The following is a 144179-nucleotide window of genomic DNA, read 5'->3' as shown; positions in this document are numbered from 1 at the left end:
TCACGGAGCCCGCGGGTTCGCAAAGGGTGAAAGGCGCCTCAGGCTCAGTGATCTCTGCTCTGAGCAGAGATCACAGAGCCTGAGGCGTCTATCTCCGTTGGCAAAGCTTTATAAAAGATGCCTTGAATTGTATACGTTTCAAGCCATCTTTTATAAACGTAGAAATATTTCTATGTTTATAAAAGACCGCTTGAAATGTGCACAATTCAAGGCATCTTTTATAAAGCTTTGTCGATGGACAAAGCCACCTCGGGTTTTGTCCGTCCTCAACGCTTTATAAAAGATGCCTTGAATTGTTTACGTTTCAAGCCGTCTTTTATAAACATAGAAATATGTTATAAATGTCTATGCTTATAAAAGGTGGCTTAAAAAGTGCACAAACCATAGTAAGGTAAGCACACAAGTGTGCGTAAATTACTATGGTTTGTGCACTTTTCAAGCCACCTTTTTATAAACCTAGAAATACGTAACATTGGTATGTTTATAAGGCTTGAAAGGTACACAAACCATAGTAGTGCGCATACAAATATATAAATGCTCACATACATTTATATATTTGTTTGCGCACCTTACAATGATTTGTGCACGTTTTAGGCCACGCCCACAATGGAAGCCACGCCCCCAAACGAGGCCCCCCCCCCTCAATTTCTTACCCCACTTAAAGCACTGGCTGTAAGTGCTACCTCCCGTACATACTTTCATCATAGGAAGCACCCATGAATTCGGCAAATAAAGTGGGATTGACAAGGCCGCAATGCGTCATAATGGAAGGATGATTAAGAACCTTTAAAGACAGTAGGATGACAGAAATATGTTCACTGGACGATGGAGCACACACACCAACTGTTTTCTCGGCAAGTAGGGTGTAATATATCAGGTTTCCCTGCAGCGTCTATGGCGTGAAGGCTCTGCTTCTTTCTGCATAAAAGTAGTAGCCATGTGTGAGCTACATTTTGTCAATTCGGTTCTGTCAGTGGTAATTGTCCTCACCACTAATTATGAGCATGGTGGCAATGCTAATAATAGGTGGTGTTTGTGAAAACTTCCTGTTTCTCCTCCAACTGATTATGGTTCTTAGTATTACTGCATGCAGCCTTCCAATACAGCAAATGCCTCATTTCATTTCTCCAGTTTTTAGCCCGACACAAGAGCTGGCGGCAAAACAGAATTCCCCTGCGGTTTTAAGAACGTGTTTCCTCTCCTGAGGCGAGGTACACGCCCATTTTTCAATACATCAAAAAGAGTTGTTCTTGAAACATTTAATGGGCTTCAAAAAGTTGGCATTGCTAAGGGCCAACTGCTGTCAATTTTAGCCATGTAAACCACAGCGCGTAGTAAATTACCCCTTTGTGCGTTAAACATGTTTTATAGTAGAGTTTTGAATTGCTACTGTATACAATTCACGTCCATCCACACAATAGGAGTGAAATGGGTTTTCAGAAATGAAGCTTGAGGTATTTCTGGAAATCCACTCCTGCCGCAGCTAAATGGCCATATATTTTGTAATGACGTACATTAATTTACATAATTGCTGCATGTTTCCTTGGTAAGTATCAAATTCAGCACATCTTTAAAACTGCCTCACTCATTATGAGTGCCTAAGGGCACGGACAAAGAGAAAATGGAGAGAGTGAGAGACGAAGTAAAGATCAATGGAGGGTGGGACGAGGAAGGGGAGTTTGGGGGGTGGAGGGGAGAGCAGAGGCGTGACCAGGATTGCCTAACAAGTGGGACCGGTAGCAAATGTAGTTGGGCCCACCTCAGTGACATTAACATCTATAAATGCCCACACAGCAGTGCTGATTGGGTATTTACCGATTTTGGGTGTGCCTTGCATACTCAGGCCCTATGGTGTGAATGCCTCTGATAGAGGGAGTACCACTGAGTGTGAATGCCTCTGATAGAGAGAGTACCACTGAGCGGGGAGATGAAGGGAACGCCAATAGGTCTGAGGAAGAGATAGAACAAGGGAAAGGAATAATAAAACACAAGAGAGCTGAGAGAGGGAGAGAGAGGACGGAATTAAGGAAGGGAGGAAAAGCGAGGGAAAATGAGAGTAAGACAGCGAGGAGGAGGAAGAGAGGGAGAGAATCAGAGAAAGCAAAAGAGAGAGCGGGAGGCCAAGGATATCCCAGACTTTTGTGGCACGTCGTCCAAACCTTTTCTGGCCCCATATTTTTTAACTGACATCGGTCCAAAGTATTTGTTTTCCACTTTCAATTTGGGGACAGCTATCTGATTTGGTGTCATGATTTTTAAGCAAGATAAGGGAAGAGATGACCCCAGTCTCAAATGCCAAACAGCTCTGCATGACCATTTTCTGAATGATATTCATACTTGCATGCCCCCTGCCCGGCATAACCCCACAGGCTTGGATATGATATGATATAATAAGCTATTTATAATGCGCCTGAACACATGTGTTTCTAGGCGTAACAAGACAGAGGGAGGGTATGCAGGGAAGACAAGACAAAACATCTTAGTAGGCCTTGTGTCATTCAGATCGTGCAAGTGCGGTAGAGGAAGGAGCAGGAGAAGGGGATGGGATAAGTGCAAAGAAGAGGGAAAGGGAAAGTGCGATCAGGGAGCATTGCCCCAAGTAAGTGCAGCCAGGGCAGCGCAGCTCTGGGTAAGTGCAAGGAGGCGAGTTACAGCCCTTAGTGCGCGACAAGCCCAAAGGCAGTGCGGGGGAGACTGGTCATAGTGGAGCCTGGTACCCAGTGAGACTCTGAGGCTATCCAAGCAACCAGTCAGTCTGGCAGATAGGTCAGCAGGAGAGGGAGAACGAGAAAGAGGAGAAAAGGAAAGGCTTGAGCTGCTTCCAGAACTTCAGGTGGTCCGGCTGAAGTTTGAGAGGCGCAGGGAGACCGTTGCAGAGGAAAGTGATCTGCCCACTACTCTCTGCCTGGAGAAGTGTCAGACCATCAGAGAGTTGGAGGCAGCAGAGCAAAGGGCTCGAGAAGGAAGGTATTTAGGAAGAGAGTGTTGAAAGTAGTGTGGGCCCCGGGTCCGCAAAGTCTTGTGGACGATGCAGATCGTCTTGAACTCGATGCTTGCAGCCGCCACCGGGAGCCAGTGGAGAGATTTCAGTGCTGGAGAGATACTGTCCCTGGGCTTGAGGCCAAGGATAAGACTTGCAATCCTGTTCTGGATTAGTTGCAGAGGGTGGAGAGTAGAGGAAGGCAAATTGAGAAAGAGGCTGTTACAGTAGTCCAACCTAGAGAGAACCAGGGCTCTAGAGACAATGAGCTTCTGGGGGAAATTAGAAAAGGAAGGGTACCTTTGAGTAGATGCAGCTTCTAATGGGCCTTCTTGGAAAGGTCTGTGATATGAGGAGAGAAGGAGATAGTGGAGTCGAAGGAAGGCAAAGAAAGAGGGCCCATGGAAGGTGGTCAGAGTGAGAGACGGAAAGTGGGAGTAGGGGTCCGGATGAAAAGCATCTCTGTTTTACTGGGATTATGGCAGAGATCATTAGAGGTGCACCCCTCCTGAATCGCGGATAGACAGTCAGGAATACACGAGAGAGGGGAGGACACTGTATGGAGCCTGACAGAGAGCTAAATGTAACCGCATAACACTGAAAGTTGGAGCAGAAGGTAGAGATTAGGTGGGCCAAAGGGGCTATGTAGAGATTGAGGAGCCAGGGTGAGAGGTTGGAGCCCTGGCGAACACCACATGTAGAGAGGGAGGTGCTGGGGAGAAAGGACCCAAGTTGGACTTGGGAGGGTCGGTCCAGGAGGAAAGAGGTCAGCCACTCCAGGGCCTGATCTGGGATGGCTAGGTTCTCACAGAGTCGATTGATCAGGATGGTGTGATTGACTGTGTCGAACGCAGAGCAGAGGTCAAGGAGGATGAGGACAGAAGAGATGCTGCAGTCGAGATTGGAGAGCAAATCTTCGCAGGTGTTCAGGATAGCAGTTTCTATGCCTTTGGCTGCTCTGAAGCCAGACTGATGATCATGGAGACAACCAACAGTTAAAGAGTAAGCTGGGAGATGGCCAGTGTTTCCAGATGTTTGCCCAGGAAAGAAGTGATAGAGATCAGGTGGTAGTTAGCCAGACAGGTAGGATCGGCAGAAGGCTTTTTTAGGATATGGTGCGCAACAGAGTGCTGTGGAGAGAGGGAAAAGTTCCAGTGGCGAAGGAGTGATTGCAGAAATCGGACAAGGCTGATCAAGGGTGTCAATGTGGTCCTTGATGGTTCTAGAGTAGCAGGGGAGCACCTGTTTGGGTGACACTTTCATAGATTAGACTTGTCTCGAAACATTGTCACGTGTTATCAGAGGGAAAGAGTAGAAAGGAGGAGGAGAGGGTGAGGCAGCCAGAAGGGGGCCACGAGAGGTAAAGGGAGAGGAAGGGGAGAGCAAGGACAGGAAGTGAAGTGGGAATCCAGGGCCGTACAGAGGTTCTGGGAAGGAACAGGAGAGGTGGACACTGCAGGATTGGCCAGATCCTTGCAGATATTAAAGAGTTTAGCTGTGTTGTTAGAGGCCACAGAGACTCATGCTTGGATGTGAACTCTTTTCTTGGACAGGACAGAGAGTCGGTATTGCTTTTGGAGCATGCTGCCGGCAATTTTGTAAAAGGATGCACCAGAAGCCCTCCACTTCCTCTCAGCCACCCTGCAATTGCGTTTCAGGGCTATGAGGTCGGAGTCATACCAAGAGTTGCACTTGGAGGTAGGCTTCAGAAGGATTCTTATGGCAAGGGCAAGGATGTCCAGAGTGTTGGAAATAACAAAATGCAGGTTAGAAAGGGCTGTGTCAGGGTGTGAGTCAGCCGCAGGAGTAGGAGGAGCAGAGAAAGTTGAGGCAAAGGCATCCACAATCACACACTTCATGGGCCGAATGACAGAGAAGGTAGGCAGTGCTGCTGGAGTGGGCTTTGCCTGGGCGACAGAGAGTGTCAGGTGAGAGGAGAGAAGAAAGTGGTCAGAACAAGAGAGCAGAGCAGTGAGAGGGTTAGAGAGAGGGATGTCTGAGGAGATGAGAACATCCAGTATATGTCTTGCAGTGTGTGTCAGACTAGAAGGTGGAATGGAGAGAGAGAGAGAGAGTCACAGAAGTTGCAGAAGAGCCCAGAGGAGGGATCAGAAGCATCCAGGTGTATGTTGAATTCTCTGAGGAGGGGAATTTGAGAGGTAGGAACGAGGAGAGATGTGGAGAGGTCAACCCACTCAGAGAGGAAGAGGGCAGGCTGGCCAGGTGGCCTGTAGATGGTGGTCACAGTAAGTGAGAGGCCAAGAGAGATAAAGAGCCTGCAGACCAGGCATTCAGAGTAGGCCTGTGTAGGAATGACAGAGGCAGGGACCCACTTCGGAAAGATGAGAGCTACTCCCCCTCCGGGTCGATTGGTTCTGGGCACAGAGAAGATTTTTTAACCGCCTGTGAGGAGAGTGTCAAAACTCATGACAGAGCTGGGTGTGAACCAAGTTTCAATGAGAGCGAGGACATCCAGGTCAAGCTCTTTGAGGAGGTGGCAGATGTCAGAGGAATGTTTGACACTGTAGCAAGCAAGAGTTGAGATGTTTCCAATCCTCAGATGCCTCCAGCTTCAGTTACCCCAGCCCTAGATGCCATAATCCTCAGATTCCACTCAGCCTCAAAAGCCCTTGCCTCATATCCAAAATGCTCCTACACTTTACATTTCATACACAATCATTGTCTCAAACAATGTCTCCACCAGCCTGGACCACTTTTAATCACAAGATTCCCCTGATCCTTATATGTCTCCCTTCCCATGGAATCTCCCAGCAATCAGAGGCCCTCTCAGCCTGAAATGCATGTCCCCAAACTGTGCATGACTGGCACCCCTGCATGACCCTCCCAGACTTGGGGCTTACATTCCTAAGATAGGACCCACCTCTATGTATTCTTCATCACTGCATGTCCCCAATTCTTGAGCCCCCACTACAGATGCAACACATTCTCAGATGGTAGCCACTCTTCATACTGTGGTTGCCATCTGCTCCCACAGCCTCAGATCTCCATGTGTCTCTGATCTACCCAGCTTCATATCCTCCATCCCCCTGCCCATCATTCAAGAACCCTCCACCTCTAAATGCTCCATTTCCTAGACCATCATCATAGATCCTTGATCCCTGGACCTCCATCCCCTAGAACATCATCCCAGATCCCTGGATCCTCCATTCTCTAGACCTTCATCCTATATCCCCATTCTCTAGACCTTCAACCTATATCCCCCAAACCCCTGACCTTCATCCTAGATCCTCCATCCCTAGATCCTCCATCCCCTAGACCATCATCTCGGATCCGTCATCTCTAGATCCTCCATCCTCTAGAACTTCATCCTATGTCCTCCATTCTTTAGATCCTTCAGTTCCTAGACCATCATCCTAGACCCTTGATCCCTGAATCATCCGTCCCTAGAACATCATCCCAGATCCAACATCTCTAGATCCTCCATCCTCTAGACCTTCATCCGATAGCCTCCATTCTCTAGACCTTCATCCTAGATTCCCCCACCTCTTGACCTTAATCTTAGATTCTCTATCCCTAGTGCCTCCATCCCCTTGGCCTTATGTTCGCCCAATGCTTCACACTCACAAACCCCAATGCCTTTCTGCCTCACATGACCTTGGTGGTGGAGATTGTCATCTGCAGAGCCCTTCTGCCACTATTTCAGAGATGCAGTGATGCGTTCACAGCTTTTGAGCTGCTGCTCACTTTGGTTCATGTTGATATTGTTGATGTCACATGGCTACCTGACGGCTCTCCTTGGAGTGGAAAATGTCAGACGCCATCAGGCTCAAGCATATAGCCCTCGTGCTCAGAGTATCTAGGATGGAGGACTTTCTAGCCTGTAATCATGACTCAAACTTGCTTCGACTGGCATCTTTTCAAAATGGTTCTTGTACAAAGGTAATTTTGGATGCAACATCTTACGGGTAATGATAATAATTTTACATCCGGATTTGCATTGCATTGTAGAGCCACATTGCTTACAGGGTCCCACATCGTTAAGCCTGTGGCCCTTTATATGCAATTGACATTCCCTGTCAATGTTTGTTTCAGTTCTCCAATTGAATCCCCGATTGAATTCCTGTTATGCAATCGGTTTCTGGCTACAGACATGTTCTGCGATTTACACTTGTGGTGCTAGAGTGCCCAGCCTGAGGGTGGGCGGGGGTGGTAGTGATTCCGAATGGTAGGATCCTTGAGCTTTTCCCGTGTCTTCTCCACTTATAATTAAAGTGGAATTACTTGATCACAATGTCTACACGATCCCAGAAAAATTGACCACCCTCCCTGATCCTGGTGCCATGCGATCGGGTTGGTAGTTCAGGAATCTAAGGATTCCATAACAGAGGGCCTCATTACGAGTCCGGCGGTAACCGCGGTGGTAAAACCGCCTGGTTACCGCCGGACTCGTATTACCATTCCGCCTCAGTGATTCCCAGATTTACCAGGGCATTACAACCCCAGTTTTCCGGGAATCACGGAGGCGGAATGGTGTTAATCCCCATTCCCATCGATTCCTATGGGACTCGATGGGAATGGGGATCATGGAAACACCGGCAGCATCTCGTAATGCTGCCGGTGTTTCCTCGTCCGCCTGCAGGCGGGCGGTGTTAAACCCGCCAGGTCAGACCTGGCGGAACATCACCTCCCGCCTGCAGGAGTCGGGATCAGGCGGTCCGGAAACACCGTTATTTCCGGACCGCCTGAGTTATAATGAGGCCCAGAGAGTTGGGTTGTAACGATGGCGACAGATTCAAGTCTCAGCTGCGGCCTCTTGGTGAATTAAAAGTGGTAATTACCTTGTTTGATAGGAAGATGCATAAACATGAGGAGCTCAGTTTTTTTTTAACAATTTATCTCCATGTTGGCCAACAAGGGTGGTTAGTAGCAGGGCTGTGCCTGGTCACTGCTTTTAGGCATCGGTTGTCATTGGTGGCCTTTTAGTGTGCTTAAACGCTGTTCATTTCATTTCCCTTCAGTTTATTTGCCTGTCCTTTGGGTCTTTTCCATGTACAACTATATGTTGCTGTCTCTATGCAGGCAATGTTGATGTATCTCTCCTGGGATGCATGGCTCCCTTCTGGTTCTATGATAAAAGGGAGGGAGATATGTATTTAGTTATTTTCCTCCTACCCTGATCTTAGTGTGTGCAATCACATATGGGATGATAGAAGGACCTGGTTTCCCTTGTACGGCTGCTGACGGCCCATGCCTTTGGAGGATCCAGCATCCTACTCTTCTATACACCAGTCCTTATTGGTCAAGGGGGCTGTGTTACTCTTGTATTTGAATTACTCCAAGGCTACTCGTAATCCTCTTGTTTTGGGGTGCATTAAGGTCCCAAAGTCCCAAAGTGGGATTACTATTTTTTTATTGATACTTATGGTTTAATAAGAACCTTTATAACCAAATACCTCTTGGACTGAAGGTACATTTCACGTAAAGGATGAGACACAAGGTTCCCACTCAGATGGTGGTAGCCGTACATTTGCTGATAGGTCTATCTATTCAACATGTCCTCCCTTTGATTGACAGTCATATAGCGGCCTTGGAATTTAAAGATTGCATGCACGTCCCACCTGAAGTGAAACATTAAGGGGAGCTGAATATTTCAGTAGTTAGAGCATGGGACCTCCATGCTCATCACACAAAGAAACGGTCATCGATTCCTCCTGCGCATCATTGGGGGTTTACTAAGAGTGCCACTGAGTCACTGGGTTGCTGGCCCCTCGGGGGGCGAAGTGGAGGGGTCATTGTACGTTTGGAATGGCACATTCTCTGGCACGTCTCCGCTACAGTTGTTGCATGGAAATGATGGCCGTTGCCCTTGACGGTTTACTCTGAGGGCTGTTCAGGCTCAGACTGGCTTACCGGGCAATAGGCCCCTGGCTGAACCAAAATGCTGGTATGGGCCATTTTTTGGGTCAAAGTGGGTCACTTTTTTGGCCAATGTGGACCAGTTTGATGAGTTACTTTACTGTATGGCCAGTAGTTTTGACCAGTAATGCTAAATAAATATTCTTTAAAATGCACATTTTGCAACATATGTTATTAAAAAACTCCCACTTGGTTACTATTCAGTGTCACAAAAGGAATTCATAGCCATTTGCAACTGGGGGACACTTTTTCATTGGTGCCCAAGACAATTGGATGGCCCAGTCCGACCCTGGGGCTATTAGCGGTGTGAGGCTCCGGTTCTGTCAGTTCATTTTCAGTTCCCTACTGAAACTTCCGTTGGTGCTTGCTTCTTGCACCTCTGGTATCTTCTGCACATGGTGCCTTTGCATGGGGTCTTCTATATGCTATGGTCATGTTCTTGTTCCCGTTGTGGGTGGAAGGTTTCAGAGCCGAGGTTCCATTATCAAGTGGGCAGTGTGCATATTAAGTCTGTCCAGCTGGTCCATTGTCATAGAAATGGAAACCCTTGCCATGCCCGACTAACCTTTATAGCACCATTTTTTATGGAACTTCATTAGTCATCTGTGCTAATGTTTAAATAGTCGCTAAGATCTTATCGATATTAATTCACATGCACCCGGAATCTCGTGCCATTTCTGTCTTAATACGTGATTTGAGCAGTTATGGACAGCTACTAAACTTACAGAATTCCATTTCTAAGGTTCTTAACATATTATCTATCACCATGGCTTTTGTTTCATATAAGTGATGTCCGTGGCTTCGAGTCACCATTTCTGGGAGCACTGGGAGACCAGGTGTTGACATGAATGTGTTCATCAGACGCCTTATTTTGGTGGTGGATGGACAATGTGTGTCATTTCAAACTATTTGCAGCACATTTAGAAGTAGCACATTTTGCATTTTTGGTCTTGGCGCTTTTTTGGCGTAAGCCAAATTATCACCAACACCATTGCGACAGTAAAGAAGGGTTCAAAGAAACAGTGGTCTTGGGCCGCATGACAACAGGAAATTCTTTGCCATACTTTCCCGTCACCAACTCTGCTGCTGGTCAAGCTTTGTCCTGTGTTTTTCGTGCCATTTTTCCCTCATATCATATGCAGGACGGAGCACAGTGGTACAAGAAGGGCCTATACCGCATTTTGCACATAGGATGGATTCAATGAGACTTTCTTAAAAGATTTCGGTAAATTAAGCCCAAAACTATGTTTGTCGGACTGGGACAAGAAATAGGCTCGGACACCCAACAAAAGGTGGCCCACCCCTCACCTCATCACCCTTGACCTCTGATGACAACACCGCAAGGGATGTCATTTGACCCCACCCGAAAGGGACATCCCGGGAAGCGATGAAACACATTTCACCCCTTGACAAAACAGGATGTGGCATCAAATAGCATTGTTCCTAAGTACACTACTAAAAATATGGTTATGATTTCACTAATTTGATATACATTTCATACAAGAATGGATCACCATATGTATCATTAATATCTGTGTGTACAGATCCATATTGACAAATTAGTGTGAATTCAAGCAGACGTCCAAGGCCAAATGGTAATATGTTATTGTAAAGCACTTACGCTTAAGCTCTTACTTACAGAACAAATATGCACACAATACCACCCATCCTGTGTTGGTACTCATTTTTTAATTGTTTTAATTACATTAATACGTCATATATAAGTAAACAAAAAAGATAAGTTCTTTTACAATACATAATAACTCGCCATGACGTCAACATATACTTTAAGATCGTCGAATATTATATAAAGCAAAATACATTTTTGAAAATCAGCGTAAAATAAAACATTCCAAAACATGAATAAAGCGTTATTTGTCAATGAACCTTTTGATAACTAAGTAAACAATTTAAGTTAAAACATCTTCTTAAAACCATACTTTAAGGGCAATGAGCCACTTTACACATTAAATCAATCAAATTGAGTCTGATTCAACTTCACAAGTATTTCTTCAAGTTTAAACAAATATCTACCCAGTGCCAATAACAACCTTGTGCTATCCCCTCTCATAGATTTTTCCCAGAATGACTGTCGGGCGATCAGCGTTAACTCTGGGTAAAAACCACCCATGAGCTCATATCTGTTGTTTTCAAAGTAAAGACAGTACAGGACTAGGGAGATCATTATGACCTTGGCGGTAAGGGCATAACAGCGCCAGTAAAGGTGCCGGAGCCGTCAACCCCTTACCGCCCCATTACGAGTCTGCTCGCAGGAACCCGCTAAGGACGCCTGGTAAAACGCGAGCAGACCAGGATGCTAACAAAGGGCCTGTTATTAACGGGCCCATTGTTAGCATCCTCCCCATTCCCACTGAGCCCTATGGGGGCTCAAATGGGAATGGGGATGTACCGGGTCTGGGTTCCTTGAATGAGGAATTACCGGGCCCTCCAAGGTTGGAATGGCCCGGTAATTCCTCATTCAAGGAACCCAGACCCGGTACCTGGTATGGGGGTAGCCATGCCGCTAATAGCTAAAAGCGGCATGGTTACCTCCATACTCGGAATGCCCCCCTAGGTGTTTTATTGTTTCCTCTTGGGTAGATGCAAGACAAAATCGACATGATCTATTGTTGCATTCCATTAATGATAATTTGTAGTGAACACGCTCCAGGGTCGGAAGCTGGTTTAATTTAAACCTCATGTAGATCAGACGTACTTTAGGACATGGAAACTTTAGTATATACAGAGAGCGGACAGATCTTTTTCTTTCAAATGAGGCATATTCTGTATAGGTCTTATATGCATGGTTGGAAACGATAGTCTTGACCCATTCCTTTTCATACAACTTGAGTTCCACGTTTGGAAGTCCCAACATTAGATCATTCTGTGTAGAGTTTATGTATACTAAAACCTCCTTTCTTTGAACAGCAAATGAGGCGAGTGATGGGACCTTTCCGTCCATCAGAAGCTCATTGAGATCTTGATACAGAGAGTTTAGTGATGGAACCAACATTTTGGCGTACAATGTTAACTTACGCCATGTGTATCTTGCGGATAAAGATAAAAGCCAAGGTCCTGCCGAATTATAGAATTCAGAACAGCAAGGGCAAGTCCCAGTGTCATTTTCCAAATCTGTCTTTGTATCTTGATCAGGACATCATCTAGATGTATTAAGCATATGTCTAGGCCAAACAATAACGTAGAGTCTACTTTGAGTACATAGAAATCTAGGACAGGTAATAACAAAAATTTGCCAAAAGAGAAGGTCAACCGTCTACAACGGAAGACATTACAGATGCACACTTGTATGCTGATTCACAGCCAAACTTTTTCCACAAATTTAACAAATAGACAAAAATTCTTTTTATACGAAAAAACACCAAAGTGTATGTGTCTTTATTTTTTCTCTTTTTTCTTAAGAAACACAGTTCTCAATAAGTTAACAATTCACTCATTTGAACCTTCAACAAAATTTCAGTGTTGTGTATATGTAACCTTGTGTCATCCTATAGATAGTTATTCTTTCTTCATCCTAACATGTTCAACATAATGTTTAACAACACAATTTTTTAGTGACACACTAAACCAAATTCCACTTGAATACAATATAGTGTTCAAAGAAAAAGTATTTTTGATATCCTGTATCTGTTGTTCCAGTATAGCTGCCCTAATAACGGGCTTCTGGGATTTCCACTATGCGTTTCGGGCACTTAGTAAGCCCTTCTTCAGGTGGGAATATCAGATTTTTCTGTCCTCGTTCTACAAAAATTCAATATAAATAGGAAACTCAATTAGTTTCTCTTTCGATGCAAAATTTTGTTTTTTTAATATTTACAAACACATTATTTTGGACTATTAGCACTATCACTAACCTCAGTCCACGTAAGCCGTTGTGCGGTACTACTCTGCCCGCTTCTATATGATGACTACTTCTATCTTCATATAGCTGTTAAAATTATTGATGGGATTCACCAAACTAGAGAGAGAAAACAAAATAAAAATACCCAAAGTCACTACTTTCTTCCATATGTATAGGGATTCACACTACTATGTCAGAGAGCGGTAAATGTGAAGCGATCACGAGTGGGACCAGTCGCTTAAAACAGCACTGGGTCCCACTCTGTGATCACAAATTTGAGAAAAGTATACGATTCTTGTTAAACTCACCCTTTATTGTGGCTCAGTCCTTTTCTAAATGTCCATTTAAACACTGGGTCCGTTGTCCATTCCAAGGTTTAGGTATCCCTCAATTCTACCCTCTATTTCCGGTGAGTCTAGAGCCGTGCATAACCTTTTTATCGTGGGCGGAGCACCGCGTCTTGTTGGTGTTGTCCGTATCACACAGGCTCTCCCTCGCGGTACCGCGTCTCAGTGTCTAACGCTTAGCCTTTTCGAAACGATGTAATAGCGTTGCTGCACTTCAGCCTCGCGTAGATGTCACGCGTAGACAACTAATTCTATCTTTCAACCTTTAACAGATTCTTAAGAACTGCTGTCAGTCCCGTTCACGCTATTAAGTTCAGGGTCTGCCTAGTGGGGTTGCCTAGCAACCGGTCTTCATTTTATTTGTCTAATGCATTGCCTGTTCGAATTCTAGAACACCTATTGGTAATCGCCATATTGGGTGAGTGTGTAATCTGAACCGCACGAATAAAGTCGTGCGTTGCTAATCACGTTTATTTTATGCGATCAGTTGAATCGTTTACAATACTTGTAAATATTAAACAATACAATAATAATGATACATTTAAACGCACTTAACGAAAAAGAAGAAAACTGTAAGTATGTATTACATTTGCACAAGCTGTTCGTAATGAATTTGTGCTTCCAAATTCTCCATCATGGTTCTTAACATGTCAAAATTAGCAGTTAACAGACATTTCGGGATATATTATCATTTCTGAGTCCATGTTGTCAACTCTACACATTTCCTTACTGCCACAGTTTACTCATAGTCCATATTTTCTCAATATTACATTCACATGTACCAATCTGACAAAAAATAATAATTAAATGGATTGGTACAAAGATAAACAAAAATATCTCTTGTCTTATGTTGATTACGTGTGAGTTAGTCTGTTGCCTCTATACTGGAAGCTGATTTAAAAGTGGCTCTAAGATAATAGATACATCTTAGTTCAAATTTACAAAAAGCAATTTAAATCCCATTCCATATTCATACCCCTCGGGTACATGCTGTCCAATTTCTCTATCCAAAAAATGTCTCTCTGCTGTAAGAGTTTGTTCAAAATCCCCCCTCTCCTGGGTGGAGTCACATGTTCTAGGATCACAAATTTTATTTGTGCAATCGTGTGTTTTTCTTTCACAAAGTGTTGAGCCACCGAAGATTTTTCTGATTTTTGTCTTATGTTCGATTTGTTCTCACACCATCTTGTTTTTACTTTTCGTCCTGTAAGTCCTACGTAATAAAGTCCGCATGGACATTTTATTCCATAAAATACATTGCAAGTATCACAAGTTGATGTGTGTTGTAGTTGAATTCTATTTCCATTATGTGGATGATATATCACATTTCCTTTAATTTAATTGTGACAACAATTGCAATTGTTACATGGAATAGTTCCTTTGTATGTTGTCCCTTTTTTCTTTATATGTCCAATGTCTGATTTCATTAGATGGTCTCGTATAGATGGACTTTTAGCATAGGCAAATAATGGTGGATTGGGAAATAAAGCTGTTAAAGTTGGATGCAATTCTAATAATTTCCAATTCTTTTTGATTATTTTTCTGATGACATTACTCTGTTGTGAATAGGTAGTTACATAAACCATTTCGTTGGCTGTGGTTTTTGTCCTTGGTGTCATTGCTTCTGTCCTTGCCATTCCTTTTACTTTGGCTGAATGTTGTGATACTGTCTCTGAACTATTTCCTCTTTCTAAGAATGTGTTGGTTAAGTCCCTTGCTCTGATGTCATACTCTTCCTCTTTGGATATAATCCTCCTGTATCTAAGGAATTGGCTCAAAGGGATACTTTCTATAGTTTTCTTGGGATGGAAACTTGATGCTAACAACAAGCTATTTCTGTCCGTAGTTTTTGTGAAGATAGTTGTTTCCAAGTTATTCTCTTTTGAATAAACTCTCACGTCCAAAAATTCTATGGATGTTTTGCTTGAATGATGTGTGAATTTAATTCTCGGTGTAATTGTGTTCATGAACGCAAATAATTCATTCAAATCTTCCATTTTTCCATTCCATATTCCAAATAGATCATCTATGAACCTTACAAAACATTTTAATTTACTTTCCCATCTCGGGTTCTGTAGTACATGTATTTCTTCCAAATATGTCATATAGGTGTTAGCATAACTGGGGGCCATGGCCGCTCCCATAGATGTTCCTGAAATATGGATAAAGTAACGATTCTCAAACATAAAATAGTTGTTATTCAATATTATATTAAGTAACTTGAGTATAAACAAACGATCACTCATGACTGTTTCTCTTGTATTTAATAGAAGCCATTCAATGGCTTCTAATCCTTCTTGATGACTAATATTGGTGTAGAGACTCGTCACGTCCATCGTGAACATGATATCTGTTTCTTCCTCGTACTTGATCGATTCCAGTATTGTCAAAAAATGGTTTGTATGCTTGATATATGTTGTTGATTTTTGTGTCAAAGGTTGGATAACTTTATCAACATAATGTGCCAATGGCTCTAGTAGACTATTCTTGGCTGCAATAATTGGTCGTCCTGGTGGTTGTTCGAGGTTCTTATGAATTTTAGGCAGTATGTATATGACTGGCATAATTGGATAAGTTTTCATTAAAAACATCTTGGTCTTGTTAGTAATGATGTCATCTGCCTGTGCTTCTTCAAGGTTTTTTTTTATTATTTCCCGTATTTTTTCAGTTGGATCATTGAATACTTCCAGGTATGTATCTTGGTCGTTTAGTTGTCGCTCCACCTCTGCTTTATATTTGTTGGTATCCATGATAACTAAAGCTCCACCTTTGTCCGCAGGTTTCAAGATAATATCAGGGTTAAGCCACAATTTGTTGAGTACTTGTCTTTCCCTGTTCGTAAGATTTGATTTCTTTTTGTCTTTAAATCTAACTTTCTGCAAATCTTTCAGTACCGCTTTCTGAAAAGCCTCCATCACTGGATTTTGAATTTGAGGATCGAACGTACTTTTAGGTTTCATCTCTAGATTTTCATTAGTTGAAGTCCTTTCTTGTGTTTCCACTGTTTCGAAAAAAATCTTTAATTTCATTTTTCAGGTCAATTTGAAGAAATCTATCTTTTCTTTCAGTAACGTTGTGTTATATGATGGAACAAATGAGATGCCATACTTCCTAAAAATAAAATAAATTGCCATACTTCCTAAAAATAATTTTCACCTGAGAGAGCAGAGATCGAACCTTTGCTTTTAGTCTCGCTGTCCAAGATTTTAGCGAGTTGGAATCAGCTAAATAATAACCTAGATAGCATAAAGATTTAACTTGCTGAATATTTTGGCCAGCCATGTTCCACTGATAGGCTTTAGTACGCTTTCTGTTCGCAAATATGATGACATTAGATTTTAGCGAGTTAGGTTGTAGGTTATGGGCTGTCACAAAGTTATAGAAAGCATTCAATTTTTACTGCAAACCAGAGGGCATTCTATCAATCAAGATGATATCGTCGGCATAACATAACCAGTGCAAATGTAATTTGCCCAGTCTCACCGGGTTTATAGCAGAATCTGTCCATAGTAAATCAATGTCACAGATGTAAAGATTAAAAAGTGTGGTGGCAAGATTGCAGCCCTGCTTTACACCTGTCATGGTTGAAATATGAAAAGTAATGGCGCCCTCCTGATTTATACAGACCTGAAAGGATGTGTTTGTGTGTAATAGTGCAATCAACTGTACTAATCTATGTGGAGAACCCAGCTTCAGCATCTTGAGCCACAGTAATTCCCTTACCACTGCATCAAAAGCGGATGAGAGGTCCATTGCTGCCATATCGATCGGGCCTATGTCAGAGGTTTGCAACACCAATCGTTACATAGACATTCATACGTTCATCTATTAATATTCAGCCTCAACACACACGAGAATTAAGAAGAACTTCCCAAAATTCCCTCCTGCGAACACGAATGCAGTAGGATCAGCTATCAATTAGCACACTTACTTAAATAAACGTTACTGCACAGTTTCACCCACTCACCAAGCAAACAAACCAGTGGCAACACGACACCAGCACCTGCAAAGTACCTATATGTTGCTTTCTTGCAGATTACAAAGCCAACAAACCGCAACCATGGCTCATAAGAAATCCGAAACCGACTCTATAAATAGCATGAACTGCTGCTCAGCTGCGTTGCGAGCAGCGAACAGCAAACAGCCTACTTGCAGTCCACTTGCTTGAAACGCGCACGCACCAGTCTTTTTAAAGACGCAGAAGAAAGTGGGCGTAGCCTAACAAAAAGAGTTAGAAAAAGTGCTTATTAGTACTTCATATTTCGTCCTTATCATCTAAAATTACATTAAGTGCCCATTAGAGTCCATGTAGATGCTCATGGTATATTGTAATACTAAGTTTCAGGATCCAGTCACAGCATTCAAATTCACAATGGAGAATCCCCCACAGCAAACAGCCCACCTGCAGTCCAATTGTTTGGAGCGCGAGCACAGGAGCGTGCACACCAGTCTTTTTAAAGACGCAGAAGAAAGTGGGCGTGACCAAGTTTCAGGATCCAGTCAAAGCATTCAAACTCACAATGGAGAGTCTCCCACAGCAAACAGCCCACTTGCAGTCCACTTGCTTGGAGCACGTGCCTTTTGGGAGGAGAACACAATGGCTTTAGCGTGAACACTATTGTTCAGTAAAATAGCAAGTCCTCCCGAGGGTCTCCCCAAAACCCCTACCACTGCATGGAGGGAAAACATGGTGAAGCCATCTACACCAAACAAGTGAATACACATAGGGCCTCATTACGAGTAACGCTGTAAAAACGGGGTCATTAACGCATGGAGGAACTAGCGGGTCCGTGCTCGTATGACGCCACTAATAGCGGGTGATTAGGAGTGCGCGAGTACATTGGAACTCCCATGCCGGTAATGGCCATATCGGCATGCCGCTAAAGGCCCTCCAACCCCCTGATAGCACCATCACGGGACCTGCCGATACCGCCAGCGCCTAGAAGGAACCCCTAAATATCAACCCGGTAATACCAACATGCTAATACCGGGCTCGTAATACCGGACCCAGAAATAACGTCATCGCGTCGGAATGGGAAATGGGCCGGCGGCCATCTTTAAAAACACAATCCATTGCAATCCTCCCAAACCACCAGTTGTTTCCAGGAGAGCTCAGTGGCAATACTTGGATAATGTCTAAGGCCACCCGGAAGACCACCCCCCGGCTGCGGGAACAGCGTTTTTCCGATGCTGAATTAAATATGCTTGCGGACACCCTTGCCGCACATGTAGATGTCATCAAATCCCAGAACCTGAAGCGTGAGGTACAGCAGCAGAAGAAGGACATCTGGCAGGAGGTATCCCGCAAGGTTTCCGCTACGTGGGAACCACCCCACATAGTGTCAAGGATTGCAGGACGAGGTGGGACGACCTCCGCCTTAGGGTCCGTAACATCACTGCAAGCAACAGGAGGGAGGCCATGGCCACAGGCGGGGGTCCCCACTCTCCTGCCAAAATGACCATCTGGGAGGAGACCGCAAGCACCTTCGTAAATCCAGAGTCCATCGAGGGATTTGGGGAGATGGAGACGGGTGCGGCATCATCACCAGAAGGAGGTGAGTGACCCTGCAGATCCCTGTAGGGGAAACCATGACGTAGCACAAGTGATGTGGAAGAGAGTCTAGGCAAGGCAATGCATGTCCCAACACCCACATGAACATATCCAAGTCCAGATGGCGGGCCAAACCCTGCCAGGCAGAAATGCATGGTGAGTGCCAATCCCATGACCAACACACATCCTACACACATGGACCGTGCCCGTGTAATACATCACACAAACCCCAATTCAATGGCATGCCACCTGCCATGCAGCAAATGCCAAAATGCCCCCACAGACTACCCTGTGTGACACACCTGTAAAACATGACTGCATGATTAAATGAATAATGAACAGCACCATAGTATGCTTCTGGCATGTTACACCATCACTGATGCCCTGCATCTCTTCTACCCCCCCCCCCCCCAGGCACCGATGGAGAAGATGCCAGCCAAGACACCACCGCAAGGGCATCCACGTCCCACCCACAGAAAAGGGCTACTGCCACCACCACCTCCGGGGCAGCCACGCAGCCCACATCTCCAGGCAGTGTGCCTGACACAGTTGAGACCCAGCTCACAACACCTAAAGCCAGTGTGCCTGACACAGTCGAGACCCAGCTGCCCACAACCACACCAGTGGAAGGGAAGTCCCTACAAGCACTGGCCACCACTGAAGATGACTTTGAGGAGATTGTGGACCAGGAGGGAGTCACGGAAGTGACATGTCCACCCACCCCAAGTCCTGTGTGCACCCCCCGCCCCAAACTCAGCCCTCACCCACATACAGCAGTACTGATCCCTGCCTGCATGATTCGGGCCTGAGCCCCTTCCTGGAGGACAGCATTGAAAATGCAGGCCCCGTGACAGCGCCCCCCACCACTCCTGCTCCCACCAACACCCTCGAGTCACGGCTGGTGAGGGTGGAGGCCCGACAGGAGTCGATGTTGGAGCTCCTGCGGCAATATATAGCGGATGGCGAGGACACCAAGCGGGAAATTGCCACAGCCATAGCGGGGACCACTGCCACCATTACAGGCAACACAGCACAGTGAATGCCTTGGCAGTGCTGATGAGGGACTGTCTGGGGGCCATAACACAGGTACTAACATCCATCCTGCTGCACATGCAGCGGCCACGACTTGCAGCAGGCGTGGAAGTCCCCACCGACTCCTCATCAGCCACCACACCTGCTTCCTCAGTCCCCACCAGGTGCGTCCTACCAGAAGAAGTGCAAGGCACACCGAAATATAGCCCCCGGAGAGCAAAAAGTCCCGCAAGTAGTGTGGGCGGACAATGGGAGTGGGACACATGGTGTTGGGGGTGAATGGGAGCATTTGGGGGAGTTTATTGGGGGAGTTGGAGTTAACTGGGGGGTTTGGGAGTTCACTGGGGGATTTGGGAGTTCACTGGGGGGGTTTGAGGGGGTTATCACAATTTTGCTGTTTGAACCAATACACCCGTTGTGAGAAAAAACATGATGGCTTGACATTGGTCATTTCGTGTGTATCCATTTATTGTATGACAGTGTTCAGTGCCCAAATCCCAACATTCCCTGTGTGCATGTCCACATGGACCCCGTGTGTCACTGACACATGTCTGTCAAAGTCCCTGTGGTTCAGAAGTATTTGTGAATCAGTGTTGGCGTACTGCATGGCCATCCTGTGCATCACATACTGGCAGGGGTGCTGCTTCACCTCCGTCTCCATCCTCATCATCCTCACCCGGTGCATGCATGTCAATGTCAGGTGGCAGTAGTACATTTCTCCGGACGCACATGTTGTGCAGCATGACACAGGCCATGGTGATCTTTGCCACCTTCTCAGGCCTATAAAGGAGTGCTCCACCAGACCTGCTTAGGCAGCGGAACCGTGCCTTCAACAGGCCAAAGGTCTGCTCAATCACAACACGGGTACGGGTGTGTACCCGATTGTACTCCTCTTCATGGCTGTTCCGCGGGTTCCGCACAGGGGTAAGTAGCCACGGCCTCAAGGGATATCCTCCATCACCTGTAAGCAAATACAAATAGGTGTGTGTCACTCTGAGCTGCCACCTTCAGGAATCACAATCATGGCCGCAGCTATTTGGTGTGGACATGCACATGTCCCTGTAGGTATGCACAAATGTCATCTAGATGCATACTATACTGCTATGAGGTGTGGGAGTCTGGATGGCGTTCAATAGATGATGCAGGGTGAAATGGTGCATGCTGAGGGGGATGTACTGTGGTTGTACGACAATGTTTAGCCTCCCATTTATGCTGTCTATACTACACTGTGCATGGACACAGTAGCCACATTGGCACAGTTGCAATCCTGTTTAGTCAAGCATTGCTTGACATACACATGGTGGTCAGGTTGTGCGTCCTACATGTGGTCATTGATATGCGTTAATGGTCAGATGTGTGCCAATGATGTGTCCTCTTGGGGTTGTGGGGGTTCAAGTCAGGTGTCATTAGTTCTGTGTGCATTCTCCACTCACCGTCCATTCCCACCCAGGTGGGGTATGCATCCCCCCATTCCCACACAGGTGGGGTATGCATCCCCCCATTCCCACCCAGGTGGGGTATGCACCCCCCCATCCCCACCCAGGTGGGTTATGCATCGCAACATATCCCTACCCCAATGCACTGCCATGGCTCACTCAGGCAACTCACAAAGCAGCCAGGCAGGTGGTCCAGCATGTCGCTCCATGTGACGGGGTAGCGTGGAGTTACGCAGCACCATGGCATCATGTGTTGATCCGGGAAATCGGGCACAGCAATGTGTGATGGTCTTGCTGGAGTCATACCATCTGCACATTGATGGAGTGGTATTGCTTGTGATTGCGGTACACCGCCTCTACGGCATGGGGGACAACCAATTCGACATGGGTGCAGTCCAGGGCACCAACACAATTGGGCATGCCTGCCAGTGCATGGAAGCCTACTTTGGTGTCGGCTATCTCCTGGGCAGTCTGTGGTAGGGATATGTGTGTGCTAACGTGCTTCAGGAGGGCATCCAGCACTTGGGTCATCATGCGTGAAAATAGTGGTTGTGAAATGCCATGCAGCTAGCCCACTGTGTGCTGGTAGGTGCCTGTTGCCAGGAAGTGGAGCACAGACACCACCTTTAGTAGCGGGGATGGCAGTGCATATTTCTATGAGGCTGGCAATGTCGTTGCCTATCATGTCCACTATGATTGTGATGGTGTCCCGGTCCAACCGGTACAGGTTGTGTATCTGCTCAGGGGTTAGATTGACTGGACTCGGTCTGATGCGAGGGAATGACGGCTGCCTACGAGGGACTACTGGCTGAACTGGTGGTAATTGCTGGGCCTGTCTCACCCTCCTTCTCCTCCTGCGTCTCCTCTGTGCTGCCTGTTGTTGCTGCTGTAGTTGTTGTTGTAGTTGCTGTTGCTGCTGTAGTTGTAGCAGTTTAGGCATGTCCTCCAGTGCCATGATTGCAACAGCTAGTGGTAGCATTTTGGTGTGGGAAGGGGTGTGGTGTGTGGGTGTACTCCTTTTATACTGGGCCAGACTCCATTGAGTGCACCTGTGGTGATTGTGTGCACCTGTGGCAGTTGGCTTGATTGCTGATTGCTGTTTGCGGGTGGTCCGCGATGCCTGTATGGCCGGCATCAAGCAGCCCCTGATTACCACCTTCGGGATGCCGGTATTTGCATGTCCGCATGGGTTGTGATGTCCTCCTATTACCGGCATGCCGGTATTTGCTCCCCAAAGGGCCGCGTGTACACGCACATGCCGGTATGAGGGGGCACGGTACGGGCAGTGCCGGCATTGACGGGTTGTAGGGTCGGAATGCCCCTGACCTGTTAACGATGCCGCTATTACCATTCCGCCTTCCTTTTTTAATTACCTCCATTCTCGTAATGAGGCCCATAGTTTCTTGAATGTTGAGTATGGCAGGTAGGTCATCATACAGGAGAGATTCAAGCCATGATTTAAGGTTCAAGTATCCACAGCAGTTCCATGAAGTGATTGTAAGGAGTGCGGGGCTACGGTTGCTTGGCGGTTTTTGCAATTTCGGATATTCTGGCAAGCAACAGAGCAAACCACGCTAAGCTCACAGCATTGGCTACCAGGGCTGTCAATTGAGGTATTATGGCACTGTTTGGAGTTGCAGTCTCAGAGTTTGCATTACCTAATACCGGAGGTTGGGCCGCGGTAGGCAGAGGAACAATTAGGAAATTGTTGGCCTCTTCTATAGAGGGAAACAAACAAAGAGATAGACCTCTTCTTTAAAGTTCAACCTGTATTTCCATATTAGAAGCATGATATTAGATGGGTATGTGCCACATATCATCTGATGGTTGTTATGGTTAGATAGGTGAATCCACTCTATATCATCGGAAATCAAGGTCCTCAGTTGTGGACTGTGTTTAAATGTACAGAATAAAAATGAACGGTTTATTCTTTGATGACCATTTTTCACCGGGTCATTTGTCCATCCCAAAATATTGGGCATGTCTCATCCATGTTCGCCTCCACGTGTGCCTGAGATGAAGGCACAGATAGAGGCAGATCTGAACAGTGACTTGGATCCTTAAATATATCATTTTGAGTTGTAGAGTCCTAAGAGTCCTAAGAGTCCCCAGACTGCTTGCTGTTGTTATTAGTGACCACGTCATTGAGAGGTTGAGTGGCAGTATGACAGCCATCAATAGAAGGACCTGATCGAGCCCGTTGTTCAAGTGAATCGAGAGTCGGTGGTTTGGACAGTGCCACACCACTGGAATGGATTTTATTGCCAGACCAGTTTTTTTATACATGTAATGGGCTAAATTTGAAGCAATTGACTTTCAGTAGGCTTTTCCCTCGGGAATGAGTTGTCTGCTAAAGGTAAAGTTATTGTACGCGTCAATGCTGCAGACTTACTGGTACTAGGCCCGCTTGCAGTTGGTGCGAGTGAACTGTGCACTGCCTTTTTGGTCCACATCTACTTCCTCAGTGGTGTTTCATTGAGCAGCAACGTTTAATTTGGTGTCCCTTCTTTCTGCATGATATAGATTTCTCTCAGTAGTAAGGAATCTGAATACATTGTGCAACTTTAGGGAGTTGAGTTTTACATCATCGAGCAGCGGAATAGAAACCAAGTTTCTGTCAGCGCACTCGCCTGTAATCCCTCCAGAGGCTGTTTGAGCATAAGTTCTTAATGTCAAGTTCTCGAGTGTCCCACTCTCCAATGTTTGTGTGGATTTCGTATTTATGCTTGTTTGCATGAGCATTTGGGCTCGCACAATTAGTGAGTCACCATTCTTTCAACTTGAAAGTTAGCATGTGCGAGTATAAAGCCCTCCAATTTGCTCTTTTTCCCAATCAGGTCCCCAATGAGATGCTTAATATAATCTAACTCTGCATGTGTCCTTTCATGACCTTTGTCAAGGAGATTAAGAATCCGAGCCATCACCGGATAATCATCAGAGTCTGGATGGTTAACAGCGCCCAAGGTTTGATTGTTGGCGAGATCCACAGGGTTAGTTTCTTCATGGTTCGGAAGGGGAGGGGAGAGACAGTGTTAGCAAGTGCCTTATGATGCGGAAAGGTTGGGGAGCTTGTAGACTGATAATGAGATTTCCGAAACATTAGGAGTCCCATGAGATGAAATATGGTGATCAACATTGCCTCTGTGAATATTATGCAGACAGATCTCTTCTACCTCAGAGGGTAGAACAGACATAGGAGAAGATTGTCCCAATGATAAACGACAACGCTTGCTCCATTCAGCCTGCACAGTCAGGTACAATATAGAAGCATCAGAGATACAGTTACTGTATGGTCCATCGTGCCATAGTAAAGCTTTTTCTTTTGCTAAAGAATTACTAAGCACTGAACCAGAAGCACGTGCAATAGGCGTTTTGTACCCAAATTGCCCGAGCAGAGTGGGATCTTTGTCATCAGTTTGTCCAGCCTCACAACAGCGGTCAGGTGAAAACTGTCGTTTGTTTCCATGGCCAATGATTGAAGACTATAAGGAGCAGCATCTGAATCCATGACACACTCACTGTGCATGGTGTAATCAGAGAGAGGTTGATAGTTTAATTCATCGCATTCCTTATCATATGATGCATGGAACTTTATGGGAGCAGTCATATTGAGGCTAGAATTCATTTGCCTCTCATTCAGGCATTTCCCGCTACGTAAGCTCCCGACCATGATACCAAAACAAGTGCGAACACAATAAGGTATAACAACCAATGAACAGTGAACACTGTATTTAACAGAGAAAGTACCTGTGCAAAGTTAGTTAAGTATCTGCAGTAATGGTAGTCAATTAGGCACTCAATAGAGGTATTGGAAAAACCCGCACAAACCGTACTTCACTACCCTAAGCAGTAGTTCGGTGCCACAAAGACGCAGCACTTCACATTGGATAGATACCAAGTGTAGTGAAGTCACGCTAGATCACAAACAAAACAAATTCAAGTTGGTCCGCCCCACCTGTCCGCTGCACCGCCAAACAGCCAAACAGCCAGAACACTTCCAATTCACTTCCGGATGCGTCCGCGAGATGCGCATGCACCGTGATTATGAAGGATTGCTGGGAGATGGTGGATGGCTCGATGGGTGGGGCTGCAGAGGAAAATAGGAGAAGAAAATGATCAACGTACAGCGTAGGAAAATGCCACCCAAAACACAAGTCCCAGCACAAGTCCCTCAAAGCATCCAGAGTATTGAGACTCAATAATTACTGATGATAATGATGTCGGTGAGTGAGGCAGTGTTTCCACTACACATGAGCTTCCTCTTGCAGATGGACCGCAAACACAACACAGGCTCGGACTGGCAGCATGAACAGCCCAAAAGCCAGAACACTTCCAATTCACTTCTGGATGCGCAGTATTCATTTATCAACCTCAGAAGGATGAAATTCTGAGATGGCCCTGCTGGGATTAAAACCTGCAACCTGCAGATCATGCACACATCATAGCAGCGAGTTCTCAACCCACTGAGCTATCATATCGGCTATAGTAAAATGAGCAATTATTCTGTAGTGGATACCATTAAACTGGTAACTGAGATTTAACAGCAGGCCAGTTAAGTTCATCTGCAGGTCTGGTGCAAAGTTGGCCGCATGCTGCAGCAGCATGTGAATGACGCATGCATCATAATTTATGATGCACACATCATGCATGCAAATCAATCACCAAAGCAAATTATGCTGTTGCGGGTGCTTTCTGTTTGTTTTTTAAAAAAATGTTTCCTTTAAAAACTTTTTTTTTTTCAAAACGTCCCAGGCGTGGGCAGAAACCGGCCCCCAGGGACTACACATGATTTCGGCCCGGCCACGCTCAGAGTGGCAGATGGGTGAATCCGACCCTGCCTGCAAGAGGCTGATGGTTTCGGTTGGCAGAGCTGGGAGACTAACACCGGAGACAGCAGTGGGAGCTGCAGCCCCAGGAAGTACACCAGCAGCTGCACGCTGTGTGCAAAGCTATAGTGATAGGAGCTGCCTGCCTTTAGATAGGTTAGGCTGTGCCCTGGCTGGAGCCTGGGCTCCTCTATTCAGCAGTCGTCTCCTGATCATGGCGAACAGGCTTGGATCCTGATCTGTGCAGCAGGGATGGCTCTTCGCAGGATTTGCATGGGGTGAATGCACAGTGGTACCCACTCAGCGTAGTCGACATAGTATTGAACCACAAATACTTAAGGAAACTGGATTTACAAAGGAATCCTTCAAACATCATGAAAGTTTAAGTGGGAGTTCAGCGTGAATGTTTTATGGTCGAGTGAGCATCATCTACAGATAGGGTGACCAGAATAAAAAAAGGGGGTACATGCCATAGATATAGAGGTAGGACTAACGCAACTACAAATAAAACTGTAGTCCTACTTCTATGTTGCTGGACTGATGGGGGGCGGGGTGTGCTGCCAGGCACCTCCTCTCATTGGAGGAGAGCGCTGGGGAGGGGAAGTGGGAGGAATTTGTGGTGTGAAAAGCATTTCACGCCCCCATTCACACAGGAAGAGTCGCACCAGGTCCTGAAATCAGGACCCCAGCAAAAACGGGGTGTGCTGCTTTATTGAAGTGAACTACTTTTAGTGAAACGAACGTTCTGTACCTGAAAACCGGCATTGCAAACTGCCTTGGGGCTCTTGCCGGCACCCGCTCGCTTCCTGGAGGAGGCGGAGCAGCCTTGGACATGTGATCAATCACGTGACTTTCCTCGTCTTCAAAACACTGAGGCTACCACCCGAGCGGTGTGTGCTGCTCTATTGAAGTGAACTGCTTTTAGTGAAACGAACATTCTGTACCTGAAAACCGGCATTGCGAGCTGTCTTGAGGCTCTTGCCGGCACCCGCTCGCTTCCTGGAGGAGGCGGAGCAGCCTTGGACACGTGATCAATCACATGACTTTCCTCATCTTGAAAACAGTGAGGCTACCACCCTTGCGGCATTAAGGCCGGCAGGGGTAAAGGGCGCCGACTGTTTTGCGGCTGTTAGGCGCTGTGGGGCCAAGGTAATAAGATCATTTAACGGAGTCGTGCGCAGAGTCAGTCTGTGTCAGTCTGCGACTGACAGCGATCTGGCCACAATGACTGCACAAACAGGAAATGGAGGGCCGAATACACGAAGAAAAACCATTCAACAACGTAGGATGCAAAATCCGTGGACTGCTCTAAAGGCCGACTCAGTCCCTGAAGTTCTGAAGGTAAGCATTGCCAAATGTGCTCACCTGTTAACCGAACCAGTGATCTCTCCTGAACCCTTGCCGGAATCATTACTCGACTTGTTGCCCGCCCCATTGGTGGCAACGAGTCCTGTGGATTCGCCTTTGTTTATATCCACTTCTGCATCGTGCAGGCCAGCAGATGAGGGGGGAGAGGTTGAAGATGGGGGAGAGGGAAACGGAGCTCCCCCGTCTAGCTGTGGCGATGCCTTGCTTGCTCTGGCGTCGATGTACCCAGAGGTTCAGACCCATCAACTAGCGGGAAGTGGAGATATAGGTCAACCTGCTCGAACAGAGATTGCTATCATATCGGAGGAGCTCGTAGAGGCTGAAGTGACTATCCTGCGGGAGGATACCTCAGCGAACTTTGAAAATCTACCATCACGACATATACTAACGTTAACTGATTTACCTTGTCTAACCTCAAATCCACCAGGATTGCATTTGTCAAACAACCTCCGATAAGCAGAGCAAAACTTGATTATCTCTGAAACGGCAGACACATTTATTTCTCCATTTGAGTGTACAGACGCAGAGTTAATGAAAGCCTCTGAAGGAGACGATGAAAACGAGAGCGTGAATATTGCAGCAAAAAAAATAGCTGCTGTTAATCGTATAAACAATGAAGTTGTCGCCGGTGCTCCAGTTATTGATATAACGAATCACATTACACACCGACTCGGCGAGAACAAAAAAACTAATTCTATAAATCCAGAACGCTGCGTAAGGGAAAGGCCACTTAAGAATTTGATAAGTGTCACAAAACCAACACACTCGACTTCCATAGAGGCTCACGAGCCGCCGTGCACTCCCAAATACTTTCAGCAACGTACTCTCTCTAACCTTTCAACTAATTTTGACCATCGAGAAAATTGCCACCATGATGTTGCCTTGGAAAACTCGTCTTTTCGAGTAAGCGACATCTCACGTAATCCAAAATCAAACTGCTTTCGAATTGGTGCAGTTTTAATTGATGGAGAAAACTTTTGAGGCCAACTAGCCCCGAGTATGAATGTAATTCACACGAACCAACGTGTGCAATTAAATCACAAGGACATTTCTAGCACGCCGAGGACTGTGAGCTCACGCACTAAAGCTGCACAGATATCGCGAGATACTTCAGCTCCGTTAGGCGTGAACACCTCAGCACTCAGTGACTTCCAGTCTGAGTCTGTAAATAACTCACAGTCAAGTATGGCCGAAAAACCTGGTTCCAAATCAAAACCCAGTCTTTCGTCTGCTGCAGCGATGCAAATCTATAACAATGTTTTGGCTGCTTCCTCAACAGCATTGCTACCCTTCATAAAGATGTACGAATCTCTGCACGAAGCCTTCAAAGATGAGACCTCCATAAAAGTCACTTTGAAAGAAAAGATGGACAAATTTGAATTTGTGACTAATTTCCTTCAAACTCAGTTATCTCATGAGGCTGAACTGACTATGCGATGGCAAGAGCGGTTGAGTGATCTCGCCGCCCGTCATCACTGCCAAAACGACACTTTATCAGACGGACTGCTTGAAGCAGTAAAGTGGATGCGGCATTCAACTTTAATGATGGGTTCGAACCTGGAGCCAGCGAAGGCCTTGCCAATGGCGGCAGTGAACACCAATAAAATGCCTTCCACTAAATCAACAAATTCTACGACAGACTCTAAGATACCACACGATCGAACAAAAAAATCACAACCAACCTCTATTTCCCCTGTGTTCGAGGTTCCAGATAAAAATACCCCAGGTCTAGTTGACCAAGTTGGAACAATAAATCTGGATGTGGATCTCCAGGATGTCACCTCTAATCTTACGTTGAAGCAACAAACAAAATGTCAAGCCTCATGTACCACTTCTCCGAAACCAGCAGTTTCCTTTGGCATTTTTGATGGTGCAGCAAAATCAATAGTGGTCGCCTTTAAGCCGGCACAAAAAACTCCACCTAAAAAGGCGTCCCATGATGTACCTTCAGTAAGAACGAAAGATCCCAAAAATCGTCAACAGAAAACGAAACAAAGAAAATACATCAGAAACGTCATGCCATCGATAAAACCAGGCTTAATCTCCCGACTGGAATTGCCAAATCCTTGCGACCAAAATAGTGCTCTCTCTGAAGAATTCTTGGCACTGAAGCATTCAAATATTGTGGTCCCTGCAAAAAAAACATAACGTCTTGAATCAGATCAGGAAAGTATCGTGAGCAAGTTATCAGGGGCACGAGATTGATCTTTGTGATCTTTCAACATACTCGGATGACTCTCCTATCGATAAACCAACTGGTCAGTCTCATGTGATCCCTAAAGCTCCCAGAGCTGGCGTTCTGTCAAATTCCAAACCAGAAGTATGGTGGGACAAGAAATTAGACTGCAGGACGAAGGAGTCTGAACAAGGATCAGGAATGCCTGCTCCACTGAACCCTAACCACACAAGACTTCAGCTACACTCTCAATCTCGTTTCACTTCACAAGCTCAACTTTCTTCAAATTCCAGTTAAGGAACTTTGCACTGTAAACTGAGACTACAAAATGTGCATCACGAAGACTACGACTTAAACCTGAATCGCTATAACGTGATGAAACTCTTCACTTGCATTCCCTCGCTTCGTACTATCAGGTCCGAAGACATTCGCATTGTGGAGTATGCCATGGAGAAATGCTGCAACCAAGTCCTATTACATATAACCTCAGAATCAGTCAGGAACACCATCCTGAATGCTGTAGAAGACTTGTTAGTCTTCGGGTTTGATATATCTGTCGAACCACTGTGCTCTGGGTCCAACATGCCTACATCAAGTCCAAAGAGCAGTTTTCAAGGAAGTCATGAACAAAGATATGCAGATCTACGTAAAGCAATATCAATCCCAAATAACACAAGACAACATTTTTCTCAGGAGCAAAAAAAACACTAACCGCCAAGATGCAGTGAACCGGCGTTAGCCATCAACTACTGTATCTGAATGCAAACGTGAATTCTTATCTTGGAATATCAGGGGATTCACTCATCTATTCAATAACTGCGTCCTCCAATTGGAAAAAGTATTTATCATCTGTCTCCAGGAGACATGGTTAAGCGATCCACCAATCAGAGACGGCTATGTATCCTTATTAAATCCAGCCATCAAAAGTGCTATGGGTCTTCTGGCCTATTGATGTTGATCAAAATAAATCTGTGGTGGAGCCTTGTGGATTCATTTAATCCGAATCCATTTGTTCAAGGAGCCTTGTTACAAACTGCTGAAGGATGTTGTTCCGCAAGGAAAGACTTGCTTATTTTAAATGGATATTGGAATCCAAAGAAAATAAGTACAAGGACCTTCATAAATACGATCACATCAATTATTGATAATGCTCTCTTGAACCATAAGAACTTATCAATTATATGTGCCGGAGACCTAAATTGTATGTGGTTCAAATATGACTCTAGCTCCGAATACTATAAATTGCTACCAGACGACGAGCTATCTACACGGGGCCACCAGTGGAGTCTTGCCCTTGGAAATCCCAACTGTACGATGGTAAACGGAAAGGTACCAGGAGATCAACCACCTCATCTAACCTGGTCAAACCATAAAGCACATTCAATAATTGACTACTTTTGGGCCTCTCATAACTTATTCGAAGACAAGGTGACCTTGGCAATAACTGATATGCCTTCCAGCGATCATAACCTTCTTTGTTTAACTTGTACAGTGGAATGGCCCACTGAATGCAAACAATACAAAATTCCAATCTCTGTCAACGCGGAAGGAAATCGTCTCTGGATTGACTCAAGATCGAGAAAATAAGCAAAAAATTCCTACACGACACAACCTTGTCGTTGAACTATGCTCCCATAGTTTATGACTTTGTCACAGTCAAAGCTATGGACTGCAAATCGAATACAAAGCACAAACACCTATCATCTACGACACTGTTACAAGCAAAACAGGCCATGAGACGCGACATTCGTGCCTTGAAAAAATCAAGACGCGTAGCCAGCAACAACTTGACTAATCAAAACAAAATCCGCTTGCGCCGTCAAGTACATCGAAACTGGCTAAAATCCCAAAAATCGATAATTGAGCAAGACAAAGCCGAGCTCTTAATGAAGGAATTGGTAACAAAGAACTCTCGCGAAATCTGGGCAATTCTCAATACAGGAAATGTCTGCCAATCTTCCATGCTGTCAAACGTAATCGATGCTGGACAATGGGAACAACACTTCACAAACATCTTTAGTGATCCACCTTCAGATACATTGACAGCCTCGAAACTTGAGCTGACTTCATGGGACCTGCACATTAACAAAGAAGACATAGAGGCAGCAATCCAGGCTCTAAAAAGATTGCATGCCGCAGGCCCAGATCTAATAACAAATATGATGCTAAAGGAACACGAGGCGCAATGGGCAACCTTTATTGAATCATTGTTTTTGCAGTTGTCTGTCTCGACGTCGATTCCAGACTCCTGGCGAGAAGCAATCATCGTGCCAATATATAAAAACGGCAATCGGGCTGATCCAACCAACTATCACCCGATTGCCCTGTTGGACACCATAGGAAAATGTTTTGCTTCTTTTCTGTGCCAGAAGTTAGCAGCATGGTCTGTGTCCAACCATATCTTTGACATCAGACAAACTGGATTTTCCAGAGGCGTTGGAGTGGAAGTCCATCTATTATTACTAAACATATTAAAACTTGAAACTCTCAAAGCAAAGACGCATCTTTACCTGGCTTTTATTGATTTGCGAGGAGCATTTGGCAGTATCAATCGTGACAAATTGTGGCAAAAACTAAATAACTGGAACTGTCCTCGAAATCTAATCGAACCAATAATAGCCCTTCATTCTCAAACTGCTGTCTGCATTAGACTGAACTATCAAGGTGCTCTATCCAGGCAAATACCTATGAGCAAAGGTGTGAAACAAGGGTGTCCGTTGGCAGCTGAACTTTTTAAATTGTTCATTTTCGATCTACCAGAGTTTCGAAGAAACGTTCAATGTTTTCCTCCAAAATTAAATACCAACGAAATCGGATGCATTGTCTACGCAGACGATGTGGTTCTTCTGGATTGTACCCAAATAGGTCTCCAACGGCAGTTATCGAACCTGCAAGAGTATCTGAATATCAATGACTTGGCCTTGAACATCGAAAAGACAAAGATCGTCATTATTGGTCAACGAGAATCTAAAAAACAGAAAGCCATATTTGGGGATTACGTTTAACAAGTCTCTACACGAACACCACTGGAAACTAGAAATGGAAAATCAAATGATTCAATTTGCCATCCAAGCTCAACTGTTGAATAAAAACTACAGCAAATTCACTCTTGCACCTGTTCTAACCTTTTATGCTCTAAAGGTCATTCCAGCAATTACCTGTGGGTCAGAATCTGTGTGGAATATCGACATCTTATTTTGGCAGAAGCTGGAAGGGATTTTTTGGCGGTGAGTCTTGAAGCTACCCTCATACATATCGATGATCCACATAAGATACGAATTGTCATTGAACTCTCTTTATACTTGTGTATTGTGGAAATCGTTAATGGCACTACGCAAGATGAGTTTGACCCCCGTGGCTCCAGCATTCCAAATTTTTTGTCCGAGCTCAGGACTGAGAACATCGAAGCTCTTAGAAGAGTGGCAGCAGAGGATGATCTCAACTCTCGCCACCGCCAAACTAAATTTGAACGACCTGATTATGCGCCCACAAGTCGCAAAAAAGAAGTTCGAACTCTGGTGCTGGATTCAGAACATTGATCATCGCCAACGAATGTCGACCACTCTTGACTCAGAAATTGGAGCTCACAAGTTAAATGTGACTAGTTTGTACCCAATAAACTGCCCTTCTCGACATCATCGTGATCAATTCCTGAGATTTCGGCTAAACGCCTTAAAAACAAAAGAGATGCTGTGGCGTCGACACATAAGCGAAGGAAACGATAACATGTGTTGCTTCTGTAAAAGCGAAATCGAAACAACAGAACATCTTCTTACCAAGTGCAAGCAGATTATATCAAAACGGATGCAGCATTTAGGCAAAATTATTCCTGCCGCAGCAACTAATCGAGTTTGGTGGTCCTATGCTAGTGCTGGTCACTGCATCAAACTGAGTTGCGCGGTAGTAGACTTCATGGACTCACTAAATCTTGATGAAAAAGTGTTGATTGCCTAAAGGCATGTGTGTCCATGGGAATTGTCAGCTTCCTTTTAGATGTACACAGAACTCTTGTGATTAATTAATTAATGATCTGTAAATCGTAACAAAAGCTTGAGGTCCCAGTGTTCACATTGGGTCTTATCAGGCTGAGGTTTCAAAAATAAAAAATAAAAAAACGGAGACCTTAGCCACCCAACCATGCAAACCCGGGACAGGGTTTTTAAATGAAAAAACTCCCGGGATGGAGGAGGGTGATTTTCCCAGACTGTCCCCGGAAAAACAGGACGTCCGGTCACCCTTTCTACAGATCACATGCAGTCTTGTGTTGCCAGTTATGCATGGTGCCGCTGCACGAAGTTAGCATTCTGAGCACGCCTAGTCACTTTACTAGCATGAAGTGGCCAGCTTCTTGTAGTCTGCTCCAATTTACTTGTCGGACAGAGCCCTTAAAAACCACTGTTCTGTCATTTTTCGTTTATACTACATTGCTTGTTGATGAGTCACCTATTCTTTTATTGCCGTAATAGCTTTTAAAGTTAAAGCTGGGTATTCTGACAGAGCATTGAGTGATTTATAGGTCCTGAGCAATGCCATATGTTCCGGGCACTGCATCTGCTGATAGACATGAAGCTATTGTTGTTTTTTGGTTTGCAATGAGATGCAAAATTAACTTCCTTGTGCTTTCGAGCTGCTCGACTTGTTGAAGTAATGATTTAATACATGTATACATGCTCAAAAGTGACCATGGATTGAGCCCGCTATTTTATGCCATTCAAAGTTGCCATAGTTCAGTGCATGAGTTATTTATTTGTTCTTTAAATTGTGATCTCAGAACAAGCCACGCGAGTACCTAACATTCTCTTTTGCAGGATAGGGAAGCGTGAATCAAGGGACTGTGCGGTGTGTGGGGTGCCTGAAACGGTGGGACATTTTTTGATTAGGTGTGAGAGACATGTTGCAGAGAGAGAATTGATGAGGGTTCGGTTGACTGCGTTGGGTGTGGCTGAGCTGAGTGGGAGGACTTTACTAGGAGGTGATGGAGAGAGGGGCAGGAGGAGGAGTAGTGTGATGTTGGATTTTGTGAGGCAGACGGGGAGGTGGGAGGAGTTGTGAGCTTAAATGGAGCTAAATAATAATTAGTGGGTATGGTGCACATTATCCTGTAGGATGGGGAAGCGCCTGCGTGGGTCCGCCCATGCCTCCGATAATTAAGAAGAAGAAGAAGAAGAAGGTGATCCTTGAAGAAAACAAGCCTGAACGAGTGAATCCATTCATGATCAGGGCTGGTCAGAAATTCACATTTATTGTATCAACCTTCAAAATCTATCAATTATGTATACTTGCTACCAATTAAATCTGGGGCTTCAAGAGGGGTAGCTCGTGTTTACTAGTAATGTTACCCCTAAAATTCAACTGGACAGGGAACTATTGCACAATATTGTGCCCAGGGTTGTTCTGACAAGATGCTGCTGCCGGGTGCTTTGCAGCAGGGGGTGTGGTGCAGTGTGGTGTCTAAGCCGGACCGGGGGGGGGACTTTGGCGGTATTGGGGGCCTATGTGGCCGCAAAGACGCAGCTGAGAGAGGAATTAGAAAGGTGGTAGTAGGTAGTGGGTGAACGGCTCGTGGGCTTTATGGGGGCTATAGGAACAAACATTTTGTGTCTGTGAGTAACCCTGACTGTGCCTGCTGCCTGTTAGATCTGTGTCCCATGTGAGGTGAAAAGCGTCCAGCAACTATTTATTACTGAAGTAAATGTGTACGACAGCCTAGAAGATCAATGCTCCTGCTACAGAGATCTATGAAATCAGAAGTTTGTTTCATTAAAAGATGAGTATGTTAACACAGCTGCTGTAGTTATCTGTGTGCCGGGATGGTGTCAGGGCCTTTTAACACTTTCACATGAAAGGGGCCTGAGGCTGGCCTGGGCAGCTGCCTCCATTTGCTGGTTAAAAGTCTTATATACTGCAATATTTTCCTTTCGTTCTGGGGCTTAAAATGTGCTCTTTACTGCACTCTCATTACAAGATGCGTTTGCTGGGGCCCTTCTGGCTGTGACATTCCTTGGGGCATACAGATGTGTTATCATCACTTTGTTGCCTTTTAACCCAGACAAAGATGAATGTATAACTTTCTAGCAGACATTTAGTGTTTCAGCTCCCTGCTGGCCATCTCGCAATAATCAGCTGGTATCAACTTCCTGCTGTGTTTCGTTGTCTTCATTAAAATGTATGTGCCTCAGTCTGATTTCCTCTCTAAACAAGGATGGGCTACAACCATTGTGTTGAAATGGGCCCCCACACATCTTAAGCCAGACCTGGACTCATATCTCAGACGGACGATGTTAGCCCTGCTGTGGCGCGCTTCACACTGTCGCTCTCTCTCTCTCTCCGCATGCGCTGCCACTGTCTCTCGGGCACTCATGAGAATATATCCTTATTCCATCTTCTCCAACTCTCATCTTTGCTCTCAGCCCCTACTTTTTCTCTCATCCTTCCTCTCACTTTTTCTTGTACTCTCTCACCCTTTCTCTCTCATATTTCCTGTAGCTCATCATCTGCATCCTCTATCAATTGCTTCCTCCATTGCTCTATTCCCCTTCTCATTCCATTGCACACCTGCACTCCTCATTGCATCCTCCTTTAAAACGTTGCACTCTCCTCCTTGCACACTGGTGCCTATAAAAAACGACAGTAATCGGCAAAACTATTGGCGTTGCCAAGGCTTGTTTGTTGTGGGCACAAAATCGCTAGAGGGAAGGATGGTCTGCTAGTTAGCATGTTACGCGTGTTTTATTTCTTCCATATCTAATCAGGCTATGGTCTGCCTTTTGGGCCATTCTCTGGACAGTGCTACAGTGCCATGTCACAGGCAGTGGGGTTCTCTTTCAGTATCATGGAACATAACATAAGAAGACTGCTCTTGCTAGGTATTGTCACCCTCGTTGTACTGGTCGCACTAAATGTCTGTCTGCAGGGGTCTCTTCTCCCCTGGTGTTTGTTCTTGTGCAAGTGGGTCACCGGTTCGCTGGGCTTGATCTAGCATAAGAGACATCTGGTCGCCTGTAACCTTAATCAAAAGCTCTTACATAATCCTGTAACAGTGCCTCGATGCCCACAGGCTGCATATGCGCTTAACAAATGCAAATAAATAAAATTACCTCATCTGATGTCTGCATTGTAGTTGTTGCCTGGGAACGGGCAGGAGAATTACTTCCTCATGCAGTTCTCTTGGGTCTTTCGGGCCCTCATCCAGCAGGGACCAACCATTGTCAGTGGTGCGGAGGCCTAGGCTACTACTAAGAGACTCACTGCTGTAACTTACAGCAGTTTCTTCCCTGCTGCTGCTGAGGGTGTGCTCCTACCATAAGAGGTAGTGTCTGCTACCCCATATCTGCTAAAACTGAGTGCCAATTTATCATGCCAAGGGGTTTGTACTCATTGAGTCTAGGTAACACTCATTGGTTTGATGCATGTTTCGGGCTTAGTGCTTAATGTCTGGTGTCAAGGGTCATAAGGTGGCCATTTTCGTTTTCAAATCACGTGGGCAAGCTCTGCTTCCTTTATGGCAGTGATTATTTACAGGCTGTGACTGATCCATCCTGGTGATTCATTGATTTTATGGAGTTCCTGGTGATCCACCCATCAAACTGTTGATGTAGCGTGGGATACTCTACTCAGTGGGGCTGACAATTACTGGCACGTCCTCTGGGTTGGGACTGGCCTCTCATCATGCATGCCCATGGTGAAGTACGTTTGTTTACCGGTTTTTGAGTTGGCAGAAGCATAGAGGAACTGCTTGCTATCTCTGCAATCCGTTAGGACCGTGGTGCATAAGGGGATACAGGACTAATGGTCAGATTATGCTGGATAATCCACATTACTCCTACTCCACCCGTCCTGTCACAGTTCTTAAGGACCGCCCCCCTATCTCTTCTGGGTTGTTCTGCCACCATGTCTAGGAATGATAAAAACTCAGGCAGAGGACAAGAAGGGGCAGGGTTTAATACTCCCTTTAGGGAGTGGGGGGAAATCCAAGAAATGTTTTAGGCAACTTTGTGGGTTTCTGTCTGGAAGTTCGGTAGCCTTCAATAAGTAAGGACTGTGACGAGGAAGGTGAACTAGGAGTAATAAGAATTATCATACATATTTAAAACCTCTATGTGTTTTAGGTGATGCTCCCTCGGCAAAAAGTGCAGTTTTGGTGGGTAGTATGAGTTATCAACCATATCTTGTGGGGCCCTGGTACGGGCTACGCAGCGGTAGTGGGTCTCCCATATGTGGAAAGAGAGCAGTATACATTCTAGAGGATGTGTGGCGTACCCAGCTCTGTTCTGACCTGGAAACCTCAGGTCAAGCCCCTTTTGCTGTTGTGTCCCCCACCCCTATGCAGTGACATGTCGGGAGTGTAATGGGGGCGGGGGAGGGCACAACTCCGGGACATAACATCCCTTTTTTTTCTAACATATAAAACCAATTAAACTCGGCAGTCACTATGAAACATGAAATGCTTTCTTTGACAAATAGGTGTAATCTCTGAGTCTCACTGATGGTGCTGGCACTGCTAGCAGAGCATACCTCTCATGGTGCCGGGCTGACACCTGTGTGGGACTGACCTCCACTGGGGTTACTTCCTCTTCTGGCCAAGAGTGTTCTGGTGCCATCTCCAGCTCTGTTTTGAGGGGAGTTTCATCCTCTTGGGCAAAGTCCAGATAACCAATGGATCATCTGCCTCCCTCTGGTCTGTCCTTGATGCCGCGCCACGGGTATCAGACCATACTTGGTGTGGTAGCTTCTTGAACTATGATGATTTCCTGGAGAGGAGGTCTGGTCCCCAATTAGCAGTGCCCATGGTGCCCTGTTTGTCCACCATGATCCAAGGTATATCATTAAGTAGTAGTGTCAGCGTTGCTCTGTTTGCGTTGCTGAGAACCAGTACGTGATTTCCCACCTGAAGGCGAGGTGTTTTGGTGTGTCTCTTGTTGCTCATGTGTTCATTTGCTTGGAGGCATTTGGAATGTACCTGCCGTTTGTCAATTGGCTTTGCTGGTATAGACTTGTGTTGAGGTGTGGATGAGTTTAGAACTGCCCTGAACATGAGGTTGGACGGTGGGGTGGACGTTGTGGGATGAGTCTATAGTTCCTCAGAAACCAATCGAGTTCCAATTGCTTGGGCAGACTCTGACCTTTGGCAATGCAGAGGGTCTGCATGAAACATTCTGCATCTTCATTTGCCTAGGGCCGTCAAAGTATGATGCGTTGGTGGTGGATCTCCAGGTTCTCTAAGTATTTTTTTTAGTATGTCACCATCCGCAGGAAACTTCTGACTTTGGTGGTCATTGTGGGGGTTTATGCTACCTTTATGTCCACCACCTTTGGAGGATCTGCCAACACTCCCCTGCTGTTAAAGACGTAACCAAAGAAGGATAGTTCCCCTTTACGGAACTTGCATTTCCCAGTATGCAGTGTGAGTCTCGCGTCATCCAGACGTTCCAAAATGGATGCCAACCTTGAGAGGGGCTCCTCCTTGTCTGCTGCAGATGGTAGGATGTCATCACTGATGTTGAGGACCTCGGGGAGTCCGTGTAGGACTGTTTGGATGGCGTGTTGAAATACCTCAGTTGCAGAGGAGCTACCGAAGTCAGCCACTTGTACCTCCGCAGACCAAGGTGGGACAAAAAACTGGTGATATACCAGGAGTCCTTGTGTAGTTTTAACTGGTGGTGGCCAATATTAAGGTCCAGTTTGGAGAACACTTCTGACCCTGCGAGATCTGTTATGATTTAATCGAGTGTGGGGGTTACATGCCACTCTCTGATGTCTGCTATGTTGGGGAGACGCATGTCAATGCACACTCGTATCTTCCCAGTCTGTTTTGGTTTTTGGGTGACAAACATGGGGCAGACTAAGTAGGTGGGTACTGTTACCTTCTCAATATCTGCTTTCTCCACTTCTTCGAGTTCTTGCGCTACGAGTGTCTGCATGTGGAACAGTTTCCATCTGTGACAGACAGGCTTGTGTTGGACTGAATTCTCAATGTGGAGCTTCACCAGCTGACCCTTGAGGACTCCATTTCTGTGAAGCATGTTATGGCGTTTGGTGAGGAAGGCTTTGATTTCATCAGCCGTGGACACATCGCAGACAAACTGGATGAAGCCTAGGTCTTCAGTACCCTCCCAGCTCAGTAGGCATTCTGGTCCTGTATCGATGATGTAGATTTTTGATTGTTTGGATACTTCCCCTCTGGTGAGATTCATGTGAAAACACTCAGTGACTGGCATGGGTTTCTTGCTGCCATTTGCGTAGCGATGCGTGTCTGTTGCTTTTAGGGATGGTTGGGGGAACACCTGCTTGAACGTCAAGTGGGGCATGAGGTTTACAGAGGCCCCTGTGTCAATGATTAGTGTGATGGCTTGTCTGGCTATGAGGATTACGCACCAGGGTTGCTTCCTTTTTGAGAGTTTGGCATCTCGGTTTAGGGCTGAGATCATGTGTACTTTGCTGTTACGCTTTGTTGTGGCCTGGGTCTGCACAGCTACCATCATTGCCTCTTCTTCCTCAGTTGGCTCTTCTGTGGAGGAGCTTATCTTGGCATCTACTTGGCGGGCTTTCACTTGTTTTCCCTTCTGCTTAGGCATCATCCATGTGAGAAGGTTCTGTGATGGGGTAGCCAATGAGTGGCACACTTTTGTGTAATGGTCCAGGTGGTTGCACGCACTACAGGTTGTACTCTGTGCAGGGCACTCTCCCCTCACATGGCGTGATCAACCACACCAGCTGCATTTCCTGTGACTGGATGGGTGTGAATTCCAAGGTACCGGGCTGCCAGACTCCCCATCGTGTCTCTCTGGCTGTGAACGATCAGAAAAAGTTGCAATGGTGGACGCACGAGCAAACTTCTCTTTCTTCAATGTTAGTTCCATTTGAGCTACTCTGGTATGGCAGAGTTCTCGATGACACCCGTACTGCAGAATTCATAAGAGAAGGGGTGCTTTTTTCACTGAGGACGATGAGTCTTAGCTTTTCAGAGTGCATGCTGCTGATAACTTGCCGTCAGACTTCTTTATCGTCGCTGTCCAACTCGCAGGAGCGTGCCATGCAACGTAGACGGTTGTGGTAGGTTGTGGTAGGCATCCAAAGTTTCTGCTTCAGCTTGGGTCATCGTGCAAAATATAAAAGTTTCGTAATCAGGGTTCAGCTCTGGCATGGCATGGTTTGCCAGTACCTCCGTTGCAAGATCCTGCCAGCACTGCCTGTTAGAGGCGGAGGGTTAAATCCCAGCTTGCTGCCAGCATTGTGGGGCCCTGGTACAGCCTAGCCGGTGGTACAGGGTCTCCCTATGTGGAAAGAGACCAGGTGAAAATGTAGTGGATGCGTGGTGTAACCGTCTCGGGAAACCTCGGGTCCCGCTCCCTTTATTGGCACGTCCCCACCCATGCATGGTGACGTGTCGGGAGTGCAATGGGACATGGTAGCATATCCTACAGCCAAAATCAAATGATCTTAGTTACAATTATTTGTGACGGACTGTGCCTCCGGTAAAACGAATTTCCCCTGCACCAATCACGTACTTCAAACCTTACCTTCCCCTTGTGCCGTTTTGTTTCAGTGGCCTCAGTGCCAGGAACATTGGTACTCCAGAGCCAGTTTGACCCAGCACAGTGTGCTCTATCCTTCTTCACACATCAACAATTCAGAGACGGACGTTCGAGACAAAGAATCTGGGTTTTAGTGTTCATTGATGGTTGAAGAAGAGCAATCATTTTTTGGCACAGATCGCTGTTGGTCTTTTGGCATCTACCCGCTCCTGTCAGAGCGAACCCCAACACATGCAAGTGACACGCACATCTCTCGAAATAACATAGAGACCTGCTCTAGCAGAACATCTTGGGTGGTGAAACCAAGTGCTCAGGTCTCTTTGTGCCTCATTGCATGATCACGAAAATAAAGGGCCACTTTAAAACAAATGGCCATACAAGTCTGACGTACTTGAACGCAAATATAGGGCCTCATTCCGAGTGGGGCGGTAAGGGATAACGGGCACTGGTAAGGAGACCGGTGCCGGTAATCCCTTACCGCCCTGCTGCGAGTTCCCTTAGCGGGTCCTTCCTTTAACGCCTGGTCTGACCAGGCGTTATGGACGGGACCTGTTAAGGGAAATCAGAGCCAATAACGGTACCGCAATTTGCGGTACCGTTATTAGCTACTTCCCCCTTCCCATTGAGCCCTATGGGGGCTCAAATGGGAATGGGGAATGTTTTTTTCAATGGAGACTTACCGGTCCCGCAAATGTCGAACTACACCGGTAAGTCTCCATTGAACGAGACCGGTGCAGGTGCCGTTATTGGAGGCAGTCATGACTACCTCCAATCTCGGAATGAGGCCCATAGATTTATTTTCTAATTGGTGGCTGTATATCACAGCTTCTGCTCTTTGAAAAGCATCATTTCATTTAGAAGCAACCTGCTGCTATCTTTGGGTTGTTTTTTGACAGCCTCTGGGACAAACTAAACATAAAGAAACGTACGACAACAATCACAAAATCATGAAGCACAAACACGCACCAACGCATACAAACAAAATGTGGTTGTCAGTGGACGAGAAGAGAAATGTTTCTTCCGCTGGATTACTACGGTAAACAATATTGATTTATGAATGAAGAAAAGATATATTTTTTAAAGTGACTTTGTTGATAGGTGTTAGGGAAACAGACAATCCAATAGTTGGCATCCCAAGACAAGGGGCCTCCATCAGTTGCAACCTTTAAAGCATCCCCTGCAGGAACACACTGGTACTTCTGTATCTGTTGTGATGTTACATATTGCACATTCTTGGTCATTTGAGGCTGCACATGGCATATGATGGCAGCAGCTGCACGTTTTGGCCAAACCATATGGTGACTGATCTATCATAGCGTTATTTGGGCATCTGAGGCTCAAATTGGCAGTCAAATCCTATTGGCTTTGCCAATGCATATCGTGTGTTAATGTCAAAATTCAGGTTTTTGTCATGCTTTTGTGAGAGGCAGGATGGCAGTATGGATACCCAGACTATCTGGCAGCCTGCTCCTTCGGCCATAGATTTCTAAATGGCCATCCACTTAGGCCTCTTCCTTGGTTTTCTCTATTTAACAACAAGCTGTTACAAAACAATGCCTTAGTTTAGTTTAGTTTAGTTTAGTTTATTATTTATAATGCGCCGAAAAGCCCAAGGGTAACATGGCGCAGCAGATACAAGAATTTGCAAGACTTAGTTACAGACAGTAATATATATACAGGTATGAACACAGTAATAATAACAATAACAATCAACGGAAATATAAACATAAGTACAGTTAGCAGTTGTGTATCCAGAATGTGGGCCAGGGGTCCTAGATGATAGCTGTCTTCAGCCAAGATTTCAGCTTTAAGCGAAAGTTTTGGTAGGGTAGGTCCATTCTAAGAGTGGGTGGTAGGGAGTTCCATAGCTTGGCTGCTTTCACTGGGAAGCTATTCCCACCTATAGTTGCACGTTTGTAAGAAGGGACGGATAAGCAGTCTCTGTAGGCTATCCTCGTCGGTCTCGTGGATGTTAGTCTGTGAAATCTGTTGATCAGATAGGTAGGGGCTGCATTGTTAATGGCCTTATGGGTGAGTGAGGCAGTTTTTAAGGAGATTTTATCTGTGATGGGGATCCAGTTTTGTTGTTTGCTATATGTTGTAATGTGGTCTCTTCTTGAGATGCCCAGGGCCGCTCTAAGTGCGTTGTTCTGGAGAGTTTGTAGCTTGCCAGTGACTGCTTTGGATGAGCCAAGATAGAGGGCGTTGCAGTAGTCCAAGCGGGAGAGTATAAGGGCTCTGGCCAGTGTCAGACAACTGGCCTCGGATAAAAAAGGTTTAGCTGTCCGGATCAGTTTACAAGTATAAGACGTAGAGGAGGCTAGTGAGTTCACTTGCCTGCTAAGATTGAAGTTAGAGTCCAAGTAAAAACCCAGTGTTTTGACTTCATGTCCAACCCTAATGGTATTACCATCAATTATAAATGATGAGTATGCCGGGCTCAGGTTCTTTAGGCTAGCTTTAGTACCCAGTGTGATGAGTTCCGTTTTATCATCATTCAGGCATAGACCGTGAGTGGCCATCCATGCCTGGATGATGATGTAGACCCTATTCACCAAGGCCAAATCCTTTGCATAATCTCCAGAAAGCGGAAGGAGGATCTGGGTATCATCTGCATAGTTAGTGTAGGTGATACCGAGATGATCCAGATCATCGAAAAGGGGCTTGGTAAATATGTTGTACAGTGTCGGGGAGACACAGGAACCCTGAGGCACACCGCAGGTGATGGGTATAGGGTCTGCCGCGTCTGTCGGCGAGAAGACCCTCATAGTTCTCCCATCAAGGAAGGATCTGATCCAAGTAATAGCCTCGGGGGAAAAATGGGCAGCCGAGTGGAGGTGGGTACAGAGGACAGCGTGGTCGACCAGATCGAATGCAGCGGATAGGTCAAGGAGGAGGAGTAGAGCTGCTTGACCATTGTCTTTGAGCAGATCAATCTGTGTTTTAAGGTCGATGAGAGCTGTTTCGGTCCCGTGTTGGGGTCGGAAGCCTGATTGTCTGGCTCCTAGCAAGTGGTGATCCTCCAGGTGCTTCTGTATTTGTACATAGGCAACCTTATCCAAAATTTTCAGAAGGAATGGTACCGTTGTTATAGGCCTATAGTTAGTTGGTATTGCTGGGTCGAGGGTGTTTTTTTTTAGTAGGGGTAATACCCAGGATTGTTTTAAATTAGTTGGGATGGAACCGGTGGAGAAGGAAGCATTGATTAATTTAGTGATAAAAGGGGAGAGGTCACGGGCAGCATCTTTTATGAGCTGTGCTGGGCACAGGTCTCCTTGGCAATTAGATGGCTTTAATGACAAGATGATTTTTTCCACTTCAAGAATGGTCACTTTAGTGAAGTTGAATTGTAAATGTTCAGTTGTGGACCGTTTCTCAAGCTTAGGCAGGACGGGATTATTCAAGGAGGCTTTTTTACATGATATTTTCTTTTGTAGCGTGGCGATTTTGTTAGCTAGGGCAAGTTGGATGTCGGTACACCAGTTCTTGTCTTTTATACAAGTGTCAATGGGTGCTATGGGGGTTTCTACTTCTTTTAGAATCGAGAATAGTTCCTTTGTATTTGAGCTGGCTTGGGAGATGCGAGAGTCAAAGGAGGTACGTTTAGCAAGGAAGATTTCTTTTTTGTACAGGGCTGCTAGTTTGGTGAATTTAAGTTTGTTGGCTACTGATGGGTTTTTTTTCCAGATAGATTCACAGTGTCTTTTTTGTTGTCTTAAGTTTTTAAGGAGAGGTGTGTACCAATTGTTAAGGTGGCTTTTGGACTTGCTTGGCCTGAGTTTGAGAGGGGCAATTAAGTCCAGGGAGGAAGACATGATTTTGTTATATTCCTCGACCAAAGTTTCAGGGTCCAAGTTGTCATGCAGTGAGTTCAGTGTAGGGAGTAGGTTGGGGATGAGTCTCTCCACTGTGATACTCTTTTTGTTTCTGGTAAGAGTAGGGGGTGCCCTACACGGTAGTATGGGTGGAGGTCTAGTAGTTGACAATACAAATGAAACCAGGTGGTGGTCAGTCCAGGCTAAAGGTGAGATGTCAGTAACGCTGGCTAGGCAATTATAGTCAGCTATCCAATCTAATATTCTGCCTTTGTCATGGGTTGGTTTTAGGCTTCTTTGGGTAAATCCTAGTTCGGTGAGGGTGTTCAATGTGGTGATGGCGGCTTGGTCTTCGGGGTCATTAAAGCCCATGTTGAAGTCGCCGAGGGTGAGCATTTGAGTGGTGTTTTTTAAGTTGGTGGATAGGATAGTGTTAAGATCCTCATCGAAGGTGCCTAGAGGACCTGGGGGGCGATAGATCAAATGGACATTGAGGGTTTGAGTGTTTGTGATGGGGATTTTGGCTGAGAGTAGTTCGCAGGATGGGGCATTGGTGGGGGTGGCTAATCTTATTGGAAGGCTGCATTTGTGAATGATGGCAACACCGCCTCCTCTGGAATTAGGTCGGTCTTGTCTCAAGATGGTGTAATTCTCTGGGATAGCTAGCATCAACATAGGTCCTGCTGCAGGGTGGAGCCAAGTCTCTGTGATGGCGAGGAGGTCCAGATCTTCATTGATCAGTAGGTCTGCGATTTCAGTAGCGTGGGCTACTAGTGATCTGGCGTTAATTAGAGCTCCCTTAATTTGGGGGCTTACTATAGGTGCAGTAGGGGCTGATAGTTTCTAAGGGGGTTTGTTGTTTTTCTGGATGATGGGCGAGTTAAGGTCTTTAGTGGGATAGCTCAAAGATCCTTTGAGTCTATAGTTGTCGAGGCTAGTGAGGGTGGATTTAGATCTTTTATTAGTAGGCATGGAGCGGGCAAGAGGCTCGTGTATTTTGGCTAGTCTAGCTCTCAGTTTTATGTTTCTGACTACAGTGGGGCACGGGAGATTGATCATAGTTGCTAGAGGAATCTCGGTTGTTGTGGGCATTAACTTGCTTGAGGTCGTGTACATGGTGGTGGGGGGTTGGGGTGGCATGTTGGATAGTGTAAAGGTAATTAAGAGGAATATGAGGCTGGCAAGGTAGTTGCTAGGCAGGGGAGGCATAATGGTGAGTGGCAGGAGTATGTGAGAGGGACCTTAGGCAGAGCACAATGTAAATGGTCAGAAAGCGACCTTAAATGCACAACATGATTCAAATGGTCAGAAAGCGACCTTAAGGCACAACACAATGTAAATGGTCAGAAAGCGACCTTAAATGCACAACATGATTCAAATGGTCAGAAAGCGACCTTAAGGCACAACACAATGTAAATGGTCAGAAAGCGATCTTAAATGCACAACATGATTCAAATGGTCAGAAAGCGACCTTAAGGCACAACACAATGTGAATGGTCAGAAAGCGACCTTAAATGCACAACACAATGTAAATGGTCAGAAAGCGACCTTAAATGCACAACACAATGTAAATGGTCAGAAAGCGACCTTAAATGCACAACATGATTCAAATGGTCAGAAAGCGACCTTAAATGCACAACATGATTCAAATGGTCAGAAAGCGACCTTAAATGCACAACATGATTCAAATGGTCAGAAAGCGACCTTAAATGCACAACATGATTCAAATGGTCAGAAAGCGACCTTAAGGCACAACACAATGTGAATGGTCAGAAAGCGACCTTAAATGCACAACACAATGTAAATGGTCAGAAAGCGACCTTAAATGCACAACATGATTCAAATGGTCAGAAAGCGACCTTAAATGCACAACACAATGTGAATGGTCAGAAAGCGACCTTAAATGCACAGCACAATGTAAATGGTCAGAAAGCGACCTTAAATGCACAACACAATGTAAATGGTCAGAAAGCGACCTTAAGGCACAACACACTATTGAATGTCTGACAGTGATCTTAAAGGCACAACAGGGTACTTGAATGGTCAGAGAATGACCCTACAGGCACAACATGCTGGTATACACAAAGGCTATAACTAGGATTGACCAGCTAGGCAGGCTGTCATGTGATGATGAGTTAGTACAGGGGACATCACAATAGCTTACTAGGGCAGTAAACTGTATTACAGAGTTACCTTGGTGTACAGGTGTAGGAGAGGCAGGGGTTCTGGCAGACGGCAGGGTAGGCAGGTAACAGGCATGGAACAGGAGATGGCCTTGGTAGCTGTGGGCCTTGGGTGAAGTGGGCCGGCTTCGCCTGCCGGCGCCCAATAGGAGGACAAGTAGGCTGGAGCAGCCAATCAGGAGGCTTGCTCGAGCCTCAATAGGCAATGCAGGACCATGGCAGGAAACGGACGGCCATTTTGAAGCTGTGGCCTGCGGCCATTTTGAACCTTGATCGCCTCCAGAGTAACTGGAAAGAAGCGTTTCCTTCAGACCATGCTTATTTTAAGGCAAGTACAGGTTTTATGCCAAACGCTTATTTTTGATGACAAGCCATATTTGCGTATGAATTGCATCTTGTTTATATCCAATCGAGCCAAAATTGGGGTTAACCCTTTCACTGCCAACATGGTGTATACACGTTTGTCATAATTTCCATAGGAAATAATTGTAGTTCTGCCTTTGAAGTTCGTCGGGAACTACACTCATGACCCACAAAAGAAATGTAAATCACTCAATTTGAAAAGCTCTGCACTGATCTTCTAAACTATTTTGTATTAGAGTGAACAATACTGGAAAAAGGTTGGCACTACAGAAATGCAGTGATGAGGCAGCTTTAGTGCAGGGCACGTGATTGCCCACGGGGCCTCAACATAACGGACCCATATGGAACTCAGCCTGCTGCCCAGTGCTCCTTGTTCCAAATTTCACGCAGCGCATGGCAGCTAGTGGAGAGTGAGATATAAGATCACTCTTCCCCCGAAAATGAAAAAAACGTACAGCATGAAAAACAACACCACTGACCCCAAAACCCAAGGGAACAACACTGAACATGAAACAGAATGATTTGTATTTGTATTTTGATATGATATGATATGCTATGGCATTTATAACGCACCTATACACAAGTGTTTCAAGGAGCGATGAGGCAAGGTAGGGGAACAAAGGGAGGACAGACAAAGATCCTACTAGGCCCGGTGTCATTCAGATCGCGCAAGTGCGTGGGAACGGGGCAAGGGACAGTGCAGCACATGGGAATAGATAATAACAATAAGTAACGGCCATCAGGTGGCAAGTGTATGGGTAAGTGCAGACATCAGGTGTCAAGGGCTGGTAGGGGAATGTAGGGATACAGAACAGTCCACAAGTGTGGGGATTGCCAGGCAGGCAGTGCAGGTGTGTGACGCTGACAGGGGAGGGACCTGGGCCCGAGATCAGAGGGTGGCCAGGTAGCCAGTGCAGTTACGGTTACAGCCAGGAGGTCAGCACAGGAGAGGAGGAGAAAAAGCAGAAGCAAAGAGAAAGGTTTTGAGGTGCGTCCGGAACCGGAGATGGTTCTCCTCAAGTTTAAGGGAGGCAGGGAGGCTGTTCCAGAGGAAGGCACCAGCCGAAGAAAGAGATCTACCACCAACTCGTTGCTTGAGAAGCGACTGACCCTAAGGGAGTTGGAGACCGATGAAGGAAGATATTTAGGAAGAGAGAGTTGAGCGTTTTGAGGCCCCAGGCCCCAGAAGGCCTTGTGGACGATGCAGAGGGTTTTGAAGTTAATCCTCGCAGTCACTGAGAGCCAATGCAGAGATTTCAGTCCTGGAGAGATACGATCCCTGGGCTTGAGGCAAAGGACAAGTCTCGCAGTCCTGTTCTGGATGAGTTGCAGAGGGCGGAGAGTAGAAGCAGGCAGATTTAGAAAGAGGCGTTTGCAATCGTACAGCCGAGAGAGAATCAGAGCTCTGGAGACAGTGAGCTTCTGGGGGAAGGAGAGGAAAGGAAGAATACCTCTGAGGAGGTGAAGTTGGTAGTGTGACTTCTTAGAGATGTCAGAGATGTGAGGAGAGAAGGAGAGTGTGGAGTCAAAGATGACCCCAAGGTTTTTAGCCTTGCAGCTAGGAGCAGGAGGAGGGCCAAGAGAGGCCGGCCAGAGAGCTACAGGAAAGGAGTGAGGGGGTGTTCCAATGAGGAGAATCTCAGTCTTACTGGCATTAAGGCAGAGGTCATTGACGGCACACCACTCCTGGATAGCAGACAGACAGCTGGGTGTCATTTGCATAGCACTAAAAGTTGGGGCAGAGAGCGGCGATGTGGGGGGCAAGGAATGCCAGCTATCGGTTAAAAAGCCAGAGAGAGAGGTTAGACCTCTGGCGGACACCACAGGTAGAGAAAGATATGGCAGAGAGGAAGGACCCAAGTTGGATCTGGGAGGGTCAGTCAGAGAGGAAAGAAGTCAGCCACGCCAGAGCCTGACCAGTGATACCCAGGTTATCATGGAGACAGTTGAGCAGGATGGCATGGTTGACAGTGTCAAAGACAGAAGAGAGATCAAGCAGGATGAGGACGCAAGGGGTGTTAGAGTCAAGGTTGGAGAGCAGGTCTTCACAGATGTTCAAGAGCGCAGTTTCTGTGCTTCTGGCAGCTCTGAAGCCAGACTGATGGTCATGAAGGCAGCCAACAGATTCAGTGTGGAGATTTTGTTTATTTGTATAGTGCACCTGGCCCACAGGCAACTGGGCGCATATCTTAAGTTACAATTACACATTTACAGAGTAAAATGACAATGATGAAAGTACAAAGCATGAAATACAAAGCATGAAATATAACAGATGGGTGGGTGGTCTATATACAGTCAGGGTTACAAAATGACATACAGGTAATATACAGTAAAGCAGTCACAGTGCACGCTGGGCCACGGTAACATGCTGAGTCTTATGTAGCGCAATTGTCTTGAGCTAAGAGACACAGTTTGGCTTTGCTCTTGAAAGATTGAAAGGAGGGTTCTGCTCTAAGAGGGATGGGCAAGATATTCCATAATTTGGTAGCTAGGACCGGGAAACTCACCCCTCCAACTTTCTGAAGTTTGAACTTGGGGAGGGAGAGGCAATGAGCTTGGGCAACTCTCTACGGTCGGGTAGAAGTGTGGGGTGTGAGTCGGTTGGCAAGGTACGTGGAAGCCTAGTTGGCCAGGCACTTGAGGGTGAGGGCAAGGTTTTCCAAGGAGATTCTCTGCGCTACCTAGAGCCAGTGCAGATTACGTCTATGGTCAGAAATGTGCTCATTACTAGGAATATTTAGGGCAGCCCTGATAGCATTGTTCTGTGTGACTTGAAGTTTGTTTAAGTTGCGTTGGCTAGTCCCTAGATAGAGGGCATTTCAATAGTCAATCTTTGACATAATAAGTGTTCTAGTTCTGCAGTTGGCAGTAGTCAAGAAGGGTCTGCAAGCTGTGATGAGCTTGTACGTATAAGCAGAAGCTGAACTAATGGTATTGGTTTGCCTAGACAATGATAGTGTGGAGTCAAGGTAAATACCTAAGGTTTTAGAGTCATTGGACACCTTGATGGTGTTGCCGTCAATGGTAAACGACTTGAAAGAGTGATCTAGTTTGTTAAGACGTTGATGGGATCCCAGGATAAGGAGTTCTGTCTTATCGTCATTGTGGTAGAGTTCATGTTGTGCCATCCACGCCTGAACAACCAGATAGACATCATTCAAGGATTTAGTGTCCGCTGCGTGGTCACCTGTGATAGGGATGAGTAGCTGAGTGTCATTGGCGTAATTAACGTAGGTGACACCCAGATAATCAAGAATATCGAAAAGTGGTTTGGTGAACACGTTACAGAGTGTCAGTGACACACAAGATCCTTGAGGGAGACCGCAGTGAATGGGTGAAGGCTCAGCTGATGCTAACGGGGAGAATACCCGCATAGATCTATTACCGAGGAAAGATCTAATCCAAGAGATGGCAGAGTCAGAGAAGTGGGCCGCTGATTTATGATGGCGGCAGAGGATTTGGTGGTTAACCAAATCGAAAGCTGCAAAAAGATCTAGTAGAAGTAGCAAGGCCAGTTTCCCGTTTTCTTTCACCTCCTCAATCTGAGTTTTTAAATCAATGAGGGCCATTTCGGTGCCGTGCCTAGGCCAGAAGCTAGAATGCCAAAGGCCAAGGAGTTTGTTAGATTCCAAGTAATCCTGGATTTGGAGATAAGCAGCACAGTCCAGTATTTTGAGCATGAATGGAACCGTGGTAATGGGACTGTAATTCGTAGGTATGCTTGGATCGAGGGTGGGTATTTTGAGAAGGGGGATGATGACACAAGTGTCCTTGAGGTTGTCCGGGACGATGCCTGTTTTGAAGGACGAATTTATGAAGGCAGTGATAAATGGGGCTAGATCATGTTTAGCCTCCTTAATGATAGGGGATGGGCAGGTATTGCCTTGGCAGTTGGACGGTTTGAGCTTGTTAATGATGCATTCAACCTCAGTGATGGTGAGTGGAGAGAAGCTGAAGGGTTTATAGGTAGGAGTGGTACGGGTGTTCATGCTAATGGGGAGGTTAAGCTGCTGGTCTAACTGAAGGCAGTTTTGTTTGGCGTTGGTTTTGCACTGGAGAGTGGTGATTTTTTCCAAAAGCGCTTTTTGTATGTTCGAACACCATGTGCTATCTTTGGTGAAAGAATTAGGGGGAGTTATGGGGGATTCAAGTTCTTTCAGAATCTTGAACAGCTCTTTGGTGTTTGAATCAGCTTGCAGAATGCGCTTGTTGTCAGTGTCTTTTTTTGCTTGGAAGATAGCCTCTTTATAGTTAAGGAATGCTATGAAAAGGCTGTCCTTGTTGGCATCAGACGGATGACTTTTCCAGTGGGCTTCAGCATTTCGTTTTTCTTCTCGTAGCACTCTCAAGTGTGCGGCGTAAACCAAGAGTTGAGATGTGCACATGGTTTTGGTTTCCTAAGTTTGATAGGGGCTATGGAGTTCATTGCTTTGAGCATAGCATGGTTGTAGATAGCAACTAATACTGTGGGGTCTGAGCATGATAAAGAAGCTTTGTTTAGAGTGGGAACGATAAGTGGGAGTAGTTTATCTCTAGTTATGTCTCTTTTGTTTCAAGTGCGCAAAGCGGGGACAATATCATGTTTAGGGCCTTGGTTGTTTGATTTGATATTAAAGGTGATTGTGTGATGGTCCAACCAAGCGCAGGGTGAATTGGACTGTAAGTTGATACTGCAGTTTGAGTCAACTAACCAGCCAAGTGCTCTTCCCTTGTTGTGAGTGGGTTCTAGAATGTGGTGGGAGAAGCCCAGGTCAGTTAGATTGTTGGCAATGTCGGCGGCATTAGGGTCGTTAGGGTCTTGGAAGCCCAGGTTAAAATCTCCAAGTAGGATCATTTGAGATTTAGTCTTAGATTTGTTGACTAGTAGGGACGTGATGTCGTCAGCGAAGGTGGTGATAGGTCCAGGCAGCCTATAGATGAGATGTAGGGTGGCAGTTTGGTTGGGTGAAATGGGAAGTTTGACTGAAAGTAGCTCTGCTGAAGAAATCTGTTTATTGGGTATAGCTCTGAGGCTAAGTGAAATTTTGTGAATAAAGGCGACTCTGCCGCCTTTCGATTGATTAGTGTTGCGGTTGCATCTGATGATAGAATAGCCAGCAGGTAAGGCGAGGGATGGTAGTGCTCCAGAGGCTGCATGTAACCATGTCTCTGATATGGCCAGAAAGTCGAGATCTTGCGTAGTGATAAGGTCTGCGATGTCCAGGGTGTGGGCAGAGAGGGACCTGGCGTTGTCCAGGGCACCCCTAATCAACGTATCTTTGGGAGTGGGCAAGGGAGAGGAAGTGATGGATCCAGGATGTCGCTGGCTATGTGGTGGAGATTTCGAAGTCGCAATGGGCTTCTGTGAGTGGCAGACTACACAAGGGAATCTGGAGCCCAGTCTAGTGTTCCTTAAGTGCAGGGCACAAGGTTGATTGGTTGTGGGTTTCATGGCAAAGTGTTCTAGCCATAAAACGGGGGAGTTTAGATAAGGGATGGTGGGTGGAGGTGTGGCGATGGGCAATGTGTTACTGTTAAGGTACCTTCCAGAGGAGAGGGCTCGGGTGGGACCTCTCTGGGGTATTGGCCAGTTGAGGTTAGCACCGCTGGTTAGGTTCGCCATCATGAAGGTAAGTGTCACCAGGGGGGTGGACTGAGGCGGTGGAGCGCTGTGGCTGTGGGAGAGTGCTCAAGCCAAGGATGTTAACAATATGATTAACATCTGTGCATGCTGTGATCCAGGGTGTGGGAGCATAGTGAGCAGCCGTATGGCAAAATGGTAGGCAGAGGGGAGCGCAGTATAGGCAATGGACAGGCAGGTATAGTAGCAGTGAGCAAGCACCTGGTCGCAATAAGGTAGCGGTGGCCAGCTAGGTCTGATCACAATAGCATACAAGTAACCATCAGGTATGACAAATCAAAATATTGCAGAGGCAACAAGGGTAAATATGGTAGTTGAGGACTAGCCACAGGTCGCAATGTGGTAGCAGAGGCTGGCTAGGCATAACAGCAATAGCAAACGGGTAGAAGTCAGGTATGACAAATCACAACGTTGCAGAGGCAGCAAGGGAAAATATAATGGTTGAAGGCTATCAACAAGTGGCCATGTAGTAGCGTAGGCTGGCTATGTCTATTCACTTTCGCAGATAAGAATGCTAGGTTTAGTATTACAGTGGCATCAAGGCAGTGGTTGTATAGCCGTTGAAGTTGCCATTAATAGGAAGTATAGGACAGCGAAATGCAAAGTAACAATATGGGCTAAATCATAGCAGGTTAGAGCATGTCACAGCATATCATACATGTTGTGTAATGAACGGAAGGTAAGCAAATCCACACACTAAAGTATTGCACAAGCATCACAGACAACCCCAGACAATCACAGAGCAAAAATGCAACCCCAGATTGGTGGTCCTCATCTTACCCTGTCGCCTAGAGGCTGGGTGACTACTTTGCTGTCTGCAGTCAATGGAAACGCTGAGACTTTGTTCAGGGAACTCGGACCAAAGGCATAGAGAACAGAGCTAGCTGCAAAATATTGCACAATATTGGCACCGTTGGGAAGTCTGAGGGTCCTTCCTTTAGATACAACAGGCACGGAAGCAATGCTTCCCGCATTCCAGATATGGTGTGTCTGTCTCCACAGCTCTCTGAGTGCTCGGGCATTTATATTCATATTTGTATTTTTATTAAGGATACAGGTGATTCAGCCAACAACAGATAAAGCAAACAACAATGGCTGAGGCAATCCTGAGTCAGGGGCCATCAGCAGACAGTAGCTTCAGATGGTTGCATCCCGGTTGGTCATGGATGGTTAACCATACAGATACCAGTAACAAGAAAAACAAATAATACAGACAGAACAACAATATGCTTTAATGCACAATGAGTTGAATAACAGGGCATTTACGAAGGAAGAGTAATGTGAGTAAATGGAGGGAGCACCTTCAAGTTTAAGGATGTGCTGCTTAAGTGAGGATTTGAATGAATGGATAGTTATTGAGTATTTGATATGCTGGGAAAACGAGTTCCAGTGTAGTGGCACAAGCAAAGAGAAGGAGTAGAAGTGAGAGGAGGCACATGGAGGATGGGGGGCAGAGAGATTAGGTAGAGAATACAAGCACAATGTGTGTGTATGGGAGATAAATGTGAGATAGTGTTTGCAGTGTAGTGAGGAGAAAGTCAATGTAGGCATGTAAAGACAAGCCAAGAAATAGAAAAGGATAGATTGATTTATCATTGAAAGCCACCCAAGAGCCCTTTAAGACGAGGTAGCAATACTTAGAGGTGGATGGGGATGCAGAAATTACTCAAACATCAATAATCAAAACTACTCAGGGAGTTGGCAAAATACTTATCTGTTTTAATATCAATCATCTAAATGAGGGAGTACAACAGGCATCATCCGACGCCGCACAGCATTTTTAGAAAAAACAGTTCTATTATAACAGAAACTCGTCATTGCTGATGTCATACTATGCGGCAAACTACTAAAACATATGAGTACCCATGATTGCCTCTCAGTGAACATCTAAGTATATGTTCTATTTAGCCAGAAGTTTATGATTGGGTATCTAAGTCAGGTGGGCATCTAAGCCCATCCTCAATAACTAGTCATCACCATTGTCACTAAATACACGATGATTAATTGGTTCATCAAGCTATCGGGCTCTTCTTTACACAAACCTCTATGATTGTTTGGCTCCCTGGAACCCTTCTAGACTGTTCCTCACACTAGCAGCATGCAGGCTACCATCCCAGGTGCATGAAGGCTCGGCATGATCATGTCTCCCCTCCAATTAACCCACCATCTATCATCAATCCTGCGATGTGTCAAACAATTAAGCTTTTAAACTTGGCTTGGGAGCTGTTGACTTTATCTGGGAAAGTAAGGGAGTACAGCTTCACGGTACCTCCTAGTTTTGGTACAGCCTGGCCCAAGCTATATCGATCTCACCCATGTGACTAGGAGTCCACTTTTTTCGAGCTTTTTGACAGGCATCCATTCCTCCATGGCCTTATCTGCTTGATCCTAGGCCAACCCAACCTTCTCTGAAACTTGCCTCACCATCAGTAATTACCAACTGTGCAATCATTTTAAAAGTCTTTTCCCATTTTGTAAAGTTCACAAGCCTAATAAAGTGCGTTGTGGAATCATCTAGTTTTCATACATTCCTATGTACATACATTGGCGCATTGCTGCAATCTAATTCACTACGTAGCAAACGTTAATGAATACTTTTCCCTACTTGCATTTCAGCATCTGTACATGTGTGAACTGACTTATCTATTCTTCAGTGTTTCTGTAGCATGAGCATCTGCATCTTGATCCCGAAATGTTGCTTATCTTTACTGTCTGCTCTCCAGTTCTTAGAGAATATTTACATTACTATTCTTCATTCATCCTTTCGATACGTCAGCTTCTTATTTCTTATAACGTCATCAGGCTCCTTTTTCTGTTCAAATGCACATTTCTTCAGGCACTTCATCCAATAGAATACTAGGTCAGCATGTATTTAAGTATGGTCTCTTTAAGGGGTATCTTGTTTCAAATGTTTTCTGTGACATTGGCACTCTTACTGGGACTGCGCATGTCGTCATTTCTGATTCCCAGCATATAGGCAGCATAGGGGCGGAGTTTTGGGTGAGGATGTCTGACTGCACCTCTACACTCCCCCCTCTGGGTGATTCATCAACCACTTCATCATTAATCTTTACATCACGACATCCTCACCTGTAAAACTGTTTCTTTGGGACCTAAATCTTCACAACTCCTTTCAGGCATCCTGCTGATTTCACATGCTTGTCAACGCTCCAGGTCATAAGTATACAGTGTCCACTGGGACTTCAGTAAATCCATCTTTCCACATACTTCCTCTGGTGCCTTGGAAACACAAACGTTGTTCCTTCAAGTGCATGTATGCTGGCCTTCACATAGTCTCTGATCTCTTCATCTGTCAGTTGTTTGAGTTTTACTCCGATTTCAACATCAATTATAACCTTCATTCCCACTGCTTTCTTTGCAGTCTTCTTGTATTGAGTAATTATAACTCTGATCATACAGAATCAAAGCATGATCATCACCAACAGGGCTCCAAGAAACTTGAACATATCCCCCATTCACTGAGGAACCCATGGGAAGACTGATCCAAACCAACTGTCATCAGCAATGTCTTCCACTTCATTAATCATCTGGGTGTGTAGGTCTATCAACATCGATATGGCCTCTGTCAAGATGCCATTCTCATTGTCATGAGAAAATATGAATGTGCAACATGATTCGCCAATTTTGGCACACACACCTCAATCCATAACTGTAATCATGTGCAGGACATACTTATTCTGGAGAGTCATCAGTCGTAGGGCTCTCAGCTCTTCCTTGATTGCATTGAACCCCTTTATGGTAGTGTTGATTGTTTGCAGGAGCTCCCATCTGGTTATCTGTAAACACTTGGTATTTGCTGCAGTCTGCATCCTGGGCATGAAGATTGTTGTGAATATTGAAGAAGTCTGACTAAACTATCTGTGCTCATATGGAATACAATCAAAGGCTTTTATCAACTTAGCTGAGAAGTAGTTCTCTCTCTTCATTCAATTCAGGAGTTCAGCAGATCTCTTCTTCCTTAAGTGTGCATCCACTTTTGGGAATTCACCAATGTTCAGATCACTCTTTGCAATCACCAATGATGGAACATGAACAATTGCCAATGAACATAGTCCTCCCCAATCCTTGGGTAGCCTCATATATGCTCTGAATCCACAGGACCAGTAGTGATCCATTATTACTGCTGTTCAAATCCTCATCCCTGGTGCATCAAAGATTCGAATACAATTCAGATTTTCTCCCATTTTTCTTGTGCCATTATTCCTGAAAAAAAGCTTGGTATTCTCCAAAGGCACTATTTGCAAGGGTCCTCCTTTATCTTTGACCCATGTCAATAGTTTTGCAAACTTTGGCCATAATGGTTTAACATCCTTTCTCTACCAGGTCAACAGCTGGCTTGCAAAAAACAATTATTACCCAGGCTCTGATAATGACTAGACCTTCTTCCCATCCATCTGGAGAGAGTACTGATCCCCAAATCTTTATCTGGGCCCTTTCCTTCCATCTTCAAGTTTCCTCTGCAGTTTTTCCTGTGCTTTCCAATCTCCAGTTCACTTCCCATCTTATTCCAGCTCCTTTCTTCCCAGGCTGTTCATATCTTATCACATGATTTTTGGTGTGTTTTCTGGCTCTTGTCTTCAGGTCTTGAACATAATCATCTTCATCAGGATATGTCCCATAAACTGACCTCTTGCTCAACAAAGTGCTATGTGAGATAGATAATGTGTTGTTTGAACATCTATTTTGATCGCTATGAAAACCTTGGATTTTCCCATACTATAAGCCATGAGTGCATATACATAGCAGTCCTCCTCAGATGTTCGTTGGCACACCTCTTTCATATGTTGATACCATAAATTGGTTCCCAAGTGTGCTGTGCTGTCTAGATAGTTATTTAGCTCATAATCTTCTAGTACAGATCTCTTAGGCCTTGCCCTTCCTTCACGAGCCTTGATGATCATCTCATGAAGCACAGCAGCATAACTCTTTCTTTCTGGAGGAATCAAATGGACCTTTGTCAGTAAACTTGGAGTTTTTACATGTGCTACTGATGTAGGGTCAGTCTCAAAATGTGTCTTTCTTACATCCTTGTACGAAGGTAACCAGATATCATAAAAGACTTGCAAAGCTGTCCTCCCTCCATAAGGATGCATAGACCCATTTGTCACAGACCTAGTTGGTTTCCCCTTCCTTGGACTTATAGTGTATTCAGCATGAATTACCAAAATCAGAATAACAACAAAAAACATCAAGCAGGCATAGATTATGCACCATTAGAAGATGCTCCACCAATATGATGGCTCTGGACGTCATTGTTGCTCACCCTGTGGAATAGCTAAGTGGCTTATGGACCACATGATTTGCCTATAATTATCTTTTAAGGAAAGAAATAAATCTTTATTCAGGCAATCTCATAAAACCTTCCGGTAGCAAAAGTATCTGTTTCACCAGTTCCACATGCAACTGGCTGATTACTGGACGGTTAATAGGATTCCAGAAGAGGACAAATGGATCGTTCTTTCGCCAAACGAGGTAGGGATGTGCTTCCAGTAAAGAATAAAAAGTTAACACCAAGAGGTTGTGAACATCTTCATGAGATAACCCCATTCATCTGCTTATGATGAAACGCCATACATTTGATGGATCTGTTCCATTATATCACGTAGTAAAAGATTAAGAGCAAGCTAATTCCTTGGATCTCTCAGAAACGTGTGAACATCAGTTTGCCTGCCACCAAGATGTGGGCGTTCTTCAATCAGGAAGTGGAAGATCATGCCACACAGTTTATGAGCATCGTCGTTGGATAGAACCATTAGATTGTTCTCAAAAATGTGTCAGATAATGAACAAGTCTACTTGCAAAGTTCACGTATCAGCCAATTTACTGCAGGTCGATTACTGGGATCCCTCAGAAATACACAAGTGCTTGTGTACCATCCAACAAGATGAGGATGCTTGCGAACCAAGAGGTAAAGAATCAATCCAAGTAGTTTATGAAAGTCTTTATCAAGTCTTTATCAAGCAGAACCATCTGTATGTTCAAAGAAACTTTCAGGCAATTGTCTGATCTGGTCTAAGATTGCTGCCAAAAGTCATCTAATCGTTGGACCGGTTTTAGGATCTTGGAGAAAGTACAAACGTGAACACGACGGCCAACAAGAACGGGGTAAGCAGGAAGTATGAAGAAGAAAATGGCAAGAAGTAGTGTGTGTATGTCCACATCAGTGAGTACCATATGATCTTTCCAAAAAGAACTCTGTTTGAAAATAGTCTGGGAACTGTTCTCTTTTCTAGTAGTCAAACTAAAAATCCAGATCTGGCATTTCCCTGCTCTTTCTTTTGTAGTCCAAAGTCAAATGTCAAAAACCTCTTTGGCTTAAGAACACTGATTGTTTCCACTCTCTGCTGTAGCAAATGCAAAGAGTGTTCGAGAAGAGCCACAGTCAAATCTATTCTATGTCTATCCTTAGTCTCTGCGTCCTTCTTCCTCGTCATCAATCTTGTCTGCACATGCTGAACTACTTCTTCTTGACTTGCTTCCGAATGGAGTGGAGGTGCGGGGGTCTCTCCAGTGTAGACTTTCATGTCGCCTTGATGAATCCACGCTCTTCTTCCTGCCACCTTTACAGCTGATGGTGTTGTGTTTGCCACAATAAAAGGACCCCCAAATCTTGGCTCGTGACACTTTCTGGTAAAGTTACAAATTAGTACCTGGTCTCCTGGAAAGATCTTTGTTACATGAAGTTCTTGCACTCAGGTTGTTGAATGGTCTTCATCTGTCTTCTGAGTCCAACACCCCATCTGCTTGACTTAGTCTGAAATGACAGAGATACTGGGGGTTATACACCTTAAATAATCATGTGACTCTGTTCCTAATAATTCTGCAGTTGTCTGGACATCACTCCTAACCCTGGATGGAGGGGTTAAAGGAGTTCTCATCCGCTTGCCAGTGACTAATTCATGGGTGTGAGGTGGTGGTCTGAGCCAGGTTGGTTTCTTAATGCATATAATGCAAGGGGCAGGCAATGCAGCCACCCTTCTTCAGGGTCAATTTGAGCTTAGCGATTCTTTCTTTAAGCAGACCATTGAGTCTCTCGCATATCCCATTTACTTGCAGCTGATAAACTGAAGAAAACGTATGCTTTATGCCAAGCAGCAAGCTAATTTGCTCAAAAACTTCATTAACAAAATGGGGGCCATTATCTGATCTCAGCACCTCACATACTCCCCATCTAGGAAATACTTCTCAAACTAAAAATCTAGCAGCACAAGTGGCGTCAGGATGTGTGCAAGGGCCAGCCACAATCCACCTCGAGAAAGGGCACACCACCACTATCATATACCTATAACTATTACAAACTTGCAGCATGACAATATAGTCAATATGTAAATGTTGAAATGGACTGTTAGGTCGAGGGATCACACCTCTGACTGTACACAGAGTGTGCCCAGCAGTAAACATTTGACATACGATGCTCTTTACTACATAAAATGCAATGCGTTCTAACAGGTTCGCTACGTACGAATCCACTGCAATGGTTGCTGCAAGACTCTCCCTAGTGACATGTGCACGGTAGTGTAGCTGCTCTAACACCAGCCTTAATAAGGCTACAGGCATTACTGATTTACCAGTGCTGTTCTGTCACCCTATGACTTTGGTGTGGTATAAAGAACACCCCCTCCGTATCCATAATTCTTTCTCTTCTTGAGAAACACCACTTTGGATTTCCATAAGCTGCATCTTTGACAAACTGTTAAAACTTTAATTCACAATCATCATCACCACAACTTTCTCTTTCACGTCGGGCGTATCAAAGTTCATTATATCCAATGAATATGCAACCCTTTTTGCCTCTTCATCCGTGGCTTGATTTCCGTGCGACATAAAGTCTGTTCTCTCAGTGTGTGCTGCACCCTTAACTATTGCAATGGCTACTGGGAGTTGTAGTGCCCTGATAAGCCTGTCCAATAAATCAGCGTGTTGCACTCGAGTGCAGTCCGCTCAGAGGTAGCTTCTCCTTTTCCAACATGCCAATCATTTGTGCACGGTCGACGTCACATAGGCGGAGTCACTATACACTGTCACTTCCTGGTCTGTGTGGTTTTCAAGCATGACAATAAGCGCCACCAATTCTGCAGCCTGTGCTGAGAAGTGGGATGGTAGTTTTGCCTTTGCCATTTCTTTAAATTCCCCATTGGCCTCATGCTTCAATACAGCATCACTTGTATATCTTTGTCCGTCAGTTTGATCGATTCTCGAGGAACAGTCAATAAAAACAATTTCTCCCACAGCGAGAGCATTTTCTTTCACTCTCGGGATATCATCATAAAATTCTTCATAATTTGAACAATCATGCACTTGTTGACCCTCTGTTAACGTTTCAGCAATAAACATAGCAGGGTTCACTGTTTTACATCTGACTATTTTGATTGTTTGATTTGATATTACTACTTCATACGCAGAAGCTCTTTGATATGTCAAAGTATCCTTAGGTTTCTCCAAGACAGCAAACAGAGCATGTTCGACAAATAATGTCATGGAGCACCCCTTCACTATGCTAGCAACCTTTTCAATAGCAAAGGTGGTGGCCGCCAGTGATTGTTCGCAGGGGAAGTGACCCTTCATTACTGGGTCTAGAATCCCACTGTAATATGCCAGGGGCTTGTACCCTAATGTGGTCCTCTGCATAAGTACTGCTGTCATGACTACTCCGTTCGTGTGCGAAAACAAAAATAATTCCTCTGCATAATTGGGAATTCCTAAAACTGGAGCTGTACAAATTGCCTTTTTCAATTCATCAAATCCTTTTTCCATTTCCTCAGTCCATTCCATTTTTCCCAAGCATTGTTGTGCCTTTTTCAGGGCTTGCAAAAGCGGCTTTGTGTATGAACTGTAATCGAATACCCATGCTCTAACATAATTGTACAATCCTAAAAAATTGCTGCATTTGCTTTATCGTGTGCAATTGTGCTGTTTTCAAAATCGCCTCAGCCCTTTCTGGTGTGACTTTCTTCCTTTCATGTGAAATTAGCTGTCCTATATATAGCACTTCTTCCTGACAATATTGCAATTTCTCTTTATCTACCTTATATCCTTTCCCCGCAAAAATAATCATCATCTGAATTGAGTCTCTTCTAAACTCTTCTTCTGACGTGCTGCAAATTAAAATGTCATCTACGTATTGCAACACGACACTCTGCAAAATTATATTACTCAAATCCATCTCCAGGACTCTATTGAAAATCAATGGAGACTCACAATACCCCTGGGGGAACCGTGTACTTTTTAGTTTAGTCTAACAAAATGTAAAGGAGGTAAGATCTTGTGAGTCTTTGTGCAACGAGATTGTGAAAAATGCATTTTTCAAGTCAATCACTGTGAAATATCGCGCTTCAACTGGGATATTACATAGAATTGTCGCTGGATTAGGGACTAGAGGGAACTCGGCCTCTACAATCTGGTTAATCGGCCTCATGTCTTGAATTAAACGCCACAACCCCCCCTTATTTTTTTTTGATTGGATACACCGCAGTATTGCATGGTGACTCTGACATCACTAGCATGCCTTGATACATCATGGCTGATATAGTCTTAAAGATCTCCTCATCCGCTTCCCGGGACATGGGGTATTGTCTCACTCTGGGCAGGATAGCTCCTGGTTTAAGATTAATCTTAACCTCTCCCACCCCCTTCAATAGTCCTACATCATAAGGACCTGTTATCCACAAAGAAGTTGGCACCTTTTCATGTCCTCATCAAAATGCGTAGGGCGTTGTCGCATGCTCACCATTCACTGTGGGCTCTCCCTCCTTTCTGTTCTAATCCAATATGTGATGCTTATTTCAAACACCACCTCGTCATCTGATGGATAATCTTTAAACATATCCTCGTCAGTGACAACAGTTAATCTAAACCCTTCCTCAATGGCAATCACTGTTCTCCATGGCCTGCCTTCATCATCGAATCCTTTGTGCATGGCCAATTCTCCTCGTACTATGACTGCCTGTAATTCTAAGGGGAATATCAATCCCCCTTCCTCATCCATGGGTACCTCTGGCCTGAATAAAAACTCATCAGGTATTCTCATTACCTTGCCCACTAGTCCAGGTAGCCATGTCAATAAAATACGCACTCCATAATAAAAAACCTCAGGCTCCAATGGCTAGGCACGCACAGCTATCTGCCCTGTGAATGCCATAATAAATTCACTTACATTTAAATAGTGTATTCCTGGTGTCAAACACACTATGCCTTCATCAGTGAAAGAGATTGTCATGTTTAAATTGGTCGTTAAATTCTGACCCAGTATATTAACTGGCATCTCTTTCAAATATAATAATGGAACAGACATATCACATTCTCCAATTGAAACCGGCAATTTTTCAGTAAAAGGAACTCTACTTGTAGCTCCTGTAAAACCTTGAGCATTCATGGCATTTCCAGACAATAAAAATGTTCCCTCTGGTATACATGAGCGAGTCGCTCCAGTGTCTACTAAAAATGAGAAAGATTTGCCTCCTATTGTGACGTCAACCCTAGGTTCATCATTAGGATCAGGCGTCACAGATAGTACTGAACACATCAACTCACCCTGTGAGCTGTCCTATTATGGGTACATGCGTATCCCTGTACCTGTGAAGGGATTCCCACCCTCGAAGGTGACACCTCCTACCCTGGGAGTAAGCAATTGTCCTGTGTTTGCACTCTGCTGTATTTGCATGGGTGTGTGCTGCGATTGTCTTTGTGTTGGACCTAATGGTGCTTGCTGGAATGGCAAAGTTTGCTGTGTTCATGGTGCTTGTGGCTGATATACTGTCTGATCTTGGGCAGACCCATCTCTACCTTGCTGGTTGTATGCTGGAGGATAAGCTGGTCCCCCCTCTTGAGAATTGCCCATTCTGTATATATCCTTAGTTCCCACATGTTCATGGTATGTGTCCTGTCATTCCACATGTCCAACATACAGGAGTACATCTTCTGACTTGCCTATCCTGCATGCCTTGGTTGCTACCTTGATTATTCTGAACATTTCCTTGATTATTTTGAAAACCACCTCTCCCACGGAAACCTCCTCTACCTCTTGACATAAATCCATTTCCTCCTTGCTCCGGCTGCCGTTGGTTATTCACCTGAGGCATACCTGTAGTTTGTTGTGGTCCTAGCCCTTCTCCACTAGTTAACATTGCCCCTTCAACAGCATATTTAGATAACTTCTTCTACACTAGTTCGGCTTCCTCGACTTTTCTAGTATCCTCTTTCTTTTTATTCTTCTCTTGCAATAGTTGGCAATGGTGTGCAATGGTCAGCTGTATTTCTGGCCATGGCATTGCTTCCATACCCACCAGCTTCTTGAGCTGTCTTTGTACCTGCTCTGGCAATCCTTGACATAGGATATGATGAATACTGGTATAGATTTTCCCCACGGCTCCTGCTTTTCCAAAGATCATTACTCTTGGAAATGTTGAATGTAAACAAGCAGATCCTCCCCTTCATGCATCTTTCATGCCATTATAGCTCCCATATCTGACGTATCAGGATACTGTACTCTGAGTGCTTTCCAGACTGCCGCTCTACAATTATTAAATGGTGCACCATCATGTGCTGTGTTCTGTGCAGTGGCTCCTGCATATCCTGCCCTTGACCAAATGTCGTCAGCTCTTTCCCCAAGGATAGCTGCAAGGAGACCTTTAATATCCCCTATGGCTAATGTGTTATCTCCTGTCATCTTTTCTAATTCATAAATCCATTTTCTGGCACCCAATGTTAAACTGGGCAAATTACATCTTAGGTTGCACTTATCCATCTGAGGCCATGAAATATACTGCATTCTGGCCCCTCCTTTCTCTAATAAAGGAAAATGCAAAATCCCAACCTCATAGCCGGTTCCCATTGTTTGCCTATCCATAGTAGGAAAGATGGTTCCTGATCGCTTTCTCCCTGGCAACAACCTCAATCTATTTACGTAGGGAGCGATTCACCCCGCACACTCTGGGATCACCCTTTAGGTCAACCTAGCCGCGCCACTGAGTCTGGCATCCTTGGTTTAGGTAGGTCTAGGTCTGACCATCTAACCTCTTTATCTGTTGATAACCATTCCCCAAACCTGCATGCGCTGGATCTTTCCTCCCCACAGAAGGGTTCCCTTTCGTCGTCTGACATCTCATGCCTCTAACTCGTACGACTGTCCTCTTTCTCATTCCTATTTAAGGTTAGCCTGTCCAAAGATAGAGCTCAGTGCTCTGAACTAAGCATACTTCACTCCTTTCCTCGTGATTGGGAAATCTCAAATTGGTCATCTTTCCCTTTATTTTTCAATTCACCTTTTGTCTTCATATCATGATATGCTTTTGTGATTCTATCCCCAATAGTTTCTGCTTCAAACACCTTCTCTAGGTTTACCATAGAGGGTCCTGACAGTGACTCTTCCAATGGGAATAACTCCTCTATGTCCTCCCATGCCACTACTGGATTTGGATTCCATAACTCCTTTTCAATGCGATCAATGGTGCGCACTCTCTGTCTCCTCTTTCGTTCCATTTCCTCTTAAAATGTCCTTCGATTCTTTGCCTCGTCCCTAATCCTTTCTTCCTCCTGTCTCTTCATCTCTCTTCTCTCATTTGCCTTTCGTATTTCATCATTCCTTTGCCTTTGTATTCTCTTTTCTCTTAACTTCTCTTCCTCTTCTTCTACTTCTTCTCTCTTTTTATTTTCCCAATCCCGTTCCTCAATCGTTCATTGCCTATTATCGTATTTCCTTTGTTCTTCTACCCTTTCTTCCATCCTCAGATGTTCTTCTTGATACTCGTCTTTCTCTATCCTTTTGTTTGAGCTCTTACTCCTTTAGTCGTTTCTCTCGTTCCCTGTCTTTTTTATCTTGTTCGTCCTGATCTTCTTTTTGACGTACCTCCCCAATGCTCGCTTCATCTAGGTTGAGCAATATTTGACCTCCCATCCACTCATTTTGTATGAGCGCTATCTCGTCAGTTTTATCTTTCGCTACTTTCCATCTCTTAATTTCTCTTTCTAGGTTCAAGGTCATGCCTGGCCATTTACTTCTCTCTTTGTCCAGTGAGATCACATCCTTTTCTGGAGCTTTCTCCGAACCTTTGTCACTGCTATAAGCAGGTGGTTCATAAACTGGATTGCTATATCCTGTCGCTGCCTTATGCTCTCTGAGTGGATACACTCCATCTTTTGCACTATCGCCTTGTATTTCAGGCGTGGTGGGGGGAGCAGAAGGCTCCTCACCCCCCTCTTTACACTGGTTAAGCATCCAATCTTCAGGAGGTGGGTCTTCCCATTCCTCCTGGTACATCTTCCAAAGCTCTAAGCTTGCTAACCTTTTCTCCAGCTTTTTTCCTGTGTACGCTGTGTGCAAATATGTGGTCATGTGTTGCAAAACCGCTTTTGACAGTGATCCCCCTTGTAGCCATGGCATAAACATTGTATTCACCCTGCCCTTAACACATTCTGCGCTTACTGTTTAAGTTCGGGTGCGTGTTTCGGCAACTGCTTGCACATATGCATGAGTGGAGTAATATCCCCCATGACACCAAGGCTCACTCTCTTGTCAATACTTACTGCGCTTCACACAAACAACACTTTACACAAACAATCTCTACAATGTGAATGTGCACCAATCGCCGCAGCTCCAAACCTCTATATTCTGTTTTACTTCAATTCTCTTATTTAATCAACACTTTTCGACAAAAAATAAACAATTCTCTTTTTTCCGTTTAAACACAATTCTATTTTCTTGTTGCTCTTTGACACTTCACTTTAACTTTGACTCACATACATATAACATATACATGACATAAAACACATACATTGGCTGGCCAACATATATCTCCCAGCCAACTCTCCTCGCGGCTTTCTAATTGCCTCTAATATTACTCCTCATAGGGAGTGTTAAATATCTTCCTTAACAGACCTGTCTGTTCGTCTCCTATATATCTCTTTGAGATTTTAAGATATTTTCTTCTGTCATTCCTGAATGCAGGCTTCTGGTCTAACCTAGGGAATGCTCCTCGTCCATACAACTCAATTGAATATGTCTTATTTCTTTATTTACATACCCTTCCAACCCTCCATTATTCTTTTCCCACTGTTAGGTTCCCCATGCATGCCGTTTGTCACATTCCCTCAATCTACTCACCATTCGTTTTTTCAACTTCCGACTCTCTGGATCGCCACCTCCACAACCAGCTGCTTCAGTCTTCGGCCCGCTCAGCTTCCTGTAGAAGTCGGGAGGGGTTTTCGTGTGAACACAATGGACCCGTCCTACCTACGCTTGCAAGCTTTGTTCTTTAAAACAAACCGCTATCTACAGGAAGCTTCACATTCTTTCAGCGAAATGGCAGAGGATGACCGATATTAGCGGGACCCCAAAGCTTACTTAATCGATGGGACTTTAAACCATCACCTCTGATACCAAGTGAACTCTTGCTCCCAAGAGTCCTTTAAAACGAGGTAGTAATACTCAGAGGTGGATGGGGATGCAGATATTACTCAAACATCAATAATCAAAATGACTCAGGGAGTTGGGAAAACTCTCTCCTGTTTTAATATCAATCATCTAAAACAGGGAGTACAACGGGCATCATCCAATGCCACACAGCTCGATCTTGGTGCATTTTAGAAAAAACTGTTCTTATATAACAAAAAAACATGTCACTGCTGACCTCATACTATGTGGCAAACTACTAAATATTCTGAGTACCCATGATTGGCTCTCAGTGAACATCTAAGTATATGTTCTATATAGCCAGAGGTTTACGATTGGGTATCTAAATCAGGTAGGCATCTAAGCCCATCCTCCATAACTAGTCATCACCATCAACACTAAAAAGACAATGATTAATTGCTTCTTCAAACTATAGGGCTCTTCTTTACACAACCCTCTATGATTGGTTTGGCACCCTTGTACCCTTCTAGACTGTTCCTCAGGCTAGCAACATGCAGTCTACCAGCCAAGATGCATGAAGGCTCAGCGTGATCATGTCTCCCCTCCAATTAACCCACCATCTATCATCACTCCTGCGATGTGTCAGACAATTAATCTTTTGAACTTGGCCTTGGAGCTGTTGACTTTGTCTGGGAAATGAAGGGAGTACAGCTTCACTGTACCTCCTAGTTTTGGTACAGCCTGACCCAAGCTATTTCGATCTCACCCATGTGACTAGGATTCCACTCTCTTCAAGCCTTTTGCAGTATTTAATCCCATTAAATTATGTGCTTTAAAAGCCTTCAGGGTTTTTTCATACTGCTTCAAACAGAAGCCGGGTTCCTTTCTCACATTCGTTGTAGACTTTTTGACAGGCATCCTTTCCTCCGTGACCTTATCTGCTTGGTCCTAGGCCAACCTTCTCTGAAACGTGCCTCACGATCAGTAATTTCCAACTGCGCACTCATTTTAAAAGTCTTCACAAGCCTAATAAAAAGCGTTGTGGAATCATCTATTTTTCATGCATTCCTATGTATATACATTGGCGCATTCGCACAATCTAATTCACTACGTAGCAAGCCTTTATGAATACTTTTCCCTACTTGCATTTCAGCATCTATAAATGTGTAAACTGACTTATATATTCTTCAGCGTTTCTGTAGCATGAGCATCTGCATCTCAAGCCCGAAATGTTGCTCATCTTTACTGTCTCCTCTCCAGTTCTAAGAGAATATTTAGGTAACTATTCTTCATTCATCCTTTGGATATGTCAACTTCTTATTTCTTATAACGTCATCAGGCTCCTTTTTCTGTTCAAATGCACATTTCTTCTGGCACTGCATCCAAAAGAATACTATGTCTGCGTGTATTAAGGTATGCTTTCCTTAAGGGTATCTTGTTTCAAATGTTTCTGTGACATTGGCACTGTTACTGGGACATTGGCACTGTTACTGGGACTGTGCATGTCGTTATCTCTGGTTCCCAGCAAATAGGTAGCATAGGGGCGGAGTTTTGGGTGAGGATGTCTGACTGCACCACTACACAGTGTTTAACGGTGGGAACCAAGTGGGAATATTACTGAGGGTATGTTATGTTATGTTATAGGAACTTGTTAAGCGCACGTTTGCCAAAGGCATCATGGCGCTGGAAGCAGGAAACGGAGAGAAACAAATGCTGAGTTTAGAATAGTAGCATTTTTAGTTTATGCTGGAATCCAAGATGGTCAACAGTACGTAACAGGGAGTTTATTCCAGGCGATGGCGGCCACAATAGAGAAGGCACGCCCGCCTGAGCGGGCCCTCCTGAACCGAGGGATAGCTATAAGGAGAGCTGATTTAGAACATAGGGGCCGAGTTGGAGAGTAATGCACAAATTTGGCTTGTAAATACTCTGCACCAATCCCGTAGAAGGCCCGGTGAACCATACACATATATTTAAACATGGCACGGGCCTCAACAAGAAGCCAACGTAGTTGCTTCAGAAGGGGGAACATGTGAGTACCAAAAGGAGGGGGAAGGATAGATCTTGCCGCAGCATTCGGTAAAAGTTGTAGCCGCTTAATGAGATAAAGAGGTTGCCACAGGTAGAGCGAATTTGTCAAGGCGAAGTCCGTTCCAACGCAGAAGTAGCAAGAACTCCTACCTCCCCTTGACGGTCTTGGCGCCTGGATTGGTTTAAACTCAGGTCACCGCGACCCTCACGGGGAAAGAGGGTTAGGGTCCACAGATTGGATGGGTTTCGGGGTTATAGGGTCACCGGATTGAGGGTTAGGGAGAGGTTATGGATAGGATAGGGGTTATTGGGGTTAAAGTGCTTCTCTCAGCTTTTCTTGAGTCTGAGCTTTTCTTCTTTTGATTAACAGCCTTTTAACATTTGGACTCTCATTCAAGCATTCATATCTCATAAATGCATTACCCCTTAGACTGGAGTCCAACACTCTGTTTTGTCCTCATTCACAGAGTTTGCCCCAACCTTGGGTTCCTTTAGACACAATATTCTGTTTTGAGTTCAATATTCAGATTCTACATATACTAGTTTCATTACAAGATTCACAACATTAATTCTAATACAATGCTTTGGTCATATTAATGCACTTAGCTCTGGTCTTCCCAAGTGCTTCTTCCGCCCGCCGACTCCGCTGACTGTGTGCTGGGAAATCAGGTCTCTGAAGGTGGCGGTAAACTGACAAAAAAGGAGATAATTAGATTTGCCCCTTTTTACACCTTCTGGCTTTTCATGCGTACTCGTAATAGCGAATACGGAATCGAACTGCCCGCAACAGGCGAGCACCAAGTTACGTTGACACTCGCAACCGGCAAGTGCACATCTCATGCAGTTTAGTGGGTTAATGATTAGTTCGGAACCATTCACGGGTCTCCCCCGAAGTTCAAGAGATTCCCAATTGTTATTGGTAACTGGAGCCTTTTTCCGACTTTAATATCCCTTTAGCAAGCGTTAAATAGCAGGCAATGTACTTATCTTTGCGGTCGCTGGGCCTGGAAATGTATCCGGCAGCGAGGGCGGCTCCGCGAGAAGCTTCGCTGGAGCTTGGTCAAAAGCGTCCTCTTGGTAGCTGGAGCGAGCACGGACAAACTTTCGGGTGCCGCGCATGCGCGATAGCCTCCTCGCGCATGCGCGTTCTGTCAGGCGTTGTCCTGGGCGTTTCCTGGGCCGGCTGGGCTGTAGTCCATGGCCCGAGGCTGCTGGGAAGCGTAGTCTTCCTTGGTTTCTGCCTCCTGCACACCTTTAACCCCTACACCTGGAGAACCTACACTGGGGACAAAGGTGACAACGACTTAAGGAGGTTCCTCCCACTACCCCTGCAACCCCCTTACCCTTGTTTTGGCCTCGGGGACGTGGCTTGGACCGGGGGTTTATGACAGAATTACAGTAGTCCAGACCACCTAATACTAGTGCGGCCACCACCGGGGCTTAACAGACTGTAGGGATAAAAGCAAGAACCTTCCATAAAACCCAGAGTTTAAAGTGGCCAGTCTTACAGACTGATGGCACCTGCTCCTCCATGGTCAGAGAGTTTAACCCCCAAGTTTTTAACCGACAGCACGGGTGTAGGAAGGGGGCCAAGTGAGGGAAGCCAGCAGTAGTCCCAACAACCAAGACCTCTGTTTTACTAGCATTTGAGTTTAAGCCAGTTGGATGACATCCAGCTACCCAATTCTTCCAGATATTTCCTCAGTCTTGCAGCTGTCTCAGACTGAGTCAGATCTAACTGGACTAGAATCTGAGTGCATAGGCATAATAGCGGAAGCCATGGCCTTGAAGAAGGAGGAGAAGGAGTCTAATGTATACGTTAAACAGGATGGGGGAGAGTGTGGATCCTTGCTGGACCCCGCAAGCAAGGGAGACGGGAGGGGACCGAAAAGGGGGAAGCGATACCGACTGTGACCTATCCGCCAGAAAGGCAGTGAACCAGTCAAGGACTCGGCCAGATAGCCCAGCGGCAGACAGGTGGGCGACCAGGGTGGAATGATCAACCGTGTCAAAAGCCGCCGATAGATCTAAAGGAAGGACGGCTCCGACACCACCCTAGTCCACTAGGCGTACCAGGTCGTCAAGCACCGAGTTCAAGACCAATTCCGTGCTGCGTCACGGCTGGAAACCAGATTGAAATACATCAAAAAAAGCAGGAAGATTCCAGGAAATTGGAAAGCAGCAGGGAGATTACAGCTTCCATAACTTTCATCATGCATGGCAGAAGAGAGATAGGCCGATAGTTGGCCAATACATCAGGGTCCAATAAGGGTTTTTTTAGCAAAGGGATGACCAAAGCATGTTTAAGGGAGGGCGGGATAACGCCTGTGGCAAAAGAGTGATTGGGGAAGCAGACCTGAGGTACTGGATAGCATATAAAATATCAGCATCAGAGAAGTGGGGAAAAGTGGACCACATCTCTAACGCAGGGAGAGGTTCAGTGTTAGCTTTTCCAATAGATGACGTCTCAGCTTCAACTTTTATATTATCTCTAATAGTGGATATTTTTTCCATAAAGAAAGAAGAGAGAGAATCATATAGGCTCTGTGAGAGTGGCACTAACGGGCAATCTGTCTCTGGAGCAGAAAGTGAGTGGACCAGGTCGAATAGGGCCTTGGGTTTATTCAGGTCCATCTCAACCGTGTGGCTAAAGTAAACTTTCTTAGCATTGAGGATTTCTTTTTGATATGAGGAAAGAGCATTGCGGTAGATAGTTTTGGCTTCATCAGAGTAGGAAACGCGCCATTTCCTCCCAGCTTGTCTACATTCTAGTTTACTGGATCTAAGCTCTGTAGTGAACCAAGGTTCAGAGGGGCGATTTCTTTGTTTGCAAATGTTTTCAGGAGCTAAAGTTGGCCAATACTCCATGTCACAATTTAGAGCCTTGTCAACTGGAGAGAAGGTGTAAAGAGGGAGGCCAATAAGGGTACTGGAATAGTAGTCTTGGTTTCTAAAGTACCATGGTGTTAGTTAATTTGTACGTAAGGAGGTAGCATATTTCTCTGATTTTAAGCAGGTTAATCCTACCCACAATCAGTCATGGTAGTGGTAACTGAGTGATGAAAATTGAAGTCCATTTAAAAGAGGAACCCAAGTTTGCGAGCCTTGGAAGAGGGGGAGGCTAAGTCAGGAGAACATGAGTGTGTTGGAAGAAGGGAGGTGGAGCAATAGTGGCAGGGAGGTCAATTATTTTGGCATAGAGCTGGTGGATAGCAGATAGTTAATCAGATATGGAAGAAAAAGGGCTTGGAGTACATGTAGTGAAGGAGAAAATGATTTGAGTATCATCATCGAAGAGGTTATAGGAGGAACCAAAATAGGCGATGAGTTCAGCCAGGGAAGGGATGCAAGGGGTAAATAGAAGGGTGCCAAAGACCGAGCCTTGCAAGATTCCTATTGAGTGGGGTTAGGGTTAGAGGTATTCATATTCCAGGAGCTAGAGAAGGTATGAAGTGTAGAAAAGGTCCAGCACCCAATATTCCAATAAGAAACCTCTGGAAACAAAGTGAGAGACAAGGTTTATTTCCATACAGCTGTGCATAAATGCGCTGGGAAAGTGGTATAGTATCCACGTCCCAAAAATGGCCCATCCCCCCGACCCCACAAATATAGAAATCTCAATTTTCATAGGGGGTTATACAATGAGCCTTATACAGAGAAGTCAGTATGATACATTTAGTCAGTTACAATAAAAGTTAACTTGCTAATAAAGCATCCACTAACCTTGGAGTGCATGGCTTTACGACACCATTTAAGACTTCCGAATTCCACTCACCCTACCAACAAGATACAGATCACTGCATTTGGAAGATCTTTCAATTACATGCAATAATACCATATACAGGGATTTAGTGCCATGTGATTCCTATTCCAGTTCTCAGGATGTCCAACATGCCTTCATCAGAATACGAAGAGTGTGTTTCTGGGTGTACCTGTTCCTGCTAACATCAAGCTTGCATGTTCTTATGGGTCTTTATGTGCATGTCAACCAATCATATTTGTACCACATCACAGCCACAAACAATGATCACTGCATCTTCTTTCAATTGTAGCAGCAGTTTTGGTCTGTTGGTGGATCATGTACGTCTGCGGCTAATCAAAAACAAAATAGTCTCAGCTACGAACGGTCCCTCTTTTGTGCGCTCAGTGTTCAAACATATTTTATTGCTTTAATTTTATTTAGTTTTCTTGCTATCCCCATATAGGTCTCATCATACCTTTATTCCCTGCCCCTGACTATTGGTATTTTGCCAATGTATTGCAGTGTTATTGGAATCAAAGCTACATGTAAAAACTATTGTATCAAAAGTATTCATTCTATAGTATCGATAAAAGTGTGCAGAATCCTTTGATTGTGAACATGTAAAGAGTTCTTAAGTTTGTTTGTTTCAGCAGCAGCCCCTCAAAAACAGTGGAAAAGTGAGTACATTGGGCCTCATTACGAGTAGGGCGGTAAGGGATACCAGGCACCGTTAAGGAGACCGGTGCCGGTAATCCCTTACCGCCCTACTACGAGTTCCCTTAGCGGGTTTTACCAGGAATTATGGACGGGACCCGCTAAGGGACTTCAGAGCTAATAACGGTACCGCAAATTGCGGTACCATTATTAGCTACTTCCCCATTCCCATTGAGCCCTATGGGGACTCAAATGAGAATGAGGAATGTTTTTTTCAATGGGGACTTACCAGTCCCGCAAAGGTCGGACTACACCGGTAAGTCCCCATTGAACGAGACCATTGCCGGTACCGTTATTGGAGGCAGTCATGGCGCAAATAGCGCTATGGTTACCTCCAATCTCGGATTGAGGCCCAATGAATACTATTATAACCAGTATTAGCCACTGACATGAAATAGCTATTTGCAGCCTCTTAGCTGCATGAAGCAATACATCCAGTGTGGACAGAGAGTTGCTGTTTGGTGTGCCAACTTAAAGGTGCTCCTCCCATGATTAAACATTGCTTCTATCAAATATAATTATTTCTTTATGTCTGAGAGTTCTTGCACTACAGGCAACGGTTCCAACAGATGTCTAACATGGTAGGGAAGAATAGTCGGCTAGTTGAATTTGACTTCATGTTTTAAAATCCACCTCGTATCTTAATTGTTCTGGCTGGAATATGGCATGTTGTGCACGCACGGTTAACGGCGCAAAACTCACATCAATTTACAACTTTTCTTTTGGGCATATGAAGCTATCATTTAAAGAAACATGTGAGTTCTATTTGACACCAAACCACTAGCACTGCCTTCCCAGAAGGTTCAGACTTCAACATTTAGAATATGACCTGGCTTTACTTTCTTCATGTACTGCATTTGTGTTTTTTTTTTTTGTCACAATGTCCAGGCATTTCCGATCCTAATCTACAAGTCTTGCTTCATCAAAGCAACGCCGCACACCATGTAGCAATAATTTCCTCTTGGGTCTTATATTTCACAGACATCTCAACGGACCGTCGCGTTTTCCTTCTGTAGCTTTCCCAAACCCCTGCCATTATCTGATACATTGCAGCTCACATCCCTTGACTAGGCCAATATTCATTGAAGGAACATCTTGCCATCACAATGTAACAGTGCCTATTGGAAACAATGTCATGCATTCTGCCTCTGGCCATGACTGGTGTTTGATGTCATCGTAGATCGATCCCAGCTGTTAAATGTGAGACTTGTTCGGACAGTGTGTGTGATACAGCTCATGTATTGGATGATAAACGTGCATCTATACTGGTCAGTTGTGGCCACCCCTCTAGGATTCCCCAGGCTTTTCCTTTCACCGTCAGCATGTTCTTCTGCTGTGCCAGTCTTATCACCATTCCTGTTGAACAATTTACAAAATGAGAAGTCGCTTGAAAGTTCAATATTTTCTAGAAGAATTGTACAGGGCTGAGCTTGGTGTTCACAATTGTCCACTTCTCTGGAACTATCCCATTATTTGTAATTCTGTATCATGGTGTCTGGGGCTTTACCATGATTACCCCTTTAAAATGTTTGCTTATGGGGAGAGATAGAGTGTTCGCTGAACCGGGGCGCATATAGTCTGTGTCATAGGCATCCTATCAAGGCAACGCACTTCATCATCCCTTATGCAATGACATTTAAATACAGTTGAGCATGAATCTCAGATGTAGGAGAACCACCTGGCCTGTGGAACTACTTCCTCATTGGTACGCAAACAAAAACGTGGGCCAATCTTGATTTCATGTTCCTTTGACAGTAACAACTGATAGTACTGCTCACCTTAAAAGAACTAGTTTGCCATTACTGAACCCTTTTCTCTCTCTCAAACTTTTATTGGCCATCCATTGTATTGCTTGTAATGGGAGCACTGCAAAGTGCACATTTTAAGCCCTAGAATGAAAATAAGGAACATGAATATCTTTCCTTGTTACAAGACTGCTGACTGGCAACATGGGAGTACTTGCTGGAGGCCCCCATGAAGCTCGAGGCCCTGTTCATTTGAAGCATTTGAAAGGCTCTGATGTCATCCATGTGAGGGGCCGATGATGGAAACATTGTCAAAAGTACCATTTGCTCTCATGCAAATGTTTGTTAGCTCATCCCCAATGTATGTGATGTTGCAGCAACACCTGCCACACAACACCATGCTTGCAATACTCCGGTAGCAGGAGGTCCCACCACACCAAGTCTGGAGGGCGAGAGATCAAGGCCCAGTCCTCACCTTTCAGGGTGAAGGCTGGACCAGGGCTCACAGCGTGAGAAGGAGGTGCTCTGTAGGGGTCGCAACTGAATGTGACATGTGGCAGGTGTCACATGCCACATTCAGCTCATGTCCTTTCTCCACCTGCTTCCCTGCCCCATCATATGCAAGTACCAGGATGCTCTCGCAGCTTCCTGATTCCTGGCTGTCCGTGAGCAGCACAGAGGAGTTGGGGGCCTTAAGTGATAGACCAGAACTCAAGCAGGAAAAAACAGGTAAGAAGGCTGTATTTTGCATGTGTGAGGTGCATGTCAGATGTATGTATGTGCTATGGGTCAGTGAGTGGTGGGTGAATGAGTTGGAATGAGATAGTATGTGTTGAATGTTCAAGGTGGTTGGGTGGGTGTGTGTCTGTGTGGAGAATGCACTGTGAGTGGATGTGAAAGAATGTTTATGGATGAGTGAATGGTAGGTGAATAAATAGTAATGTGACTGTGTGTGTGTGAATTTTCTGGGTGGGTAGATGCCTGTGTGGAGAATGCCATGTGAGTGGATGTGAGAGAAGGTATATGGGTGAGTGACTGGTGGATGAATGAGTATGAATGTGATTGTGTGTGTATGTATGTTCTGGGTGGGTGGCTGCCAATGTGAGAGAAGGTATATTGGTTATTGACAGGTGGGTGAATGGGTATGAATGTGAATGTGTCTGTGTGTATGTATGTTCTGGGTGGGTGGCTGCCAATGTGAGAGAAGGTATATTGGTTATTGACAGGTGGGTGAATGGGTATGAATGTGAATGTGTCTGTGTGTATGTATGTTCTGGGTGGGTGGCTGCCAATGTGAGAGAAGGTATATTGGTTATTGACAGGTGGGTGAATGGGTATGAATGTGAATGTGTCTGTGTGTATGTATGTTCTGGGTGGGTGGCTGCCAATGTGAGAGAAGGTATATTGGTTATTGACAGGTGGGTGAATGGGTATGAATGTGAATGTGTCTGTGTGTGTGAATGTTCTGGGTGGGTGCCTGTTTGGAGAATGCAGTGTGAATGAATGTGAGAAAAGATGATTGGGTGAGTGACTGGGTGAAAGGGTGTGTGTGTGTGTGTGTGTGTGTATATATATATATATAGAGGGCATATATATATATATGTATATATATATATATATATATATATATATATATATATATATATATATATATATATATATATATATATATATATATATATAGAGGGCACCCGCCTCGGTTTTCTTGATTTTTTAATAATGAGAATGCATTATAGGAGATCAACCTCAGAGGACTGTGTGAGGTCATTCCGCACACAGTCCATCTGCTTCCCACAACAAAACGCATAGTCGCATGTACTCCAGGAAGACACAGCCTACAGGCGCCGTCTTCCCCTGTCATATTCAGCTGGAATGTTACAGCCTTGGGTACATCAAAGCATCTCCAGAAGGGGGAAGACACAATTCCTCCACCCATGTGCAGCCTAATTTAAATATCAAAGGCTCCATGGATCCGCATTCCTTTTGGCTACTATGGCTGGTGGCAGTGCATACTAACAACATAATTGAAGCAATCCTAGAGGAGAGGCTTGGTTGCCGGAAGAGACAACAGAAAGGCGGGACTAACATCCCTATGGTATTCAATGTGTTAAATTGAAGCTAGTTCCTACCGCACTGTATGAATGGCAGTAAAAAGCATGTCTGGGTCCAGCAGTTACCGCAGGTGTCCCTGCAGAGCAGACCCCTTTCAGAGGGATGAATGATGTGGTCTGGGAGAGACAGAATGTCTGCTCCCAGCACATACCTCAAGGGAAGCCTGTGTTTTAATCAATAGTCACAGAGGGCTCAGTTAACCAGGGAGACACTTTGATCTATAACAGACAGCAAGATGGGTGGGACTTAGGCATATGTTGTCACCCCTTGTCTGTCCTGTTGCCGAGCACCCTGGTCCTGACCTCATGCATAACAGAAGATTGTTGGTGGGGACATAGGATTGGTTCATTAAGGTAGGTTTAGCCTGCACCAATCACTGGGGCCCATTTGGCTTTAAAGGACGGCTGAACCCCTCATTTAGGAGATCATCTGAAGACTTTGAAAGGAGTAAGAAAAAGGACTCAGTCTACCTTACATCTGCTGCCAGTGAAGGAAGGCCAGGAGTTCCAAGAGGCAAAGCAAGATCCCTCCCCTAAACATCTCCCAGGGAACAGAGGGAGATACCGGACTCAGAGGACCCATCCAGCAGCTCGAGAACCAGTACCCAGCCAGCACACAGCATACCGTGCTAGGTTCTGCCAGCAAGCTTCCTAGTTGGGAAGTGCCAGAGAGTCTCTGGGCAAAGGACAAGGCTGTTGCCTGCAATCACTCTCCTGAGCTTTGGGCCATCCGCCTTGAAAGGACACGAGCGCTGCAAAGAAGCTAGGAGGAGTGCCATACAGGCATCATCCAGCGTCCATCTTTTAAGGACATTTTCGAGACAGTCGAGTCTTCGAACCGCATCTGGCTGCCCCGCTAACTGTTGTTATGCGGCAGTCACAAGAGCCGCCCGAGCCGCCTTGACCAGCATTCCAGATCTGCCAACCAGCACAGAGCCAATGATTCTTGGCCTTGAGCCGCCACACCGGACAGCCTGCAGATGGCTTTCCAGTGTCACTTGCCGAACTGCCTGCCGCCTGGTACCCGCAGCTGTCTCCCACCACTTACTCTGTCTCACGGGCTGTGAAGCACCCTGGAACCGCCTCGATGCTGTTCAGCACCAAGAACTTCTTCAGTACCAGGTACATTGTGGTTCTGACCCCCTGGTTCATCTCGAAAGGTCCCTAGAGACACTTACGACCCTTTGCCCCCTTGGTGCTGGAACTGCATAACCTTGAACTGTAAGACTAATTACTTTACCAACTACCCTCCTGTGAGTATCCAGAGTGCACCCCTTTCCTTTCGTGAAGCTGTCTGTCCTCTGTGTTCCTTTACAGGGTGGGTTGTATTTGTAGTGTGCTAGAACTGTCTGCTGTAGTAATAATAAAGTAGATATTTGTATACAACCCTGACTGGACAGTGCCTTTTATCATTGGGTAATAATTGTATTTTCGCTGCGTTACAACTAATCAACGATCCACGACCTTGCGGAGGTAAGTCTGCCGTTACGTCCATGTTACCAAAATTGGACAATGGATTGATGGTTTAGAAACCAATATTCATCCCTCGACCACTGGTGCCCCGGAAATTGATTTGTCACAGTGTGGGGGGGTGGGAGGTTGGGGTATGTGTGTAAGGGCCTGGGAGGCTGGGGATCACTGGCTGTGGATCACTAGAGCATTTTTGACACATCCTTAATTGACTTGGCAGGTTTTACTGATATTTTCGGGCAAAGCAAAATTAATGGGTATGAATTGGATTGCGTGTGTTTGTGAATGTTCTTGGTGGGTGGGTGCCTGTGTGGAGAATGAAGTGTGAATGAATGTGAAAGAAGATGTATGAGTGAGTGACTGGTGTGTGGAAAGGGACAAATGTGTGTGTGCATATGTGTGTGTGTGCGTGTGTGTGTGTGTGCGTGTGCGTGTGTGTGTGTGTGTGTGTGTGTGTGTATGAAAGGCACTCAGAGGCTGGGGATCAATAGATCATTTTTGACACATTATTAATAGACTTGGTATGTTTGACTGGTATTCTGGGACAAAGCCAAGTGAATTTGTGTTATTTTATGGCTAGAATAGCATTTTGGTGCAGCCAGTCTATCCATTGCTTACTGTGCATGCCATTTATTACTGGGCATCTTTGCTGAAGCAAGCATGATAAGTAGTATTACATTGCTAGAATTACATTTTGGTGTAGCGGCCTAACTATTTCTTACTGTAGCATGACTTATTATCTGAGCATCTATGATTAAACAAGCATGATAAGTGTTCTTATGAGCCTAGAATGGCCTACATTGGAAGCAATTTGGACGTATTTTCTTATTGAGGAAGTCACTTTTAATGGCCAAACCAACAGGCGTACATTCTTACATAGGCGTACTGGCATATATTGGCAGATCCATCTTTGTGCATAATACCAGTAATGATACTAAAATACTAAAAAAAAATGTCAAAGCGAGCATGAGTATGTTCTTATATGGGAATACTGGCATATGTTGGTGGAGCCAGCATTTTTATTTATTTATATTTATATAGCGCGCAGACAGCCCAGGGGCATTGTGGCGCTGTTACTTGCAGGAACTTAGTTACAGGGGGTACAGGATTGGTAGCAGTCGTTGGTGGAAAAGTATGAGCACTGCCAGCATGAAAATGTTTTATACTGACATTTATTGCAGGGAAAGGCATGAAAACGCATTGGGAAATGCACCTGTGCACTTTTTGTGACTTGCAGCTATTGTATTTTTTCATGAGTTACCCTACACAACCGATTACAAACTCTCTGGACTTTTACCCAATTTTTCACAGAAAGTGTGCTGTATAATGCACCACTTTAACCCATTATTCAAAACCTTTTCTCAGGGGAGGGGGAAGAATCCCTCTTACCCCCAAACCTGTTTTCGTTGGTTCGAGTTCCCTTGCTACGCCCTGTCGCAATCGCATACTTGTGGCAAATATGTACAACCTCTAATTAAACAATTCACCAGCCACCTCTGGTGGCTGGTATATTTGGGGATCAGGTACCGCCCCTTCTTTCTACGCTAGGTGAAACATTTAAGCTTTGATTAAAAAACATATTTACATCTTTTACCTACAGTAGTGCCCCTGCAGCGGCATAATCATCATGGAAATTGCACACACATGATGGCCCGGGCCAGCCCGGAGTGTGATGTGCCCTGTTCTTTGTTAAGGAGCTTAGGGGGGTGTGGGAGACCCTCAGCATGGCACGCAAGGGGCCCCAAAATGTTCTACGCCACTGGTTTGCACAGATTATACTCTACTTCTTTCATCAGAAAGCCGAAATCATAATCATGAAGTAACTCTGGTAAAAGAACTGATTGTGAGCAGGGTCGGCCTTAGGGCAGGACCAACCAGGTGTCCGTCCGGGCACGATTAGCCACCTGCCACCCCATCTCGGGGGACTCTTTCAATGTCTCCCCAGAGCTGGTGTGGTGGGAGAAGGCGGGACAGGTGCCCTATTGAAATTAAATGTGCACCGTACTCAGGAGTGGAGCGCATTTAATAACAATAGGGCACTGATACTTTTGCATCAGCGCCTATTGAAAAGTTTGATGCCCCACTCCCCCCCACCCCACCGCCAAATGACCAGGGCGTGGAGGGGGGCGTTCGGGACACCACATTTATTTTTTGCTGCTGGCCCTGATTGTGAGCCTCCTACTTTATTTCACAATTGGCATTGCAAATCCACTAAAGGAAATCGATGACATCATGCTACCATCAGCAAGTGAGTGAGTGACACGCACTTGACGTTTCCGGCCTCAAAGAATTTCAATATTAGAAGTGGATTCTCATGACAGCAATCTATCAGCAATTATTTACAGGAATAGTGGCAGAGGCGTTACCAGGGGGCGGCTGGGTCTTTTGGTTGTATCCCTGGATAGAAACTCATGAGCGACAACCAAAAGGCTTGCTAACCCTGAGTCCCGGTAGTCCCAAAATTAGCGTAGGCCCAGATATTTTCCAGACCTACCAACACCCCTGTTTGACGGACGGAAAATTATTTTTAAGCGAACCCAGAAAATGGAAACGCTCAAACGTCACGTGTCTCGTCCTAGGCTCGGTTGGGGAAAGGAGAACCACATGCTGCAGCTGTCTCAACACTGTGTCAGATGCTCTCGAGGGTTCCACGCCGCTCTCTGGGAGGCCTGCAAGCCGAGCTGCAGCAACGGCGCTGTGGTTACATCGTGTTCATGATTTATAAGACACGGCTGGGACTAGTTCAAACAACCTGTGTTCTGCAAGTACAATAAATTTGAATTCCGACCTACGCAAGAAGCTTGTCCTATGGACAAAGGCTTGAAGCATAATTCGGTTTTGATTTCCTGATTAAAATGATTTATTGTATTGCAGGTTACACAATATTTTATGACAGAAATATGCGTCAATATTTTAAAAGCTGAGGAAAATGGTGCGGGCATGGATAAGACGTTTCGAATGTGTCCCCTTCTGTGGCGGGGTAACATTGATGGGTCTGAATAAAAAAAAGTGACACAACAGCTTGCTTGGGATGTGTTCACTTCAAATATGAGCTCTTACCAGTGTGCATGTTATCTCGGAAAGTTAACCAAAGCAGAAGGGAAAACAACTGATCTCAACTAATTTTATTTTAAACCGTTTTTTCTAGTTATTTCAAAAAGAGCTATGAGGTGCACCGCCTCAGTGGTTAGGCGCAGCACAGCATCGGCCATTCTGTTACTCAGGCACTTCCCGCTAATTCTGTAAACGTGGTCCTTGCCATGCTGTGGATGTTAGCAAGGATGTACTTGCCCCTCTTGTGACCGCCCCTATTGTGGCCGGGGCCAGAACTTCACCCCGCGGCATAGAGGCACATGTACAAGGGGCCTGAGATTCTCTCTCCCCCTTCCTCATTAAGCATCCTTGGTGTCTCTTGTGGGCTTGTGACATGCCCTCACCTTATTACCACGTGCACATTCTTTAGTAGCACCATACATGCTCACAAAGAATAACATTCCTCCATTTACATGCGGCACAGTGAGGAAATCCCCCTTCAGAATCTGGACCCGCAATGTGAGCAGCCATGCATTTAGTGTGACAGGAAGGACTTGTAGGACCATTCGGTAGTAATACCAGTGAAAACACTTGTGTATAGGCGCGTTACAAATGCCATATCATATCATATCATATCAGTGTAGGGAAAATTGTACAGTATGCCTTTTGCACTTGACGAAATGTTTCATACTCTGCACACTGAAGGATAAAACAAGATTCTGCAAGGATGGAACGTATCAGGAAAAAATGGGATTGGAATACCACACTGACTTTAAAGAGCTTAACCCGAAAAAGAAGAAAAATTAAGTTTAGAGGCACCAGAAAAGTAGGAAAATTAAGTTTAGAACACAACTCAACCATCTATTTAAGCATGACGTAGTTGGACAGATTCCTCAGTGTGAAATAGAAAGTCCTGGCCCACCCTTGATGTGAGGCAGTTATATTTGTATATTTTTCTTCCTTTCTGATACGCTCTATATTTCCTGTTGGGTCCTCATCCAATATGCTTGTGTGAGATCTTAAAACGTGTACCGTCAAAGAGTCTAAAAGGAGGGATCCATTGGGTTGTGGCAGCCTATTTTTTTTATCTTGTGGGGTACGGCCTGCTGTAATCTGTGGATGTACCTACTGGTGAATCCCAGTGTCATTGCAGTACCACGTCCAGCAGCCTAGTTTAATGCCCTGCAGAGTGAATGGGACACTGATTTTGCCATCTTTGGTCTCAACTTCTGCCTCCATCACAGAGCGAAGGGGGCAGTTGCTAGAACAAGCTAGAGCCGGATGCTTAAATGGCAATTGACTTTGGCATCTCACCCAAGCAGAATTTTGAATGTGACAGTACACACTGATTGGGTGGCTGAAAAATGTTCAAACTGATGAAACTCTGTGATTGGGAGCTGAGATCACTCTCTGCTCTGGGCTTCCTTCATACTTGAGGGACTGCACCCTTAATCCTGAGGCTGAGTCCTGAAGAAAGTCTTCCGAAGAGGAGTGGTGTGGAAGGTTTGCCGCACTGCATCCTATAAAGACCGCCTTTCCGGGTGAATCACTGCCAGTATTGTCAACGATTTCTTCAAATTGCTGAATGGGAGGATCTGCACAGTGCTTTTTATCCTTGCCCACTGGGTACAGCCAAGTTACTACCTCAAAGAACCTTCTCTTTCCGAGAGCCTTGCTACGGCCCCTTCTCGTATGCCACAAGACGAGGCCTCCCAACTGTGACCAGCAGGAACGGTCGTCTGTGGTTACTATAGAACTGAAATACATTCAACAGAAGTGGGTTATGTCTGACCTTGTACCCCTAGAAGCATTGCTTGCCTTTTTGACTGTTCTGCCCCTGGCAATGAAGTTGTGAGAGCACCTAAATGAGAAAGAACTGGTAACTGGCAGAGTCTGCAGCCAACGGTTACTCGCATTTCCAGCAGAGAGTTGTGAAGTTGACCATGCTCCCATTCCTGTGAGTTATATTTGAGTCACAGCAAATAATCCTTTCTGGGGTCACAGATAACTGTAAACACTTGGCTAATGTTCTAAAAGCATTAAAAGAGTTTCATCTCCAATTGTCTCTATAATCACCTTGCCCTTTTCCTGCAACACATCAATAACGAGTGTATTTTTATAATATCCCTGCCTGGACCATAAGTTATTCTAAGAGTTGGTGCTGACTGCTCAAGTCCAGCTGCCACTAGGTGAGCAAGGGACAGCTCACAGGAGACTCTGTTTGCCCAGATTAATACATGTTTGAATACCCTGAACTCAGGGCTACAAGGAATCATCCTGACATCAATAACATATTCAGTGGTGATATCACTGATCATTTCTAGAGAAACACATGTTACAGTGAATAACATCTGCGCACGATTGTGATACAGAGCGAAGAGACTGGAAAAGATGCAGCAAATTTAGAGCACTGCTGAAAATACACAAGCCGAAACAAGTTTGCAAGGTGTGATAAAAAAATTCAGGGCATGAGGAAAGGTGAACTGCTTGCAGCAAGTTGGAGGTTTCAAAGAGAGCAGGATTGCGCTCCTCCGGCAGCAGATGAAAAGGAAGGGAACATGGAAACTGATGACGCACCAATTACTGCAACCGCCATTGTTGGTGTCAGTGGCAAGTGCAACAGTAATGGGAAGGCTGCAGTCATCCAGTTGGGGATCAACAGGGCCGAGTTGGCAGAACAGAGACAATTGTAGGAGCTGGTAACGGAACTTGACTGTTGCAAGTGGGAAGATAATTTAGCAGAAAAGGAGACATACTAAGCCAATTAGCTTGAATTCATGAAAGCGAAAGCCCAAGCAACGCACACTGGGGAGGTAATGGAGCAGTGCCTTATTCCCATCCCTGCCTCCTCCTGAGAGCGTTTGTTAGTATGCATGTGGTATATTATAACATGTAATTCTGGTTTGCCTCATTTGATTTGCCGTATACTATGCATAAGGTGATTGAGGGGGATTACAATGCCTATTTACAGAGTTGCTTATCTCAGAGTGTAAGTGAAGTGATTCTATAGTTGTGTGTGAGGACATTGTGTGAAAGATTGGGACAGCTCTGACTCCCTTTCTGAGACGTTTCCGAGCATTCTGATTAAAAGTGGGTGTATCTTGGGAAGCACGGTGACTGGAGACATCCATAATTTGAATTGGTCAATGTGTGGACACAAAGGGGACACATATGGTGGTGTTTAGAACCTTATCATTTTAGAATACATTTTGGATGGTTGCACTACATAATTGCACATCTCACTGACTCCAAGATGGATGACCCTAAATTACTGGCCATGACGGAAACAAATGGGTTGCCAACATTGTGAATCAGAAAGGGCAGAGCCTCCCAGAAGGACAATCCCAAGCAGCAAGCCAGTTGCCTCCTAGGGTAAAGAAGAAACCTTTGGGAAACAGTGTATCTACTGGGAAGGTGGGTTTCTTTACAGAAAACCCATAGAGCCTGAGCCAGATGCCCACCTGACTAGAGATAGTCCTGTGTCCCACAGCCAGCTTGTTACATTAAACACACAAACTGCATGTGACCGGTCACCTCAGAATGGTTTATACTCTGCTCCCTTCTACTGGCCCTTCCTCAGAATCCAGGTAGAACATCATTGTAAAAGTCTTGTCTGACTTGTTAGTTGTCTTGCCGGTCAAGCTCAAAGATTAAAGATCCCTCATTGCCAATCTTTTGGTAGGAGGGGCTCTTTGAGAGTGTAGGGACTGCCATTATGATTACCTTCACGTCCACTCTTCCACGTCCCAGTACTTACCTCATGAGGGCCCTGCCTCCGACATAGGACCTTCTTCTATTTCTTTAAATCCCTATAGCTCCTCCCCCACATTCACGTCACTCAGTTTAATTTTTCCTGCCTCCGGCAGGTTGGCCTTTGTCTTCCCAGTGTGGGGAGCACCGATTGCTGGCCCCCTGTGTGGCGGGGCCTTCGGCTCCCTCAGGTGCAGTGCTGCGCCTGGGCCCCCTGCGGGGCTTGGGGTCCCGGTTGAGCGGGATTGCCTCGCTCGGTTCTTTGCTGGGCTCCTGACCGCAGCGTGGGCATTGTGTCCTGGGTCCTGCTGGGCTCGGGAGAAGGTAAGGAGGTGGAGGAGAGCTCTGAAATTGCTGTTTTTCCCCTCTCCTGCTGTTATGGCCATCTTGGTGTTCCATTGTGGGTCGGCATGCCGGTTCCTTGGTGTGCCTTACGGAGGCTGGTGCCTCGCCCGGTTTTGTTTTGCGAGGTTGTAGGCCGGCGCAAGGACATAACGGTCCGGGTCCTGCAAGGCCCGCATTGCAGTAAGAAGTCGGGGGCTTTGTGAATGTTTGTGCCCTGATTCTCCTGCCATTGGGGCCGTGCAACAACATGCCTCCTGTTTGATGGTATTCTCCCGACGTTGTTCCGGAGGCGGATGGGCTCCTCCTCCGGTGGGGAGGTGCGGCGTTGCCAGGGGGATTGTTTTGTTTGGTTTTTCCCTCCTGGTTGGTGCCTTCTGGAGGGGTACCCATTAGCTCGACAGATAGAGCATGGGGCTACCAGCTACATGACGCAGGGCTCAAGTAATCTCTCAGTCATGTGATGTGTATATAGGTGGGGAGTTAGTGGTGTGTTTGTGCTAGCCATGGGTATATTTCTGCTGCACGCGGGCACCTTGTCCTGTCCTCTTCCTCTGAACTGTGCGAAAGGCGGACGAAGGAGATTGATTTATTTTCCATTGTCTGGCATGGAATTATGGAAACTGCTAATGCATCATGGAAGTAATGGCCATGCAGGGGGTTCCCAGTGTCTCCATTTTTAGGGCCTAGGTCCTCCGGTGCCGACGTCTTGCTTTCACGCCTCCCCTCAGACATGTGGAAGTAATATGGCATATTGTGGCACATGTCTGTGATTAAAGGGGTTCTCAGAGCCCCTGGTGCCGGTGGAGCGGGCTGTCCCTTCTGTGAGTTTCCGGTATAGGCATACCCCAGGTATGGGGCTGCCTTTGGTGTCTGCTATCCGGGATGGATTCCATTGCCCCGATTTGTGACAGTACTCTGCCCATTGGGAGGGGGCATCTTTAATGCCATCAGGTCATGTTGGTGATGGTCTCGCCAGCCTGGTGGCTCCTCTGTCGGCTGAGGGGGCCATGGCCTTGGGGGTTGGTGTATCTGCCCGGAGACATGTGCATCTGCTGGACTACCGGGCTGTCCTGCATCTTCCTTTTGATGGGTCCAATCTTTTTGTGGGCTGACAAGCATGCTGTTATATTGCTTCAACGTCCTGGGGTTTTCCTCTTCTGCAAGTGCAGAGACTGGCGGTTTTCCCTGACTCCTCGTCTCTATTTTCTCGGAGGTCGGGCCTGTGGTGGGCGGATCTGTCTGTTTTTTTCCAGTATGGGACCAGGGGGCTTCGGCTTCCTGGGTGCTGAGATCCTTCCAGAGGGGTTATCAAGTGCCGTTCCTGTCTCCTCCTGTCCAGGTTTGCATGTTTAGGACTTTGGTACCCAGCTCACGGACCAAGTAGTTGGCCATCAGATCCGTTATTTTGGGTTACCCTCATGCCCGTTTCTCTCCCTGTTCGAGGTCAAGTTTTCCACTTGCTGGTGTTCCTGGTCCCTATGCCTTCTAGGAAGTGCCACCTGCTTATGGGTCTCAAAGCCCTGCACTGCTTCGTCCAGACGGTTCAACGTGGAGTCTTTGCGGCACGTTCTCCGGATGTTGTGCAGGGGGGATTGGATGAGATCACAGTGTTTTTGGTTCTGAGTGCTCCTGTCCGGGGTGCAATCGGCTCCTGGAGTGTTCTCCATACTGGTGGCTCCCCTGGTCATGCATTTGCATCTACAGGGAGTGCAGATTTTTCCCCACCTGGATGATTGGTTGGTCGAGGAGTCCTGTCCGCAGGCTGTCCTGCCTCATCTCCCTTTAGTCTGCCAGGCATTGCGGGACTGGGGTTTGCTGGTGAACTGGCGGAAGTCTCTGCTGGAGCCTTCTCAGGATCTAGTTTTCATTGGGGCACTGTTTTGCACTGGGATGGAGAGGGTGTTACTGTTCCTAGAGAGGGTCCGTCGCTTGGTGGCTGTTCTGGGCAGGGTTCTCAGAAGTCAGTATGTCTCGGCTCATCTGTTGCTGAACTTACGGGGCACATGGCATCTTGCATGTTTTCTAGTTCCTTGAGCTGTCTTCAGTTATGTCCCATGGTGTCTTCTCTCCCATTAGCTCCTAACGTCTCAGCTTTCGAGGCTTTGATTTCAGTGTCCCCAGCGCTGCGGGTCTCCCTGCTGTGGTGGCTGGGGGTTCCAAATCTACAGGCTGAGGTGTCCCTGGTCCTTCCTCCTGTGGCCACTCTTACTACCAACGTCAGTGGAATGGGGGTCTACTTTGAGGGTCCTCTCAGTTCAAGGGTTGTGGGATCTGGAGGAGAGCCGTCGATCATCCAGTGGCGAGACTTGTGTGCCATTCTCCAAGCTCTGGTGTACTTCGAGGGGTTGCTGGAAGGTCGGGCGGTTTTGGTCCAAACGGACAATACAACGGCTTTGGCATATGTCAACCGCCAAGGGGGTTCTGTCCGCTCCTTGAATGCTCTGGCAGCTCAGATAGGCAGCTGGGGGGAATCGCATCTGGTGTCTCTGGTGGCCTCACGTATCAGGGGGGGACAATGTTTGAGCAGATCTCCTCAGCCGCCGGTTTCCCTCGTCTGCGGAACTGGTCCTGTCGGCCGAGATTCGGGACCCCTGTTCTAGACCTGTTTGCATCCCCAGCCTCAGCAAAAGTTCCCCTGTTCTGCTCTCGGTTTCAGGCCGAGGGGGCTTGGGGGTGGACGCCCTCTCTGTACAGTGGCCTTGGGGTCTCCTTTATGTCTTTCCACCTACTCCCCTTCTGCCCCAGGTGGTTCAGCGCATCAGAGTGTCCAGGGTGACTGTGTTGTTGTTAGCTCTGTTCTGGGCCCGCCGGAGTTGGTTCCCCTCTCTGTTGGATCTTCGGTCCCAGGAACCTTAGATGGTTCCGAAGTGGCCATGTCCCCTTGAAGGGGATCTGCGGTTGGAAGTCTGCCGGATGCAATGAGCAGTGTGGCTATTGCAGGGTCTAGGCTGATAACTCAGGGGTTCTCAGGTCCTGTAGTTGAGTCCATAATGAATGCCCTTAGACCCTCCACTCTGAAGGTGTACGGCAGGCATTGGGGCCATTTCTGAGACTGGTGTGAGCGGTCTGGGATCCCTCCCCTACGTTCTGGCCTCCCCGCTATCCTTCAATTCCTCCAGGAGGGGTTTGACAATGGCCTGGCGGTTTCCACGCTTCGCTCTCAGTGGGCCTCCATTAAATTCCTTTTGGGGGACTCTGATAGTCACTTGGATGAGGAGGTGTTGGTGGGGAAGTTGCTCCGGGGTTTTTCTTCTTCCTGTCCTTGGACTTATAAAGGGCTTCCACCTTGAGATCTCACTCTTGTCTTATGGTTCGTTCAAATGCCTCCTTTTGAGCCCATTTCCGAAATTGATATCAAACATCTTACACTGAAGACTGCCTTTATTTATTTATTCACATTTGTTAAGCGCACAGCAGCCCGTAAGCATCATGGCGCTGGTTACAGTGGTTACTCATAGCTTAGTTACATACAAAATACAGAAAGGCGCAATGGCAATGATGCACTCGTTACAGTGGATGGACATATCCAAGGTGCATACAAAAAACATACCCTAAAGACTAGCATACTGACATTGCAATCCATAATATTGGACGTGAATAGTTGTAGAGTGGATGGTGGTACAGAAAGTGGATGTGATGTAGTGGGTACTAGTTGAAGAGGGCAGTTTTAAAGTTTTTTCGGAAGGCATGGAGAGACGTTTCAGCTCTGAGTGCAGTAGGGAGCGCTTTCCATAGCTTAGCAGCAAGATGAGGGAAGCCTATTCCTCCTGCCTTAGCCCTGTTGATTCGGGGCACTGTGAGTAGGTTGATGTCACCTAGTCTGATGGGCCTTGTTGAAAGTGTGTCTGATAGGTCTGAGGGTGCAGTGAAGATTTCTTGTTGCCATTACTTTTGCCCGTAGGCTTGGGTAGATTGGGGCTCTGTTATGTCCCCCTCCTTTCCTGAGGGTGCTGCCGGACTCGGTGGTGCTGGGGTGTGATCTGAAATGTCTCCCTAAAGTTGTTTCTCTTTTTCACACCTCTCAGGATCTGGTTCTCCCTGCCTTCTTTCAAGATTAAGAAACACCTGAGGAGGTGGCTTGGAATAACATTGATGTCCGGCGGGCAGTGTTGGAGTATTTGGATAGGATTTCTCTTTTCCACCATTTTGATAGTCTTCTGATTACTTTTGGCCTGGCTGGGCGTAAGGCATCTGTGGTTTCCATTTGCCAGTGGTTCCGTGTTGTGGTCTCCATGGCCTATGTGGCTTGTGGCCTGTCTGTGCCTGCGCACGTTATGGGGCAGTCCACCAGGGGTTTGGCGGCTTCCTGAACCGATGCAAGGAGGGTTTCTCTGCAAGAGATTTGTAGGGCTGCCGCCTGGGCTGGTCTAAGCATTTTCATCAACCGCTATGGGATTTTTCCCACTCGGGTTTGGTTCCTTCGGGGTTGGAGTTTTGTCTGTGGGGATGTGAATTAAGAGTTATTGTGGTTGTATGTTTTGTTGCACTGTTTTTGGTTCTGTGTCTCATTGGGACCTTTTCTCTGTTGCTGCTTTGGTATACCTCATGAGGTAAGTACTGGGACGAGGAAGAGTGGACGTGGAGGTAATACTCTGATTACTTACCAGTGATCTTCATTACTCCTAGTCCTACTATTTCTCGTCATAGTACTGACGACCCTCCTCACCTTCCCTGCGGGGAAGGTCCCATGCTCCGGCTTGGTAATATGAAACTGAGTGATGTGGATGTGGGGGGAGGAGTTATAGGGATTTAAAGAAATAGAAGAAGGTCCTGTGTCAGAGGCAGGGGCCTCATGATGTAAGTACTGCAACGGGGAAGAGTAGGACTAGGAGTAATGAAGATTACCAGTAAGTAATCAGAGTATTCCCCTCAGCTCACCAACAACCTCGAGCAATTTATACCTTTTGATGGTCATGAGCCACACAAGCAAGTACCCAGATCCAGGACAATGACTAATATTGCTGCACGGGTGGTATCAAGAGCCCTCATTGGTATTTTCAATAAGGTGGTTATATGAAGGAAGACATTTTAGATCAGAATTTCAATTTTATGTTGCCCTATAAGAAGGCTATGTGTATAACATGCAGATTTGCTTCCTCCAACTGTAGCAGGTGAATCGCATTATGCATCTTGTTGGGAGACAGGTCTAGAGTCGGGGACACAATATACAATTTATGCCTTAACATATAATTTGACCCGCATCATACCTGTCTCCAAACCCCGATTCCCTGGTGTGAGGAATTCGACCATACGCATGGTGGGCGTGTGCTCACCTGGTGTTTTGGAAATGATTTATTAAATATAATTATGGTAGACCAACCTCAGGAAAATGTGTGGGGCTCATCCACACACATTTTCCTATGCTCACACCATGGCAAACGCATAGACCTGTGCACTCTGGGTGGATACGGCCTACAGGCACAGTCCACCCAGTCATATTTAGTTGGAATGTGAAAGCCAGGAATGCACCATGTCATCTCCACGAAGGGGGAGGGTCAACCTTCCCACTCCCCTGGACAGCCTGATTAAGTAACAAAGACTCCATGGATCTGCCCTGCTCTTGTGTTAGGCCCGGCAGCTGGTGCCAGCTAATAACATACTAATAGAGTGTACTTCAAATAGACCGACATGGGGCCTGGCTGCAGAAGTTAACAAAAGAGACAGGAAACCCAACAACCTTTCATATGTAACTGTGTCAACTTGAAGTCAGCTCCTGCCCTCACTATCAATGACAGTATACTGTCATGTATGGAGTTGGTCTTTATAGTAGGCCACTCCGGTACTCAGAGGACCCTGTAACTGCTCCAGAACCAGTACCCTGCCAGCACACAGCATGCCCTGCTAGGTTCTGCAGCAGGCTTCCTGGATAGAAAGTGCCAGAAGGTCTCTGAACCTACAACCAAGGATAAGGCAGCTGCCTGCAACACACTCCACAGTTTTCGGCCATCCGGCTAAAAGGACGATACAAGCCCAATGAGCAAGCTGGGAGAAGTGCCTCTACGAACATCTCCCGACGTCTGTCTTAAAGGACAATTTTGAGCTAGTCGAGTTCCTCGCTCTGCAACTGACAGAAATTCTGACAGTTATCAAGATGCCATTGCTTAAAGACATCTGAAACATCTCACCCAGTGCTTTAGAACCACCATACAGCGCAGAGACAATGATTCCTGACCCCAAGCCACCGTGTAGGCTAGCCTGCAGCTGCTCATCCAGCTTCGATCGCCAAACCAACTTGCGCCTGATACCCGCAGCTGACTCCCGTCTCGAACTCTGTCACAGAAGCCTGCAAAGTGACCTGACGTGCCCTGTTGAGCACCAAAAACATCAACAGCATAAGGTGCATTGTGGTTCTGTCCCCCCGGTCTTTCCCAGAAGGCTCCAAGTGACATTTTAAGACCCATTCTTCCTTTTGTACTGAAAGAAGAAACTTTAAACTGTTGTGGTTTTTAAACATGCTGACTACCCTCCTGTCAGTATCCAGAATGCATCCCTTGTCCTTTTCTTTGAAACTGTCTGTCCTCTGCATTCCTTTACAGGGTAGGTTGTATTTCGTAGTGTTGCTATAACTGTCTGTTGTGATATAGATAAAGTAGATATTTTTGATACAACCTTGACCAGACAGTCCCTTCTATCATTGGGTAATAATTATATTTTCGCTGTGTAGCAACTAACCAATGATCCATGACCTTTCGGAGATAAGCCTGCCATTCCGTCCACGTTAACAAAATTGAACAAGGTTTATAATTTGCTTGTTATTCAAATCTTTTTGTATCCTTTCTGGTGCATTAGAGGTGTGGGGCTGATTGATGGTTTAGAAACCAATATTAACCCCTGTGCCACTGGTACCCCAGAATTGATTAATTACACATGGGTACAAGATCACCCAAGTGAGCCTTGCTGTGAACATGAAGAAGGTATGAAAATGCAGTTTAGGGCAGGTTTTCCTCAGATACCCCTAAGGGGAAAAACTCTAGGTTAGAGTAACTGTGACACAAAAAGAAATGCGGACAAAGTAATTTTGTTGTACGGTTCTTTCAGTTGTATGATTACTTATACTTTTCTCTCCTGGTACAGCAGCACGAGTTTGAGAGTTTTTGTTTTTTTTAAATAGGAAATCACAAGGAAAGTTCAGAGGAAAGTAAAAGCAGGATTTGACTGATAAACACCAATTGAACACAGATGTGAGCTTTTCTTGTATTATTAGAAATGTCTGGGCAAACAAAGGACCTTTACAGCCTCCCTGACTTGTGATCATTTCTAACACGCTCCCTATGAAGGACGTTAGGACTGAGGAGTGTTAGCAGGATATCCATTGGTTAAAAGACATCTTGCACAAAGCTGCAGTGATGTAGACACTGGACTACAGCGGCCGTCCATTGTCCAGGTGGCTGCATCAGACATTGAGATAGTAGGTGCAGCCTTTATCTAACTGGATGAGAAAGTATGGAAAGAACTGGCAGACACAATCATCTGTCAGCTCAATGATAGGGAGTAAAGCATGTGAAGTCTTAAACCTCAAAAAACAAGGATGCCCAAGGGTATCCTGTTCTGTGGGAGTCTCCTGACACAGGTTTCTTTGTGAGCTTCAACCATATGGCCTGCTATACTCAAAGGGGTGTTCTAACTGGCACCCCCCTGTGAGTAACTTTTACAAAGCCCAGAAGCTTATATGAACTGAGAGCGGGATACCATGTTGTGATAGATGGTCCTGGCCTCTGCCTGCCTCAGAAACCAAGGGCTGCAGTTTCCAAAATAAGATATGTCTGAATGTTTGCATGATTTCTGAAAATAACTTTGAAACCACAACTGAGCAAAGTTCCTAGAAAGTTTGAGTGGTGGCACCTACTGATTGAGTGTACTCCAAATGCACCAAATGAATCCATGCAATGTGGAGCTGAGACGCCGCTCAACCATCCGTTTAATTTTATAACATGAGTTTCTGCACCTTATGCATGGTCAATTCTGGGGACAAGTCCTGAAGAACGAGGACGAAGCCAACAAAGAGGAATAGAGTAGAAGATCTGGCAGACCGCCTCCTTCCAAGACCCCATTTTACAGTGAAACTCTACCAGTGCGTACAAACATCAGCCTTCGTCAGCTTGGAGTTGTGTTTATCTAGAATATAACATACCCTCATACATTAAACACAGGTCTAAAAGAATTTGCCCTAAGACTCTTGATGACTTTGCTAAGTATCTTTCACAAATGCCTTTATAATTTTCTGACTGCTAAGTAAATTACACAGTGAGATGATGCTAACTAGGGACCTAAACATCATAAAATAATTATAATTAAATGTATACAGAACTAGAAAAAGGCATACAAAATTCCTGACACTCATTTCTGATGATGTCATGTGTTTATGACTATAGAGGGTATAATTTAAAATGCATAATTAAAAAGCAATTAGGAGGTTTTGCACTGACATCTGCACTGACTGATACAAAATGTCATTTTGGAGCTGATCAATCATTGCAAATGTCATTTCTGGTTTTGGCGCAATTGGTGGCGCTACATCCACCTATGTGACAAAACATTGCTTACATAAGAAAGAAGTATGTGTGTTCAGAAGTGGGATCTGGTTGACATGGTTACTGGAAATGCTAAAGCCTGAAAGTGCCGAATCAGAACATTTTATTGTAGGTGTCCCTGGGACATTTAAACCAATGTATCAGTGTTTTACAATGTTTCTCCCAATCAGGAGTCTTGTTTGAAATAACATGCTTTCATTATGAACTGACGCAGTGATCCTTCCTTTGCTTCTTCACACTAGTGTAACAGGCATCACTGCAGCCCCCAGATTGTGGGGGAGCCCCAGGACAAGTGGGGACTTCCTGATTCTGACAGGTAACCCCACTATGCACTCTTGTGGGATTAAAGAATCCCTAAGTGATTCTGCAAATGGATGGGTGACCTCAACCTATATGCTCGAGTCACACATTTGCATTTGAAATATTAAAATATTCAAAGCATATTCAATTTCCAGCCTGGGTTGGACTAGAAGTCCCAACTCATATTTTCATGATTCATGTCAAACTTTAAATAAAACAAATCAGTTAGATACTCATTAATCAAGGTAAATGAATACACTGAGTCAAATTTTTTATAACGATATAATCTTCATGGTGTGATTTTAAAATAATGTTCCTGAAGGAAAAGGAAATTCTTCAGATACAGTTAAACCAAAATAAACAAACTTAACATATGTTTACCAATGCTCCAGTTTTACAATGGTTAGTTGTGTTATATCATGACACAACATAATGTCATAACTTCAGAAACTTTGTCCAAATTTCTGATAACAATAGTAAACATAAGTATCCCAATAACCTCCACTGGTGTTAGTTTATGTTTGCTAATGGGTTTCGGATTCAGCTCGAATCCTTCTTCAGGGCCTTAGAGCCTATGGTTTCTTGATCATGTGGTACAAATGTGCAGCTTAGTTGTGTACCTGTAAGGTAACACGAAAAGCCGGGCATTAGTCGACTGTGTAAATCTTATGCCCGGTACACATACTGGTACGTAAGGTAACTATAAGGAGAGAAAACTAACCTCCAAAATCCTATTACGTTCCCCAAAACTGTCCTCCTAGAAGTCATATGCGACCAGGGCAGGCCTAAGTACTCCTTCTCGCTGTCAAAAAGTGTCCGACTGCACTGCTGTATGTGTAGTCCCCAAGAGTTTCGCTGAACACCTGCCCTTGACAGGCGAAAGGGAAGGGCCTCATTACGACCCCAGCGCTAAACCATGATGCTATTAGCACCATGGTCCATGCCGGGGTCCGCCATGCTGAATGGTGGAATTACCGCTCCATTCTAAGGTTGGCGGGGCGGTAATTCCCCATTCAACATGGGCCCTTCCCCATTCCCATTTTTGCCTCATAGGGCTCAATGGGAATGGGGAAGGCGCTAAGTACGGTGCCGCAAATTGCAGCACCGTACTTAGCACCAAGGTCCCTTTGCGGGTTGGATTTTAACGCCTGCAAAAAGCAGGCGTTAATATCGCCAAGCCGCAAAGGGACCTCGTAATCAGGCGTTAAGGGGTTAACGGCGCCGCCACCTTTTGCGGCGCCGTTAACCCCTTAACGCCAGGGTTGTAATGAGGGCCAAGGTCTGCCAGTGTATCCCAGCGTCCCCGGAATAGTAAAAGGTAGAAGATATGCGAGTTACCCTTCTCATTTTGAAAATCAATAGATGCATATAAAAATGTGTCTCAATATTAATCATTAGCATGTAATTGGAGAATAACATAATGTTTCCAATAACAGTAGGTGCGCAATCAAACCTAAGCTGTCATGTGCGAAACGAGCTCACTGAAAGAAAGTGAGCTGTGTTTGCACAGTGACAGCCTCCAAAATCGTGTCCGAGTCTGGGTTCCCTGTATGGGGAAATACTGGGCCATTCTGACTTTGGAGGGCCCGGTATTTCCTCTTTCAGGGAACCCGGGCCCGGTCCTTCCCCATTCCCTTTCGAGCCCCCATAGGGCTCAATGGGAATGGGGAGGGAGCTAACAACGGGCCTGTTAATAACGGGCCCGTTGTTAGCTCCCTGGTCCCCTCGCGGGACCCGCTCTGGACGTCTGGTAAAATAAGACGTCCAGAGCGGGTACCGCGAGGGAACCTCATAATAGGGCGGAATGGGATTAACGGCGCCGGCACCATTACCGGCGCTGTTAAACCCATTCCGCCCACCTCGTAATGAGGCCCATAGTGTCTGTTTGTGTATGCATGCATGCTAGAATGTATTAAGTTATTTGTGTATTTGTGAGTGAGTGACTGTGTGTGGGACTGACTGGCTGTGTGTGTTTGTATATGTGCGTCAGTGTGTGGGTGTGTACGTGTGAGTGAGAATCTATGTGTGACTGACTGGTTGTGTGTGTGTGTGTGTGTGTGTATGCCTTGTCTCTCTCATTGTCGTCTTGCCCTAGTACACAATTCACACACTCTCCTTGCAACTGTCACACTATCCCACACTCTGTCATTGTCCCTGTCACAGTCTCCTTGCACTGTCACACTCTCTTGCACTGTCTCAATGTGCTTCAACCGTCACTCACACACTCCCTGCATTGTTGCACTCTGTCACACTCTCCTTGCGCTGTCACACTCTCCTACTCTCTCTCCTTGCACCATCAAACTCTCCCATCTCTCTTTTCTTGTATTGTTTATCTCTCTCTCCTTGTACTGTTTCTCTCTTTCGCCTTGTTCTGTCTCGCACTCTCTCACTGTGTAGTGTCATTCTCTCTCCTTTGTACTGTCACTCTCTCTTTCCTTGTACTGTCACTCTCTCTCTTTTCACTGCCACTCTATCACTTACCCTTTGTACTGTCACTCTCCTTGAACTCTTTCTCTCACTCCTTGCCTTCTCAATCTCTCACTTCTTGAAGTGGCTTTTTCTCTCTATGCTTCCACTCTCTCTCTCTATGCTTGCACTATATATCTCTATCCTTTCACTGTCTCTCTGCCTATCCCTCCTTACACTGTCTTTCTCCTTGCACCGACTCTCTCTTTCTCCTACCACTCGCTCTGCCTGCACAATCACACTCTACAAATCTCTATGCTTGCACTGTCACCCTCTACTACACTCTTTCCTTGCACTGTCACACTCATCCACACTCTCACCTTGTGCTATCACATTCTCCCACACTCTTTATTTGCACTGTCACATCTTCCAACACGTTCTCTGTATGCTGTCACACTCTCTCTTTCCATGTGCTCTCACATTATCCCACACTCTCTCTCCATGTACTATCACACTCTCCCACACTCTCTTTCCACAGACTGTCTCACTCTCCCTCTTTGCATTGTCACAATGCCTTGGTGTACACTGGCAAACTCTTTGTAGGCTGTCACACTGTCTCTGTGTGCTGGCATTCTCTCTCCATGGGCAGTCACTCTCTTTATCTGCGCTATCACTCTCTCACCGTGTGCTGCCTCCCTCTGTTTCTCCTTGCACTTTCACTTACTTTCTATTTGTACATTCAGTCACATTCTCTCCATGTGCTGTCTCTCTATCCCACCTGCATGCACCCCTACTCTACCTCTCACCTTGGCACCTTTGAAGATATCCCCTCTTACACTCTCATTCCCTCTTTGCCAACTTCCACCTTTGTTCACAGCCCTTACTTTTTCTCTCATCCTTCTTCTTGCATCCTCCCTTTTTATACTCTCCCGCGCACCATTTTCTGCTCATATATTTATTAGTATAAGGAGCCCGCTTTTGTCGCATGTTAAATTGTGACACCCCCTGTTTCTGGTCTTAGTTCTGCCCCATTTATATGTGATTTGATACAAACATAATATACATTTGATATAAAAATGATATAAACATGTTTGATAACAATTTTATATCAAATGTACATTTTTATAGGAAGTGTGTTCTAATTTCTATTGTTTTGATATAAGTGAATATACATTTTATATAAAATCTATATAAAAATTAGAGCTGACTCAATGATGTTGCTCGGTCGAGCACCAACAGCAAAGTGAGCTCTGAAGACGGGGACTGTGAATCTATGATTTTGCAGAGTGACGCATTGCTGACATCACAGAGGGGTTCCGTCCCGGGGTGATAGGAAGCGGATATACATTTTAGATCAAGTTGATAAGCCCCCCAAAGTTTTTGATAGCAATTTTATTGAACCCCAATATTTTTTATATACATTTTATATATTTTAAGAACGCCAAGAATGTTTGATAGAAACTTGATACATAGGGGTGACCCTAAGGCTATGTTGGCGTAGAGTCAGGGTCTTACAATAACAGGTATACATCCATTGTGGTAGGCCTGGAAAGCATGGGCACTCTTTCAGATATCCAGGGGCTATTCAGGAAATGAAGATTGAGAACAGCTACAGTTACGACAAGGGGAACATATCCCCTGGAAGCCCTGGGGGTTCTGAGTATAGTTATACCCCTTATTATCTAATGGTGGGTGATGAGCTGGAAGATGCACAGGATTTGATGGCGGTATGTGAGGCTGGGGAGCTCTGGGACAACTTGTCTACATTCTCTGTCGGCAGTGATCCGCCGATCACTGTTACGGTTTTGGTACGTTCTGTTGTAGACTGCATTCAAAACATTCAGGAACATATGCCTGTAACAGTTGCTAACCTGGAAATTGTGACCTGGAATCACAATAATGCGGATCTGGAGCAGCCGTAGGGTGTGGTACCGGGGGGACCATCCCCAGCCGATGTGGGTTTCCGAAGACAGTGGATATGAATCTCTGGTTCTGCAGGCGGCCATGACGACAGGGACTGACTTCGTCCAACTGGAGCAGTGGGAAAAGCAGGGGTCCAAGAGCCCTGGCTATCGGACAGCCTGTTACCCGGTGGGTATATTTAAAAGTGAATGTTTGTATTTTGTAGGGTGTAAAAACTAGCAATAGTTAAAACCATGCATCTCTGTTTTGTTTACAGCATCTAACCGATAGATAAAGTGGATGACATTGAAGAGAACCAAGCTGTAGCTGAAACTATCAATATTTATTGTATTTGCTGCTCAAACCAAATGGAAAACCCTGGCGGCCCACGATAATAGCCGGTGTAAGGCCTGTGTTTTGCTAATTGAGACCGGTAGCATTAAAGATGATATGGTCACATCGGCTGTGACCTGGATTGATATTATGGTCATACAGGGTTTTACGGCTATTGTGGTGAAAAAGTGTTTAAAACAACACTTTCACAGATGGTGCTCAGGACATACAATTGATGATTACCGACAGGATACTCACAAGTGTTTGGAAATATCTTAAATGGATAATTTGCTATGTAAAATATGCCACATGTTAAGCTCTAAACGCCTTGTAGAAATGTTGTGAGTGATACAGTCGCTAACACAGCTAAGGGTTGGCGTAGGAACTGAACAATTCATATCTAAAACATTGTGGGCTGTACAATCGGTGAATAACCGCCTTCTGAAAATGAAGCAGTTTAGATGGGGGTGTCCCATGTGTGTTAAGTATCATTGAGAAAACAGTTCGCAAGTGAGGGGATAAAGTATATCAAAGACAGTATGGTAGAGCAACGTGCATGGGGCCCTGTAAACTGACCTAAGAGGATTGAGACTGTAGATGTTTTCATATGTATTTGTGCTTATTTGCTGGAAATAAAAGATGAACACCTATTGGAAAGCGATCAATTTAATTATAAACCCTCCGTTGGATGTGTACAATGATTATTGATGGATTTATTAAAGAGCATCTGAATACTGTAGGTCCACGGCTGTTGTGCTATCTGCAAACACCAATGGAGATATACAGAAGGGAATGTATCAATCTATTATGTATTGCAAAAATATGCGTCAACACCAGCCACCCGCTAATGGACAACTATTGGCAAAAGCATCACAAAGGTTTTTTTTGTGATTTAACATCCTTGGTGGGCCCCTCATTGTGACTGAAGGCAGTAAACCTGCAACAGAGTTTTCGCTGCATTAATAGACAGTGGCTGTTTGACAGGGAACTTTATGAATTTTTGTCAACCGTTTCTCTATTATGTATGTTTGCTTATCAACAAAGTGAAACACAGTGGGTCTCATTACAAGTTTGGAGGCAGCCTTGCCCTTAATAAGGGCATGGCTGCCTCCAAATTCGGGTCCGGGCTCCCTGAATGGGGAAATACCGGGCCATTCCGACTTTGGAGGGCCCGGTATTTACCCATTCAGGGAACCCTGACCATCCCCATTCCCATTTGAGCCCCCATAGGGCTCAATGGGAATGGGGGCATGCTAACAACTCGCGCTAAACCAGGCGTCCAAAGCGGGTCCCGCGAGCGGACCTCATAATAGGGTGGTAAGGGGTTAACGGCACCGGCACCTTTACCGGTGCCGTTAAGCCCTTACAGCCCACCTCGTAATGAGGCCCAGTCTGTCTATGAAGTAATTGCTGATTCATAGTAATTTATAGCAGACCGGATTGTCGTACAACATCTGATAACTCAAACCATTGTGAATAAAATTTGAATAAAAATGGTTGTTTCAAGTGTTAATAAAAATGTGTTGTTTATAACACCTAGTTTACGTCTTTATGTTCAGCTGTTATGGGGCATGAAGTTGTTGGAAATATATTAAGACAAATGGTTGATATGAGCTTGTAGTATCATCTGTGAAAATAAAAGTGCTAGCATCTGGAACAATCACATAGTTTTACTCTGTGTCTTAACAACGCGTGATTAAAAACAGAGAAACAGTTTCTCTAAAAATTGTTGGCCCTGTCACAATCCAGCATTACACTTCTGAATAATATAACATTTTTTTGAAATCAACACTCATGGGTGTTATACATAAACAGGACCACGTAATATAGAACCAGACCGTTTTATGAATTGTAAAAACATTTTATTTATATAAAAGGACATATTTAATACAGAAAGGAAAAAAAGATTGTGCACAATCAGGTCATTGCAGAACGGAAAAGTTTAAATGCAGAGGAAAAATAAACATGCACATTCAACCACATAACTCTCAGACACTCAGCTAGGATGGGTGCAGCACCTGTGGGGCCTAGATGATTTAGAGGTAAAGAAATGGCAGGGGCACTGTTGAATAGTTAGGTGGTGGGTAAGGGATTAACACCAACATATGTAATAACCATAGGGGTGCGTCAATCTGCCTGGAGTCAGCGTGGTTTTATTATACACAACACTGAGCATCTTTTGTAGTGTGACAGTGCTAATTTTCCATAGTTTTTTATTTCCCACTATATCCGAGTGTGCAACAATGATAGACTTCAGGGTGTGACATGCAGCTTCCTGAACACAGGATTGCACCAGATCTTTCAAACTGTCAAAATGTATAGCAAAAGTGTTGATAAAATTCAGCGGTATACCTTTCACCTTCATACCGACGGTCCCTAGAGATGTGTGATAGGTGTATGTTTTGGGACCGGCGGATACAAACTCCACAATTAATTTGCCAGGAGATAGCTCCAAAGTTAGATCCTCTAGATAATCACTGGTGGGTGGGTTGATATCCCCAGAACGGCTGACAAAAATAACACTATTGGTATCGTGGTATAGAAACTGCTCTTGCAATTGATCCATCACAGGAAACAGTTTTAAGTGAGCATGAGTGGCTGTGAACACGGCTATAAATCTGTTTGTGTTGTCTGAAGTTGTTGGATATTCCACGGTGTAGCGCCAGCACAGACAAGCTTTTTCATCGTCTATGAACACACAGCTGCTCATGTCGTAAGAATGAACAAATAGATAGGCATGGAGCACATCAGGGTCTGTGAGGATGGTTGTGCTGTGCAAATTAACTCTTTGCTAAAACTTAACCCACAAAGAAATAAAGCAATGGTTTTGCCAAAAACTGATGAGTGGAGTTGTCCTCAATGTGTTCCATACAAAAGCGTATGCCCTGATGTTTAAAATAATCATCTATGTAGGCCTGTTTAGCGGCATCGTCCACACAACCAACAGGAAAGCCAGAGGCTTCCATTTTCTGCTGTATAAAGATGCAAACATAATCACAGAAGAGATTGAGGGTGATTGTTTTAAAATGCCATATTTTGTGTATGAGCAATCATTCACCACTTCCCTGTCAGCCTTCGCTCATCATCCATGTGCCGGCACCCTGTCTATTTTAGCTCAACGCGTGTACGGTAAGAGTGGAAACATTAGTTTACCATTGAATCTATAGGGTAACACGGGTATGTAGTAAAGACCTCAGGGTGGGAAGACCTCACACCTGATTAGACTGAAATACTGGTCTATATCACCAACCTTCCTACAGATAATCTTGGGGTGTCCCACAGGATAGGGTTTGTCATTATTCAGAGAGGTGTACTGAATGGTAAAATCTAGGTAGTGTATTTGTTCACCCTCTGAGATGTGATGATGTAACTTTAAAGCATTCATGGATTGTTCTGCACCATCGCACGCCACTCGTGTTCCCAGATACTGACGACGCGAACACTATGACTGGTTAGGAAAGACTGTTTCAACAGCGTGCGTCTACACAGCTGTTCATAAGTAGTACCCATCAAAGTATTGAAATCCCCGGCGGGGTACCAATCGGGACATCCATGGTCAAAGCAGTCGTTGAATTCGTTGGATGTTTCCATCCCCTGCACCACCTCATAGCCATCCAACCAATATGGCATGTAGTGTTTCTCATCGCAGCCAGTTAGGGCATGTTGCACAGAGATGTTTTCGGTCTCTGAGATCTATAAGAGCCATTGAATTGATACCGTGGAATAGCGTTTCTGTTGCCAATGATATGAATGCTGGGGGAGCAGCGCAATTGTTTCAGGTTTTAGATATAGCTGTCTGTAGATCTGCATACAGCAACTAGCCAAAATAGTGCTTTGTAATGATCAATGTATGGCACGTGCACCCCACCCTTTATAGGTGTTTCACAATGAGTCATTTGAATGATCCCGTCCCTGAACAACTTACAAGCCTGTCTTAAAATGTTGACATCTTCTTGACAGTAGGCCCTTAACTCCTGGGGAAAGTCAAACATGCCGTGTTAATTCGCCTTGTACCATGCCATGAACTGATCTTTTTTGCTAGGCATCATGTATTGAATGGCATACTGGACCTATGTAGTCCTGTCTAGCCGCCGTGTTGAAAAGATGAGGAAAGAAACCCTTTGGGTAAAAAGTTCAAGGAGTCAATAAAGTGTATCTGTAGAAGTACCACAAATACAGCCATAAGCTTAGCACGCTGGGTGATACGTTTTACTTAAATCTTTTCCCAGACCAATTGTCACAACACAGCGTATCCATTATAGGATCTGGAATTATGTGCTAGAAAGGTATTACCCATGGTTTGCTTGTTAGTAAAGTGCTGACAAAGGGCGCCACACATGAGTCACCTGTAAATTCCCAACCGCTGTCACTGGTTAGATGTCTGGTATAGATAAAGTTTGGTTGGTGGGTTAAATTCTCTTGGCATGCCTCCATGGCATACACTATGTAGTCCTCATTTTTTATTTTGAGGTCTACCTGTCGTCATGTAACACATGTTTTCAGCCATGGTGACAATGGAAACTCCCTACCACACCCTACAGATTATTCCATTACAGTTATGACTCTCGGGGATAAATGTTTTGTAGGCGGGACAGTCAATGCGAAGTTCGCACATGGCCGACCCCAGTGCCGCTTTCTGAATGTGCATGTCTAGACAGGGCCGAGACCTCGCGAACGCGTGACACCGGGGTCATTTTGAAGGCTCTTCTTTAAGCATTTGACATTCACCTCTCTTAACCACATGCTACAGTAATGCAGACAACGGTGTTTATGTAAGTTCGTGGAAATGTGGTGGCAGTGCTGATAGAGATTTTTAGCCTCCATAAACCTTTTTAGACTGATTATACCGTAGAAATTGTCATCATGGTGTAAAACATACAAAGTGTTTTTGCTGTTTTAGACATTAATTTAAAATACTACCACACCTGTTTATTGGCATCTGTTATGCTCTGCGGTTCGATTGAGACTATGAGACTAGACGCCAGGCAGAGATTGAAGGGGCTGTGATCAAAATGTAACAACCATCTGCCTTCGGATATTATATTGTGGCTGTGCAGGATTTTGGCTAAAGGTTTATAAGTACTGGCGGAAGAGATCTGACACCTAGCACCACGATTCCTAGTGGTACAAAACACAGGATCTCACTCTAAATCGGCAGAAGTCTCTGCAAATTCTACAGAAATAGAAAAACAAAGAAAGTATCACAAGGCGATCACCTTATAAACAAGGGTCTGTTTAAACCCTCAGCCTCCATTCTTATTTGAACAAAATCATTGGGTTCAACTGTTTCCAAAATCTGGCAAACCAATGTTTCCACATCCTCTTTTATGACCATTAGACTGTGCCCCAGGGAGCGGAACTGGTCCAGGTTCATGAATGTGAACTCCTCATAATACTCCATGGCTAAGAATGTTTTATAACTTCTTTGATAGGTCTTCTCCCTCTCCAAATAAATCAGGGCCTCGAGTTTCTGGGGGGGCGGTGGTTTCAGTGGTGTGCTAGATCAATCATGTCTGGATATAAACAAGTTGGCCTTTTTTAAGATTTTAAATATCCAATGCCTCTGAGCTTGGGACGTGATTGATTGATATTTTATTTCTATCGTGCTCGTACACAAGTGTTTCACGTAAACAGTGTGGCCCTTTTTACGTTTTTAGCTTGGTCTTTGGGCCTCCACCAAAACGAATATCCGCCCCCATGCTGAACAATCACTTTGTCTGTGCAATGTCTGTGACAATGGTTGTGTTTCTAATTTCACCAGCACCCATGGGGTATAGCGGGATGTGTGGTTGGTCATGATATGTTTTATGTTGGCTAATAACACTGGTTTGAGGGGTGTCATAAGTTACTAGTCATAACACTTTGCGCTCGTCTGATACGTTTGGTATTTGGGATATTTCCTGAGCAGGTATTAACATCGGAGTAGCTGAGTTAGGACCTGCTATCACTGTACTAGGACCAGTTGGTAGCTGCGGTTTATCGGTTGCGGTCTGATTTTCAGAATTTGTGGGGTCCTCTGGGGATAGTCTGCTGTTGTCTACCTGTGGAGACGTGTCTAGTGTGGTGGCAGGCTGCGCCCCTGTGGATGTTTCACAAGATGCATGACAAGACAAACCTGTGACTGGTTTGTCTGGCTCAACAACTGCCCCATTGGCTAGCTGCGCATTGGGTAACAGCCCTATGGCTAACCCAAAAGTTCCTGCTCCTAGGGTGATATTATCACCCCTCAAATGTTTAATTAGCGCAAAGACGACACCAGCCACGTCTTCAAAACCACACTTAACCATACATTGTACAATTTCCTTCTTTTTGCGGTATGGTTTTTAAACTTTTGACAAGGAAATACATTTTCTTGTAACTTTGTTTTAAAATTGCTTCTGTTTTTCTTGTTCTATTGAATAACAGATACACGCCTACACGTAACCGTAGTAATATTATCGTGACCACCGTCATTCATAGAATCTGCATTGACACCCATACATACACCTGTTTCACTCTCTGTGTTACTAACCCCTGGCTCATGAACATCAAATACAGAAACTGGGCCGCATTACGAGCATGGAGGTAAAGAAAAAAGGAAGGCGGAATGGTATTACGGGTCCGGGCCATTACGAGCCGACAACCCGGCAATACCGCCACTGCCCGTACCGTGCCCCTTCTTACTGGCAATCGCGCGTACGCAGGCCCCTTTGCGGCGGAAATACCGGGATGCCGCTAACAGGAGGACATCACAAGTCACACGGGCATGCACTTACCGGCATCCCGAAGGCAGTAAATAGGGCCTGCACGATGGCGGTATTACAGGCATCGCGGACCACCCGTAAATATCAACCTGCAGTGTAGCCAACTGACACAGGTGCGCACAATCACCACAGGTGGAGTCAATGGAGCCTGTCCCAGTACAAAAGGAGCACACCCACACACCCACACACCACACCCCTTCCAACACCAAAATGATTCTACTAGTTGTTGCAATCCTGGGGCTGGAGGACATACCTGTACTGCTACACCAGCAACAGCAACTACAACTACAACAACAACAGGCAGCAGAGAGGAGACGCAGGAGGAGAATGAGTGTGAGACAGGCCCAGCAAGTCCCACCAGTGCAGCCAGTGGTACCACGTAGGCAGCTACCAATCCCTCGCATCAGATCCAGTCCATTCAACCTAACCCCTGAACAGATCCACACCCTGTACCGGCTGGACCGGGACACCATCACCAACATAGTAGACATGATACACGACGACATCGTCAGCCTGATAGAAATCCGCACTGCCATGCCCCCTCTAATGAAGGTAGTGTCTGTGCTCCACTTCCTGGCCACAGGCACCTACCAACCTCTCTTTTCATGCATGCTGACCCAAGTGCTGGATGCCACTTACAAAATATCTGCACTTTATTAAATTAAGGTTTGGTTGTGTACAAAATAACTGCATTACAAGCAATAGAGCTTAGAGGCTCTCCAGAGTGCTTGTGAAGCCAGGGAGTTAGACTTTGTGGATACGTCTAGGGCTGAGCTGATAGCTGCCCTGGTGGACTACCAGACTGATGGTGGAACTCTTGATGAGGGGGGGAATGCAACCAATAAGGACTCTTCCTCTGGGGTTTCTGCAGAATCTGTTTCTGGGAATGCCACCATTCCTGCTGCCTCTGTTCCAAACCCCAGCACTGCTCTTCAGGGGGAGGCCCTGAAGATTGAACTTTTAAAATTGGAGCTACAATGGGAATAGTTAGCCTTTCAATACAAAAAGTTGGCAACCGAAGCTGAGTTGAAGAAAGAGGAGTTGGCACAGCAAGTGATACTCAAAGATAGGGACACTGAGCACCAAAGAATCCAGCTAGAGAAAGCTAGAGTGGAGACTCCAGCTAAACCAGTGGAGAGTGGCAGGTCCCCAGCCACCAAGTTTATGAAAGATTTGGTTGGTGTGTTTGTGGAGGGTTCTGATATCCTCCAATGGATTGAAGCATTTGAAATGGCTTGTGCAATTCCTGATGTTGACAAAAGAGATTGGGCTAAGTGTTTGTTAGGCAGAGTGCCTCAGACTGGGTATGACTGTATTCTGAAGCTGAATGTGGAAGACAGGGGTCAGTATGAGTGTATGAAATCTGCCTTGATTGCCAAGTTTGGCAAGACACCTACCAAATACCTTAAAAGGTTCAGGGATTTAAAAAAAAGAGAGAATGTGTCATGGGTTGACTTGGTGAGTGCTGCGCACATGAACATGAAGGGGTGGAATGATGGATACAAAGTAAAAACGTTTGTTGAATTGTCCCACCTGTTGTTTTTTGAGCATTTTTCTGAAGCCTGTTCACCAGAGCTGCGTCAGTATGTCGCTGAACAGAACATTTTGGATCCCTTTAAGCTGGCTAGGTTGGCTGACAAGTGGGTCTCCCACCGGGTGTCCCCTAAGGACTCCAGTGGGAAGGACAAGGACAAAGAAAAGGGGGCCTCTCCGAAAGCTGAGGAGTCCCAAAAGCAGTCACAGTCGGGTAAACCTAAACCCTCCTCTCCTAAGACCCAAAAATCTAGTGGGATAAGTCATCTGTGGGTGGGAATAAGAGTAGTGGTCCACCTGCTGCAAAGCCGGCTCCCAGTGCTTCCAGTACCGTACCCCGCACTCCCGGCATTTGTTGGGATTGTGGGGCTCTGGATCACAAGAGGGGTGACTCCAAGTGTAAAGGTAAGGCACTTGGAGTACAGGCTGTCAGCCTGACCTACCCTTACCCCATGTCTGAGGTGGAGGCCACTGTCCTCCCCTCCTCTACAGGGATCACATTTGGTGCTCCTCTAGAGATTTCCTTAGCGTCCCTTGGGGCCTGGGACCAGTATGCGGAAGTACTGGCGACTATCCCACAGAACACCCGTAGGTTTTTGAGAAGTGTCCTCCTGAACGGCCAGCCTTCTACTGGTTTGAGAGACACTGGGGAAAGCATGACAGTGGTGGACAGGACCCTACTCAAGCCAGAGGACTATGTAGGTGCTCCTCTGAGAACCACCAGGTTAGCTGGTGGGCCTCCCAAATTATCGCCTGTAGCCTTAGTCACACTCGTAATTGGAGACAAGACAGCAAAGCTTCCTGTCCTGGTTCAGGACAATGTCCCTGCTAACATTCTGTTAGTTAATGATCTAGTAGAGTTGGGATTGATTTCGAATGGTCTTCCCCTGACTGCTGCTGCGGTCACTAGGTCACAGGTGATACAGGGTCTGGCTGTGAGTCAGGTACCCGAGCCAAAGGCGAGGCCTAACGCAAGACGAAGGAAGAACAAGAAGGCCACCTCTGTGGAGGAAGCTCCTTCTCTTCCTGCTGTTCCTACAGCACCCATTGGGATCCATGCTCCGGACAGGCTGGGTCCAGTGGTAAACCCTGTCTCAACTCCTGTGGGAGAAGAGTCAGAAGACTATCCTGTGGGAGAGGTTCTCAACCCGGAGGATCATCCTGATCTTCAATGCTTGTTAGCTGAAGGGGGACCCTCCCGGGCAGACTTCTGTAAGGGACAGAGAGAGTGCCACTTTCTCGAGGGTCTGAGGAAACAGGCCCTGTCCCAGGCACAAGGAGAAGTGCCTAGGACATTCCGGATTTATTGGGAGGGTGAGTCCCTTGTTAGTGAGCCCACTAAGCCTGAACCTGGTGCCCTCAAGAGGTTGGTGGTACTCCAGGTTTACAGGCCCTTCCTACTGGAGTTGGCGCATGAGGTGCCCTTAGCGGGTCATCTTGGTACCAAGAAGACTAAGCAGAGGCTCTCTGCCCATTTCTACTGGCCTCGGATGGGAGTAGAAGTGGAGTCCCACTGCAGGACCTGGCCAACTTGTCAGTTGTCTGGCAAGACTGGAGGCAGTGTCATTGCCCCACTGCAGCCATTGCCAGTGGTTGGCACACCATTTGAGAGGGTGGGCATCGACATTGTCGGTCCCCTGGACCCTCCCACTTCAGGTGGACATCGGTTCATCCTGGTCTTGGTAGATCATGCCACCAGGTACCCTGGGGCTATACCCCTTCGGACTGTAACTGCCAAAGTGGTTGCCAGGGCTCTCCTGGGCATTTTCACCCGTGTTGCATTCCCTAAGGAGGTTGTCTCTGACAGAGGATCCAACTTCATGTCTAGTTACATGAAGACCATATGGAAAGAGTGCAGAGTAACCTACAAGTTCTCCACCTCTTACCATCCCCAGACCAATGGTCTGGTTAAGAGATTTAATAAAACTCTCAAGGGCATGATAGGTGCTTTGGAAGAGCCCCTAAGGAGGAAATGGCATCTCCTCCTGCCATGCCTGCTGTTTGCTTACAGAGAGGTACCTCAAGAGGGTGTTGGTTTCAGCCCCTTTGAGTTACTCTTTGGACATCCCGTGAGGGGGCCCCATGCCTTGATCCGAGAAGGCTTGGAAACCGCCCCTCCCGGTCCCGCCAAGCAAGTGGGGGACTATGTGTTAGGCCTCAGACAGAGGATGACACAGATGATGGGTCAGGCAACAGAGAATCTCAAGGCCAGCCAGGAATTGAACATGTACTGGCATGACCTTAAAGCATCGCAAGTGGATTGGACTCCGGAACAGGAGGCCCTCGTGATGGAGCCCACAAAGCCTCGGGCATTGGCAGATAAATGGACTGGACCCTTCAGGATAATCTCCAAGATGGGTGAGGTCAATTATCTGGTTGAAATGGGAGCCTCGGGGGTAGCCCCCCAGGTATTCCATGTTAATAGGCTCAAGCCGTTCCACCGGCGAGCAGAAGTCTCATGCCTCTTGCTAACTTCAGAGCAAGAACAGGATGAGCGTGAGCCCCTTCCTGATTTGCTGTATAGCAACCCTCAGGATGGCTCAGTGGAGGGAGTGCATCTCTCTCCAGATTTGACAACAGAGCAGCAAAGGGCCTGCAGAGCTTTGCTCCAGCAGTATGCCTCTCTGTTTTCACTGACACCAGGCCTTACACCGTGGTGGAAGCACGAGATTGACACTGGTGACAGCGTGCCTGTCAAAAGCAGGAGCTACCGTATGTCAGATACTGTTAAGAACCACATCCAGGCTGAGGTCGCCAAGATGTTGGATCTGGGTGTTATTGAACCCTCAACCAGTCCCTGGTCCAGTCCCGTGGTCCTTTTCCCCAAGGCAAGTTCCTAGGCAGGTACCAAGGATTGGAGGTTCTGTGTGGACTACAGAGGAGTCAATGCCGACACCAAAGCTGACGCGCACCCATTGCCCCAGGCTGATGAGCTTGTGGACACCATAGGTGCTGACAAATTTGTGAGCACCTTTGACCTCACCTTAGGCTATTGGCAAATAGCTCTGATGGACCATGCCAAGGAAAAGATGGCATTCTCAACACCAGAGGGACTCTACCAGTTTAGGGTCATGCCTTTTGGGTTGAAGAATGCCCCTGCCACCTTCCAGAGATTGGTCAACCATGCACTCAGTGGGCTGGAAGCCTTTTGTGTGGCTTATTTAGTCGACTTTGCCGTCTACAGTTCCACTTGGGAAGAGCATTTGACACATCTGGGTAAGGTATTGCAGGCCTAGAAAAGGGCTAACCTCACTATCAAGGCCACCAAGTGCCAGATAGCTCAGGGGAAAGTCACATATCTTGGTCATGAGGTGGGAGGGGGTCAAATCCAACCTCTCCCCAGTAAGGTACAGGATGTACAGGACTGGGAGACTCCCACTACTCAAACCCAAGTGAGAGCCTTTTTGGGCCTCACTGGGTATTATCGCAATTTCATGGCAGACTATGGGACCATAGCTGCACCCTTGACAGCTCTGACTTCACCCAAACAACCTAGGAAGGTTATTTGGACGGAAGACTGTCAGAGGGCCTTTGATGGCTTGAAAGAAAGTCTGTGTAGGGCACCAGTGTTGTGTGCGCCTGACTACAGCCGACCCTTTATCATCCAGACGGATGCCTGGGACACCGGAATTGGAGCTGTCTTGTCCCAGTTAGATGACAAAGGGAGGGAACATCCTATCATCTTCATCAGTAGACAACTCAAGGGTAGAGAACTTAGGTGGGCTACTGTTGAGAAGGAATGTTTCAGTATAGTTTTGATCCTTAGGCGATTTAGGCCCTACCTTACGGGGTCTACCTTCAAGGTCCAAACAGATCATAAGCCCCTGAAGTGGCTTATGCAGAAGAAGGGTGAAAAGCGGAAACTCTTCAGGTGGTCCATTAGCCTGCAAGGGCTAGACTTCACCATAGAGCACAGACCAGGGAAGAGTCACGATAATGCAGATGGCCTTTCCAGAAGGTATGTTGACCGTCTGGATGAGGGTGTCTATCCCGTGGGAGATTAGGCACCCTCCACCTCAATCTGGGGGGGGGGGTGACTGTGATGCTGGAAATGCATCGGAGGGACAGGGCCTCCGTATCCTTGTCCTTTACTGCCTTTTTATCGTGTGTTCTGATGTGTTTTCCACGCAGGAGTTCATGTGGGACTCCTGGCGGTGCAGCTCTCTCTCTCTTTTGTTTTGGTGAACAGACCCATGGGATACCTTTACGGCACCCATGGGTGGGGGTACAACCCTGTGCCCCTAGTGTATGTTTTTGGGCACCTGTGGGTGGCCCGCAGAGCAGGGTATGGGCTGGTGGCATCTCCATGCTGAATTTAACAGGTGCTTTGAGTATCCTCCATTTTGGGATACCCAGGCCCTGCCACTGGAATCAGTTGATTCCTGATAGAAAACAAGATGGCCCCTGTGGCCTCTTGCTTTCTATTGCCGGTTACCTTGTTTTCCCAAAGTCCTGGGAAGCCCTGACTCTGTCCCTTCCCCCTGGCTGGCTGTTGGGTGGAAGGTCCATATATGGTTCTGTTGTGAAGGCCAGTCCAGACTGGCTGGAGTCTTCCCATTGAATGTATGTTGTGGGTACATCCTGTGGGTGGGACCTAGGTGAATGGAGTGTGTGACCAATATGCACTTCTTGTTGTGGCTGTCTGGTTTCTGGTATGAGAGACAAAGACTGAGACAGCCCTGCCTGAAACTGGCCTGAATGCAGTGTGTAGTGTTGAATGGCTGGGTACTTGTCCCAATCTACATTCCTTGTTGTGAGTTTCTGAGAGGGAGGAGGATGGCCTGAATGCACTGTGTGCCTGATTGGCTGACTGAATGCATGAATGCCCTTCTGTATGATTGGCTGCTGTGCGTGACCAAGCACTGTGGATGAGAGACAGGATAGTATATCTGGGGACCTCTTACCACTGGAAATTGTTCAGAAGCTGTGTCTACACTTGAAGAGTAACTGGAACTGCTGATCCTCGACGCCCAGCTGGAAGAAGAAGACTTGCTGTTGCATTTGCTTTGACCTGATCTGAAAGCTGCCGAATTCGTCGAAGACTGATCCGAGAGAGGACCTGGTAAGGCGCCCTCTTCCCGTGCTCCGAGGGACCATCGAGCACCGCTAACCTTCGCCAAAGCTCCCTGGAAGTCAGACCCTCGAAAGGCTGCCGACCCGAGACGGGACTACCGAGGAGAACGAGGCAAAGCACCCAGACTTCACTGCTGTTGAAGTCTATTGCCGTCGACCAGGGTTCGCAGGTTTGTGTAACCGCTGGAGGCCCATCAAAGTTGTGTTGCCCAGCCGTGGGGACCACTTAACGCCGTGCCGCCGACGACCAGAGCCGCCCGCTCCTTTGCCTAAGAACCTTTGAATCGAAAGGACTCCCTTGTCCGCAACGTCGACCGCTTTGTCCTGCCGGAGAAAGTCGAGGACGACCAACGTGCCAAGAAGAATCCACCGGTGGGTTTCCCGCCCCCTTAAGTCCACAAAGACTTCGACGACTCAACACTCTTGTTGGGCCACAGTTCTTCTGAAACTCTTTGCGGTCCTGAACAATCAATCGCCGAGGTGCCCCTCACATCTCATCCTCGCAGGACGTCGCTAACGAGCACCGCCTGGATCGACGCCGTGGTCTCGGCACCCTCAAACTTCTCATTGCCGCCGTCGACAACAAGTTCACCATCTTCGACGCCTCTCGACGATCCGTGGCTCCTGCCTTAAAGGGAGTCACTCAAGAAGGATCCTTCGACGCGTCTTCGAAGAACTCTACTCCACCAGGTACATTGGGGGGGGTAAAACATTATAGGAGGAAATAAGACTATTAAACAATATATGGACTGGGCTTGTGCTATATACCTTTATTTTACAGGTTGCCCAGGTGGGGGGATCTCCACACAGAACTGTGTCTATTGGTAGGGGCCAGTATTCCGCCCATTGTTTCAACCCTCTTGCTTTCCGTCCTATCTCTATTGCTGGTTTCCTCGTTATTGATCTGTGTGGCATTTTAACCAGACAGTTGATGCACTTTAATGAGATTTGATAACATTGGTGGTACCACTTTAGAATTGTATATATTTATAATTGTTGATTTCCGAGTACAAAGTGCGTTATTGTGATCGTGTACATACCTTTGAATATTAATTATATAAAGACTGTGTTTTCAGTAATACAGTGTGTGGACATTGCTTTGTGGGGTTTCGGGGACTACACTTTACTTAAGAACCAGCCCGCATCACCTCCTGAGAAGTTAGGCCTTGATTGCTCGTCCATTGCTACCCTATAGAGAATCTTGGCTGGGGTCCGCTGTGCCTCTCCTCTACCATATAGAGAGCGGAAGTACAGACACCCCCCACCAGTATCTTTACACACACCAAATAGCTGCAGCCATGGCAGTGATTTCAAATGGTGCCATGTCAGATATTGCCTTACACATACCTCATTGTGCTCCCCTGCAGGTGATGGTGGCTATCCCTTGAAGCTGTGGCTACTTACCCCTATACGGAACCTACAGAACAGGCACGAAGCGGAGTACAATTGGGTTCATACCCGTACCCGTGATGTGATTGAGCAGACCTTTGGCCTGTTGAAGGCATGGTTCCACTGCCTCAGCAGGTCTGGTGGAGCACTCCTGCATGCACCGGGTGAGGATGATGAGGATGATGATGGAGGAGAAGCAGCACCCCTGGCAGTTTGCGATGCACAAGATGGCCGTGCTGTGCGCCAATCAGTGATTGACGATTTCTTCTGAACCACAGGGATGCAGATGGTTCTGTGTTAGTATTACATTGGGCACTGGGATGTTGCGGACATGGTCACAGGGTGTGTGGGAGTTGGGCACTGTGCGATGTCATGAATTGAATAAACACACACAAAATGAACAATGTCCAGTCATGATATGATTTTTAACACAATGGGTGTATTGAAATTTTAACAATATTGTGCTCCATCCCTCCACCTCATATATGCCCTTACCCTTTCCCTCACCCCCCAAAACCCCCAACACCTCATACCCCCAACACCCCATACCTCCCCAACACCCTCAACACCCCCCCACACACTCCAACACCACCAAACACCCCCAAACCTACCCAAACACCACCAACACCGCCTCCCCCTCACCCATTGTCATCCCACACACGATGTGCCAATCATGATTATCACAAGGTGGCAGTTGGCACATGCAGGGTGGACCTGCTAGTTCCGGCCTCTCTTCGGGTCTGGGGGCAGCATGTCTGTGTGGCGTCCGCTGCACCTGGTCATGCGCACAGGTGTGGTCGATGGGGTGGATGTGGATGGCTGTTTGACTGCCGGCGCAGGTTGTTGCTGCTGCATAAAGTCTACAATCCTGCCAAGGACCTGTGTAACTGCAGCTAAACTGTCTCAGATGACAATGGTGTTGGAGTTCATGGCCATTATGGAAGCCGCATTTGCCTCCCGTATCTCACGGCGGGTCAGTTCCCCCTCCTCCACATACTGCCAGACAAGTTCCATCATACTGTCCTGGCGGACCACAACCCTCGCCAGGCGGGCCTTCATGTTGGTGGGGGCTGTGGAGGTGGACGGTGCAGTGGCAGGGTGGCCCATTGCAGGACTGCCCTCTGATGTGGTTGACGGATGCAGACTCCCCAGTACAACGGCATGTTCCTGCATGGGGCATACTGGTGTGCCCTGTGTGGAGTGCTGGGGGGTGTGCTGGGGAATCGGGGTTTGAGGTTACACCACATGGATGTTGCTGTCCATGTCTAGGAATTCCTCAGCGTGGACCTCCACGTCGCTGAGGGGGGCAGTGGCTGCTACCTCGCCTATGGAACTGGTGGCAGCAGACTATGTTCCATCACCCTCTGCCTCTGCAAGAGTTGCCGGCTCTTTGTTGGCAGTGTCATCGGCTGGTGTTGTCTCCTTCTCTGCTGGCCTGGGCTGTACTGCTGGCCTGTGTTGCACTCTGGGCATTGGTGTTGCCCTTGAGGTAGAAGGACCAGTGCCTTCTTGTCTGGCCCTGGATCCCTTTGAGGATGTTGTGGCCTTTGGGGCAGGGTCCTGGTCGTCACTTTCTGCATCTGTGCCTGTGAGGGAACAAGAGATGCAGGGCATCAGTGATGGTGTTACATGCAAGATATATGATTTGGTGCTGTTAAGTGGATTGTGTTTCATACAGTGCATTCTTGTAGGTTTGACGCACAGGGTACTTGCAATGGGGGGGCCATATTGGCATACGCCGCAAACTCTCCTTTCTGGACTGATGTGTACTAGGTGGCATACCGTTGTATTGCGGTTTGCATGATGTGTGGCATGTGAATGATCCCTGTGTGTTGGTTGTCTGTTGGTAATGGGATTATTACGCAGCATGCATTTCATTGTGCCTGAGTTTGGGCCACCATCTGAACATGGATCTATATATAGGTGTATGATGGCCCATGAATTGGCTTGGTTCACTTTCACATCTGTTGTGCTACGTCATACTTTGGCTCTATGGGGTTTGTGGGGACACTCACCTCCATCTGCCGATGCCGGCACACTCTTGTCCATTTCTCCAAAGCCCTCGATCGATTCCATGTTTATTGTGGTGCTCCATGTCTCCTCCCATCGCATCAATTTGGTGGGTGAGTGGTCCGCGCCACCTGTAGCCATGGCCTCCCTGTGGTTGACTGATAGTATGTTGCACACCCGGAGACGTAGATCGTCCCACCTTTTTTTGCAGTCCTTCACCGTGCGGGTTTTGGTGCCAACTGCAGTCACCTTCCCTGCCACCTCCTCCCATATTTCTTTGTTGCGCATTTGAGCTGCGCATTTGAGGTCATTGGCAAAGACCTCATCGGCATGGCCTGCCAGCCTATCCGTCAGCATGTTCAGCTCCTCGTCGAGAAGCGCTTCTTCCGCATGCGGGGGTGTACTTGCGAGTTGCCTTGGACATGATGGCTTGATTGGGCCTGCTCTCCACTCTGTACCTGTGCTGTGTTAAGAGGATTGCAATGGATTGTGTTTTTCAAGATGGCCGCTGGCGCATTTCCCATTCCGGCGCGATGATGTTACTTCCGGGTCCGGTATTACGAACCTGGTATTTGCATGATGGTATTGCCGGGTCCGTTATTAAGGGGTTGCTACTGGGCGGATGCGGTATCGGTGGGTTCTGTGATGGCGCTATCAGGGGTTTGGGGGGTCTGTAGCACCATGGCAGTGCAGCCATTACCGGCATGGGGGATCGCGCGTGCTTGCGCACTAGTAATCGGCCGCTGTTAGCGGCGTCATGGGTGCACGGACACGCTAATACTGCCATGCCGGTAATGACTGCGTTTTTAGCGCGATTCTCATAATGAGGCCCACTGTCACATAACATGTTCATTTGTACCAACAATATCACTAACCAGAATTGTGAGGGGAGCGTTAGGATGTGTTTCTGTGGCTGTATCACTGCTAGTGTGTGCTGTTGCTGCAAGCTCGGGGGAGGGGGGCATCGGTCTGCGGCTGAACAGTTACCACCTGGTCATTACCAGTGTTATAACCCCAAAACGGTGTTCCTCCCCATCATTGTGCGCACTCCCCTCTTCAGTATCAATAGACGCAAAATAAATAACCACAACACTGTATTCCTCCATTCCTCCCCATCCCTCTGCACCCCCCTCTTGAGCACCAGCAGGAGGAATATTAATAATGTCTGTATCGATACATAGACCTGTTTCACTGCCAATGTTAACAATTCCAGCATCCTTAAGAAACGCATCAAGGGCTGTATAAAAATTAGTATAGTATACAGAGTGTCTGAAAACTCCAGATGCAGTGGTGTGTCACTAGCTTGCACCACATTCCCCTGTAATGGGGCCATCAATGCATCCAACTCATTCAATGTGTTAATATGTATAACAGCAGTAACATCCGGTTCTATATATCCCACACCCCCTCACCCACCACCACCACCAGCGTGCTTTCCTGTAGGGACGGTGCAATCTCTCCCTGTTGGATAGAAGGAGAATGAACAGATGAGTTGCCAACAGGGTTCAATGGTGCATTAGCTAGGTTATCTCAAATTTTGACACTGGCGGAGCTGGCAGTATTATTCACGCCTTCAAAACTACCAACAGCTACACTCTCAGAAATAGTTAATAGTGCAATGACTTCATCGTCGCTAATCACAACCATGCCTCTGGTGTCACCCCTGAGCTGTACACAGTTGCTTGCAGTGAACAGCCCCTTCTGCTCAGGTGTAAAACCTCTGACACCTCCCATGGGCCGATTTTCCTTGCGCTCCAGTCGGGACTCACAGCCCTGTGGCTGTCTTGCGACATTGGGATTGTTTTCAACATTGTGTCGTAACTTTAGCTGCTTGAACATGTAGAATTCATCGGCATGCCCCCTCTCCCACTTTAACGCTTGTCTGGCCTGCGGATGTGCACTTTTAAAGCAGGTGTCCACCCCTGCCATAGCCAAAGGAGTTTGGGGGTTTAAGGATCTGGTAAAATATGCCAGGGCCCTCGATCGTACTGGGGGTGGAGGGGCAACTCCATGGACACGGTTTGAAACCAGCCCATCCCCTATGCCAGCAGAACCCCTGTTATTCGTCCATTTGCCAGGCCATTTCCAAGATATTGGCTGTCATTGCGCAATGCAGGTTCAGCATAGAGACCATAATACCCCGCCTGGTTCTCAGATACTCTTCTGCCACTCGTTGAGGCCCCCAAACCAGCCAACCCCATTCCAACCTGTGAAGAAAAACAGTGCTGTGTTGACCCCGCCAATCCAGCGGGCCTTGCAAGAGGCTGCAACCCATCACTCCCCATTGCTGATCCACTACAAACATGCGCCCACTGTCCTCGGAACCCCAGAACCCTGGGGGCGTGGTGCATCAACCGGACAAATATCCATGAATCCAAAGGGTGACTTGTTTGTTGTCACGGGTCATTTTTTCAAAAGCTACCTGCTGGCCCATCCAGTTGGAAGACATGGCAGTTATAAATAGAAAGAACATGGAATTCAAACAGAACAACTTTTGCACAAAAACAGTCCTCCATCAATACATGGCACAACCCCAAACATCTTAAGCCCGGTGTAACACCTCAATGCATGTCCCCTTAAAAAGAATCTGTCATGCCGGAAGTTTGTACAAAATAAATCTATGCTATACCACTTGCGCAACATGTGTGATCTCTGGCCCATACTCAGACACTAACTAAATCTTTCTAAACTCACAGCCTCTTTCTAAATCTACCTGACTCTACTCTCCGCCCTCTGCAACTAATCCAGAACAGGACTGGAGACTTGTCCTTGGCCTCAAGCCCTGGGATCGTATATCTCTCCAGCTCTGAAATCTCTCCACTGGCTCCCAGTGGATGCAAGGATTAAATTCAAAACCCTCTGCATTGTCCACAAGGCTTTCTGGGGTCTGGGTCCAAAATACCTTCATCTATCCCTCAGCAAATACCTCCCCTCTCGAGCTCTTCGCTCCACTACCTCCAACTCCCTCAGGGTAAGTCGTTTTTCAAAGAAACAAGCTGGGGGTAGATCTCTGTCTTCGGCTGGGGCCTCCCTCTGGAACAGCCTCCCTGCCACTCTAAAACTTGAGGAGAATCATCTCCAGTTCCGGAAGCACCTCAAGACCTTCCTCTTTTGTTTTGCCTTTGCTCCCCCTCTCCCCTGCTCATCTGTTCTCTCTTGGCACCGTGCACCTGGCCACCCTCAGTCCTTCGGGCCCAGGTACCTGCTCACCCTGCCACCCTCCTGCACTGGATCCGGGCCACCCCTTACACTGGGGTCTGTATCTGTACCCATACAGCCCCCTCCTTTTTCTTCCTGCACTTATCAGACATACCCTGTCTGCTGCCTTAAACCTAGCACTTGTAAATTGCTGGCTGCATTACCACTGTTTGTTGCCTTTATTATTTATTCATTGTTATTTATCTGTTTCTCCTCTGCTTCCCTTGCAGACAAAGCATAGACACATTTTGTTTTGTGCCAATCTGCATCTAGAATAAAATAAAATGTATTGCATATTTGGAAATACAAAATGAATCTGGCACAATCTAAAACACACACTGGCAGAAAAGCCAGCTTTTACAAGCTCAGTATAACACCCTGGCACTCGCCCCCCCTAAAAATGTCAATGAGTCTTGTACTGTGTCCCAATAAAACACGGTTATACTGTTTACGCTACATGTGTGATCTTTGGTGAAAACTCAAATACTCAAATACTAGCATCACATTGCGCGCTAACAATATTTCATCAACTTTATTGGTGCTGTGAAGTTAAAACACTGCATTGTGCATGTGCAAATACGCTGCATCACAAAAAGGGTGATGCTTGTTGGTTGTCACAGGTCATTTTTTCAAAAGCTACCTGCTGTGCCATTGAGTTGGAAGACATGGCAGTTATAAATAGAAAGAACATGGAATTAGAACAGAGCACCTTTTGTACAAAAACACTCCTCCACCAATACATGGCACAACCCCAAACATCTTAAGCCCGGTGTAACACCTCAATGCATGTCCCCTTAAAAGAATCTTTCATGCCGGCAGTTTGTACAAATAAATCTCTGCTATAACACTTGCGCAACATGCGTGATCTCTGGAGCATACTCAGATACTAACTTCATATTGCACGCACTGTCAAAATTGCATAAAACACTGCAAAAGTTAGAATTGTATATTAAATTGCTAGCAAACAATTAACAAAGCACTGTTTTAAAAGATATCAAGATGCAGGGCAACACTCTGCGCTTCCCTCGCAGACAGAACATAGACACATTTTGTTTTGTGCCACTCTGCATCTAGAATAAAATAAAATGTATTGCATATTTGGAAGTACAAAATGAATCTGGCACAATCTAAAACATGCACTGGCAGAAAAGCCAGCTTTTACACATCCCCAAACATCACAAGCCCGGTATAACACCCTGGCATTCGTCACCCCTAAAAATGCAATTGAGTCTAGTACTTTGTCCCAATAAATCGCGGGTATACTGTTTGCGCAACATGTGTTTCTATTTCTAATTGTGATTTGGAATAATCCCCTACACATGAGTGCAATGTGAAATGGTGACATTTGGGATTAGTAGCTTATCTGATTCAATGAATTCCATTCAGGTCAGCTTCTTTTCGATTATTTATTAACTATAACTCTCTATTTGTCATCTGACATTGGGCCTCATTACGAGGCTGAACAGGCCTCAATACAGGCACGGCTGCCGCCGGTATTTATTTTTTTCTTGCGCCCAGGAGTGGACAATTACCGGGTCATTACGGCCTTGCCGGACCTGGTGTTTGCCATTCGTGGGCGCCGGAAAATATTCTTCCCCGTTCCCATTTGAGCCACGTAAGGCTCAATGGGAATGGGGCAGCCGAATGCACCGGCACTGTTATAAACGGTGCCCGTGCATCCGACATGCTCTGCTCGCGGGTGGTGGTACAGTCGCCAGGGCAGACCAGGAGGCCGCAATGGCACCCGCGAGCACAACCCGTAGTTTGCCGGTCTGCGAACTACAGTACCACCATGCTTACCGGTACCATAGTTCCTGGACCAGCAACCTTATAATGAGGCCCATTATATCGTTAGATGGACCTAATATCACTTGCAGACTCACTTTCACTGTTCCTTTACAAACTGATTTCCCAAAATCCCACCCCTTCCTATGTGTTTTTCTAGGATTGTTTGATGTCTACACACTACACGAGAAGAGAAAACATTATTGTCTCCATTTTTATAGGCTTGCTTTTAGAAAGTTGCCTCTATTGAAATACACCACAAGAATACAAACATTTTACTTTTGAGAAATTAAAAGAGATAACAAGTACTTAATGTGCTCCAATTCATTTTACAATCACTTAAACAATGCACACAGTTAAGTATTGCACCTTATTATAGAAAGTGAACATTCAGTTTGTATAACAATCTGTCAAATTTGTGTTCTATCCTTAGAAACTACACTTCTTACAGCACACATTATTGGACACTTTATGTCACAATATTTTTTTAACTTGTTTTCCATCTCATAGTCACTCTTGGAATTTCTTGGAATTTCTCTAAATTGTACCAACAAAAGTCAGACATATTTATTTCTGTGTCCCTGATACAAATGGAGTGTTCAGAAAATGTATGTCTTTGCAAAATAAGGATGTTTCTCTGATTATGCCACTACTAAAATGCTTCACGGTTGTTTCAAATAGCTGCGGAGTATGCGGAACATGAGAGTTTAGTGCTAGAAATAGGCTGAGAAGAATTAAAGAAGAAGGAATATTGGTGTGATCATAGACACATTCAAGGTTAGATTCTCTAAGAGGGATTATAATAATAATAATAATAATAATAATAATAATAATAATAATAATAATAATAATAATAATAATAATAATAATATGAATTGAATGAAAGTGACAGAGAAAGTTGTAGGTCAAGACTGGTGGGTAGAAGAAGGATAAAGGAGCAAGGAGTATCAGCATTTAGAGAGATTGAGGCACAGAGGTTAGTACATGCCATGGGCTAGCTGCATGATTTCAAGTCCTATATGAATGTAGAGTCTCACCCTCTATCCCCTCTAACCCTCGGGACCCAACATTTATGGCCACATAGTGTGAGGCAAGAAAGCTACCTAATAAACATTCTGTGCCGTAGGTACAGATTTCTTCTACTAATCCGCACTGCATTGAACTTTCTGATCTCGTCATCCTGTACCTCTCTGATCTCACTTTATGATCTCTTCATCCTGTACCTATCCACCTCTTTCCCCCCTCTGTCCTCCCAGCCTCCAACCTTTCCAACCACCATATGAAAATGAATACCTTACACTTGAGTCAGTCTGGTCTTTTGTTCAAAATGTTGCTCCACTGACATCATCGCAATTGAGAAGTCATCTGCAAAATGATCTTGGCACTTGCCACTCCCCGCTTGATCCATTACCTCCCTTTTCACCCATGCCTAGCATTGTATCATCCACTAATCAGGGAGCTGAGCACTACCACTTACCTTCGGCTTCATTGCTTGCAGAAGTCCTGCAGTCTCTCTATTCCTAATACCTATATGGAATCTCTGCTCACTCGTTCCTCTGTTCAATACTTTGCTTAATCTTTTTTTATTACACAAAACTATCTTTTCTTTTCCCTTCCAAACTTGTAAACATCCCTCCATCCTTCAAGTGAGCCTGGCCCCACACATCCACACTACATCTCTCTACCTCTGTCTCTCCCTCTCTCAATATGCTGATTACTTTTCTCTCTACTTCTCATCCAAAATCAGCAAGTTGAAGTACATCATAACTTCTCCCCTATCTGTCTGCACTCTGCCGTCATCCTATTCAACACCCAGTACCTTTTCCTTCTCACACTTATTCTGGTTCCTTCCTAACACCCTAGAAGAATGTCCGACCTCTGCTTCCTACAAGCTGCCAATCTGTTCTCATATCTACCCATTCACACCCATTAACCCCTCTAAGCAGGGTTCCCAGCAAACACTCTACTGAAACTGAACTCAGCGACATCTCAACTCACACATCACTGCTAGTACTCAAACTCTCCTCCATCCTCATCCTTCTCAACCTCTCTGATGCATTTGTCATTGTTGACCATCCTTCTCTCTTCCACACATTCTTTCTTTTGCTTTCAGGACACTGCTTTGAATGGATTGCCTCCTACATACTTGACTGTTTTCCTACATACCCTTAAACAATGGCAGCCCCTCTTTGCTTACGCCTTCCAGTGGGAATTCCAAAGGTATCGGTTCTTGGTGCCCTTGTCTTTAATCTCCACACCCTCAGCTTTAGCAAGCTGCTCTCCTTCGGTGGCTTCTCCTGCCACAATTTATCAGACAATACCAGATTTTGTTATCCTTTCCCTGTTTCACCCCGGATCTTTTCACTTCTTGCCCACTGCATTGCCACTCTCTGCCCCACCTTTCAGTGCTATGCGGATGACAGCTCATTTTCAGGCTCACCTCTGCCACCTCTTCCCCATCTCTCATTTCTGACTGTCTGTCTGATATTCTGGAGTGGTGTGCTGCCAATGATCTCTGCCTTAATGCAAGACTGAGATTCTCCTCATCGGCACACCTACTCCCTCCTTTCCTGTCACTCCCTCGCTGGCCCCATTTGGCCCTCTTCCTGCTCCCACCTGTGAGGCTAAAAACCTCTGGGTCATCTTTAACTCCACACTCTCCTTCTCTCCTCACATCTCCGACGTCTCTAAGAAGTCACACTACCAACTGCACCTCCTCCTCAGAGGTATTCTACCTTTCCTCTCCTTCCCCCAGGAGCTCACTGTCTTAAGGGCTCTGATTCTCTCTAGGTTGGGCTATGGCAACAGTCTCTTTCTATATCTGCCTGCTTCTACCCTCCGCCCTCTGTAACTTATCCAAAACAGGTCTGCAAGACTCGTCCTTGGCCTGAAGCCCAGGGAGTGTATCTCTCCAGGACTGAAATCGCTTCACTGGCTGCCAGTGGCTGCAAGGATCAAGTTCAAAACCCTCTGCATTGTCCACAAGGCCTTCTGGGGCCTGGGGCTTCAATACCTTCAACTCCATCTTTGTAAATATCTTCCCTCTCGAGCCCTTCGCTCCTCCGCCTCCAACTCCCTCATGGTCAGTCACTTCTCCAAGCAACAAGTTGGTGGTAGATCTCTTTTCTTGGCTGGGGCCTCCCTCTGGAACAGCCTCCCTGCCTCTCTGAAACTTGAGGAGAACCATCTCAAGAACTTCTTCTTTGCTTCAGCTTTCTCTCTTCCTCCCCCTGCTGAACTCCTGGTTGAAATTGAAACTGCACTGGTCACCTGGGTACCCTCTGATCTCAGGCCCAGGTCCCTTCCCTGCCAGTTGCACTCCTGCACTGGTTGCCCCCCCTGTTAACCCTTGCACTCAGGGTCTGTTTCTGTATCCCTACAGTCCCCTACCAGGACTTGACACTTAATGTCTGCACTTGCCATTGCACTTGCCACCAGCTGGCCTCCCTTTTTATTTATTTGTATTTATTTGTTTTATTTGTTCTGCTGTGTGAACCCATGTACTGCACTGCCTGCTCCCCTTTCCCCTTGCACTTTTCCCCTCCCCAGCTTGCCTGCACCTGCGCGATCTCAATGTCACCTTGCCTAGTAAGATCGTTGTCTGTCTTCCCTTTGTTCCCCCTCCCTCGCCTCATTGCACCTTGAAACACTTGTGTGTAGGTGCGTTATAAATGCCATATCATATCATATCTTAAACTGGCTCTCCACCATCCAGCACTGGATGGATCTCTGCTTTCTGATGAGCAACTCTTTTTTAACTGAATTATCTTCCTCCCCACTCCCAACTTCCCACATTTTTATTTAACTTCCACAAGCCTTCCTGAATTCACCCCCATGTTTTGCCAACTCGGGGTTAACTTTGATAGTGAACTCATTCATAGTCCAGCATTGTATCCCCGACACAACAACAGCACTCGGGCCTATTCTACACATTTCACTATGCAAGAACACTCATTTCCACTCCTTTTGTCCCCTTAACAAAAACTCATTTTTGCCAAAAGTATGCTACTGAACCTCCTTCACTGTTCACATGCCTCCATCCCACCTCTGCCCATTGTCTCAGCATGCCTCTCTAAACAACAAAAGTCTCTAATTAAGTAACTTATCATGATCCTTATTTATGGAACAGCCTCTCCCCCACCTACCTATCTAACACTACTGTCCAGTGCATCCCTAGAGAGCCCTGCTTCTGACTCCCTACACTGTGAAGCAATGGGTATAAGGCTTTAAATGAAAATATGTCAAGAATCAATTTGTCGCGATCTTGCAGAATCCCCTGTGATGGGAGGAGGACGTGGTCTTATTGTTGGATATCCTCCAAAATGTTAAATAACAGGTTGACAGTGGCTGATTCAAAGCACTGTAGATCATAGATTGTTTGTTATGCAGGTCTGCGTCACCATGTGAAGGCCTTCAAGAAAAGGTGAGTTTTTAGTTCTTTCCTGAAACAGGGGCTTCTGACTGTTGAGTACCAACGTAGTTCTTCCACCATGTTGTAAGGTTCAATGCACTAGATTAACCAGTTAACTGCCTAAGAGTATGAAATCAACACAACAATTCTTTTCTATATCACATTTATACAGAAGATAGTCCATTTATAGTGGACTAACACATATCCACACTAATACAAAGCATTTGCTCCCTACCTGACTGTCTCCCAGCACCTGCAACCACTGTGCCCATTTTTCCTTCCTCTTTCTTCATTCTTGCTTTTGCTCTGATTTCCAGCAGACTAAGATCAGTCTTCTTCAGGCAGTAGCAGGAGCACAATATGTCACCTAGACAGGAAAAGGTATGTGAGACAGACATGGTACCAAGAGAGACACCGACTCAAAAGGGTTTGCTTGAAAACCTTTATTTACTAAGGTTCCTGGGTTGGTGTAATGCCTAAATGGACCTAGCTCTGAAGGGGTAATTCCCTTAACTGATGTTTCTGTTATGAAGGGCCAAGGCTGTTGTCGCTATGGCAACGTTGGAGACATGTCCATGGTATCAGTTGTGGTTCCCTCAAGATGGCCCCTTTGTCTCAAGGTGGCATTACAGTTCTTTCCTCTGTGTCACGTCAGGCTCTGCCCCCGATTTCAAGCAGAAACAGTTATGAGGAAGCCAGCTCTGCAGGACCGTGCGTCCCTACTCCTTTCTTAAGCTGCATCGTACGTTTTGTTTCCAGAGCCTTTCTAAGACTTCTGAACCTTTGATTTAATCTGATCTGTCCACATTTCCCTTTCTATTCAGTTTCACCCCGAGGCTTCATACAGCGTGATCCGCAGACACACCACAGCGGTATCATTTCCTGGGACGCTGCCATGTTACCAGGTAACAGTATGCAGCTTCTCATTACATATCTCTTCCAATCAAATATCCTTGTCTGCCTCTTCACAAAACTTTAATTTCACCTATCTCCTTCTTCCCCCAGACGATACCACACCGATGGGATGTGCAGCAAAGTGCTTTGTTTACAGATACTCCCGCGATGCCATTGAGTTCCTCGCGCGTACCACGTTTGGAAACTTAGCAACGGTAGGACGAGGCTTTGTACTTAATCTGGTTCTCGTACCTGTAGCGAGTAGGCTTACATGTTACTTGTCTATAGGTCACAGCTACCCAGAAGATCCAGATAATCACTCGAGTGGCACACAGCCTTTCTTTCGCTACACACTCTTCTATTATTGTCCTGGAAAACTCCTCTCGGACCACACTGTGTCAAGTCATTTCTCTTTGAAGACTCACAAATCCCGTATAGGTATAGCAGACGATCGTTCATCCCTTTCTTCCTTTTCTAAAATTGGAATTTACACTAATGCCCTCTATTTTCCACATAGTCTGTTGATGAGAAAACCCCCAGAGAGAAGATTAGCCAGACAAGGAGAATCTCTGCACAGTTGAAGACACTTCCCCGAAGACTGAAGACATCCCGGGTTTTCTTCCCCAAGAGGGTTTCCCTGCAGGGTCTGAGTTGCCTTCCGCAGGTTTGGTGCGGAGAGGGGGTCCAGAGCTTGTAGAGTAACTTTTGATAGTCATCCTCGACTGCATCTGTATTTCCAGAGTTGATTATAGACACAGTCATAACAGTTTCTAATGGCCGTCGTTGCCTAATAGTCCAAACTAAAAGTCTTTCTGCGTCTAAACCTATGCATGCTCTCACTCTGTACAAAAATGTGATAGTAAGTCTTTTCAAAACAGAAAAAATAGTGGTTCAACAAAAAGTGGAAACCAAAGTTGCTTTCAGGTGGTCTTCTCACCGGGTGCTGCTTGGTCAATGCCACACAAATGAGTTCAATTAACAGGGCCACTCGTATGACCTTTTCCACAGGCCCTGTGTAGTTATTCCAACTACCTTCAATGTCTTTAAGTTCCCTGGGGTTCCTTTCCCCTAGCTTAAGCTTATTCAAGTTTCAAAACACCATATGAATAATTATAACACAGTTCCCCACGCTTCAGACCTTTCAACAGTTCAACACAATTAACAGTTTCCAACTTGGTTGGGCCTCTTAGGGTTCCTTTCCCCCTAGCTCAGGCCCCTTTTCAACCTTTAAACACAAAGACACTGTTGTCAGGATGTTTTCCTTGATAGGCCTCTCAGGGTTCCTTTCCCCAAGCTTTAGGCCTCTTCCAAAATTTAACAGCTTGCAGTTTTCTCAACCTTTAACAGGGCACCCTTCTCTAGATTTAGGCCTCCTCAATTCAAAACGCAAATTCCTTGGTATAGGATGTCCTTTTCCTTCTTGCCAACCTTTCCCCTATTTCATGTTTTCATAATAAGAGGCTTTCGAAACGCCAGTTTCTTTACTTTTCCTAGGCGCGACCACTCTGCCCCTTCTGCCCCTCTCTTTCTTTCCTTGTTTCGTTTCCTGACACCTTTTGTATCTATTCAGATGCTTCCTGCACCCCATTGTTTCTTCCTGTCTACCCGTGCACACATGCACTCTGTTTTCCTTTGCCTGAACACTTACACTCATCGATCCTCTGCGTGCTCACTTGCACGCAGCTTTCCCTTCCGTACACACTTGCACTCTTCTTTCCTTTCTGTGCACACTTGCACTCTGCATTCCTTTCTATCGTGTCCTTGACACCCTTTCTGTGCAGACTTGCACTCTTCTAGTGTACCTCTCTCTTTCTGTTACAGGCCATTTGCACCTCTGTGCTTCCTTCCACTTTCTCTTATCTTCTTTCCTTTCCGATCAACTTTGCTATGCTTTTCGTTTTACTTATGCTTTTAGCTGTGCTTTTAGCCTTTACACTTTCTGGCTTGCTCTGTGCTTTCTGCTTCACTCTCAACTTTTCCACCTTCTGTTTCACTCTGAGCCTTCCCACTTTCTGCTTTGCTCTGGGCTTTAACTGCACTTCCAATTTCAAGACTTTTTTTTACGATTCTGTGCCGCTTCTACTGTTCGTGGCTTTCTCCTGCTCTGCCCTCACCCCAAACGCAAGCTCCCGAGTTTCTCTCACATTCCCCATGAAACTCACAGGGCAGCGTTGCGTCAAGAGGCAGTTCCTACTGGAAGTGTGGGGTTGAGGTCAGTGTCTCACCACCTGCCCCTCAGGTACACTTGGGGTCGGCACTGGTCCCAAGGGAAGAATCAATTTCCTGGAGCTGCGCTACAGAGTGCAGGCAGCGCTTCTCCGGCTCCCTGAAGTCATGGCTCCCTCGCCATGTTGCAGCCCACATACACCGAGCCAGCATCTCTGCATGTCAGCCTGCAGCTCCTGCTTCTCTCTGCTCCTTTGTTTTACTTTGACAGTTCAAGCATATTTTAACAGATATATCTGCCGGACACCTGTAATAGAAAACATACTTTGTGATTTCTCCTGAAGAATGTTCAATATTTGATATCACTGAACAGAAACATGGTGTCCGGCTGATATATCTGTTAAAATTTGCTTGACCTGTCAAGGTAAAACAAAACAATAGATTAAGCTATTGTGGCTTGCATTCTATTTGGGTCCTGTTAATGAACAAGGAACCTATATCTATGGTTAGTTACCTTGGCTGGTTCTTGTGGGAACTTATAACTTTGGTTTTCATTGTAGCAGGATTGCTTCGTAGTCCTGTTTTGCCTGCTGCAAGAAAAGCATAAAAAATTGCCTTTCAGTCACTTATTAAGTGCAACCGTGCTCACCGAGCCATGGTTGGAAAACCACTAACATGTATAGTCCAAAATTAGCACAGTTGTAGATCGTGGCATCCTCCTGCTTAGTAGATTTCGGATCGATGACTTTCACCAGTTCTTGTGCAGGAACGTCTGGTATGGCTACCGTGGTATGGAGGGCATCAGTCCCATCATTTTGTTTAGGTGATCCCTGTCACAATACATTAGATGGAATTAGGTGGGGTTTAGAACCTGTGGTAGATTTAGCATATGTCCCATGTTCTTCACAGATTGTTTCTAACACATCGTTTCTTAAGGCAAATGTTTTGCTTAAGGCAAGTGTCTGAAGGAATTAAGCCGGTCCGATAGTACAGTGATTAGAGCACTCACTCTGACATCTCTGCAGAGCCTGCTGATGCAGGTTTGTATCCCGACAGGGCCAAACTCAGCCGTTCATCCTTCTGAGGTCGACCGTGGGTAATAATAAGCAGGGTTCAGATGGCTAAGGGTTCGTAGTGCTATATAAATGCTAGATTTTTTATTATTATTAAGTGGGGTGTAGAACCCGTGTTAGATTTAGCATAAGTCCCATGTTCTTAACAATTTGTTTTTAAAACATTCTTTCTTAAGGCAAATGTCTTTTAGGTACCTGCTTGAGGCTTGAATGATTTTGACTATTCAGTGATATCAGTTTGCTAGTCTTCTACTTCGGTAGTGCGATCTCACAGTTCACACGCTGTGTTCCACTGTGACGAGACGTGCTGTAAAAGTAGTGGGGACGGGCAAGTCAGATTAGTTTATACTGCGGTCCTTAGGAAGTAGTAAGGCGGTGGGATTTGGTACGCAAACTTGGTATTTACCTTGAAATTAGATTGTGTGTCGTGGTAGTATTTTCTTTCCCGATCGGAGTTTTCGATCGGGTGCCATCCATGATATGATACGATAGGTTATTTATAACGCGTTTAATACCCAGAGGTTTCTAAGCGCGGACCCAGGGATCGAACCTGTGTGGCTCCGTGTCATCTTGTTTCCAAGTCGAGCACGCTGCCGCTGAGCTATCCTCCATGAAGCATATTCCTTCGCTGTGCTGGTCGGTTCTGCTCGCCATTACTCGCTTGAGTATCTAGACGCCAGCATATTGGTTGTCAGAGAGATGCTGCATCGCTCAGTCTCGCAGTCTGTTTTCTCGGCAGTAGTGCTGCGGGAAACACTGGGCGCCATCTTGTAGAGGAGTCTGTTATAGATGCGGTCACTGGAAAACACATTGGGGCTTATCCATGTATTATATTATCTTCATTCGCTCATGGTGCCATGCTTGAAATGTCTTCAGACCAGGATCCCGGGGGTTAAGAGTAAAGTGGAGACTGGCAGGGAAAATTAATGTCTCATGTTACACATGTGTGTCTCTCCAGTAGTCTGCTGGGCTTATGAGGGCCCTCCTGGTCAGGGCTTGTAGATCAGCCTCTGAGGTGTGATCCTAATTTCTCCGGTGGCAGTTAATATGGATTGTGCGCCTAATATAGTAAGTACAACACGTTCTGAGATGCTCTGTCTGGGCATGGATTGCCTCTTGATTTTGTGCCATTCAATGGACTTGTTGAGTCCCTTAGTGTCACTTTGCATGGTATATATAATTTCTTGGTCCCTTCTTAGTAACCTGTCTTCCAGTTGTGTTGAGTTGTTGCCCTTCATAACTTGTAAAACGGTCCAAGTGAAATCTTCGTGGCCATGGTTTTTCATGGTGAAATGTTTAACCATAGGGGCTTTGTCTGTCTTGTTGCACAGACAGCTGCGATGTTCAATAATCCGAATATTGATTTTCCTATTTATTTTGCCCACGTAGTGAAGCCACAGGGGCATTGGATGAGGTAGATCACGTGGTCAGTATTACAGTTAGAAACATTCTTCTGTTGATATTTCCTGTGTGTGCCAATATCAATCTCCTTGCTCTTACTTGTCAGTTTGCCAACTCCACAATTGGTGCATGGATAGTGTCCAATCATCGGATCCATTCCCCATAGCGTGGTGACGTTCTGCCTGGGGCCATCTGAGTTCTCAATTTGCTGCTGCTTATTCTATTACCTATAGATGTACTTTTTTATAGGCAAAAATATGAGGTGTAATGGGGATCTTGCTGGTTTCGAACGTTTTCCAATGTTTTTGGATGATATTTTTTATTCTGAGGCTTTGCTGGTGAACGTGTTGACACACACTAGTCTGTCTTCCTTCGGTTTCTCAATTTCTGTTTCCAACATTGCTTTTCTATTGTTGTTAAATGCCTGTTTAGTGGCTTTTTTAACCATGCTTCTGTGGTAGCCACTTTGTCTAAGTTTGGTAGTAAGTTTCTGTGCATCTTCTGCATACGTTGTGATGTCAGAACTGTTTCTTTTTAGTCCCAGAAACTGCCCGAACAGGAGATTATCCTGTAGATATTTGACATGATGACTAGTATAGTCAAGGAGAGAATTTTTGTCGGTAGGTTTATGGTATGGACTGACCTTGAGAGTGCCGTTTTGGTGGAAAATGGTAAGGTCAAGTAAGTTGGTAGTGTGGTCACTTGTGGTCATAGTAAATTGGAGATGTGGGTTAAGTGTGTTGACCCAGGTGAGGAATTTGTTGGCTGCATCTGGTGACCCTTCCCAGATGACGAGTATATTGTCAATGTATCGTGTCCAAACTTTGATGTTGTTTAAGAAGGGGTTGTTCGTGTTATAGATGTTGGTTTTCTCAAAGGTTTCTACATATAAATTCGCCAGGCTGCGGGCCATCGTCACTCCCATGGCAGTTCCCTATATTTGTTGATAGAACATCCCATTGAATTGAAAGTAGTTCTGTTTTAGTGCCACTTCGATACACCACATAATAAATGATGTTGGTACCGGGTCATTTTCTTGTCTATTCAGTAGGATTTCTTCTACTGTGTCTAGAGTGGCTTGTTGTGGAATGTTGGTATAGAGTTAAATAATGTCTAACCCGACTAGTAAGGAAGTACTGGGTTCAAATTCGAGATTCTCAAAGAGTTTGATCGTGTCAGTAGTGTCTTTGAGGTAAGATTTCATACCTTTGACATATCCTTTTAGGTAATGGTCCGCGAATTTGGATAGTGGTTCCAACACTGAGTTGATTCCTGCCACTATTGTTCTCCCAGGTTTTATCAAAGTTTTGTGTATCTTGGGAAGACAGTAGAGTGTAGGTGTGGCTGGTTTGTCGTTCATAAGGTACTCTGCTTCCTGTTTAGAGATCCACCCTCCTTCCTGTGCTTTATAGGCTTTGTTAGCTATTAGTTGTTGAAGTTCTTTCATTGGGTCTCCCTGCATTCTGGCATAATAGTGGTTGTTGAGCAGTTGACTTTTGCATTCACTGATGTAGTCTTCATGGTTGAGCATAATGAGTCCTCCGTTTATTAGCTTTCTTGATCAGGATTTTGGGATTGGTAGCAAGAGCTTTAATCACTTCTTTTTCAACATTAGTAAGATTTTGGAAGGGTTTCCGTCTGTTGACTTCCAATTGTTCCAAATCTGCTAGCACTTTATGTTCGAAATCTAGGGATTTGGGGGAGTGACTATAGATGGGGGGACAGAATGTTGAAGGATTACGTAGACCTGCGTAATTGGTAGGTCTATCGAAAGAGTCATGTTTTTCTTTCACAAAGTATTCTTTGAGGTGAATCTTCCTCATGAATTTATTGAAGTTGATGCAGAATTTGAACGGATCGTGCTCTTCGGTAATCACAAACCCCAGGCCTTTGTTGAGCACTTGTGGGGTGTAATCCGATAAATTGACTAGAAGCGATTACCGCTTCTGGTTTGTCTTGTCCCATCATCCCAGTTGCTTCTGTTTTGGCCCTGATATAAAAAAGGCCACGTGTTACCTCTGTGTCCGCCGCTCCCTTGTTTTCTATTTTGTTGACCTCTGCCTCGTGGAAAGTTTTGTTTGTCAATGTTGACAAACCCTCTCCTGCATCGTCCTGGTCACTGCTATCATTGCTAGTACTGTATGACGTATTTCTAAATCGTACTCATCTATTGGATCTGGTTGGGCCAGTTTGTTGGAGCAACTTGTTTTTATAGTCATCCTTAATATATGGGAAGGCTCGTTCGTGGCTAAAATGTGCTGGGTCTTTCTTCATTCTTTGGATTTGTTCTTGTGTGTTGCTTATCTTAAATTCTTTCATTTCTTTCTCTTTTTCGTTTATTCTCTTCTTGTAGCTGTCATAAGACAAGATTTTTTTCATATTCACCTCTATTTTCTTATGGTCATTTTTTATTTTTTCTGATGTCTCCTTGGCTGTGTCGATGATCGTACTGTGCCAGTCCCTCCCGCATCGATTGACAATATAGCTCCATTGTACTCAAAACTTTTGATTATCCAGGAATAATCTGGCTCATTAAGTACTGTTAGCCCTTGTAGTAGTGACTTGTTCTTCAAATATTCGAGCATGATAGCTCTGTGTAGTTTGGTGCGTACCAGTAGTTTTATTAACAGCACCATCTTGTCCCACTCATTGGGTTGCTGAGATAGGTCTCCCAATTCACTGTTGTTTAAGATTGAGATGGCCTTCATCAGAGCTGCTGCGTAATCGTCGCTGTATGCAAGTGTGTTTTCCTCAGAAATGTTAGTGGCTTCCAGCATAGTCCTGGTTAGAGCTGGTGCACTCGATTCCCCACTTAGGAGGAAGTATTCAAACAATGAGATAGAGGGAAGAGTTCTGACAGGTTTCACTATTCAAGGGGGTCTATTAAACCATCTTTTATGTAAAAACTATTTTATTATTATGAACAAAACAATTAAAACAAACAATTATATTTGTCACTCATTAGTGATCACCAATTTGAACAATGCATGTATTTGTATTGGTGAAATAGGAATTGATACAGACACTTGGTTGTCGTTTCTCAAAACCACAGTCTTGGTGGCAGACAGGGTTTCAATGCACACACTACTCAGGTTGTCAATATAAACTCTGATGCTATTTACACCTATGTATTGCTCCACAGGTTATACTCAACATGTTTCTGTTCAGTGATACCAAATATTGAACATTCTTCAGGAGAAATCACAAAGAATATTTCCTATCACAGCTGATATATCTGTTAAAATATGCTTGACCTGTCAAAGTAAAACAAAAAATAGAGTAAACTATTGTGGCTTGTATTCTATTCGGGTTCTGTTAATGAACAAGGAACCTATATGCATGGTTTGTTAGCATGGCTGGTTCTTGTGGGGGAGTACAACTTAGGTTTTTGTTGTCGTAGTCCTGTGTTACCTGCTGCAAGAAAAGCATAAATAATTGCATTTCAGTTGCTTATTAAGTGCAACCGTGCTCACCGAGCCACGGCTGGAAAACCACTAGCATGTATAGTTCAAAATTAGCACAGTTGTAGATCGTTGCACCCACCTGCTTAGTGGATGTCGGATCGATGACTTGCACCGGCTCTTGTACAGGTAACTCTGGTATGGCTATCATGGTGGAGGGCAACAGTCCCATAATTTTGTCTAGGCGATCCCTGTCACGATACATTAAATGGAATTAGATAGGGTGTAGAACCCGTGGTAGATTTAGCATACGTCCCATTTTCTTAACAGATTCTTTCTAACACATTCTTTCTTAAGGCAAATGTCTTGCTTAAGGCAATTGTCTGAAGGAAGTAAGTGGGGTGCCTGATACAGTGATACCTAATGAGAAGGTGTTATATATAGTGAGGAGGAAATAGCTGAGATGCCTAGGTACGAGTTGAAGGGAGGAGCTAAGAAGGAGATGCTAACACTGAAGATATGTCCTCAGGTGAAGATGGAGAGAGGAGCTCAGGAGGATCTGGAGAGAAGATTTAAGGAGGGTCTTAAAAGAGGAGTTGAGTTAAGCATGAGCTGCATAGAGTATCTAAGGAGGTACTGTTAAGGGCAGCTGATGAAGAACACGTGTTAAGAGGATATAAGGAAGATATAGAAGGATAGTCTAGTACAGAGATCTGCAACCTCTGGCTCTCTAGATGTTTTGAACCAATATAGACTTTGCTGGCTATTGCTGATGGTAGTTGTAGTCCAAAACATTGGAAGAGCACAAAATCTTACAAACGCTTGTTTTAGGAACAATTTGGAAGCTGAGAAAATACAAGAACTGAGAGGGACACACTCAGCCGAAGTATACAGAGTGTGCGAGTAAGGTGGGAGAAGAAACAAGCACATGGCTGAGTGTCGAAGTGGTCTGACGGTAGTCAGAGGAAAAGGAGGTGCCTGAAGGGGGATTAGGCAGAGGTCATCAACGTATGAGCTGGAGGTGAGTTGGCAAAGAGGAAAGGCAGCTTATGTTGGGCAACTACAGACCTATGTCCCTGTGAGAGGGAGGCAACAAGAGACCCAGTAAGAGCTGAACACATAGCATAGGGTGGACTCTTGTCTTTCTTTAGTTCCAGCCCTGATTTTAATTCCAGCCTCCCATATGACTCTCACTTCAGAGTAACTATCAACATTCCATTGCAGTTGTGTGCCCCAAGACGAGAAGGTCTGCCTACCATGCCTGAGCAGCACAAGAATATCACCAAGGAAGTTATAAATTGGAGAGTTTTAAACTATTCTGAAAGACTCAGAGCAGTGGAGAAGGACCAAGAAAAGCTGCAAGAGGAATTGGAAGTTACATTTTATTTAGCAACCTTTATATTCTGTTTGATTTAGTCTGCACCTATTCACTACATCTGTCTTATTGTGTTAAGGCTCCTAGAGAAACCAACGGCTGTACTTAACAAGGACTGAACAACATTTACTTTGCAAAATTCTGTACCTCCCCAAGAGATACTAACCTCCTGAGTTTAACCTGAAATCTGACCACTTTCTAGTGGACGACTATCCTGAAACAGATTGTTTTTTTTTTATGTGCCAGTTTGCCCTAAAGCAGTTGATTTTTTTTCTCCTCTAAGATATCCCTGAAAATGAAGTGTGAATACCATTCATTTGTCTTTGGCCTGCATTTGATCCCACTCAACTCCGTGGCATCCTCCAAACTGTGATAACCAATATGACAGCTGGAGGAAATCCATGTTTTTGAGAGCCCTGTAGACACCCAATCTTCAGTCCAGCACTCTGTAAATCATCATGATCCAGGAACCTTTCATACTGATATAGAGTGTAGTATGGAGGTTGCCTTATAATGTAGTTCAGCTACTTTGTTATTCGAGTTTAAGGAGTGTCCCATGGTTTGTTTTTTTACTGGCATGCTGTGTCTTTTGAGGTTGTGAAAGAACTTCGTACTTAATGCGCCTGTGTCAAATCCTAAAGTGAATGGCCCACGGTGTGCAATTCATCTGCCTAAAGAGTACTGGAGCTGCTTGAGTAAACAATGTGATATTAACAGAGTCTGTCAGCAGCTGCCAGGAATTCATTATCGTATCTGCTACTAGCCATGACATTCCAAGCGCAGAGTCGAAGGCACTAAACAGGTAAATCATAGTGTTTGCGAGAAAACGTGTCTATCACTGCCTCAAGCTGGGCAGCCAAGGACTAACAGTAACTGAACATTGGCATCATCTGTGTCGATGTGCTCTCATGCACTTCACTGTGCGCCACATGATGGGTCTCATAGATGCTAAGAATGGGTCTCATAGATGTTAAGGTGAATTGTACAAATAAGATGCTTCAACCCAAGTGCATACTTAATATCTGAGTAGCAGTGCCTTATCAACACACTCCAGCACCTAGAGCATAAATATCAAGGTGGACATTTACATTCTCATCAAGAATCTGTCACTCCCCTCACTGGTTTTAGTAGTGTTATATTATCCTCTTAGGATGTTCAAATTACACTGAAGCCATATGCATGGTCTCCAAGAACTCAGGTGGATCCTAAAGAAAGTGGGAGGATTTGGTTAGTTAGGACAAAAGCAATATTCCAATGCTTCGTGTGGGTGGTTCAGATCCCAAGATCCCTGAGATGCAAGAAAGCCTTCTAGGCGTGATGTGTTAGAAGCAATAATGGATTTGTGTCCAAAGAGGTAACCTCATGCTTGAAATGTGGGGGACAGGGTGCTAATTTGTGTTAGAGATGCAGAGTTGTACTGTTTGGAATCTGTGGAGGGGGTCTTATGAAAGTCATGTGCAGGTGGGTAGTTTGAGTTTGTGTGTAAGGGGAATAAATTAAGGATTGGTCGATAGGGGCAGTGGCTAGTCCTGCAGGATTTCCATGCATTTTGTAAGCTCACAACACCATTGTTGGTGGCCTTTGTGAGAGGTCACAAATGTGAGGTGGACAACTTTTAGATGACTTCTCAAATTGTGCCATTTTATTAAATTATAAGTTTCATCAAACGCCTCACTTTCCATACCCGGACGAGGATTTCCCTGCGTGGCCTTTGTGAGGGGTCACAAATGTGAGGTGGACAACTTTTAGATGACTTCTCAAATTGTGCCATTTTATTAAATTATAAGTTTCATCAAACGGTTCACTATCCATACACGGATGAGGATTTCTCTGCCTATCCAAAACTAAAGGAAACACTCTAACAAGAGATATCTGTCCCTCACACTTACATTGAAAACACACAAAGAAAATATATGGTAATTCACAACAAGGTCAGTAAATTGTGTTACTAATATATTCACAGACTCTCTTGGTAACCTGGGTGAGATCCCCTTGCCCAGGGTTCAGGTTTATTTTAGCTCCAGTTTTCACCCAAAAAAAGAAACGAGGAAACCTGGGCTCACAATAAAATCTCAGTATAATTCTTGGCTCATTCCCTGTGTCAAAAGAAAATTCTGTAAACCAATGTTCAACCAATAGAACAGTTTCTCCTCTTCCTTGATCAATGATTTTCTACTTCGGTAAATAGTATCAAGGATGTTCCGTGACAAGATGCTTCACCACAGTTTATAAATGTCACCAAAGAACTACAGTTCCTTGTCAGATTTAATGAAACACAATTGCCATCAAGGTAAAAGGGTAGCAGTACTTCTTAAGATTTTATATAATGGCATAAATCACAATTTATATCTTTCTCAGGATGACTTCACAGCACTTCTGCTTTTAGCTGAATAACTCTCATATGAGGTTAACTTCTGGAAAATTCACCATGTGAGTCTACTCTCCTGATGCATAGTGTTGTACATTCAACTGTGCTTCTGAAGTTTTAAATCTACTGACAACACAATGTATTAACACAAATTCAGCAATTTTCATATTTATGACTTTGAACAACTTTTTAGAAAAGACAAAATTTACTTTAGTGCACTTCGACACCTTCAAGTAAGCAAGGCACTCTTCTTCTGACCATTTATTTTCCAAAAGGGCAGCCTCTTTGGCACTCTTGTATTTCTTCAACAACAACAACAACTAAAATGCCATTAAGAATGTAATTCTACCTTTCCTCTTCTTGACTTTGGTAATGTGAGTTATAACAACTTTCAGAGAACAGTCCCAATCAGCAAGCTTCTCATTTCCCAACCTTGCATTGGTCTGTTTTCTTCCTGCCAACCAGAGTACTTTAACCATAGACCTTGCTATCAGTCTGTCCTGGTTTTAGGCAATGCTTGCACACCTTTGGTTTGGACAATATGTGTATCCTTTTTGGTCTAGGACAATGCTTGCACTACTCTTTGGCTTGAGAAAGGTTTGATTCACTATTGGCATGGACAACACTTGTTTCACTCTTGGCTTGGGAAATGCTTGCTCTCGATAACTCATAAAAGCTAATGTTCGGTCACTTAACTACAGTGTTACTTTGTTCTTCGACTGTTTTGTAATTGGTTCTTAGGTTCACCTTCACCTTAGATTCACTTTTAGTTATGCGCAACTAATATTTCATCTGGTATGAATATTTAATTAATATGTTTCAAGACTTCTTACTCTTACGTGAGTAAAGGGAATGAAGTTCACTCATGCACTAATGCTACTTTTCATACTTCCCATTGTCCAGCAATCACTGGTCGTGTTAAGATAGCTTTCACTCCTACACAAGTAATTCTACTGGTTACAGTTGCCTGCCTTTGTTCGTACAAGTGATCAGAATGCTCGGTAACACTCACCGGCTTCTATCTTACTCCCTTTAGGTGCTTCATGGCTTGCGCTCCTTTTGGCTTCTTTTGGACACACACCCTTCTTCGGTAACCATGTCTTCTGTCCTGCCACACCATTAATGAGCTCCTCTCGCTCCTGGGACCCTCGGCTGCATAACTCTGTTCAGCTATGGTCTCCAGCATGTTTCCTGCTGTGCAATCTATGCAATCAGGTTCACATGGGGAAAAGCAGTCTTCCTTTACGACTTCCGCTGCACAACCTCTGCACTTAGGATTTCGGGGGAACAGGGCCCTCTCATAATAGGCAGTTGGAATTTGCTTGATTAAAGTCCTGATGTCCCTTCTGTTCACCCACTTCTTCTTGGATTGCCAACACTGTACTCTGCTTGTGCTGCTGCTACTACTGTAACCACTGACTTCACAGTTCCATCTAATGGCCTGCACCTAAGGGGGCCTTTTAAGCCTATCTGTTTCCCTTAGGTGTAGGTCATTAAGCTTAACAGGCAGACTACTCCTACAACCTTGCTCTTGAGCCCTCTTCCTTGTCCCAGGAATTATGAAGTTATGGGACTTGTAGTCCCTACCACCAAAATCAGGTTTTCCTATTTCTTCTACTTGGCAATAAGTCAATAGAAGTGTGGGGCTGTGTTAAACAAGGGGGTTTCCCAGTCTTCCTGACCTGTGCCCCCTTGTGATCCTCCCACAGGACACCATCCCCATGGTCAGGATCAGAAAGCGTCTGCCCTTCTCGGCCACATGAGAAACATCCCAGGACAGGTTTATGGGGGAAATCATTACTGATTCATCACATACTCCTCCCCTAATGTTACTAGTTTTCTCAGCCTCTAGGGGAAATCGGGAAAGGAAATCAACATTCCCTTGTTCCTTTCCTTTCCAATGTTCCATGCAGAATCAATAAGGCTATCGGTCTAAAAACCAGCCCCGGACTCTAGCGTTGGTATCTTTGCTCAAACTTAACCATTTAAAAGGAGCATGATCGGTACCCAATCTGAACTTACTACCTGTGAAATAGTACTATAAGTGTGTTATAGCCCATTTTATGGCAAGGGCTTCCAAATCTAGAGTGGCATAGTTCTTTTCCCGATCAAACAACTTTCTACAAATATAGAGAATTGGATGTTCCATACAATCATGGAGCTGAGACAATACTGCCATAAAACCTATTTGTGAAGCATCTGTTTGCAAAATTAAGGGTCCGTTGGAATCTGCCACTTTCAGAACAGGCTCATTACATAGTGTTTATTATAACTTATCAAAACAATTCAGATCCTTGGCTGCCATTTAAGTTTTTGTGAAGCTACATTCTTATGTTTGTTAGTAAAGGGGGCAGATATGGAGGACAAATTCGGAATAAATCTTCAATAATAACCAGCCATATCCCAAAAAGCCTGCGACACTGTTTTTGTTTTTTTGGGGTGAGGTTTTCAGTACAGCATCAACTTTCTCAGGTTGGGGTTGTACTAACGCATTTCCTACAAAAAATACCAAGTATTTTACCACAGATCTAGCCAAATGACATTTGTATTTTGGGTTGGCAGTCAGTCTTGCTTTTCTCAATGCCTGGTAACCTGGTATAAATGTGACATGTACGGGCCAAGTTTTACTATACATGATGATTTAATCAATATAAGCCCACAAAAAGATGACAAAGATCTCAATAACTGATCAATCAATCTCTGAAAACTAGCTGGTGCCCCATGTAACCTGAAAGGTAGTACTTTAAATTGGAATAACCCAAGAAGAGAAGAAAAAACAGTCTTCGGTTCGTCAGCGGGATTGACAGGCACTTGCTAATAACCTTTAGTTAAGTCTATGGCGGAAACGTACTTGGCATCTCCCAATTTATCAATTAGGTCATCTATTCTGGGCATGGGGTAGCAAACTACGACACTTCATTAACATTTCTCAAATCTATACATAATCTCCAAGAGTTGTCTGGCTTGGCAACTGGGACAATAGGAGAGGATGAAGGTAATGTCTGCCTTCAACATAGTTGCTATTTCTTCCTGAATCATTTGTTTTCTGCTTTCAGGGATCCATTAGGCCTTTTGATGGATTGTTTGCCCGAGGGGGAGTATGTATATAATGGTATACTCCCTTTACTCTTCCTGGCTTAGGCCTAAACACATCAAGAAACTGTTGTAACAGGTCTAACAGATCCTGCTTCTGATTTTGTGATAACTCAGGGGAGATTAACTGATTAACCTAATTTTCTTCTGATAAGAGCTCATGTTAGCAATGTAGACATCTATTTTCCTAAATGTTCCCTCCACTCTTTAAGTAGATTCACATGAGAAATATGGGTTTTAATTTACCGATCAGTTTGTGATATCTTGTAATTATAGGGTCCCTTCAATTCAAGTTGTTAATATGGCCCATGCCAATAAAATAGCATCTTATTGTCAGATGAGGGAAGAAGTATAAATATTCTCTGAGCTATGGAAAAGGATCTCATCACTGCCTTCTTATCATAACATTCTTTCTGATGTTCCTGAGCTTTAACCATATTGAGGTGAGCTATATTTCTCACTACTGTCATATGCTCTTTCAATCTTTGAGCCATTGGGGATAATGGAATAGTGGTCCTCTCCCATTCCTCCCAGATCTCACATAACAAATCAAACAGACACCAAGGTTCTTGTCCATACAATAGCTCAATGGGAGATACCACAGTAGATGACTGAGGAGTTTTCTGAATGGCAAGAAAGGCCCAAGGTATCATAATATCTCAATTCTTTCCATCTGCCACAACCAATGTCTTCATAATATGTCTGTGGATGGTAAATGTAGATGTTTCAAAACCTGCTCAGAAGTATTATTCCTGAAGGGAAAGGCTTCAGTGTACCTAGTGGCATAATGTAAAATAAACAAGGTGTACTTATTACCCAATTTCAATGTTTCTAAGGGTCCTACTATGTCCATCTCAATCCGGGAAAAAGGAACATCAATAATTGGCAAAGTTTGTAAAGGAGCGGGAGGTAGAATTTTAGTACTGGTCTTCTGACATAATTCACAGGTGCCCTTGAATTTCTTAAATTTTATTGTTCAATAAAATCTGTTCACAATTTGAGCTTGGGTTTTAGTTATTCCTAAATGCCCCCCAGTCCAAGGATTTTGGGCTATTTCCATTATAATATCTTTATGTGACTCCTAGGGATCACAATCTGTCTTCTTGGTTTGCCCGATGGATCTTCTTCCCCTCTATACAACAACCCATTCTTTTGGAAGAAAAATGTACTACTTTTCTATCTTCCTTCTTCCTTGCTGATTACCTGATTAAAAGGTTCTACCAGCAATGGATCATTATGTTGGTCAAAAGCTAAATTAGAATTCTTAACATCTTTTGGTTTTGGGAACATAGCATGTTCCAATATACCTTGTGCTATCCTTTCCCCAGCTTTGAACTAGTGTGCCTTCTTTCCGTTATTTTGCATTAATACTTTAACAGCTCCTCTATAGTTCGGATCAATCACTCCTGCCAATACCGCCAGACCATAGTACCAGGCTAGGCCTGATTTAGAGGCAAGGCAGACATAAGTACCCTTAGGTGGGATAAGAATTAAATCTTTGGGGATCAAAGCACTTTTCCCTGGTTGAATCAAATCTCCCCTACTGCTATATAAATCAAAACCAATTGATTGTTCGGTAGATATGGTAGGAGTAGAGGCTCTTTTACTAAGTTTCTCAAGCTTGAGGATTCCCCAATTTATAGCAATTGATTACGATCCCACCACTGACACCATATGTGAGGGGTGAGAAATGTGAGGTGGACAACTTTTAGATGATTTCTCAAATTGTGCCATTTTAGTAAATTATAAGTTTCATCACACACTTCACTATCCCTACCCTGACGAGGATTTCCCTGCCTATACAAAACTAAAGGAAACACTCTTAATATATGGAAATTCACAACAATGTCATTAATTGTATTACTACTATATTCACAGTCTCTCTTGGTAACCTGGGCGAGATCCCCTTCACCAGGTTTCAGGTTATTTTTAGTTCCAGTTTTCCCAACAAAAAAAAAGAAACAAGGAAATCCAGGCTCACAATGAAATTTCAGTTCAATTCTTGGCTCCTTCACTGTTTCAAAAGAACATTCTGCAAACCAATGTTCAACCAATAGAAACGTTTCTCCTCTTTATAACACAATGATTTTCCACTTCGGTAAATAGCATCAGGTATGTTCCAGGTCAAGATGCTTTGCCACAATTTAATTATGTTACAGAAGAACAACAGTTCCTTGTCAGATTTAATGAAACACAATTTCCGGCACGGTGAAAGGACCACAGCTTTTAGCAGTACTTCTTTAGCTTCTTTATAATGGTATAAATCACAGTTTATATCTTGGTCAGGATGACTTAACAGCACTTCTGCTTTTATCAGAAGAACTCTCATATCAGGCTAACTGCTGTATAATTCACCATGTGAGTATAATTGCCAGAAAAGGTGAGTCCTATTGCGCTGGGACAATAATTTTATAAAAAAACGTGCCAGCTACATGTCGTGTGGTATGTGGCTAAACATTATGCCACAGAACATAAATATAGTACATAGTAGCCACTTGCACTTCGCGCTTGGCCTTAC

General features: G+C 45.3%; 1 non-coding gene across 1 annotated transcript; it reads left to right on the top strand.

The window, feature by feature from the left end:
- Positions 1-33997: 33997 nt before the first annotated feature.
- LOC138517124 (small nucleolar RNA SNORA31) lies at positions 33998-34111 on the top strand. Its single transcript, XR_011282386.1, has one exon. It is a non-coding gene; the product is annotated as a small nucleolar RNA SNORA31 (small nucleolar RNA).
- Positions 34112-144179: the final 110068 nt, after the last annotated feature.

Source organism: Ambystoma mexicanum, chromosome 6q, assembly GCF_040938575.1.
Source record: "Ambystoma mexicanum isolate Mex_15411 chromosome 6q, UKY_AmexF1_1, whole genome shotgun sequence".
Lineage (NCBI taxonomy): Eukaryota > Metazoa > Chordata > Amphibia > Caudata > Ambystomatidae > Ambystoma > Ambystoma mexicanum.
This window is presented reverse-complemented; position numbering and strand designations above follow the sequence as displayed.